The sequence below is a fragment of the Pinus tabuliformis genome, chromosome 3_2, assembly GCF_031772625.1.
Source record: "Pinus tabuliformis cultivar Carrire ecotype Pingquan chromosome 3_2, CPIR1, whole genome shotgun sequence".
Lineage (NCBI taxonomy): Eukaryota > Viridiplantae > Streptophyta > Pinopsida > Pinales > Pinaceae > Pinus > Pinus tabuliformis.
This window is the reverse complement of record NC_142302.1, coordinates 203,828,696-203,972,874: the sequence shown is the minus strand read 5'-3', so window position 1 is coordinate 203,972,874 and position 144,179 is coordinate 203,828,696.

The following is a 144,179-nucleotide window of genomic DNA, read 5'->3' as shown; positions in this document are numbered from 1 at the left end:
TGATACCAATTGTTGGAAATAATACTGAGAGGGGGGTGAATTAGTATTAGCAAGTCAAACAATTTTTCATTTCCATAATCATATTCATATACGCTACTTCAGTTAATGGAACTCGCGTGTATACACAACTGTGTTTAAGGCAACTAGCGTATATCCTGCAAACTTATGATTCAGTTAATTCATCATATGTTGATCTTTAATCAGTGCATCAGAACCACATAAACAGTAACCAGGTGTAGTAAAAACAGAACAGACAATCACACACATGAACACAATATATAAGGTGGAAACCCAATGTGGGTGAAAACCACCTACTGCAATCATCTCTATCTTCTTTTAATAATAAGAAACTTCTTTTTACAATTTTTGTACTGGTGCAGACTTATACCAATACACAGGCTTCTACTTGCAGAAGGCTACAACCTTCTCTCATTCTCCAGCTTCTTCTGGAAGGGAGCTACTACCCCCTAGCTCTTGTACTAGCTGATATGTTTACTAGTACATAGGTGCTGGCCTACAGAAGGCTACAACCTTCTCTTTTCTTCCAGGGACCACGTTTCATAAATTTTTAGACTGGATCCATCAATAACATCATTCAATCATCAAATATATCTGCATCAACCAATCTCCTTTGCACCAATCACAACTGAATCAATCAATCACTTTAACAACCCTTCAATCTGATCTTTCAGAATGTTGTAACTAGAATATAGTAACCAGAACCCAAGCCAGAACCCAGAACACTGCAACAACAAACAAAAGTAGCTAAAACATATTTTATAAGGTATACGATACTTCCATGTGTCGACCCTGCATGCATATGCTCTTTTCTCAAGGCGAACCGACGTACATATCTGCAAATCAAATTTAAAATGTATACGCTATTTTGATATGCAGAACAAGCATGTGTACACACCTTTTCTAAAGTGAACTTGCATATAGATCTATAAATAATGATTTAAACATTACAACAATTCCAGACTTCAGTTATACCCAGATCATCATATTTACAGAATACAACATGCGCTAGTTATTCAAATAAATGATCAAACCACATAAGGATACTTCACTTCAAGCCTTAAGATCTTGACCCATCATTAGATCTTATCCTTCATCAAGTGTTAAGGTTCATCCTTGGTTCAGATCCAGTTACGCACCATAACCCAATAACCTGTACACTAGGTCTTGCTCTTCATCAGATATTCAATACTTGAGTACATTGGCCTAATGATCTTCTCCTCCTTTTATAGTCTTAGGCCTTACTCAATACCATGGACCAAAACCACTTAGAACCAATACCTTGGACCAAATACTTAGGGTCAATACCTCGGACCATATACCATGGATCAAAATACCATGGACCAAAATACCTTGGACCAAAACTTAGCTTTCCAAGATATATCCGCCTTTCATTCTGTGAAAGTGCATGTGTACGTATTCATGACTTGTATACAGTGAACTCGTGTGTATACGTGGCTTGGCCAATGGTGAACCTGCGTATAACTTTCTTTCTACATTTTGTGAAGTCTGATCTGAACTCTGTGCTGTTAACCTGCTGAACTGTGATCTGTCATCTGAGTGAGTTGCCATCAAGGATGACACATGTGTCATAATTCCAACACTTACACCCTTGTATGTTAGGTTACATCATGAATATTTTGATTACATGCATCTGTCTTTTAAGTTGATTACAAGAGCTAATCGATTATGTTTGACTACATGTGGTTATGCGTATTTGTAGTTGGTTAGGCATTGCTTATGCATATTGTCAGTTGCATGTAGCAATGTGTACAATGGGGTAATGGTTGTTTTCATGCATGAGTTCATAGGATGCATCATTTATATGGCCTTGTATTGATGATTAGATTCTAGTTAGAGTGATGTTTATGTGCTGATCCATTTATTTGTGCATGTCTATATGTTGTTATGATTATGTTATAGATGTATCATGCTGATTTGGTGATCTTGCAGACAAGGTATCCTCCCCAACCTATACTAAGGTACATCAATTTATTGTGATTTGGTTTATCTGACATATTATGCCTTGCAGGAAGAAAGAGATCAAATGGCTAGCAAGGTGGTAGACTACGTAGAATCGCCCTATGCATCAGATGAGCAATGTGGTGTGGGGCATACTTCTGATTTGGCCATTACACTAAGAAGCGTGAAGGAAGAGATAAGGAGTTGTAAGGTAGATAATGATTGGATCATACAAGCATAAGAGAAGCAAGCGAAGGTTAATGTTATACTTCTTCAGAGTTTGTCGGACTTGCAGCGACAAGGGCCTCTTCGGATCATCCATGCACATGAGGATGGAACTATTGGAGCATATGGAAGTAGATCTCCTGGTAGACATAAGTCGGATGGATCCAACATAGTGAGAGATGGCATGTTGTTGGACACTCCAGAAAGGAGGGGCGATGAGTACAAGTATTATTCTAGTTCTGGTTCTAATAGACATCACGATCACCGTCGCTATCATCCTTATAGGAGGAATGATAAGGGGTACTTGTCGGATGAATTCAAGAAAGCAAAACCACCTAGTTTTGATGGAGATGTGAAGAAGCTGAAAGATGCAGAGGCTTGGATACTTGGTAAGAACAAATTCTTTGAGTTGCATGAGTACACAAATAACATGAAGGCCTGGATATATATCTTTAGCTTGAAAGGTAAAGCATACATATGGTGGGAATATGTTAAGTGGGTTAGAGACATCAAGACATATGACTTGAGTTAGCGAGAATTCAAGAGGCTTTTCAGAAAGAAGTACTTATCAGAAAGGGACTATGACAGAACGACTAAAGAATTCTATGAGTTAAAGCTGGGGTCAATGATAGACGAAGAGTATACGACCAAGTTTCTTGAGTTATTGAAGTATGTACCATATCGTATTGATGAGAAGGCTAAAGTTCAAATATTTTTCAGTATTTTTCCATTAGAATTTAGAGATCGGATTGAATATGATGAGCCTTAGTCACTTGAGGAAGTTATTTGGAAACTGAAGCATTTCTATGAGCAATCAAAGAGTAAGAATGAATCTTAGCATGGATGGAAAGGAAAAGAAAAGTTAGAGGTAAATTATAGCCTAAGAGGACAAGGCCTCAACATGCATATGGGAAATAAAATGTGGCACCACAAAAGAGATTTAATGTAGCTAGATAGGGACATTGGCCACAACAACAAAAACATCATAGAGGTGAGGGCACTGGTTGGTTAGAGTGTTGGACATGTGGTGAGAAGCACCTTAGGAGAGATTGCCAGCAACATGAGGGTGGAAGGCCTAATATATACAGTGCATAGGAGGTGCAGATGGTTGGGGATGTTGGTTAGAGTATTCCACGTATCTATGCATAAGTGGACAACGAGAAAGCAAAACACCAGGCATCTATCATTGAGATGGATGGTAAGATTTTTGATCAAGTTATTTATATTTTTATTTACCTTGGATCTAATTATAGCTATGTCAGTCCTAACTTGGTGGATAAGTGTGGAATGAATAAGGAGTTGCATGCAGAGTCTTGGTTAGTGCAGTTGGCTCTAGGTACGAAGAAACAAGTTCATCATTAGGTATGAGCTTGAGCATTTGATTTGAATGATATGCCTACAATAGCACATTTGAATGTATTACCATCGGGTTCATATAGTATGTTATTGGGCATGGATTGGTTGTATATACATAGAACCAAGGTTGACTTCTATGACAAAGCTATTGAATGTGTTGTCGACAATGAAGAACCAAGGGTCTTACAGGGTAAGAAGAAAGCAACATCAGTTAGGATGGTGATAACTATGCAAGAAAAGCGTAGCCACAGGAAAGGGTGCAAGATATTTGTGATGCACATTTCTAGTGATAAGGGTAAGGAGGCTGAGGATGTAGATGTGTTGAACAGGTACCCAGTGTTGCAGCAGTTTTGGGATGTATTCCCTGAGGACATTACAGAGTTGCCACCTCACATAGAGGTAGAATTTTTGATTGAGTTAGTGCCATGGGTAGCTCTAGCATCGAAATCACCTTACAGGATGAGCACACTTGAGTTGGTTGAGTTAAAATTACAGCTATGTTGGTCAAGGTATACATTAGGCCAAGTGTATAACCTTGGCACGCACCGATCTTGTTTGTGAGGAAGAAAGATGATAGCCTCAGAATATGCATTGATTATAGGAAACTAATCAAAGTGACTATAAAAAATAGGTACCCTTTATCAAGGATTGATGACTTGTTCGATCAGCTGAAGGGAGTAGCAGTGTTCTCAAAGATTGATATGAGATCCATATACCGTCAGGTACGCATCGAAGAGGAGGAGATTTAAAAGATTGTGTCCAAGACTAGGTATGGGCATTATGAGTTTGTTGTGGTTCTATTTGGCTTAACTAATGCTCCAACTCCATTCATGTGTTTGATCAAGAGTGGGTTGCATCCATATTTGGATAAGTTTGTTATTGTGTTCATTGATGATATACTGGTATATTCTAAAAATGAGGAAGAGCATGTCGAGCACTTAGCAACAGTATTGAGGTTGTTGAGAGGCCATCAGTTGTATGCTAAGTTCAACAAATGTTGCTTCTTTCAGACTGAGGTACACTACTTGGGACATGTTTCCTCGAAGAAGGGCATTGCAGTATATCCAGAGAAGATAAGGACCATCATGGAGTTGGTAACTCTTAAGAGTGTGGATGAGGTGAGATTTTTCATGGGTTTCGCAGGATATTATAGGAGGTTCATCAAGAACTTCTCACAGATTGCTTATCCCATTACCCATTGCATAGGAAAGGTGAGACGTTTGAATGGACTGAAGAGTGTGAGGTTAGATTTGAGTAGCTAAAGCAGTTGCTGACACATGCACTAGTGCTACAGATTGTAGATCCAGACAAAGAGTTCATAGTATGTATAGATGCTTGCAAGAGAGGACTTGGTGGAGTCCTTATGCAAGATGGATAGGTGGTATGTTATGAGTCCTGGAAACCAAACGAGCACGAGAAGAACTACCTAACACATGATCTTGAGCTAGCTGTTATCACTCAAATTTTCCTTGAACTTGTTGGGAAGAGGAAAGGGGTCCGAGGTAACCACAAACCAACTTTTAGGTACATAATATAGCCAATCTGTACCCAGAGAGGGCTCTCTCTTTAAGTTTTAGCTTAGTTTTGAAAGATATTAGGCTAGTTATGAAAGTTTAGGGGTTTTGATTGTGTTTAGTGGTGGAATTCAATAGTAGGGGGGTAGGACTGAGTAGTTTAGGCCATTGGTCTAATGGAGTCAAAGAAAATGGCTTAACTGGATTTGGTTTCTTAACAAGGGATGGTTTCACAGGGCAAGATAGTAAAACAGGGAATAAATAAAGACTTAAAAAGATGGAATGGACATCAAAGGGGATGAAGGGCAATTAAGAATCCTTCATCATATTTGAAAGGGGGAACTTGAATGATTATCAATAAAGAGCAATTAAGAATTCTTTATTAAATAATCAAAGTGAAAAAACTAGGAAACAAGAGCAATTAATAATTCACTGTTTATGTTAGTTTAGAGGAAAACATTAAGAACAAAAACGATTGAAAACAGATTGCACTCAAGCATTTTCTGAATTATTCTTTTTCATTTATCGTTCAGATATGAAACACATTTGATATAATAAACAAGAAAACTTTAAAACATGAGATAATAGAAGACTTATTGATCCGGTGTTTGACTCAAGAATCCTGTGAAAAGTCCTTTGCATCAATTCTTCATCCAGCTAGCCATACAAAATTTTGTCCAACAACACTTTATTCCAAAATAATCAGTATTACAGCAATGTCTAAGAATCCACCCTCAATACTCCAATTGAGGGAGTATTTATAAAAAATATTTACAAAAAATATCTCATAACAAAGTGAGATATATTCTAGGATGACTATGAATAAGTTACAAGGAAAATAGAGACAGATGGCCTCGTAGATAGATGAAAAGGCAAAATGATGTTGTGCTGTTCCTATTCTTGTGAGTGTGCTAGAGGCAGGCCCTATGATTTGGCTTGCTACTGTCTTCTTGGTAATTCTGTGTTGGTTGCCCTATTTTCACTGATACGTTTTACCTGCTTTGATACTCTTCGACCTGTTTGATCTTTGCCTATCCTCTTTACTATTACTTACTGTAGTAAATAATCAAAATTTACCCAAGGATAATTTACAAAATTTCTAACATTTCTTCCCACCATTGTGTTTCTAGTATTCTGGTCCTTTGAAGCTTTCTAAGGGTTTCATCAGTTTCAGTGTACCTGAAAAAGGTAGGCTGAATTGGAAACAAGTGCTTTATCTCATGCTCGACATAGAATAAGTTCTCTAGACTGTCATAGAGAACTTTTCCTGTAGGCAATGATTTTGATGCTGATGCACTTGTTGATGGACCTGCCTGGTTGCTTGCATATTGATTCAATTTCTCCACATAGTCTATATGCCTCATTAGTTTAACATTAATAACTAAAGGACTAGGAAACCCTTTACTCTGCAAAATATCAAATCTCTTCATGAAAGCATTAATTTCTTCATGCATGTCATGACACCTTATTTCTAAATTTTGCATAAGAGTCCTTTTAGTAAAAACCCTTTTGACTTCTAGACTTGTTCCTGTTCTATCTTGAATGCCCATTTCTTCAAGCTGGTACTTATTTTTGGTATTCAAAAACCGTATGAGTCTGGTGGCTTCCTCAGGCATATTTCCTAACTCTGCCCTTGCCTTTTGAACCTCTTCTTGAGCTATCTTTACTAAATCAATTTGCTCAAAAATTATTTGGATTGATGGCCAAACATCATTTATTGACTGAGTGATGTTGGCCCAAAGAATTTTCCTAATTTCTGTCAAAGGTTTCTCAAATGTGAGATCCTTTTCTAATGATTTCACTTTGTTTTCTAACCCTTTAATCTCTCTTGTCTTTTCTGAAACATTTATCTTTGAGAGATCATACCTTCGTTCTAAGTTGGCATACTATTCTTGTACCCTTTTTAGCTATGAAACTTTCTGTTTCATGTCCTTCATTGATTTTATTAGTTCCTCTGTGCTCAAATTGGTAGTACTATCCTGTGCTGTTCCTGCTGTTCCTGTTGTTGTTGTACCTATGACCACCTCTGCTGTGGCTGCTGGAATGTTTGGTGCCAGAGCTATTCCAAGGGTTGAAGGGACTGCAGTTGAGACTACTGGTATCACATTGGGAGGCTGAGAGGTCGACTCTCCCTGCTTGTCCTTCAATGCTTTTTCTAGTTCTTTCTCAGTCTCATTCAATCGTTCATTAAGTTTTAAGAGCAAATCCATCAGCTCTTCTTCAGATTTTTTCTTTATGATCTCAGCAATCTGTGGATGCCTTGAAGGAGGCAGCTTTAGCTACTTCCTTAAGGCAACAATATCTTCATCTTTCTTTTTGATTAAGGCTTCTGTAGCCTTTACATCTTTTGGATCATGACCCAATCTAATAATTATTTCTTTTAAAGAATTTATTCTATTATCTTTGGTCGGGGAGGAAGCTTTCTCCAAATGTAGTTGGGCAGTTGTGTTATCCAAAGAATTTTCCAGCCTTTGGGCCATCATAGCCTTACTAGTCAATGTGGAATAAATCATTTCTCCAATTTGTTTGTGCAATTCAATTTGATCCAAAGGATGAATATCCTTTGCCATGACTTCAAAATTGGTTCTAAGGTAGTCTGCTGCTAATTGAGGCTGTTGCACTTTAGGCTTGAAATAACTCATTATCATTTTACCTTCTTTGATGTCATAGGCTGACATCAATCTGTTTTGATTTGTGGGAGCCATTTTCAAATATTGATTGTAGACCTGAAGCCTTAATGGATCATTTCTGGCTTTTATTTCTATAAATGTATTTTTAATATCTGAAGTGTCCTTTCCTGGTGGTCTGAAAGATGATACCTCTGTACTTTGTTGTCTCTCTAGCTCCTTTCTATGTGAGCTAGTAGATGTCCCACCTACTGGGAAAGTTTGTTGTCTATCTACTCATTCTCTCCTCTGACTATCAGTAGTCTCTTCAACAAATTCTTCTTCTGAAAGGGGATTTAGCCTTTGCCTTTTGGTACTAGGCTGTCCTGAAGGTCCACTGGCAGGGGTAGTTGTTTCCCTGTCTCTCTTTTTATTTCTTTCCTCATTTAGAGGAGTTTGCAAGATTGGAGGTTCTCCCATATTGCCCTGAGTGGGAGGAGTGTGCATTTGGGCCTGCTCCTTGGAAGTTTTAGGCTGCTTAGACATTGTAGATTGCTCTGTGGCTTGAATGCTGGTTTCTAGTTCCTTGCCTTTGGATGTTCCTGTGGCTGGTGTGCTGGTTTCCTGTGAATGTTGCTGAGAGGTTCCAGCTGTAGAGGGACCAATCCTTGACCTTTGTACCTGCCCAAAAGAATCCAGGTCAAGTGTTTTCTCAAGATCTCTCATAACATTTTCAATATTGACCTGTTCACTATCATTTTCTACTAGGGTCCCTTCCCTCCATTCATCCATATTTGCAAATTGTTCAATCTCTGGAATCCTATGGTGAATGTATGGTGACAATCTGTTCTTCATTCTTCTATCACAAATAAAGCTGTTAGGGTCATATGGTATCCATCCAAAACTCTTTTGTAACTTAAGATGATCTTCTAAAATTATTTTTGCTTCTCTCCATGCCTCCCTAGTGTTACAGACAAAAGGGCCTAACTGATTCTTGATTCTAAGCTGAGCTTTCTTCTTGGCATTATAAAAATGGACCAGGTCTGAATTTATCATTTGCCTGAAATATTCCAATGCAAAGAGCCTCATTGGAACATACTTTGGTAGCTTAAAAGGGCAGAGCTCACACCCATATATCCTGATTTCTGTATGGTTCTTGTATAGGTACCAATCACCTATTCTGTACTGCTTGGAGAGCTGAAGGATCTTCTTCATATCACCACTGATCCTAGGAGGGGAAACTCCTGTCAATAAGGTGGTTTCTGGATGAAAAAATTGATCAATGAACTCATTGTATGAGTAAGGGGACTCTAAGGATGCATAGAAAATGGGACTCCAAAAGATGACAAGCCTTGGATTTCCTTTGGTATCAAGTTTCATGATAGGGAAATGGAAGTAAACTGACTGATAATACAACATAAGATGATATATGAAAGTGGTGTATTTGAAAACTCCTTCATTGTCCAGTCTTAAGAACTGGTCATGAATCTTATTAGCAATATAGGAGGCATAATCATACTTAACAGCAGGGGGCTGTCCAAGAGTAAAAATTGACAACAACACTAGGGTTATCTCATCAACAAACTCACTAGTGTTGAATCCCATAATTAAAGATATCATATCAATTATGAGTTGTCCCATATCTGTGAAGAAAGTTTGCATGTAAGGAGGTGGGCCATCAGGCTGATGCTTTGGTGACATGAAAGTCTGACAGATGCGTTTCAGTTCTGACTGAGACAATTGAGTGGATTTCTCAAGTAAATATCCCATGGAAATGGGAGTGAGAGCTTGACTGGAGTGGAATTGCAACATTTTGTTGATGGATTGAGTAGTTATTGGAAAGAGGACTGTTTGGCTTGGAGACATAACTGCTCTGCGGTTAGGGTCATAATTGGCCTGGCATTGGTGAATTATATCAGGGAAGACATTGATTAAGGGGAGAAAATACATGGGAAGGTTAGATTCCCACAGTCCTAGGATGTCAGAGTCATTCAAATAGTTATCTCTACTTTGGCAAAAGACTTTAAGGTGGTTTTTATCAATGGATAAGTCTTTTATCTGAAAGTCTTTATCCGCAAGAGGCAGATAGTCTAAATCTTTATGAGGAGCATTCATGGGTGCAACAGTCAAAGCCACAGGGGTTTCCATTTCTGGTTCTTGTGGATTCAGAAAGGAATTTGGGTTTTTGGTGAAAAATGGGCAAATTAACAGGTCTGGGAACTTATATGGTGAAACAAAGACTGAATTTGCAATGAATTTTGGCCTTTTATGTGGAATTGTAGTGTAAAACGTGAACTTGCAGGGTTTCGGTGGAAATTGGATAAATACCTGTGTTCGGGGAGTGAACAATGGAAAAAAAGGTACAGGCAGTAGCTAACAGGTTCTGGACTGCGTTGGCTGCAAGTTTCTTAGCAAAGTGGTGGTTGGAAATCTTGAACAATTGACCTCGACGTTCTTTGCATGGGAGCACAGGTTTGCAATATAAAACAATGAAAATGACGTTCATTTGTTTTATTAACAAAGTCAAGGTTGGAGGGGTTTTTTTGGTTTTCGAGCGGATGACGTGCGCGAGGAATGAAATGATGTTTTTTCGTATATGGAACAACGTTAAGCGGTTTCGTATCACATCGCTTTTGGGGACGGGTGGTATTTAGCCGGGAGCCTGCGATTCCACAATTTGTTTGACGCGTGGTGGAGGCACTATGCAGAAACTGCTTGGTGATCGCGCGTTAACGCGCGGTCACCAAGGATTGCATGTTAACGCATGGTCACCAAGGGTCGCGTGATATTGTTAATAATCGTCGGATGTGGAGAGTGTGATCGGATGACTGACGGGAGGCGCGATGCGGCGAGGTTTAACAGCGGCGGGCCCAACACAATTAAGAATTAATTAATCGTATCGGGGTTGTTGTGAATGGACGGGGAGGTTATTAATTAACTGTGAGGGTTAATTAATCCCTTTTCATGCAGTGGGAGGATTAGGCTATTAACTAGTTACGGGTTAACTAGTTAATCCTGGTTAACATGTGTTTATGATTATAATTAACCAAAGGGGCGGGATATATAGACTTTTGGGGATTTTTAATATATTTAAATAATACGGGAAAAGGGTGAATATGTACGGGATTTATATAATATAAGTTAGAAATTAATATGAAAAATGTAATGAAAAAGCGCTAAGTAAAAACATTAGAATTGTGCATTTAACTTAGGCTTAAATGGAAAAAGGGGTTTTTATGTGACATTGTGTATTTTTCCTAAGTAAAATAGGATTTTACTTAGGAAAAGACTTATGAATGTGAATGAATGATTTATGGATGGTTTTAAGTACTTAGGCTTTTAAATTATTGGGCCGAGGGTCCGGTCCCTCCAAAAGTCAAAGAAATGCTCTGAGCCCCTCTAATTTTAGCAAATGCCTTAGTACTTAGGGGGAAATTAGTGAATAATTAGGAAAAATGAGAAGGGGAGTTAATTAGTTGACCTTGCCTTGCTTGAAATGCTTCCAGTGTAATGTATGCCTTGCACTTGTGATGAAAGTAAAAATTAACACATTTAGAGTCATTATCCATCACATGTAATTCTACAACATCATCTACCTACCCTACCTACTTTAACCTAACATTTTTTCTTCTTTATTTGGGTGCACTTAAACTGGTAAACACTTATTAGACTTTCTTTTCTTTTACATGTAGATATCTATCTAAGTCTAGCCTCATTACATCCAAGGGCTCAGATTAAACTGCTGAGCTCCTTTTATTCACTCTACCTATCTACTTATCTGCCAAGTTTAAACAGTTTGGTCAGATTTTATTCTCTATCTCTAAAACATAAAATTCAAATATGAACTGGCCAAGCTTAAGTTGTTTGACTGTTCATCAATTGTAGCATAAGTTACCAAGCTGCACACAATTGTTTATTACATAAGAGTAAAAAGTAGTGGCATTTAGACTTGCACACTTTCCTTGGTCTTTCTTTTTGTTGGGGTTCATTTTCTTTGATTTTTTGACCATCTTTTATTCTTTTCACCCTTTGATTTTTCTTTTAGGGTATATCTTCTTTACATTTTTTAATTTTTTTTTATTTTTTGGAAAATATGGAAAACCTTTGCAACAATTAAAGGTATGAACATATTACATAGCTCATCAAGTCAATCATGATATATGACACCTACTAGTATACGGGCATAACACTAGCAACAATTATACATGCACTGAAGATGTGGAGGCACTATCTTCTTGGTAGGCGGTTTGTGCTTATGAGTGGTCACATTGGGTTGAGGTGTTTTTTTTGACTAGCCGAATCTGAATGCCAGGCAGGCTAGATGGTTGGCCACCATCAACGAGTTTGACTTCAAGATCAGGTACATAAAGGGTAAGGAGAATAACGTAGTAGATGCTCTCAGCAGACGGGTACAGGTACATCACTTGGCAGCTATGACCTCCTATGGGATGGACATACAAGATAGGAGCTTGCAGGCAGGAAAACATGATGTCAGGTATATGGAGATCGTGCACAGGTTGCAGCAGGGTGATAGTACAGGTACAAGCACATGTAATGGTATAGGTATAGGTGGAAGTACATGTACAGGTAAATTTGGCAGTATAGGTATAGGTATACGTGCATAGGGCATGGACTATTGTCTTACACAGAGAGATTGGTCAAGTTCTGAGATAGGATATATGTATTGGATAAGAGTGAACCCAAGAAGGTGATGTTTAGGGAATTTCATGCGAAACCTTATTCGGGTCACCCAGGTTATCAGAAGACACTCACAGTGGCGAAGAGAAATTATTATTGGTTGAATTTGAAGAGGGATGTAGCAGAGTTTGTGGTTAGATGTTTCCACTGTCAACAAGTGAAATCATAGTGAAAACATCCAGGTGGACTGCTACAGTCGATCGCTATTTTCGAGTTGAAATGGGAAGTGATTTACATGGATTTCATCACAGGTTTCCCAAAGACAGTGAAGCAACATGATTCCATCATGGTCATTGTGGACAGGTTAACAAAGATTTCACACTTTGTTCTGGTGAAGTCTGCATTCTCAACTAGTGATGTGGCATAGGTATTCATCCTAGACATGGTTAGACTACATAGTTTCCCAAAGAATATTGTGTCAGATAGGGACACAAAGTTCACTTATAAGTTTTGGGAGGAGTTATTTGTGGGTTTGGGAATCGAGTTGGCTTTTAGTGCAACTTATCATTCGTAGACAGAGAGGGTCAAAAGGATATTGTAGGGCATGGCGAGGATGTATGTGATGAATCACCAAAGGAAGTGGGAAGAGTATCCCCCTTTGGTCGAGTTTGCATACAACAATGGTTATCGGGAGTTATTGAGGAGTCCTTTTGAGGCATTATATGGGTAGAGTTGTAGCACTCCCATTAGTTGGAGTGATATGGTTAGCAGGGTATTGATTGGACCTGATATGTTGGCAGACATGGAACAAGAGATGTTGGTGATAAAGAAGAATCTCAAGGCAGCATAGGATAGGCATAATATTTATGCAGACAAGAACATGTTGTTCAAGGAGTTCCAGGTTGGGGAACAAGTGTACTTGCACATCAAATGGAAGAAGAGATCCTTGTGGATTGGCTCATGTGCCAAGTTGGAACCATGGTTTTGTGGACCCTTCAGTATTGTTGATAGAATTGGGATAGTAGCCTATCGACTTGCACTTCCTTCAACAATGAAATTCCATGATGTTTTCCATGTCTCATTTCTTAAGAAGTATGTTAAAAATGTTGATGATGTGATTGACTGGTTTGTATTGCAAGTGGAACCAGATGGAAAATTCTAGTCGGAGCCTCAGTGTATATTGCATAAAAAGGTGCTCATGCTCCGGAACCGAGCAATCGAGCAATTGAGCAAGTTAAAGTGCAATGGAAGCACTTTGGGCTCGATTAAGCTACATGGGAGATGGTGGACCAGATGTAGGCCATGTATCCTTCCTTGTTTTCTGGTTGAGGCAAAGTAGCTTTGATGTGGTGGTTTGGTGATTTATTATGGTGGTTTGGTGATTGATTATGGTGGTTTAGTATTTTCCTATGATGGCTTGGTATATGATTTATGGTGGTTTATTATTTTCTTATGATGGCTTGGTATATGCTTTATGGTGGTTTAGTATTTGCTTATGATGGCTTGGTATATGCTTCATGGTGGTTTAGTATTTTCTTATGTTGGTTTAGTATATGATTTATTGTGATTGATATATGCTATATGATGTTTTGATAGATGCCTAGATATGGTGTTAGTATATGTTTGATATATGTTTTGATATATGACTTGGCATATGTTTTGGTATATATAGTTTTGATGATGTTGCTATATGTACACCTGTGTATGGATGTAAATACCGCAACGAGCTATGTTATAAAGATCCACTATGCGATATGGGTGTCATGTTATTACAGTTATGTTATTATACTATCATGTGGTTATCTTATCATGATGTTATGATGTCATGTGGATTGGAACTCAGTAGGATGATCATTGTAAATACTGTAATGAGTTGTATTATAAAGCTCCACTATGTGGTATGTTGTCAGGTTGTCATGATGTTCTTCTCTTGAGCAAATCCTTCATTGTAAATACTGCATCAAGTTGTGTTATAAAGCTCCATAATCAGTGTGTCTTCTTTCAGCAGGTTGCTAAGGTATATGTGTGATTGAGCACCTAGGACAATGTCCCCCAAGGGGGAGGGTTCTGTAACAGCCCTGGTGAAAATTCCATGTAATAAAAGTTAAAAAAAACAATAACCACAGATGAATGGGACACTTATTCCAAATTGAATATTGGGAAAGACATCCTAAGGGGTGTTCATTTGGTTGTTTGTGGCTAAGGAAATTGGCAAAGGTAATGGCTAGGACTTTGGAAAGGAAAAATGGAATTTTTGGCACATTTATTTATGAAAATAATGGAAATTAGGAGAAAAAGGAGGTGAAAGGTCACAGGTTTCATGTGAGGAGGAAAATGAAGGAAAATAATGGAAAATGATGAAAATAGAGGCCTCATTCATAAAAAGGTTTCTAAGGATCAGTGGGTAACCTTTTTTCAGTTTAAATTTAGAGCTCTCTCATTATTCTCTCTCTCCCTCTCATACTCTTTGACACAGAGTTTTCTTGGAGCACTTTGGCATTGGAGAAAGAAAGGAAAAGAAGGCAAGAGGAAGCAAAGATAAAACAGGGAAAGACATGATCAAGCAACTACAACATGTTTCATTGCAGGTATCAACTTGCATGTGTATTTTCCTTGCTAGATTTGGCATGCATGTGTTTCTTTTCTACCATGGCATGGGTTTTTCCAGGTGTGACAGTATTTTCAGCCTAGCCTTTCCATTTCCTGATAGATTTGATGAGATGGGTTCTCTTATGCAGTTTATGTGGGATGGATGGATTGGATTCAAAGCTGAGTGGGGTGGATCTCCGAGTTGAAAAACACAAGATGGTAGTGGTCCCTGAGACGAACTGAGGATGCACGAAGCCATTGGCATAGTAACCCCTGAACCAGACTATGGGTTGTGATAAAGCCAGATTGTGTGCCTCAGTGGGCCTAAGAGTCCTTGCTGGTGAATGGCGGGATATACAGTAACGCCAAGAGGTGGATTTTCTATCCGTTGGGCCTAGTGATTCGGGGATGGAATGCATAGTAAAGCCTAGAGAGTATGTCTCGGTGTAGGGCCTAGTGATCCATGGATCAGACTCCGGATGCATGGTAGAGCCTGAGAGACTAGGAGGCACTCAAATTCCTCATGGTGTAGGCAGAGAACTCTGGTGGCATCCAAATTGATTGGTGTTTTTGATGTGTTCTATGAGTCCCACATTCATGCTTGGAATATGGCACGGGGGTGATTGGTTGAAGAGAGACTTGGCTCAACCAATCTATGGTTGGGTGGAACATGGTAGTCCCATCTCCGATCGGTTCATTGCATTGATTAATGAGAAATTCATTCCATTGATTTTCATGTGTAAATATACTGGTGTATATATGGATTTTGATGGTTGATATGTTTATTGTAATTATGTTCTTATTATGCTGGTTATATGTTCATTTTATGGCAGCAGTTATGTTTGGCTCTCAACATGTTTTTACTTGTATTTGAATGGATATTGTATCTATGACCTAATAAGTGATAAGGCAACAAATGACATGAGGAAAGAATGGTTCATGGTGATTATTAGATAAGTAAGAGATCCATACACTTAACTCTGTTATTTACACTTGTAGGTTACATGTCGATGATATATTTGATGAAATTCCTGTCATGGCTAGTAGGGGTTTAGTTAAGGCCTTGATCAACTATTTACTTTTGCAGCATTGTTTCCCTGTACTTTACATAATTCTAAGCTTTCATTCCACTCTAGGCAGTGGTCTGGGCTCTGGGCCTAAAAAAGTGGTTCAAATCCCAAAGTTGTTGGCACAGAACGGGAAAGTTTGGACCACAATGGCTAGCAGAGAGGCCTACAAGAGCAAATTCAGGTCTCTAGTCGCTCCCTTGCTCATAGCATGAGAGTGAATGAGCCTTAAATTGTCCAAAACAATAGTGGGATTCGGGGAAGGTTGTGTGAGTGGCTGACTTATCTCCTAAGGGTTCTATTGAGCATGTTGGATGATTACGTGTGATGTTTTGTCGATTCCACTTCCTTAAGGTCACTTAGGAGGTCGAATATAATCATAGTAGCTTCTCGTCTCATGTTTACCCCTGTTGGCATGGTCACGTGGGTGGATGTGGGAGGAGGGCGTTACAAGTTTCTTATAAAATCTATCTTATCTATGGAAAAATTATCACCCCATAAACACTTATGGGATAAGGCCATTCTGTAATTTCTTTTAGCTTATTTGGATCCATCTTCAAATCATCTCTAGATATTAAAAAACCTAGGTACACAAGCTCTTCATTCTTGAACGAGCACATTTTCATATTTACCATCGACTTCTCTTGTTGAAACTTATTCAAGGCATACTTCAAATGCCTTAAATTCTCCTCTTTAGACCAACTGTACACCAAGATATTATCTAGATACACAATAAAAAAACCTCCCTAGAAATTCTCTTTAAACCTCATTCATTAGTATCATAAAAGTATTAGGTGCATTAGACAGACCAAATGGCATAACCATACACTCATATAGTTCCTCATTAGTTTTAAAAGTTGTCTTCTACTCGTCTCCTTCTAGGATTTTTATTTGATGGTATCCACTTTTCATATCTATCTTGGATAAATATCGAGCACCACTTACAAAACCTAACAAATCATCTATTTGAGGTAAAGGAAACATGTGCTTGATTGTGATCTTATTAATGCTCTAGAGTTTGTGAAAATTTTCCATTCCCCATCCTTCTTTGGATTCAACACTCTATAGATTGCACATGGGCTCAAGTTCTTTGTGATCAACCCTTTATTCAAAAGATCTTCAACTTGATTCATGATTTCTTTATTCTCTTGTGGAATCATTCTATAGGAAACTTTGTTTGGCATATTTTCTCTAGGAATTAGGTCAATATGGTGAGTTATACTTCTCATAGGTGGAAACTCATTAGGAATTTAATCAACTATGATATCATTGTACTCATTCAATAGTTCTCGAATCTCTATTGGAAAATATGAAACAATATTTTTTGTAAGAATTACCTTAGGTTTTCAAATTACAACAAAACTCACCTCATCTTCTTCCATTTTTTGCATAAACTCCTTTCTAGTCATAAATAATTCTTTTGAACTATCATCCTTTGTTTTTGTTTCTTCCCGTAGTGGCACAAGTGTATGTTTCATACCAACTTTTTCGAACTTGTAAATATTCTTTCTTCCATGATGCATGGAATTCCTATCAATTGCCATGGTCTTCTGAGCAGAATGTGGCACACAATAATAGGCATGTCATCACATATCAGTTTATCCTTATAGATACCAACCTATAACTCGACTTCATATTGTTCATTCACTAACAATTGATGGCCTTTCTGTAGCCAAGATACCTTATATTCCAACTAGGTATTTGATCTTCTTCAATTCCAATTTATCTACTCCCTTTATAGATACTAAATTATCTATGCTTCTACTATCAATGACTACCTTCCAACACTTACCTTTTACCTTGTAGAAAGTTCTAAACAAAGCATTACTTTGTGTTGGTTCATTGACCTCCTTTAATTATTTAAGCAACACCTTCTTCAACAATAATGACTCTCTTGTTTTAGGCAAATTTTCAACTGTTGGGGCATTTGCTTGACCTTATTTTGCTTGAGAAACATAATAAATTTTATAGATTGAATCTTTGTTTTACATACATTCAAATGATTTATGACCTGATTTTCCACATTTATAACACGGAAGCCTCTCTACCTCTTCCTCTAGAAGAAGGTCTTCTTCCTCTAGAGTCACCTTCTGAGTTTCCCTATTGACTTGAGCTACCAAATCCACCCTTTTGTGTTGTGAATTGAATTCTATCACATGTTTGTTGTCCTCTCCCTCTAGCAACATTCCCTCCTTTGCTACTTTGTTTCCTCATCAATTTATATTCTTTCTTCAAGGAAAATCGATAAACCTCATCAAATTCTTAGGGGATAACATGCTCATTTCATCCTAAATTTCCAACGTAAGTACATTCACATACCTTGATGTCATCTCTACAGTCTCTTCCACATACCCTACTCTCATAATCTTGTAGAATTCCTCTATGTATTCTTTAACTACCATTAGTCTTTGTTTAAGATTTTTGATTTGTCTATACAATGAAATTTTGATAATATTTAGGGAAAAACTTACCTCTTAGCTTAGCCACCATTCTATCCTAGCGATTTATCTTATGTTTTCCTTATCTCTTCCTTCCAACCAGCACACCGTCCCACCATAAAGCAACTTATCCCTTCAATCTGGTAAAGACAAATTTTAGCTTTTTCTCATCCTTTATCTCTTTATACTTGAATAATTTTTCCATTTCATTAATATAATCATTGAGATCCTAAAAATTCATACTACTCTGGTAGGTAGTTACCTCTAACTTTGGCCTTGTATTGGCTCCAAGCACTGATATTAACATCATAATCTTTGTAATTTCCTCAGTAGCTTCCCCCTCTTCTTATGGAGATTCCTCCTTTGATTTGATGACATCTCCAACATCAGGATTCCTATGTATATCAGTTTCAATTAAATCTAATGGCTTGTAGTGTTTTTATTTCCTCCTCTAATGTTGCATTCATTGTTTCTATTCCTCTCTAACCCCCTCAACCTCCTTTATTGGGTTTATATGCCATGAATTAACACAAATCATAACGTATATATTTAAATACATAATGTTAATTTACTTTGATACCACTTTGGTGCATTCTTACCTTTTTGACTTCAAACGCACTACAAAAACAATGCTTCCTTCATTCAACCATGTGAGAGAATACTCATTTCGTTGCCTTCTAGTCATTGTTGATTTTCTTTTGTCCAGAGCTCATGACTTTTAATTTGAATGGTTGACCATGTATAAAATACTCCAATGATCAATGTCATTTATTTGCCTCTATCAAATGATCAGATTTGAATCTGGAAACACTATAGTCTCCTCGTGAAACTTCCCAACATATCCACTCTTTATAACTGTGATCACTCTTTATAATGTTTTCTAAAATAAAAGTTAATATTCATTCACAAACAATATAATAAATAAAGTTAACATCAAAATTATATATATATGATTTAAAAAAAATGTGTGATATCAAAATAAGCATAAAAGATAAAAAATTGTTTTACTTGTAAATACAAATTATTTAATTAGTATCTAATTTAATTTCTTTTAAATTTTAAGTTTAGATTTTGTGAATTATTATTATTATTATTATCAAAATTAGATTATGCCACAAAGCTTAATCTAAATATAACTACTGAAATAAAATTACATTAAATATTAAAGGTTAAAATAAATTGTGAAAGTCAAAGTATCTCAAAAATATCTAAACATAACTAACTAATAAATAGAGAGACTAAATATAATCCAAATATAATAAAAAAAAGGTAAACATTGTATGACCAAAATGTAATTAATGGGAAAAAAAATCAGTCAAATAAAATTTTTCAATAATAGTCAATATTTATATGGATTAGTCAACGAGGGTTGATGAGAATTTTTGGACATCTCTAATGATTCATTGTGCATGCATGTTGTGGTCATGAAGATTGTACAACTAAAACAATCATGAGTCATACAAAATGTGAATAAAAGGAAAGCGACAGTAAAAATAGATTTAGAACATGTATTTATACATAAACTGCCAAGATGAAACAAATAAGCCCAGTTGAAAATGAAAAATGTGAAGAACACGCTTGGTTTTGAGGTCAAAACACCTAGGAAATCATTAAATATTTGTAAGATTTAATGATTTGAGGTCAAAACACCTAGGAAAGTGTTACACAACATTTTTCAACTGTCCCTGTACTCCCCGTTGCTTGATCCTAGAGGACCTATACAGTGAACCCTACATGCTTACCTCTCATGAAGAAACTCCCATTGTGTCCCTCTTCATGAGTAGATTAATTCCCTTTTGCACCATTTCCCCTGAAACTTCTATTTTGCCCAGTTTACAAGACATGCGCTAATCACCTTTGTCTCCCCTGCACCAATGTGCAGAGATTAGCACTGTCACTAGCGCCGACCGACGCGACTGAGCTGTGTTCCAGTCACACCAGTCTTGTTATGGATTTTTTTTTAAATTAAGAGCTGAAGCTTCCAGCTCTAGAAGCTTCGTAACGGAAGTCTGGTAAATGGTTTGGTCGGATGGGATCGAGGAGTCAGTTTGGGCTTCTTTCCCCTATAATGATGGAACTACCTTAAGAGATAAGACCTTCTCCCATGAGAAGAGGATCCATCTCCCATCCATTCATCCTATATAAACCTCCCTTCTTCCCAAGCACAAGCTAGTGTTAGAGTTTTACTGAGTGTTAATGTTGGTGTGCTACTGCTATTTTGGTTTGGAGTAAACAACAAGTTATTCTAAGTTGTAGCTATCTAATTGTGTGAGGGAGAAGTGTGATTTGGTTTGGAGTGAAGCCTAAAGGGGAGAGCCTTAAAACTATTGTTGATTGAGGCCATCATGGAATGCTAGCAGAAGTGTGTGGGAACCTGGTCTTGTTAGAGGAGAACCGTAACGTCAAGACAATGGTTGCAATCTCTCTTTGATATTAATATATGAAAATATCGATTGATTTCCTACATGTTTTTTCATCTTACATACTCATGGCTTAATGTTTGTTGACTTGTTAAGTAGGTTGAATTACAATTTGTCTATTATCACGGTTGTTGTTTGTTGTTGTTTACTTGTTTCAAGTGCTTGAAGAAGGAAGCGAGAGATAGCTGGAGCAAGCAAGCAAGGACATCATCAAATGGGATAAGCGTACTAAGAGGTAGGCCCTCTTAATTGGTTCTAACCTAAGGAAATCTTCCATAGAATGTATCTGTTGTGGCTAGACCCATTATCGGGCTAGAGGAGTTTGTTTGTGTCCGCACTTATAATTTTACTTCACCACAAATTGGTGACTCCTTGATCCTGGAGGACCTATACAGTGAACCCTACATGATTACATCTCATGAAGAAACTCCCATTGTTTCCCTCTTCATGAGCAGATCAATTCCCTTTTGCACCATTTCCCCTAAAACTTCTGTTTTGCCTAGTTTACAAGACCGGCACTAATAACCTTTGTCTCCTCCGTGTCGATGTGCAGAGATTAACACTATCCCTAGCACTGACCGGAGTGACTGAGCTATGTTCTAGTTGCTATGGTCCTATTATGGAAAGTTTTTAAAATTAAGAGCCGAAGCTTCCAACTCTAGAAGCTTCGTAACAGAAGTGTGGTAAATTGTTTGGCTGGATGGGGTTGAGGACGTCAGTTTGGGCTCCTTTCCCCTATAATGATGGAACTACCTCAAGAGATAAGACCTCCTCCCATGAGAAGAGGATCCATCTCCCATCCATTCATCATATATAAACCTCCCTTCTTCCCAAGCACAAGCTAGTGTTAGAGTTTTTCTGAGTGTTAATGTTGGTGTGCTAGTGCTATTTTGGTTTGGAGTAAACAACAAGCTATTCTAAGTTGTAGCTATCTAGTTGTGTGAGGGATAAGTAAGATTTGGTTTAGAGTGAAGCCTAAAGGGGAGAGCCTTAAAACTATTAGTGCATTTAGGATATATATTAGTGAAAGTTTTCATTCTTTGATTGTTGCATTGATTGTGTGCTCTCTATCCCTCAATTTCTGTTAACTTTCATCGAAGACAAAGATCTCTTTTATCATATAATTTCATATAGGAGTTTTTTCATATGACAGCGGTAGGGCCTTGTAATTGAAACCTAATTCAAGATCAACTGTTAAAATTTATTGAATTAACCTAAGGTAGCATTGAAACTTAACGCTCACATTTAGTGGTCTAGGCTAGAGATGTGTTCTGGTGTCTTTAAACCTAGTAGTTGTCGTTTGCTTCGGCATTAGAAAACACTAGTACGGACTTGTGCTCCCCGTACCATCATGTATCTAAAGGGAGACCCCACTAGGTCTACAATCCTTTATCCGTAGGAAGATGAGTCTTCTGCCTTGTAAATGTGATACACCAAACACAACATTCGGGGAGATCGCCTGCCCGTACTTCTCGGTTCACCGGGAGGTATTCTGCAGTTCACAGTTACCTGGTAATCCTTTTGCCTAGAATACTTTGTGTAGTAATTTTTCATCTTTACTGACTCTTTAAATTGAAAATACATCAAGCACTTGTCCTTTTGAGCTCGTTAATTTTGAAAGCGACTAGAGTTACCTTTCGTCCTTTTCTTGACTCTTAAAATATGAAAAGGCAAAGTTTTGTTTCAATGTCTTAAAATTAACTACCCACAAAATATTCCTGGTTAAAGTTATCTTCCTTAGTGATTCTTTAGGGTCGATTCCAATGGCAACATTTCTGGAGTCTGCCAGTCAAGGATTCCCCTTGGATGGGAATCCTGGTCCTTTTCCCTCTTTTGGAAACTTTGGTGCTTCTTATATGGCGATGTTGTCCCTTCCTAGGTTAACCATTGGTTTACTTATCTGGTTGTTTTCAACCTCAGTGGCCTTGAGCATCCCGACTCCTGTCCAAACGTCTCCTTCATTTGAATCGCGTCATGATGATTCTAAGGTTGACCTCTCACCTTCTCCTCTGTTTCTTCATCTTCCCCTTCTACTTCGCCTAGTGAAAGTGTGAAATCTAGTAACCAGGAGGCTAAGAAGAAGACGAAGAAGAAGAAGACAGATAAGCAAGAGGCCAACCATTCGACTGTTACTCCAAATGTAGCTCCTATAGATAAACCTTCTGATCCTTCGTAGAAGGTAAAATTCCCTTGCAGGTTGTGTAAGGGTGACCATCTCCTTCAAGACTGTCCTGGTATTCCCAAAGTCTTAGAGGTGTGGTCTCAAGACCTAAATGGACCATCCCCATTGACCTCTGGAGATCATGTCAATGCTACACCTTCAACTAATGATGGTAAGAAGAAGGGAAATATTAGATTCCCTTGTAGGTTATGTGAAGGAGAGCATATTCTTTGCCTTTGTCCTCTTATGGATAAAGCTTCCAAAGTTTTGGAAAACCTTGCAACTCCTCAACCCCAACTTCCTGTTGGTTATCAGAGACTTTCTTCTAACTCTCTCTCGGTTGGTAACGAGATTGACCTGGATTCATCTCTTTCCCATCTTTCTCTTCCTGAGCGAGACTCTTTCGTATCTATTCCCGACCAACCATTGGTCAAAAAGAGTGTTGACTTGGTTCCACCACCAGTTGCTCACTCTGTTCCGAAAGAGAGTAGTGATCATACTGCCCATGTTCTTCTCGTTTCCTAAGATTGTCATGAATCGAAGAGTGACCCTCCCATCCTGGTTATTTAGGAGAGTCCTTCTCCTATTCTTGTACAACATGGGGGAAATCATATGACACCCCCACCAAGTAGTTCTGTTGTTTCTTTCGATTGGAGTCACTTGACTGCTTTCCGCCTCCCATCTTATGTGCCTTTTCAAATCATAGTACAAGCCTATAATATGGTAGTACATGGCACTATATTAGATGAAGGTGCATCTGTTAGCATCATGTCTTCTACTACTTGGCAAGCTTGGGCTCCCCACAGCTTGTGCCTGTCACTCAGAATTTGTTGGCTTTCAACGGAGGAACCATTCAACCCTTATGGATCCTTTCGAAGTTGCCCATTACTTTGGGAGGAAAGACCATCTATATATATGTGATGGTAGTCCAAGGACCCTTAGATTTAAATATTTTCCTTGGACGTGACTATGTTTATGTCATGGGAGCTCTTGTGTCTTCACTTTTCCGTGTGGTTTGTTTTCGCCACGAAGGGAGAATTGTGAATATTGATCAATTGTCGTTCATTGGTCACCAGGCGCCTCCTTTGCAACCATCGCCCCCTATCGACTCTTGTTTTCAAGCAGTACCTTCCTCGCCATAGGTCAATTATGTGGCTACCCATTCCGTCTCAGCATCTACTGATGATCACACAGATGGTATAATACATTATGTACTAGGGGCATTGGCACCCGATCTGTCTATGGTACCAAATGACAAGTATTCGTCCCAGAGCGTGGTTCTTCCATCTAGTGAAGACCTCTTGGGAGCCATGTTCTCGTATGGTTCATGAAAAAATGTATGAGGATAGTTCTTGGTCTTGTGTCAACCTCGTTAAAAAATGAAACAAAGGGTGTGAGCATAGTTCCTTGTCTCATGTCAAGCTCGTTAAAAAATGAAACAGATGCCGTGAGGATAGTTCTTTTACTGTGTCAACCTCATTAAAAAATGAAACAAATGTCCAAGGATAGTTCTTTTACTGTGTCAACCTCGTTAAAAAATGAAATAGATGTCTGAGGATAGTTCTTTTGCTATGTCAACCTCATTAAAAAATGAAACACCTCCCATTTCTAAATCAAGTCTTTGATTAAGATCTCGTAAAATCCCAGTCGAGTCTTTCCTAGATCTCGAAAGTGAACCTTCATTCCATCCACCTCGTTGAATGAAATGAAGCTTGGGGGGCATGTATCTCGATTTGAGTCATTATGCTGGGGGCATGCAAGCTTATATCAAGCATATTTTTTGGTTTCAAGCTTGTGTAAACATGAAACCGAATTCAAGCAGAGTTCCCCATGGTTCAAGCTTGTGTAAAAATGAACCCATGCCCAATTTACATCTCGTGATTGTTATTTTTATCAACTAATTTCTACTAGATGAGCCTTCATTGTTTCATTCCATCACCACCATATCTTTGGCCAATCATATGCTTTCACTTGGTTGTTTTTCCTTTCCTGAGGGACTGCAACGATGAGTGGTTTTATTAACAACCTCTTGACTATTGCATGTTTTGAGTAGTTCCACCATTGCCAGAACCAGTTGCTACCCTTTATACCACTCGTTCCTCCAAGATGAGTCACCTTTAAGCTCTTTTCTGACTCGTAAAAAATAAAAGATCGCTGAGTATTTTTCCCTTTTGACTCGTAAAAGAGAATAAAATGGGGGATCCGCTTTCAAGCTCTTTTTCGACCCTTTAAAAGCGAAAATATAGCCAAGCCCTTGTCGTTTAGAACTCATTAATGGATGCGAAACATTGTGTGCCCAGTATAATTTTACCCCTTTTTCAGGTTGGGAGGCACTATTTACGAAAAAGGTACTCCTTGACTGAAATGGTCAAGCGTTTCTCTCAAGTATTGTTTTCTACCTTTTCGGGCTCGAGAGACACAAATGTACGAAAAGGGACCATGTGGATTTTTTCTTTTCCGTGTCTTTTTCAAACTCTCTAAACATGAAAAAGATATCGAGTTACACCTTTATCGGATTCGTTAAAATATTAAATGACATTGGATTCGTTACTATGATGAACATGAGCTTATCATTCCTAGGGATCGTTAAACTTACTACGTCAGATTCGTCTGAAGGATGAACTTACAGTGCAAGCATATGCTATCCCCTTCAAGCTTGTGATTAAAAATAATTAGGGTACCTACCAGAAATGGTGGGGAAAAATTTGGAAATCTAATTAGTTTTGTTGGCAGCTCACTCTTGAACATGACACTTTCGACTTTGTGTTGGGTTGGGGTATCCTCCTTTGTATCATTGACCTTCCTGGGTTGGGCTGTTCATTTTTGCCTTCCATTTGATCTCTGCCACATCATCATGACCACCAATCCTATGGATCCAAAAGCTGCCAAACTTCCAGTCGTGTTGCTGATATGTTCAAGAGTTGTCCTTCTACAGTTACACTTGCCTTTAATTCTTTGTATCATCCAAAATCATTTTGCATCCTTTTGTCTCATGTCGATGATGTGGGAAACATTATGGTTCTCCTTCGTTACAGTTGTTTCCCATCAACTTCAGCTCATTATCCGGGAAGTTGACCGAGAGACTCCTTTCCAGTACCTTAGAGCTTGCATGCCCTAATGGCAAGTTCTTCGCACTCAACGACGAGTTCACATCATTGGTTTTCGATCGAGTAATTTCAGGGGTGTTCGACTTCAGTTCCTCTATTCACATTCTGTGGATTGTGCTGATAGTACCTTGAGGACCATTGCCATTATTGGTGGTTTCTCTCGTGCTTATTAACAATTTACATCATTGACTAGTAATCAAGCAACTTTCTAGCATGTTCGACATCAACACATCTATTCGCATGTTAGAATTTGTACTTTGATTGGGTCGTGTTGGAGAATAAGACCCTGGGCTCAGATCATAAAAGTCCAGGTTGTGAAGTGATGTGACATGGTTATGTTAATATACATGTATCTTTCAGATGGATGGCTGCGACCATCCCATGAGTTATCATATGTGATCCTTCTCATTATTGGATGGCTGTGACCATACCTTGGTTTCATTATGATCCTCTTTTACGGATGGTTGTGCCCATACCTGGATCCAATTACATGATCATTCTATGGATGGTTGCATCCATGCCACGATTCATGTATCATTTGGTAGAGTTCTCAGTTATGTATATGTATCTGTACTTTCTTGCAGGTTTTCCGACTATAGACTATGGTTCCTTGCACTGATTCATAAAGCATTTCATCCCTCACTCTAGTTCGACCTTCACGCTTTAGGGGGCATCTGTTACACAAAATTTTATCACTATCCCTGTACTCCCCGTTCCTTGATCCTGGAGGACCTATATAGTGACCCCTACATGCTTACCTCTCATGAAGAAACTCCCATTGTGTCCCTCTTCATGAGTAGATCAATTCCCTTTTGCACCATTTCCCCTGAAACTTTAGTTTTGCCCAGTTTACAAGACCGATGCTAATGACCTTTTTCTCCCTCGCGCTGATGTGTAGAGATTAGCACTGTCCATAGCGTTGACTGGAGTGACTGAGATTTGTTCCAGTTGCGCTGGTCCTGTTATGGAAAGTTTTTTAAATGAAGAGCTGAAGCTTCCAGCTCTAGAAGCTCCGTAACCAAAGTCTGGTAAATGGTTTGGCTGGATGGGGTCGAGGATGTCAGTTTCGGCTCCTTTCCCCTATAATGATGGAACTACCTCAAGAGATAAGAACTTCTTCCATGAGAAGAGAATCCATCTCCCATCCATTCATCCTATATAAACCTCCCTTCTTCCCGAGCACAAGCTAGTGTTAGAGTTTTGCTGAGTGTTAAAGTTGGTGTGCTAGTGCTATTTTGGTTTGGAGTAAATATCAAGCTATTATAAGTTGTAGCTATCTAGTTGTGTGAGGGAGAAGTGTGATTTGGTTTGGAGTGAATCCTAAAGGGGAGAGCCTTAAAAATATTGTTGATTGAGGCCATCATGGAATGCTAGAAGAAGTGTGTTGGAACTTGGTCTTGTCAAAGGAGAACCACAACGTCAAGACAATGGTTGTAATCTCTCTTTGATATTAATATATGCAACTATCGATTGATTTCCTACATGTTTTTTCATCTTACATATTCATGGCTTAATGTTTCTTGACATGTTAAGTAGGTTGAATTACAATTTGTCTATTATCATGGTTGTTGTTTACTTGTTTCAGGTGCTTGAAGAAGGAAGAAAGAGATAGTTGGAGCAAGCAAGTAAGGACATCATCAAACGGTATAAACGTACTAAGAGGTAGCCCCTCTTAATTGGTTCTAACCTAAGGAAATCTTCCATAGAATGTATATTTTGTGGTAAGACCCATTATCGGGCTAGAAGAATTTGTTTGTGTCCGACTTATAATTTTACTTCACCACAGAAAGCTAGTAATGGTTGTGCCCACTATTGGTTTGAGAACTGACTTATGACAGTTTTTCCCACTTGAAGGAAAAAAAACCTCAAAGAAAAATCATTAAATCTTTCTCTCACAAAAATACTCCATTTTACTTATGTCCAACGATGACCCATATTGTCTAAGATGTTAAAGACTACACTCGTCTAAGATGTAAAAAACCCTTGCTATTTAAGATGGTACAAAGATAACAATAAACAAATTGCATCAAATTTATTAATATTGTAGATTTAGAAAACATGTAAAGTAAAAGTTAATAAGATAACTAATAATAATTCAAAAAAATTGAGTAATAAAAATTCAAAACTAGAATTCAAAATAAAAAATTATATATTTTATTTTAAAAATAAGTTTCAGGTGATCTACACATACTAGGAAATTTATGCCTCAATCTTTAGACGGATCCATGTAAACATTGAAAATATAAAAGCATCCTCATTTCTTAAAAGGAAACACCTTAATGAGAGGGTTGAAAGAATTGTTGTTGAAACCATGAGGAAGAGAAAAGGCATGTTGTTTACTAGTTTCTGACTTGAGAACGTTTTGTTGGTCATGAATGAGATAATAATACTAATTTCTAGAGAAATCATGCAGAACAATGAGGCTTTCATGCCAAACAAGAAATTCAATGACCTGAAATTAAGGTGTCATGTGCATTCCCTATGTCGTTTTCCACGCTCCCAACATAGAATCCGACCAACGAACATCAAATTCTAACCCCATTGCATGAAGTATGAAAAAATTAAGCTGGATGTAAATTATTATGTTTATTAATTTATGTTTATTAATAAATTACTGCTCAAAAAAATTTAAGCAAGTACTTGCATAAAAACTAGATAAGAACAAGATGTAAATAAATATACATTTTAGGAGTTACCACCCATCATTATTTATGTATTTTTCAACACTTTAATAAGTAGGAGGAAAACTGTAAATGTACATATTTATTAGTGACCTTTCTTCCTACTGTCTACGTAAATCCTCTACGCAGACAGAGACGATCCCTCTAGCCCAATGAGTGGGACTAGAAACCTACGTGACAATCTAGAAGACACTTTCCTAAATTACAATCAAAATGAGAGAATAGGAAGGAGGCCTACCTCGATCTGATGCTATAACACACTTCTTTGTTGAAGATCTCAATTGCTCGCTCCTCAAGCTCAGCTCTACTACTCATAGCGTTTGATTACTTGCACAAGAGATTAAAGACACAACAAAGCATACATGTGAAACAAGCATAATCGAAAGTAATCCACTTAACATATCAAGGAGCATTAAGATAAATGATGCATTAACACATACATTTATGGAAAGTGAACTAGTAGTTGTATATATTAATGAAATAAAGGAGGAAGCATACAACCAAGTGTTATATGGAATTTGTATCTATGGATAAACACATTTTCCCTAAGTGGGTAGCTACACTTAGAAAAACAGAAAGAAAGTAGTTTAACCTTTTCCTATAGTAGATATATGCGATGAAGGAACTTCATTGTAGTCTTTCACTTCCTTGACCTCCTTTGAATTGCTCCTATCATTCCCACTTGAACTAAATCCGCTCAATTGGTACCAGTGTCAACAGAAATAAAAATGACAACGATCAAAGCATACATGATCTATCTACTATAAACCAATGGAATCGAAAACATTGAAACACATAATCATCATATACATGAACAAGAATATGAGAAAAGGAATAAACAACTTTATTAATGTAGAAGGAAGAGTTTCACCCAATGCAGTTCGATCCCGTGTCACTCATCCAGCTTTAGTCCAACCCTCGTCACACCAAAAGCACACCAACCTAGCAGCATAACATTACTTGACATGAACTAAAATCTCAAACCAACAATATTTCTCTACAATCTTCAAATTCTAGTCTCCTGATCACTATTATGAGTGCTCAATTTATAGGGAAATAGAGGTGGTTATGTCATAAATTGGGTATTGAATGGCCTTCCAAAATTGGAGTTAGTTTCCATGGAACAAGGGATGAGAGGATAAGAGGTTAATTGATCCATAGCCTATCCAAATTCGAGCTCATAGGATGAGATAAGAGATGGGATCCTTCTAGAATGATCTCGAATCAAGGAATATTCCCAGAACCCTATGCAAATTTCACTCATTCTTGCCCAACACAGGTGTAAGTTGGCCTAAGTGCACTGAAGTGAAGGCATGCATGGGCCTACCTGCTATGCAACATAGTTACCCCTGACCAAGGCTGCGCTGGTGTCCCAAGGAGGCATTTCAACAAGGTTTCAAGCTAGGAAACTTTCATGGATGGAAGCATTCAATGTGATGACTTGTCTAGGGCATGTAACAACTGAATTAGGGTTTAATGAGGCCTAATTGTAGTGATCTGGATGTCAGGAGTGATGTGCCCAAATAGACCTGTAACACCAAGCCTTGATGTCAATAAGCTCTCCTTGAGTGAATTTCCAAGACCAAGTTCAAGCTCTCCAAGAACTCCTTCTCCAAGTCAAATGAGTAGCATGTAAGCACTATCTCAGCATAAGGGTGGAAATAATCAGAGACCAACCATTTGGGAATGGAGGGGGATGAATTTATTGGTAGGGAGAGGAAGTTAGGATCTCACCAAAGATAGGGGAAGGCCCTCATCCCAAGGAGTAATCTCATAAGGATAATATCAAAGGGAAATATTGGGAGAATTCGACCACATCCACAACGAACAACCTCCAAATCATCATTTTGGAAGCCTCTAGATCACGAAGCTTCTTGTCCTCTTTGGGAAAAATTTCCTTTTAGGGATCAACACAAGTATCCAAGTAAAAAGCGTACTGGCAGGGCGAGGCTAGTATAATGCAACCTACCATCAATACTAGTTTCCAGTGTCACAGTCGTGTTGGTCCTGAAATTAGGGTTTTAGAGCTTACTTCTTCAGGGAAGGCTCAAGGCATATTTTCATTAAGTCTTTAGGGAGGATTTGGACTGCATATCGGGATGGGTACACTACATAATTGCCAATTTTCAGGCACTCCGGGCTATGACACAGGGAAGTGCAGGAGGTGTGATAGAATATTGTGTAACACTCCCATATCACACAAACATACATATATATAAACAACATCTCTATTACTACAACACATAGAAAAACCACGACCTCCACGAACTCATATAACCTATAGGGAATGAATCAACACAATCTTCAAAGACATACACAATCCACAAATACATAACACACAAAAGAACATTGACCAACATTGTTCGATTTGCAAAATAACATATCAATGCAAATAACATCCAACGAATTAAATAAAAAATTTACGTCTTTGTATCCTCATTGAATAGTAAAAGTTCCATGTTCTTAGGCCCACCCATCAAACCTTTAGCGACATAGTTGGGGTTGGCTCTCTCCTCCCCCCACTATTCCTCCCCATCCGTCCCAAAATCCGACCTTCGGTGACATAGTCAGGGTTAGGTCTCTCCTCCCCCAACTATTCCTCCCTGCTCATCCTGATCTCCGACCTTCATCGACATAGTCGGGGTCAAATCTATCCTCCTCATGCTACTCCTCCCAACCCATCCGAACCTACGACCTCCGACCTCAACTTCCTATCCTAACTTCACAACCACTCCATTTCTAGAAAACCACTGGGTTTTCCATCTAAGCAACTAGCCATGCATCACCATGCGTACCATTCTTTTCTGATCAACGACCACCCTCACCCGTCACACCAACCAACTAGCATTCACCACACGTACCATCCTTTTATGACCATCAACCACTCTCATTCATTACACTAACCAACCACCATTCGCCAAATGTACCATCCTTTTTTGACTGATGACCACCCTCGGCCATCACACCAATTGACCAACGTCCACCACGTGTAGGGTTCACCTCTCTGGGGAGCCTTAACTTGACCCACTATATTCTATAAAGCTACACCACTACTCTCTCAGCTGCATCCAACCGTGCTTTTGTCTTCACCATGAATAGAGAAAGGGATCCCTTCCCACCCATGTTGAATGCATCAAATGAAACCCTTCATGCTCACCATAGAAACAGGTCTCATATCTACATCGATCATGCTTAGCTACTTTCCTCGACCAAGGATTTGCATAAGAGGTTCCACAGACCCCCACATCCACACCCATGCTTCCTCCAAAAAACTTTCATTATTTGAGACTTTCTCCAGTGCTACCCCTCCTAAGATTCGACCCTACATTCGTCAACATATTCCATCCCCTCCTGCTTTTCTCCAAACTAGAGGAGGAATTCCATGCATGGCAGCTCCAATGCTCTAGTCTTGATCCTTTCTCATGAGATTGGATTTGACTTATGAAGGTGTTACAATTATTCTCACACACGTCGTTTACGCGGGAACCCTTCTGCGGCATGAAAGAAACTCCATGCTGTTGTGCATAGGCTTCCTCTCCCCAATCCCCAAGGCAAGATGCTAGTAGAAGATACCCATCCTACTGAAAATAGAAGGCTGGCAAAGCCTTCCTTCAAGCGCTTTGAGGCACCATCATAGCTAGAAGAAAAAATAACTTCATCGGCACATGTACCATCCCCTCTCTACCTACACAGTGCTCAGAAGCAGAGACATAAAGAGCTGACAATAATAGCCAAACCCCTCCTATTAGGGTCCTATAATAATAGGATCCATAATTTTGAACTGTCTATGGTTAGTCTTGTAATATTTTACATACTTTTGCTTTCTGCAAAATGTTTTCCATATTAAAAATTAAAAAATGTAAAGAGGGTATGTCATAAAATAAATATCAAAGGACAAAAAGAATAAGAAAAGATAAAAAAAGTAAAAAAGATATGCTCCCCAAACAAAAACAGATCATGAAAGTGTGCAAGTCTAAGTGCCATTGCTTTTTACTTTATTGTACAAAATAATGGTTGTGTGCAGCTTGTCGTAAATGCCACAACCCATGATAGTCAAACTGTTTAATCTTGACTACTTCATGCTTTAAATTTCATGTTTATAGATAGAGAATAAAGATCTAGCCAAACTGTTTAATCTTGGCAGATCAATAGTTAGGTAGAGAAATAAAATGTGCTCATAAGCTTAATCTGAGCCATTGGAAGATATAAGGTTAGAATTAGATAGTTTACTTTTCAAAAGAAAAAGGAAAGAAAGGGTATGCTAGCTTAAATGCACCCAATAAAGTGAAGAAAAAATGTTAGGGTAAGTAGAAGAAAGGTTGCAAAAGTACAAAGTTGATTGAAGCAAAAGCACATTTATTATGCTTAATCCTATGTTTCAGTGTGCAGGAGCAGTTATGAAAGTGAAAGGATGTTCACAAGTTTATTTGGCTAACTTCTCCTCATTTCATTTCAACCCCCACTACATACTTACTAATTTCCCCATTATCCCATCATTTCTTAAGAAAATACCCTTTTCCCTTCATTTTGGCCCTTACCCCTTAGTTTCACACATTTCCCTAGCAATTTACCCTCCAAACTCATTCCCTTACCCAAACACCCCTTTTCCCTAGTGTGAAACCCATTCCCCATTGAAATTTTTTCCCCCCTTATTAATTTCCCTATTTCACACAAAAAACCCATAAAACCCCCTTATCCTAAGTTTAAATCCCCCCCTCCCCGCATTACGTTATTAACTCTGCCATTCGTATATTTCCCGACAAAACCCCAAAAACCCTTTTAAACCATAAAACCCCATATTTCCTAAGTTTTGTCTCCCTCCCGCTTTATTTAAATTAACTGCGCAAATTCACATTTTCCCAATACAAAAACCTTTTAACCCACCCCCTTGGTGTGGTTAAATAAACCCCGCCGCAGTTAACCCTGGTCCCACTCCATAAACCCGTGAATTATACTTTTAACCTGCACCAATTATTCATTAAATAATTATAAACAGCTAATCTCCCCTCCTTTGCCCTCAATGCAACTTCATCGCGCGATAGCCGTTAGATCTTTCACCCCCAGATTTGACGGCGCACATCCATATCGCACGCTCTCGACGTCTGACCTTTACCATCCCAAGAGCACGCAAGATTCATGGTTTTGCTTGGGACCCTTTTGGATACGTGGTAACACCAGGTGAACCCGCCTTCTCTCATGAAAATACTGCCCGATGGCCAAAAGCAGTGCGATGAGCCTTAATACTGCCTACCCGCTAAAGCCGAAACCATCACTATTCATATTATGAAATTCCGCGCCAATTCTAGCCATTACTCGTTAAAACGCTAAAGACGCTCATTTTCGCTCTTTTCAATTGTTTTTCACTAAAAAGTTGCCTTAGCCATTTATGCCACCCTGAGCCTTTGCAACTGAATTTCACCATGGATTACCTCTCAAACACCTTCGGACTCCATCCACAGTTATTCCCCATTCAAATACAGCCTTTGGTCACCTCCTCTTAGGCCTGGATTTTATCAACAAATTGTTGTATTTTGCAGGTGATTAGTAGAACAGGAACTTGGATAAACAATTTTTATACTATTCCCAAGCCCGTTTACTCCAAGATTTGCAAGGAAAATGCATTCAAAAGCATTTAACCAGAAGAAAAAAGACAATTATCATAAAGCAGGAAGGAAAACATTTACACAGTAAATGTTAAAACAAAGATTAAATCATTTTCACTAGCACAACAAAAGACTCTTACAAACCACTCTCCAAGCAACATTATGTATTCTACATAGTAAAAACCATTTTTAGTAAAAACACAGAAGCATGAAAGAGTGAGTAAAATTTACAGTGAAAGGTAAAACTAAAAGCAAGTGACAAAGCATTCATGGTAAATAAAATACAGTTGAAAGACAAACAGAGGAGGCAGATGAAAGTGCATCAGATGAAAGGTCATAAGTGAATATGACATCTAGTGTGAAGACCAAACAACCAAGCAACTTAAAGGGCAAAAGGTCAAAGACCAAAATCTAGCAGAACCTAAATAACAGGGACAACAAACAATAGTTCAATAACTGTCTCTATCTTCTTGCATGAAAATATTTCCTTTTCCTAGATTAGTTCTCAATGCAGTTTGAGATATTTTGTAAAGTTCTTTTGTATAAATACTTCACAATTCGAAGTATTCAGTGTGGATTACTATACATTTGTAGAGTTATTTTGATCTTAAACCTAAGGGTGACTGTACCAATTTCCAAGTCAACAGACCGGAGCAAGTAACAAAAAGATTGCACCAGAGGATTCATGAGATGAGCTATTGCAGTGAAGTATCTTCTTTGTCTGATTTTGTTACCTTCTTTTGTGTTTCATAAACTTAATTGTTTTCTAAATTTGAATGAATTAATTGGAAATTTAACTCAGAATTTGTTTAAGTACACTCTGTTTTGCACAGTTAGTCATTTATATGTTTTCCTCTGATACCCGGATTTGATAGCCCTTAATTGTTCTCCCCTCCTGGTTGACCTCTTTCACTTCTCTTCATGATTCTACCTAGGGAACCCTAAATTTCTCCTTGGATATGATTGGAAACCGTTTCACCTTCAAGCCTTTGAGATCTATAGTAACTCTTCTATCTTGCCCTCTAGACATTGTTTTTAGGACTTAATCCAGTCTTGTTTGTTTGACATTTGACTCCATAGCCCAATGGTAAAAGCAAACCTCTGTTCATCTAAGTGATCCCACCACCCAAATCCAAATCAAAACCCAAGCACAATCATACCTAGCCTAAAATTAATTAACTAAAACAAAGTTAAATCACAAAGAGAGAGCCCTCTCTGAGATTAGGAAGGCTAGGTCTTGATCTCCAAAAGTGGTTTGTGGTTACCTCTATCATTTCTTTTTCTGACAACTTTGAAGAAATCTTGGAGTGATAACATCATTGATGACCATACTGGGGACTTCGATCCTCAGTCTAATGAAACTTTAAGGAAAACTTAAATTTCATCTTGAGCCCCTTAAGGTCATTTTTATAAGTTATTCTCAAAACATTCATAAAAAAACAATTAAAAAGTTAGAATTTTGTCTCCCAAGAAGACTCACTATACCAGGGCAAACCCAGATCCAAACCCTACTACTATAGTTGATGACCCAGATAGAATTTTAAGAAAATAAAAAAAGGTAGAAACTCAGGCAAGTAGTAGCCAGTTAGTCAAAGAAAACTCACTCCCTAAGGAGTTGTCAACTTTAGAGGAAATTCCATTTGATTTTTCATTTGACCTCTCATTGTTTAGAACTAAATCTGAGAATGCAATCCATGAAAAAGTTTTAGACCCTGAGTTTATTCAACTCATTGAATAAAAAAGGGTGATTATACATCCAGATTTAGATAAATTTGTCTTGGTGACTTTTGACAAGTTAGAAGCTTTTACCTCCACTTTGATAATCCATATAGATGATGCTTACCTTCAACAATCTGTTGAACTAGCTACCCTTACTGCTGTTGTGTCTGAAATTTCTGCACAATATTCAATCACTGTAAATACACCTTCATTTACCACCACCTCACTAATAGTAACCACCACGACCCATTCCCCTAAACTAGTTTTTCATCAACCATCCTCACCATCATCTAGTTCATCTCCATATAGTTCAAGCCCTTCCTCAACTACAAGCACTTTACCCCCTAGTCAAGCCAGAATCCAAGCCATGGCAGACCGATATGCACCTCTGGTTTTACCTGCGCAACTCCATGCCATGCCGCAATATTATCAACGAAAAATATTTTTATTTGATGCTACTGGTCAGTACACTGCCCAACAACATGTGAACAAAATGACTAGCTATTTTGAATTGCATGAGGTAGATGAATCAGATGTCCAAATGAGGTTGTTTTCCCAAACATTAATTGGGGATGTTAAGAAATGGTTCAAGGCTTTACCTGCTGCCCATATTGCAAACTTAGTTGCTTTTCATAGATTATTCCTTGATAGATGGGAGAGAAAGAAAAACCCCCTGCAAATGCTTTCTGAATATGATAACATTAGAAGAGCTCCTAATGAGTCAGTTCAGGATTATTGTATTAGGTTCAATAACATCTACAATGCTATCCCTGTTAATCTTAAGCCTCCACCTAACCTAACATTAATCAAATTCCCGAATGGTTTTGACACTTACATGTCATACCAGTTAAGGGAAAGAAACCCTCAAACATTGGAACAAATGCAAAGCAATGCTGTTAGTGTAGAGGCCAACCTATTAGCCAAGAAAGCCAGAATGAGAAATGAAAAGAGAGTAGTAATTAAAGATGAAACTTCCACTTCTGATGGAAAAATAGTTAATTTAGCCAAAATTGTAGAAAGAATAATGGATAGATTAGAAAACATGGAAATAAAAAATCAATGGGATAATCAACAACCACCCCCAATAAGAAACCCCAAATTTAGGAAGAATCCTAATGCTGGAAAGAATGCTATACCAGATCAGCAGATTAGGCCTCCCTTCCAGGAGAACTATGTTGAGGGTTCACAGAGCCATGAAGAAGAGGATGACACCTAGATAAACTTGTTAGGAATAAACAATGAAGATATTGTTTTTCTTACTCAAGAAGAACAAGAGTTGTACATGCTACAACAATTGCAATTAGAATCTGGTGAGTCGTTTGACTTTAAACAGGGTTATGAGTCAGCTATATATGAGGTTCACAAACAATATAGCTTAAGAAGTAAAAAGAACAATGAAACTCCCACAAAAAGATCAATCTAGACCCAAAATAAAAAGATAATAGAATCTCCGGTCACTAAAATTTTACAAATCCTCCCTAGGGGAACACCAGAGACTTCTACCCCAAAAATTGTAGATATAACCTCCACTAAAACTCAAACTAAAACAATCACTCAAAACATTTGAAACAAGAGAAATCCAAGTAAAACAACTGAAACATAGACTGAATTGCCGAGTACTGAGAAACAAGATAAAAACACAAACTGCATTTGTTAAGGAAGATATCATCCAAACAAACAAAGCTCAGCTCCCTTTCAACATCAAAACTGAAATAGCAAAATTAAAGATATCATTTCCTTTGACCGAACTAGTAAAGAATGAATCCTATAGATCACAGATAACTGAAACTTTAAATATAGGAGAGGGAGAAGACGCTGTCAACTTGAATGATGATCAACCTAAATTATTGTTTGTCCCTGAGGCCAATGGTATTCATCAGCAAGGGGGAGTCCCTCCTTTCTACATTAGCCTGAACATTCATGACAAAATATTACATAATGCTATGTTAGACTTAGGGGCATCCCATAACTTGATGCCAAAAGCAATCATGGAGAGACTGAACTTAGACATTACCAAACCATATAAGGACTTTTTTTCCTTTGACTCTAGCCAAGTTAAATGCCTTGGTTTGATCAAGGATTTATGTGTAACTCTAGTCCAATGCCCAACAAAGAGTATTCTGATGGACATAGTAGTTGCAGACATCCCACCCAAATATGGAATGCTGCTATCTCGCTCATGGGGAGAAAAATTGCAAGGATCCTTGCAGTTAGATATGTCTTATGCCACCATATCTATTTTTTGCCAACAAAGGGAACTATATAGAGAGACTTTGATGAAATACATGGTGAGTAGTGCAGAAAAACCACAAAACTTTCCTAAATACTCCATGCATTTTGATATGGACTCTTTCATCTTGTACAATTCAGACCATGACAATAATCAAATCACAACTAAAGAACTGAAATACAAAACAACTGACAATGAGAACATTTTTCATGAGTCCCTATGGCATCTAGATTTTGATGGATTTGTGAATAGATTAGGGGCTGGTGCAGGAGTGTGGATCCACAATATGGAGAATAATAATTCTGAGGGACATGCATTCAAATTAAACTTCAAGTGTACAAACAACATGGCAGAGTATGAAGCTATGATCTTAGGATTACAAATTGTTAGAAAACTTGGAGCCAAGAGAGTTTCCATACTTGGAGACTCAGAATTGATTGTTAGACAAGTTAATGGTGAATACTCTGTAAACAATCCTAGACTTAGTCAATATAGGGAGACTATCCTAGATTTGATTAAAGACCTCCTGGAAACAAACTTTGCTGCCATTCCTAGAAAACAAAATATGCAGGCCCATAGTCTTGCCACTTTTGCTACTACCTGCAAATTGCCCTTCCAACCCAACCATCAGTAGACTGTAGAAGTGAGACACAAGCTTGTCATACCAGAAAATTTGAAGTATTGGTAGATTTTCTCCCAGGATTCTCAGATTTATGACTTCATGAATGTTGAAGGTGAGTTTCAGAATTGTAAAATAGATACAGACTGTACAATAGACAATGACATAGATAGTGGGTAAACCCACTAATTTCACTAGATTAGAAGTAGTAACTTAGAAAATGTAGAAATAGAGGAAATAATGAATGATGATCCTGAAATTCTTAATCTTAAAAATAAATTTTTGCCTAAGGGATTAGTCCCCTTAAAAGATTTGTTTGACTCAAACAATGTAGCTAGAAAACCAAAAATGGAACCTTTGAGAGTAGATATCGAAGAATGTAACATAGGAACTGAAGAAAAACCAAAACTCATTAAAATATCAAAAAAATTACCTCCAGAGGAAAAGGTAAAATACATAAATCTGTTTAAAGAGTACTAAGATGTTTTTGCCTGGAGTTATGAAGACTTGAAGTCTTATGACAGCAGCATAATTCAACACAAAATACCTCTCAAAGAGGATCATAAGCCTTCTAAACAGAAACTTAGGAGAATTAACCTAGTTCTTATGCCATCTATTGAGAAAGAAGTTAAAATAATGTATGATGCCCAAATCATAACCCCCATTAGACATTCAGATTGGATTTCAAACTTAGTCACTACTAGGAAAAAGACTGGAGAAATCAAACTTTGTGTTGATTTCAGAAATTTAAACAAGGTCTCTTTAAAAGACAACTATCCTCTACAAAAAATGGACCATATCCTTCATACGGTAGTAGGTTCATCTAGAATCTCCTTACTTGATGGATTTTCTAGATATAACCAGATCTTAGTTCAACCAGAGGACCAAGCCAAAACTGCATTTACTACTCCTTGGGGTACCTTCATGTATTTGAAGATGCCTTTTGGATTAATGAACGCAGGAGCAAAATTTCAAAGAGCTATGGATATAGATTTTGCCAAGGAGATCCATGATTTCTTATTGGTATACCAAGATGACATTACAATCTTTTCTAAATCTGATAATGAACACCTAGATCACCTGAGAAGAATTTTCACTAAATGTAGGAAATTTGGGATTTCTTTAAATTCCAAAAAGACACTCTTTGATCTAGAAGAGGGAAAGCTGTTGGGACATATAATATATAAATATGGAATTAGAATAGATCCTGCTAGAATAGAGGCCATTTTGACCATCACCCATCCTAGAAACATCAGAGAATTGCAGTCATTTTTAGGAAGAGCACCTCCACCACATCCAACAGGTTTTACAAACACTGTGACAACATAAGCTGTGTGCCAATTTGGATAAATGCACTTTTGGCATGACCTAGGTTCAATATCTAGGATACATTATTGACGAATGGGGGGCGCATGTGGATCCAGCCAAGATCCAACTCATTTGGGATTGGCCAGAACCAACCACTCTGACAGAGCTCCACAACTTTATGGGTCTTTCCAATTTCTACTGCAAGTTCCTATTGGAGTTCTCTCATATTACTTGGCCCTTGAGTCAAGTCACAAAGGGAGGAGTGAAAGAAAAATTCTTTTGGTCTGAATCTCAACATAAGGAATTCACAAAGTTGAAACATAACCTCTTCTTTGCACCAGTGCTCACATTACCAGACTTGCAACAACCATTTGAGATCGAGATTGATGCCTCTGACTATGCTATTGGGGCAGTGCTTACTCAATAGGGGCATCCAGCGGCATATCATAGTGAGACACTTTCAAACATAGTCTGAAAGTATCCCACTTATGAAAAAGAAATGTATTCCATTGTGCATGCCTTTTGGCAATGGAAGCATTACATTTTGGGGAAGGAAACAGTCATTCACACAGACTACTGATCCCTGCAGTTCATACAGATGCAAGGGAATCTTCTGAATGATCTCCATCAGAAGTGGTCCACATACTTGCAATAATTCCATTTTAATATCAAGTACAAGAAGGGAAACACTAATAATGTTGCAAACTACCTCAACCAACTACCGATCATGGCGTTAATCACCGTGGTCAACTCTTGTGGGCACGAGACTTCTGATTTGCCACTTCTCTACAAAATCGACCCAGAATTCAGCCAAACATACTAGACACTCTTAGAGGGTCAACAAGTTCTATATTTTCACCTCTAGGATGCCTTGTTATGCCACCTGGGACACCTTTGTGTTCCTTCAAGCGAGCATGCCAAGATGATTTGGGAAGCGCACTGTAGCTGGGCCGTTGGGCATTTTAGGTTTGAGAAAATGGTGGAAGTACTACAGTAGTATTTATATTGGCTGAATCTTTGACAGGATGTTGGGAAGTACATCAGATCCTGCACTGCCTGCACCATTTCCAAATTGACCATCAAGAAGCAAGGCCTTTATACTCCGCTTCGTACCCCTACATGACCTTGGGAATCCATCTCCATGGATTACATGTCGGGCCTTCCTTCTATTAAGCATGGAAATGAATGTGTTTCTGTGGTCGTCAATAGATTATGGAAGATGGCCATTATGGCAGCCTGCAAGAAGAATATCACAACAGAAGCCACTACTAAACTATTCTTTGAACAAGTGTGGGTACACTTTGGGATCCCACAGTCTATCATCTCATATCGGGACAACAGGTTCCTCAACACATTTTGTTCAAGTCTCTGGTCGATGTTGGACACCAAGATCACTAAGTCCACAACTTTCCATCCCCAAACTGATGGCCAAACATAGGTCATCAATAGGATGATTGTACACATTCTGCGCATGTACAACTCAAAAAATCCACGCGCATGGGATGAGAGCCTCCCATATGTCCAACACAACTATAACTGGACTCTTCACAACTCAACTGGCTACAACCCTTTTTAGGTGGGCTTGGGATTCCAACCACTACGTCCCATTGACGTGGCCATATCATTTGTAGCTACTCAGGTAGATTCAACTCATGTCCAGTCCGAAGCCAGTAAGGAAAACAACTTCATTGAGCACATCCAACACATTCAATAGTAGGTCCATGACATACTAAAGAAATCAAATGCCAAGTACAAGCAACGATATGATCAACATCGGGTGCCACACAAGTTTTAGGTGGGAAATAAAGTCTGGTTGCATTTCTAGAAGGAATGCCTTACCAGATCCTATCGGAAACTCAGACCACTCTGATATGGTACTTACACCATTACCAAGGCTATGGGAGATAATACATTTGAGCTCAACATTCCCCCATTCCTTGGCCTGCACCCAATATTCAATGTGGACCACCTTTGACAATACTTCCCACCACTGTTGGACACATCAGACATTGCAGAATAAATCACACCTACAGAGTTAAATCCAGACTGCATGGAACAAGCCACAATTGATCGAATCATGGACAAACATATAAAGAAAACCTGACAGCAAAGGATCCAACTATATCGAGTTGCCAAAGCAAGCCAACTACTTCACCAGGGCAAGTGGCTCACCAGGGACCAAGTTCACTAGAAGTTTCCTAATCTCATGGAGGAATTCAACACAATGGGGACCATCGCTTCCTAAGGGGGGATGAGTGATCCAGGTGGATATTGGTGGCCACCCTCCTATTCCACTTGGACATGCACCATTGTTTCTTTCACTTTTTCAATTTCCTTATTTGTAGCACAATTTAGTATTTTTGGTAGTTTTTTCGAGTCCTGAACTTTCAGAGCCATTTTGAAGCCCTAAACGACGTTTTTTGGGAAAATTGGGGCCAACATGGGAGTTACAATAAAAGTTTTAGTCCTCGGATATATATTTCTAACAAAGTATTGTGCACGTCAAACAAAGATCGTATGCCAAAGTTACAACCCCAGGAAGTTGATGTACCAATTTACCCAAACGGGGCCCATAGTTTGGTGCTTCATCTCCTAGGGTTAGGTTTTTGGATGTTTAGGATTTTCCATTGTTTCTAAATATTAAATAGGCCTTCGAGCCTCACTGTAACACAGTTCATAGGCATGTAGCCACCACATATCTTCTTAAAGATAAGCTACCATCGCCCAAGCTAGTCTTATTTCCATTCTATTTGTAAGCATATTTCAGTATTTGAGATTAATGAAATGAAGTGTTATTTCTTCTGAATCTCTGTATTTATGGTTATATCTATAATTGGTTGTGTTCCTGTTTAAATTTGAATCAACATTGAATTTTGTACCCAAAATCCAGAAAAGGAAAAACCAACCGATAGATTTGTCCTTTGTCGTTAAGGTAAGATCCAACAAAGTAGGTATCTTACATACAAGATGGAAAAGAAATAAATCCAAATTATCTGTCGATACATCCATTGCAAGAAGCAAGAAAAATCGGGTTTTCCAGCAAAAGATTCCATTCTTTACAAACCAGCCGAAATTTTATGAGCACCGATAGAGGAAGCCAACGAAATACAAACACAAGAATATGAAATGAAAAAAACTCCCAAATACTTGGATCCATCGGAAAATCAACAACTTTCTTGAAACCAAACCAAACATTGCATGTCACATTACTAAGGATAAAATTATATAAAAAAAATCATCCTATCAAACATGCAAATAATCAGATTTAAAATGTTATAAAACATCATTTGCAAATATTTCAAAACAATTTAAAAAATGACTAACATTGTTGAAAAACCAAATCTTTTCTCTTTTTAAAACATCATTTCAACCAACAATCCTTTGAAAACAACATAAACAAGAAAACAAATAAAAAATACAAAATGATTTTTCCATAATGCCCAAAACACTGGACATTGGGGTTGGGCTCCCCTCCAACTCACTTCTATGCAAGACCATTCCAACCTCCCATTTCCTGACTATCATGAGGTCCTCCACCATTCCAACCATGTATGCTGAGCTCTACTTCCCAACCAACTAAATTTTATGATAAACCATCCTGACCTCCATCCACCCGATTGTCTCCAGGTCCCATCGAGAGTAGAAAAATGTTTTACTTTTCTTAAAATCAATTTAATTTTAATTTTAAAACATTTTTTCAAATAACTGTTCTTCATAAATAACATTTTCATAAAAAAAACATTTTGTAAATAACATTTCTACCCAATGCTGAAAACACAAGAACACTGAAAATGGTGCATGCTAGAGCCAATCTCGCCACCAACTAAGTTCTACACTTAACCATCCCGGCCTTCATCCACTTGACAATATCCACGTTTGGCCACCAATAGAAAGATGTTTTAACCAATTTTCGTGCCACCAATCACTTTCTTTTCTTTCCAGGTATTTAAATGTTCAAAATTTTATGTTAAACATGCAAAAAAATATATATCCTTCCGGAAACATTTCTAAAAACAAAAAAAATCTAAATTCAACCACATTTATATAAAAAACATTTATTCTCTAATTTAAAAACCACCAATTCACCATAGCACCTTCTACGACTTTGTACAACTCCTCTACATTTCCATCCCACTTTCCGACTATTGCACTCGGTCCATCTTCGACTACATTTCAAAATTCCCGCGTGATTGTCTCCACATTCAGCCACCAATAGAAAAACATTTTAACCGGTTTTTGTGCCACCATTCACCTTCTCTTCTTTACAAGTATTAAAACGTTCAAACTTTCACGTTAAGCATGCAAAAAAATATATATCCTTCCTAAAACATTTCTAAAAACAAAAAAAATTAAACCCAAGAAATTTATATAAAAACATTTACTTTTTTATTTAAAAACCATGAATACAATGTAACACCTTCTATGTCAAGGTTGGGCTGACAATTTTATCCAACTCCTTTGCATTTCCATCCCACCTTCCGACTTCCATACTCATTCCAGGTCCCACAACATTTCAAACTCCCCGACCTACGTCTACCTGACTGTCTCCATGTCCGGTCACCAATAGAAAAATGTTTTTACTAGTTTCCATGCCACCATTCACCTTCTCTTCTCTTCAGCTATTAAAACATGTAAACTTTCACGTTAAACATACAAAAAAATATACAGCCTTCATGAAACATTTCTAAAAACAAAAAAACAAATGAAAACACATCCATTTAAAAACATTTATTTTTCAATTTAAAAACGACCAATACACTACAACACCTTCAACATTGGGGTTGGTCTCACAAATTTATCCAACTCCTCTACATTTCCATCACGCCTTTCGACTACCGTACTCAACCCAACTCTAACTAAATTTCAAATATTATTTCTCTACATTTATATAAAAACATTTATTTTCTTATTTAAAAATCAACAATACACCACTACACCTTCTACTTTAGGTTTAGGTTGATAAATTTATCCAACTCCTCTATATTTCCATCCCGCCTTCCGACTACCGCACTCAGTCCAGCTCTGACTGAGTTTCAAACTTTTTGACCTCTAACCTCTGTCCACCTGACTATCTCAACATATTCCTGCCAATAGAAAAATGTTTTTACCGATTTCCATGCCACCAATCCCCTTCTCTTCTCTTCAACGATTAAAACGTTCACACTTTCATGTTAAACATGCAAATGAAATATATCCTTCAAAATTTTTTTCTAAAACCAAAAAAATGAAAGGCAATAACATTCATTTAAAAACATTTATTTTTTAATTTAAAACTGACCAATACACCACAACAACTTCAATGTCGGGGTCAGGTTCATGGATTTATCCAAATCCTATACATTTCCGTCCTGCCTTCTACCTACCACACTCACCCAACTCCGACTATGTTTCAAATATTCTTTCCCTTTTCACACAACATTAAATATCAAACAAAGCCAAATCTTCTAAACAAGACATAACAAATTCTACTATCTAAAAAAAAAACAATGTAATCTCTTTGTACCTATTAGATGATGCCAATTTTCAATTAGAAGACTCCTTGAAAATTCCACAAGCTCACCCATGCCTTTCTTACATCCATTGACTGCAAGAAAAACACTCGAGTCATTTCCAATACAATTCACACCTATACCAATTTCGACACCGCTTTTACACTATTAATATAATGAGTTGAGATAACCATAAATTAAAATATCTTTTTTTTAAACCAAAACCTTAGCTTGAACCCAATCATGAAACCACACACCTCTTCCGACATTTGCAAGAATTCCCCTCCTATTTCCATGCATGTACATTGTCCTTCCACTTCAATTAGAAATCCAATCAATTGCAGCCGAAGAATATTATTCCAGTCCAGCAATACACAAGAAAATCACACCTAAGCAACAACATATACCGTTCTTCTCTTCCATCTTTAAAATGCATATATTATCTTCCATGTTGAAGAGTTCCATTTTGTAACATGCGGTTGCCTCTTGAGCCACCATCATCGATCCACTACCACCATGGTTGAAGTCCATCGATCCAAATTATTTTTTATTTATTTTTCAATGGCGAGGATTCACTGTTGCCGATTTCCTCTTGACATGCCATCATCACTACCACGTCCGCCCTTCACTCTCAAACAATCGTTCAATCCATTTCTAGCACATCTTGACACCTCTTCGACTTCCATCTCATTCCAGTCATCCATCGAGCTCTTATACGAAGAATATTTTGCCAATAATTGATCTTGGCCATTGAAAAATGATAAAAAATAATTTTCATCGCGCATTGAAATATATATACCTATCGATGAAATATGATTTTATCATGACAAAGTGTATATTGGGAAAACTTATACTTATGAAAATTACCAATACAAGGTGAATAGTGAAGGTATCCATATCTTTCTCATAATAGATGCATGTATTATATATACATGCAATGTAATAGACATACAAAAATAACACCAAATCATAGCATACACATGAAAATAGACCCATTTTAAACCTGAATCGAACAAGCGTGACAAAATCTATCTAGTTATACATCCACTATGAGAGATAATAAAATTGTTGACTAGCCTCAAGTCCCCAACATGTCTACAACAACGTGAACAAACCATAATTAAAAAAAATGCTTAAGATAATACAAAATTAATGGAAGAAGTGTGTATAAACATACCTGAATCCAACAAGAATGATGAAATATGACTGCGAGATATAGGAATGGTGAGTGGCGTCAAGTTTGTAATTTAGTCATGTGATTAATTGCAACCCATATATTATTTTATTTATTTAACATATAGGCAAAAATGACCAGAATTACAAAACTGATTGAGATGAACTAAAAGAAAGAAGTTATCGCAAAGAAATATTAGAGGAACTGTTACACAATATTTTGTCACACCTCCTGCACTTCCCTATGTCATACCTCAGAGTGCCCAAAACTTGGCAATTATGTAGTGTACCCATTTTGATATGTAGTCCAGGTCCTCCCTAAAGACTTAATGAAAATATGCCTTGAGCCTTCCCTAAAGAAGTAAGCTCTAAAACCCTAATTTCACGACCAACGCGACTGTGACACTGGAAACTAGTGCTAATGGCAGGTTGCACTATACTAGCCTGCTGCTGCCAGCATGCTTTTTACTTGGATACTCGTGTTGATCCCTAGAAGGCAAGTTTTCCCAAAGAGGACAAGAAGCTTCATGATCTAGAGGCTTCCATAATGACAAGCTGGAGGTTGTTCATTGTGGATGTGGTCAAATTCTACCAATATTTCGCTTTGATCTTATCACTTTGGGCTTCCTCTTTGAGATGAGGACCTTCCCCTATCTTTGGTGAGATCCTAACTCCCTCTCCCTACCTATAAATTCATCCCCCTCCATTCCAAAATGGTTGGTCTTTGATTATTTGTACCCTTATGCTAAGACAGTGCCTACATGCTACTCATTTGGCTTGGAGAAGGACTACTTGGAGAGCTTGACCTTGGACTTGGACATTCACTCAAGGAGAGATTATTGACATCAAGGCTTGGTTATATGCTTCCTCCTTTATTTCATTAATATATACAACTGCTGGTTCACTTTCCATAAATATTTGTGTTAATGCATCATTTATCTTAATGCTCCTTGATCTGTTAAGTGGATTACTTTTGATTATGCTTGTTGCACTTGTATGCTTTGTTGTGTCTTTGATCTCTTGTGTAGGTATTCAAACGTTGTGAGAAATAGAGCTAATTCTGAGGAGCGAGAGATTGAGATCTTCAACAAAGAAGTGTGTTATAACATCATAGCAAGGTAGGCCTCCTTCCTCTTCTCTCATTTCGATTGTAATTTAGGAAAGTGTCTTGTAGATTGTCATATACGTTTCTAGTCCCACTCATTGGGCTAGAGGGATCATCACTGTTTGCATAGAGGATTTACCTAGACAATAAATTGGCGACTCCACTAGGGAAGCTATAATCTTTCCATCCATTCCTTTGATCAGATTCTATGATGAGTTTGACCAACTGTCGATTTATTGTCTTGTGTGCATCACTCTAGATCTATATAGTCATTGCTTTTTGCTTGAGAGCACTGAGCCTGCTCTGATCTTGAAGAATTTTTATTTTTTCCTTATTTTTCTCACCCAATGTGTTTTCTTCTCTAACATAAGCGTTGAAAGCAATGATTTTCAAATTATAGTCGTGTTTCTTTGCCTTTCATCGCCCTTGTACCTTTAACATGCACGTTGATCCCAAAGGATAGAAGAAAATTAGGGTTTCTTCTTGTTTTCAATGGTTTTCAACCTTTGTGAGTGGTTTTCTAGTGTAACTACAATGTGTTTGTCTTGATTTTTATGTGATTTCAATTGTCTCTTGGCTTTGTTGATGTGTTTTTGGAGCTTGATTACCTTCTAGAGTTTCTAGGTTTAGGTCACCCTTCACTCATTGCTTGGCTTGTCTCTGTGAGATTGATTGCTTCCATTTAGGAGTATTGCTGCAGTCAGGGCACCATTTTCAAGTTGCTTTCGATTCATGTTTGAGGTTATTTTCATTAGTGTTGAATCATTTTGGTACCTTGAAAATTGCTTCTACTCCATTGTCAAACTTAGATTACAATTGATTGCTTTGGTAGAGCTGAAAGTGAATTCTTGTTTTGATTTCATTGTTTCAAAAAGAAAAGTTAAAGGACTTCTTCGTTTAAGTATTTTTGAAATGATTTGCATTCTAAAACAAAAGTGAATGAAATTTTCATTTTAGTTGTTTTAGATTGCATTTTTCCCTTTGCTAATTGGACTAGTTTGCATTTTTGAATCAAAGTGAAAGGAAAAGAACAAAAAATAGTGCATCTTAGTGAAAGAAAAGTGATTTTTTGTTTCTAATAGGATTGCATTTTAGCATTGCATTTGTTAGTGAAAGTGAAAGAGTATATTTCATTTTTACATTTTGTGTTGGAAAGTTAAAGAGTTACGTTTTGATACATTTTTATTGATTGATGCATTTTCTTGGTTGTCTCTCTTCCCTCTTAATATAGCCTTCATTGAATGAAAATATTTTATTTTTATCATTTATTTGCATTATAGGAATTCAGGTGACATCATTGAGCCATAAAACTGAAACCTAATTCAAGAAAAACTTAAAATTTACCTCAATCAACCTAAGGAGAATTTGTAACCTAACGAAAATATCTAGAGGTCTAGGCTAGAGACGTATTCTATCATATTTAAACATAGCAGCTGTCGTTAACTAATTGCATTGTATCCCAGGGGTGAAATCCCATCCTAGTACGGAAGTATATCGAAGGTCCTCCACTACTTTTGGGTATATAGGATGCACTTCTGTATGGCAAGTATGTAGGGATGCTCTCATCGAACGATTATGCATTAGACAACACTAACACAGACTTGTCCTCCCCATACTGTTGAGTATATATTGGGAGACCCCACTAGGTTTCTATCCTTTAGCCACAAGTAACTGAGTCAGCCACCTTGTAAATGTGATACACCAAACACAACATTCAGGGAGATCGGTTGTCGTACATTAAGTCCTTGGTTTCGGCTAAGGTGTATATAATGGTTCACGGATACTTGGTAAACCCTCTTGCCTAACATTACCCATTTTGATTTATTTGTTGTTCGTATCATAAAAATTAACTTCCAACGATAACATGTCGAACCCATGTAGTTGCTTCTTGGCCTCACATTGAGTAATTCCTTGTAAATTTTAATTTTAACTAGCCCTCAACTAATCATCTCTTCTCCTTATGCTCTTGAGCGAAAATCATTGTGGTTGAACCATTGTGTTCACCTCATAGTTCCCCTTGATCATCTAATACTAAAGGGTCTTCACAAGGAGCTCATCCTGAACTTTCGCAGCCACTTGAAGCTCAAGGATTTGAACTTGGAATTGTCCCAAGTATCCAACCCCTTGCTTCTCATCCTCCACCTCGAGACTCATCGTCATCTCAGGAGCCTAATCCAGAAACCCTTGAGAGTCCACAAAGGTTTGTTTTATACCCTCTTAATCTATTATTTGATCCATTTGTGATATCTCCTCAACATCCTTATAGTCCGTACAATCAACCTGGTGTTCCTTCTGAGTTATCTCCTCATCCATCTTGGATTTCTCTTCACCATCTGTTTCCACCTATGACTTCAGAAGGTGAGATACCAACCTCTCCTCGAGGTCCTCTGGAAGTCTCTATTACTCACACTCCTAATGTTGATAATGAATCTAAATATGAATTTCCTATAGAAGGCTTTCCTTATGTAGGAAGATTTCCATCTCAACTGCCTCTTGAAAACGGTGGGCCTATGCTTCCACATGGTTGTACAACTTTGGCTCAACTAGTTTCAGGAACTCCCAGTGCTTCTTCAGTATACCAAAATCTAATTTTGTCATTGAATGTTATGCATACTTTTGGTTCATTTATTCCTAACATGACCTCTTAGATCCCTCTCTAAACTGTCGTTACTTTAGTTCCGATTCAACTGATGATTCCGTCACAACCGTTACCTTCATTTCAACCTTCCATTCCAATGCAACCGACAACTTTAGTTTATATGTCTGTAAGTTCCTCGATTCCCCCATAATTTGGGCAAAACGTGCCACCACCTCATTCCCAGCATGGGGGGGAAATCCAAATATTCGTCTTGTTTAAGGTCAAACCCATGTGAGTGGATCACAACCTCACATGGTTGGAGTGAGACAAACTGTTAATGGTATTCCTAATCCCGCTGATTCATCGAGGGAAGGTAATATCTAGTATCAATAGTCTTATATGGCCCAGATACCTCTCCAACAATCTTATGTTCCATATGGTTCACAAGCACTGCAAAATCCACCTTATATTCTACAAGCAGGTCCTCATGTGCAACCTGGTCAAAATCCTATTCCCGGTGCACATGGTCAAATCCCAATTGGAACTTACCAGTACCAACAGGGAATTCCTTAAGGAACTGTTCAACAAACTTTAATGCAACAAGGGAAACCTTTATAGCAACAAGGGAAACCTTTGCAACAATACGGGCAACCTTTGCAGCAGTTTCAACAACCTTTGCAACAACAAACGTAGTTTGTCCAACAACCCAACCAACCCTTGTATCCGCAAGGTAAACCATTGCAACAGAAAGGTTAGCCCTTGTAGCAGCAAGATCAACCTTTACATCAACAAGGTCAAACCATGTAGACAGAAGGCCAACCCCTGCAGCAGCAGGGGCAATAGCTTTATTAACAGCGTTAGCAGTTGCAACAATCTTACAATCCATATGTCGCGCACAATGTTTATCCACCTTATCATTATCAATGGCATATGGTAGGTCAATATCAACCCTACCCTGGGTAGAATCCACCTTATGGTCAAGGTATTCCATAGTGGGGGGAAAATCAAGACCCTTGTGGTCAAAATCCTCCATTTTGGGGGCAAAATCCTTACCAACAAGGTTGGACAAGGTTGGAACCTGCAAACTGGGCCTTACCAAAGGCCTTATATGCCTTTTAATCCACGATTTCCATTTTAACGACATTGGAACTATCTGATGTCTTGAGGCCTACTAATGATATGATACTTCATTCACCTTACTAGCCTCCAGTTCCCACTAAAATTCTGAGTGATTTCTCCAAATTCAAAGGAAAAGCTAAAGAGGACCCTCAGGCCCATGTGATGACATATCACTTATGGTGTTCTTCCAATTCCCACGTTGATTATTTTGTTCGTCTCCGCCTCTTTCAGCAAACCTTGACAGGTGCTGGCGTAAAGTGGTACATCGAGTTTCCTCGAGGTACCTATGCAGACTTCAACTCTTTGGCCATGGCCTTCCTCACCCACTTCCAACTACCAATTTGTTATGAAACTGGTACCCACTTTCTCACATCTCTGAAATAGGATACCGCGACCCATATCTCTAATCACATCCATGAATGGAGACATCGACGTCGCCTCATCAAATTTGAAATCCCTGATGAGTTGCTAACCGAATGGTTCACCAAGTCATCTGTAAACAAAATCGCTGCAGATATAGCAATGGGAGTTTGTGTTACCGAGGATAAAGCTATTGCCCATGCCCAATATTTGGATTTGGTTTATTCCCAATATAACACACTGTATGAAATTTTGCCTAATGATCCAAGGCCGTCTTCAGATACAGCATCTTTGAAGTCTCCAGATGTGCCGCCTATTGATGGTATCATTGGATCAGTATGCCAAAGTCCACTAAAGCTTCTTCGAAGAAAAAATATAGTTTGAATATTGGTTTTAATACTCTGAAAACCCAATCGAATCCTGGAAAAACCTCCCAGGTCAATGCCATCCAGTCTACCGCGGTAGAAAAATCCTTGAAAGGTAAGAAAAAGGGTAAAGGTCAAGAAAAATCTGATACTCCGAAATAGGATTCTCCTAAGCCATCTGTTGATGATGCCTCCCAACGAAAGCCGAAATATCCCTGCCTCATTTGTGAGGAATATCATTACACCAAGAATTGTCCCTGACATTCAGAAGTTAGTCATCTATTGAAAGGGACCCTGGATGTACTAAAAGAGCCATTTCCATATCAATAGAATCAGTTGGTATACCAACCATAATCCTCTGCCTCATTTGGTTCTTAGGTTTACATGATGATGGGTTCACTTCCTATCTCTTTTTCCACCTGATCAAAAGATTATCAAACTCCTCAAAAGTAGACAGTGGAAAAGGAAGCCACTGATACACCTTCTACTTCTGCTCCACCCGGTTCTGGTACTCTCCATATCGAGAGACCTAATAATGAATCTATCATTCAACTACCTCCCAAAGGTGTGCTTCGTAATTCATTCTATAATCCGAACGCTAGAGCTGCTCAACATTACGATATTGTCAAAGATTTAGCTCAATCGCCTTCGTTGATCTCTACTTTGGAATTTCTCCAAACTTGTCCAACGCAACGTAAATCATTATTTTCTGCTATAGGAGTCATCGATCCTGTTGATTCAAAATTGATCACTTTCAGTCTAGAAAACCATATTCCTCATCTTCCTCATCAAAAATTGCATTTTTGATTCAATTTATTATAAAAGGAAAGACGATTCATCAAAATGTCATCGATGATGGTGCTTCCACATGCATCATGTATATTTCATGTTGCAAAGCCATCGACTCTCCACCTCTCAAGAAATCCCCGAACACCTTAGAAACCTTTGATGGCAGAGGATCATGTCCTTATGGTTTTATCACAAGTTTTCCCATCACCTTGGAGAGGAAGACTGTCGAGTTAGAAGTAGAAGTTGTAGATGCAAATATGAATTACAAACTTCTACTTGGGTGTAGTTGGAACCATGCCATGTTTTTTGTGGTTCCCTCTTGTTTCTGGGTGCTCTGTTTTCCTCATGAAGGAAAACTTGTCACCATTGATCAATTGTCCATTTTACCTTCCGATGCTTCAAATGGAAATGTCCCATTTGTGGGAAATATTGATATTCCATATGAGAGTGTGGGGGTAGGTCTTTTCAAAGATTCTGATTTAATGGGAACTTTTTCTCTCCCACCTCCTCATGTCGCCTCAATCAACATGATCTCTATCTCCAATGATCTGTGGATCATCCCTAATCTATATTAGGTTAATTATTTTGGTGATTCTATGCTACTAAGTCCTTTCGAACAAGACTATCAAGAATTTTTCTTGGCTTTAGTGTCCGCTTTAGAAAGTCATACCATTCTCAGTATGCACCTAGATATGTATTCATAATCTCCTTGGCTTGGTTCTTGGGATTCTCTAGATCCCTTGAACGAGATATTCCCCACCGACGAGAGTATTTTTGAGGTTATGTCTCTTGAAGAAACTCCTTGGAATGATGCCCATCATCATTCCTCGTTTCTTCCAAGTCTTAGCGAGATTCCTTCGTGTCTTGAAGCCTTTGTTTCTCATAACCCGACACATCCACTTCAAACACCTATTTTGATGCATGGAGTTTTGTTTGAAGGTAATTTGGGAAATATTACTACAAGTATGCCTATTGACATTTCCATTAAACCTGGAATTGTCGAAAAAATTCACATTGGAGTTTCCTGTTCCCTTGATAAGATTAGGGTTTACACTTACCTTTTTAAATAATTTCGTGATGTCTTCACTTGGTCGTATGAGAAAATGCTTGTTATTGATCCAGCTATTATGGTGCATGAAATACCCATGTATCCTAATGCAAAGCTTGTTCGCCAACGGATCCGTATCGTGCATCCTAGAAAGGTCATTGCTAATAAGGGAGAAGTTGAAAAACTTCTAATAGCTGGTTTTATTTATCCTATCCCATCGACAGATTGGGTCTCTAATATCATACATGTTACTAAAAAGCAGGGAACAATATGAGTTTGTGTTGATTACCATGACATCAATCACACATGCCCTATAGACAATTATCCTATTCCCTTTATTGATCAAATAATTGATGAGTGCGTTGGGAGTGAGATCTTTTCTTTTATGGATGGTTTTTTTGGTTATAACCATATTAACATACTACCCGCTGATCAACACAAGATTGCTTTCATCTGTCGATGGGGGACTGTTATAGACATTTTTGTGCCTTACAGCATGAAGCATGAAATGTCAATAATCTAAGGGATCCAAAGTCCCTAAACATGTTGTTCCTACCCCTAGAGGAACAAGGTCAGCAAACCACAGCATTGAAAATCAGTTCTCCACCTGAAAACACTCAAAAATAAGCTAATTCTGGATCATGTCAGCTGCTCCACTGAGCATCTGCGCTGAATGTCAACTGCTCCACTCTGTACCTGCACTGAATGTCAAATCTAATGAAGGCTACCTGCGCTGGGCGAGATTGGCCAAGTGGCACAGTCATTCTGCAAGGTGGCAAATGCCCAGGAAGCTTCCAAAATGACACTTGGATCAAGGAATTCGCCTTGTGATGAGTAAGAGGATCTAGATCTCCAAGTGGAAGCAAGAAACTCCAAGTGGACTCAAGAACTGAAGTATAACTGAAGTGGGAGAGGACACTAGTCAGCTTCATGCCAAACTCAAGATGACTCATCCTTTCTCCAAATCTCCTATATATAGAGCTCTCTCATGAGGTCTAGGGAGGCTGGAATCTTGTGAATGTAAGGAAGTGCTGTTGGTTTGTGTATAGAACTATTGGGTGATTTGCTTGAAGGAGGTGAAGAGTGTTGGCATTATGTTTTCTGGTATGACTGTATGTTACAGATGTTGTACTTGATGGCAACTCCAGTGGTAAGGCTCTCAGTTTGTTGAAAATTAAGAAGGACGCAGGCAATCGGTTCAGAAAGTGCGTCCCCGCAGGTATACCATACAGAACCCGCGTCCAGGGACGCCGGCCAGCCGTTCAGGGGGTGCGTCCACTCAATGCACACATTTCAAGGCAGAGAAAAGCACGTGGGGGTTTCTTGTGTGGTATCTAGCCGACGGTTTTGTGTTTCTATGGTGTCGGCTCGTGGTATTGTTCCATGTTTTGGGGAGGAGCTTGCCTATATAAAGCAAAGGAGTTCATTTGGATTGAGCAATTGTCTTGGGTTGAATATCTTATTTGGTGAGATCTAGTTCAGATCTAAGAGGGCGAATCTTCTAATGGACTGTGATCTCTATGGCGCATGATCAGATCTGGTAGATCTGACTGTTTGGGTTTGTTCTGAAGTCTTCATATCTTTTATATCTGAAGGGTCGCAGGTTCAGTGAAGGACAAGTGCGCCGGGACGCAGGTACTGTAAAGGGCAAGTGCGCCGAGACGCAGTACAGTAGAGAGAGACCTGCGTGGGGACGCAGGGAGATCAAGGTTCAGGTGCGTCTCTGAAGCAGAAGGACGCGGCGCGATAGTGTTTTCAGGTGCGTCTCTGTAGCGAAAGACGCGGCGCGATAGTATCCTTGGGTGCGTCCTTGAAGTAACAGAACGCAGAGCAGACAAAGGAACAGTGCGTGGGCACGCAGCGAAGCAGAAGGACATCTGCGTGTGGACGCAGAGTAACAGAAGGTCAACAGCGTCTGATCGCAGGCCACAGAAAGGAAAACTGCGTCTCTGTTTTAAAATGTTCTGTTGATTGAATTTCTCTGTTGATAAGGTGTTCTGGGTTAGTTCTGTTATTGCTGATCTGATATCTGTAGTGGTCTATATCTGTTATGTACTTGTTGATCATCTGATGCTTTATGAAAAGCAGTAGGGGGTTGTAGCTCCCTTCCAGGAGTAGACTGGAAAACGAGAAAGAGAGAGAGTTGTAGCTCTCCGCAGGTTGCAGCCTGCGTACTGGTAAAGGACTGCACCAGTACAAAATCATTGTAAAAGAAGTTTCTAATTTGAAAGAAGATAGAGACATATTACAGCAGGTGGTTTTCACCCACATTGGGTTTCCACCTTACATCTTGTGTTCTTTGGTGTGACTATCTGATTTTTCATGCTCATTATTTTATGGTACTGATATGCAAAAATAATTCAAAGATCAAATAAGGAAGATTTATTAAATTGCTTGATAATACTGATTCACCCCCCCTCTCAGTATTATTTCCAACAATTGGTATCAGAGCAGGTCCTTCAGAGAAGCTTGATCGCTTGAAGGTAGATCGTTCATCATGAGCAACTACGAGAAAGAAGCATCAATCAGGCAACCTATTTTTGATGGGACAAATTTCAATTATTGGAAGGTAAGAGTTACTGCATATCTTCAATCTCTTGGTACAGAAGTTTGGAACATTGTAGAAACAGGCTATGCTTTTCCTTCAGCTACTCCTACAGATCCAGCTGAGAAAAAGCAGTATGAAACAAATGCAAAAGCAGTCAGTACTCTATTAGGAAGTATATCCCAAACAGAATTCATGAAGGTCATGCACTTCAAATCAACAAAAGAGATATGGGACAAAATGATCACTAGCTATGAAGGAGATGAACAGGTAAAACAAGCTAAACTTCAAACTCTCAGGATTCAATATGAGACTCTCAAGATGTATAATGATGAAAGTGTGGCTAATTATTTTCTTCAGGTAGATGAGATTGTTAATTGTATGAAAAATTTGGGTGAAGAAATAAAAGAGACTATAGTAGTTCAAAAGATTCTAAGATCATTATCCCCCAAGTTTGAATCTAAAGTATCTGCAATAGAAGAAAAGGAAAATCTCCGTGTTCTCACTATGTCTCAGCTACATGGAATTCTAACTGCTTATGAAATGAGAAAGGGAGGTCCATCAGACAGAAGGGAAGCTGCTTTTAAGGCATCAGGCAAAGAAGATTACTATGAAGCAAGCCATGTTCCAGAAGAAGAGGAAGAAGAATCAAATTTTGTCAGAAATCTTCAAAGGGGTTCTGGAAGGTTCAGAGGTAAGCTACCTTTCAAATGCTTTGCTTGTGGAAGTGTAGGTCATTATGCTGCAAAATGTCCTTATAAGGATAAAGGAAAAGAACCTGCTAAATGGAACAAGAAACAAAGTGCAAATAAGAAAAGCTACTACACCCATGAAGATAGTGATGGCTTATCAAACAGTGATGAAGATGAACAAGGTAATAAATATAAGCTGTTAATGGCATTTGAAGATGATGATTATAAGGATGCTGTAGATGTGGATAATCTCTATGATGAAATTACTAGACTCAAGAGATGCATAGAAGAAAAGAATGTGATCATTGATACTTTGCAATTTCAAATTGATGAAAAGGAAAAACATCTTGAAAAACTAGAAGGTGAAATTGTTGGTCTCAGAAAAGAAATTGAGAAAACAAAAGCTATTAATCTCAAGTTTGTCAAAGGATCTGAAACTTTGGATGAGATTATCAATGTGCAGCGGTCTCCTCTAAACAAGACAGGTTTGGGCTATAATGGAGAAACCTCTCAAGCATCCACCTCAAAAAGTTATCTTGATGCAGCAAGAAGAAATGAGCAGAAGAACCATGAAGATAATCAGGTAAAGCAGGGACGAATTACAAACGGAAACTATCAGGGACAATCCATCTTAAGGGTGAACAAAAGCTACAACCAGCCACAGGTAAAATCTTCTCAGTTTGGTTCAAGAATAAATGAAAATAGAAATTACAATCAGTTGGCTGGTAGATTCAATAACCGCAGAAGCTTCTTCAATGGACAATGCTTTTCTTGCCATAACTTTGGTCACAAAGCAGCTCAATGTGTTGCATATAAAACAATCATGACTAGGGAAGCACAAAAACAAAGAAGTATGACAGGGATTACAAAAAGGACCTATAACAACTTTTCGGTTCTTGAAAATGAAGTTGAATGTTCTATTTGCAATAATTTTGGTCATGAAGACTTTGAATGCAGGAGCAGGTTTCAGGAGAAAAAGGAACAAGACACAAGCACCAAAACATGGAGAATAAAGGAACCTCAAACAGAAAGATGTGGGATAGCATTTTATGCAGAAGGACAGGAAAATCTATGGTACATTGACAGTGGATGTTTGAAACATATGACAGGTGATAAAGAAAAACTTGAATCTTATTCTACTTTAGAAAAGGGAAAGAAAGTTTCTTTTGGAAATGATACTCCTGCAACTATAAAAGGAAAAGGTATTGCTCCTTTGAAAGAAAAGGTCAAGGTTGGAAATGTTTTGTATGTTGATGGATTGAAGCATAATCTACTAAGTGTCAGCCAGATGTGTGATCAAAAAACCGAGGTTATTTTCAGATCGAATGGATGTCTTGTTCGTGATCTTGATACAGGTAAAACAATACTCAAAGGCAAAAGAACTCCAAATAATCTGTACATATTTGAAGAAGGACAACAACAATGCTATCTTAGCAAGGATGAAGAGCACTGGTTATGGCATCGAAGGTTGGGACATCTAAGCTTCTCACAAATAAGGAAAGCATGCAAATATCAGGTAGTTCGCGATCTTCCAGATATCAAAATTCCTGACAACACCATATGCAGATCATGTCAGTTTGGAAAACAAACCAGGACTAACTTTCCAGAGAAAGAGGGATCAGCTAGCATGCCTCTTGAGCTAGTACATACAGATACATGTGGCCCATTCAGGAAAAGAACACCTAGAGGAGAGGAATACTTGATATTATTTATTGACGATTTCTCCAGGTTTGCCTGGTTAGGACTTATGAAGCACAAAGATGAAGCATTCGAAAAATTCAAGACCTTCAAAGCCTTGGTTGAAAATGAATCAGGTCACAAAATTAAGTGCCTCAGATCCGACAGAGGTGGGGAATTTACTTCAAATGAATTTTTCGATTTCTGTGATGAACATGGGATAATGAGAGAATTCTCTACAGCTAGAACTCCTCAGCAAAATGGAGTTGTTGAAAGAATGAACAGAACAATCCAACAAATGGCTCGTGCTATGCTTGATGAATCAGGAACTCTCGCAACTTTCTGGGGTGAAGCTGCACATGCTGCGGTTATTATTCTCAACAAGACAAATGTCCGGGTGAACAGCACTCAAACTCCTCATGAGCTCTGGAGTGGTAAAACTCCTTCGGTAAAGCACTTCAAAATCTTTGGGAGCAAATGCTATATCAAGAATACTGATGAGCAGCTTGGCAAACTTGAACCTAGAGCAGATGAAGGCATTCTTCTTGGCTATTCTCCACATAGCAAAGCATACAAATGCTACAATAAAAGACTTGGCAGAATTGTTGACAACATTGATGTAGTGGTTGATGAGAAGGGATATATTCCTAGGCAAGTACATCATGAAGATATAGAAGAAGATGAAGGCTACCCTCAAAGACAGAATAATGAAGAAGAAGAACCCCAAGGAGAACCTCAAGAAGAACCAGAGGAGCAGACAAGAATAGAAGAGAAAACTCCATCCAGATATGTTCAGAAGAATCATCCAGAATCTCAGATTGTGGGACAGAAAGAAGCAGGTGTACAAACAAGAAGAACTGTTGCAGAAGCCTCAAGCTATTTGGCATTACTCTCCTCTACTGAACCACAAAATGTGAAAGAAGCATGCAAAGATGAATGTTGGGTGAAAGCAATGGATGAAGAACTTGAGCAAATCGAAAAGAACAACACTTGGGAGCTGGTTCCTAGACCAAAGGATAAGAATGTTATCGGAACAAAATGGGTCTTCAAAAATAAATTGAATGAAAATGGAGAAGTAATTAGAAACAAAGCCAGACTTGTTTGTAAAGGGTATGCGCAGCAAGAAGGAATAGACTTTGAAGAAACTTTTGCTCCTGTTGCAAGACTTGAGGCCATCCGGATGTTCCTTGCTCTCTCAAGTTTTCAAAACTTCAAAGTATTTCAAATGGACGTGAAATCAGCCTTTCTGAATGGAGACTTGGAAGAAGAAGTGTACATTGAACAGCCAGATGGGTTCATTCTTGGAAATGATCCAAATCTTGTATGCCGATTAAAAAAGGCTCTCTATGGTCTCAAACAAGCTCCAAGGGCTTGGTACTACCGGTTGGACAAATATCTTCATCAACAAGGTTTCTCAAAAGGTTCAGCAGATAGCAATCTGTATATAAAAGTTGAAAATGACAAATTGCTAATACTTGTTGTGTATGTAGATGACATTATTTTTGGCAGCAATGAAGAAGCTATGAGTCAAAGCTTTGCCTCGGTCATGCAAAAAGAATTTGAAATGTCCTTGCTAGGAGAACTGACATATTTCCTTGGTTTGCAAATCCAACAAAAGGAAGGAGGAATCTTTTTATCTCAAACCAAGTATCTCAAGCAGATTTTGAAGAAATATGGCATGGAAGATGCAAAACCTGTATGTACACCCATGGTCACAGGATGTAGTCTCAGTGCAAATGATGAATCTGCAGCAGTACATCAACCAACCTACAGATCTATGATTGGAAGTTTACTATATTTGACAGGTACCCGACCGGACATCATGCATGCAGTTGGAATAGTTGGAAGATTTCAGGCAAATCCGAAGGAGACTCATCTTCAGGCAGTAAAGAGAATTTTCAAATATCTTCAAGGGACTCAAAATTATGGCTTATGGTATCCTAGAGATACAGATCTTACTCTTCATGCTTATACAGATGCAGATTGGGCCGGAAGCGTGGATGACAGGAAAAGCACAAGTGGTGGTGCGTTCTTTATGGGTTCCAGATTGGTATCTTGGTTCAGCAAGAAACAGAGTTCGATTGCCTTGTCTACAGCTGAAGCGGAATATGTTGCTGCTGCACCTTGTTGCACTCAACTCCTTTGGATGATGCAGACTTTGCAGGATTTTCAAATCACTTGTACACCACCTATCCCCATCTTATGTGATAACACAAGTGCAATCAGCATCTCAAAGAATCCGGTTATGCATTCAAAAACCAAGCACATACCAATCAAGTATCATTTTCTTCGGGAACAAGTGCTTGAACAGAAAGTCAAGTTGGAGTATGTTCCTTCCAAGGAACAAGTTGCTGATATTCTTACCAAACCATTGCCTAGGGACACGTTTGAATACCTCAGGCAAAAGCTGGGGGTTGTTGATGCATCATCTTGTTGAACCTCTTCTTATTGGTGGTACAGGCTCACGGGGAGCACATAATGCATTGTTGGCATTATGGAGAAGGAGATCTTGGAAACAGCTGCAATATGTCTCTATCTCTTTCATGGTGGTGCGTTGCTGCAGATCTGGTTCATATTCAGGGGGAGCATGAGCTTAGGGGGAGCATACCCTTTGCCCTTGATGTCAAAGGGGGAGAATGAAGCTGAAGTTTGTGAGGTTGCCATCAAGTCCAAAGGGGGAGATTGTTGGCATTATGTTTTCTGGTATGACTGTATGTTACAGATGTTGTACTTGATGGCAACTCCAGTGGTAAGGCTCTCAGTTTGTTGAAAATTAAGAAGGACGCAGGCAATCGGTTCAGAAAGTGCGTCCCCGCAGGTATACCATACAGAACCCGCGTCCAGGGACGCCGGCCAGCCGTTCAGGGGGTGCGTCCACTCAATGCACACATTTCAAGGCAGAGAAAAGCACGTGGGGGTTTCTTGTGTGGTATCTAGCCGACGGTTTTGTGTTTCTATGGTGTCGGCTCGTGGTATTGTTCCATGTTTTGGGGAGGAGCTTGCCTATATAAAGCAAAGGAGTTCATTTGGATTGAGCAATTGTCTTGGGTTGAATATCTTATTTGGTGAGATCTAGTTCAGATCTAAGAGGGCGAATCTTCTAATGGACTGTGATCTCTATGGCGCATGATCAGATCTGGTAGATCTGACTGTTTGGGTTTGTTCTGAAGCCTTCATATCTTTTATATCTGAAGGGTCGCAGGTTCAGTGAAGGAAAAGTGCGCCGGGACGCAGGTACTGTAAAGGGCAAGTGCGCCGAGACGCAGTACAGTAGAGAGAGACCTGCGTGGGGACGCAGGGAGATCAAGGTTCAGGTGCATCTCTGAAGCAGAAGGACGCGGCGCGATAGTGTTTTCAGGTGCGTCTCTGTAGCGAAAGACGCGGCGCGATAGTATCCTTGGGTGCGTCCCTGAAGCAACAGAACGCAGAGCAGACAAAGGAACAGTGCGTGGGCACGCAGCGAAGCAGAAGGACATCTGCGTGTGGACGCAGAGTAACAGAAGGTCAACAGCGTCTGATCGCAGGCCACAGAAAGGAAAACTGCGTCTCTGTTTTAAAATGTTCTGTTGATTGAATTTCTCTGTTGATAAGGTGTTCTGGGTTAGTTCTGTTATTGCTGATCTGATATCTGTAGTGGTCTATATCTGTTATGTACTTGTTGATCATCTGATGCTTTATGAAAAGCAGTAGGGGGTTGTAGCTCCCTTCCAGGAGTAGACTGGAAAACGAGAAAGAGAGAGAGTTGTAGCTCTCCGCAGGTTGCAGCCTGCGTACTGGTAAAGGACTGCACCAGTACAAAATCATTGTAAAAGAAGTTTCTAATTTGAAAGAAGATAGAGACATATTGCAGCAGGTGGTTTTCACCCACATTGGGTTTCCACCTTACATCTTGTGTTCTTTGGTGTGACTATCTGATTTTTCATGCTCATTATTTTATGGTACTGATATGCAAAAATAATTCAAAGATCAAATAAGGAAGATTTATTAAATTGCTTGATAATACTGATTCACCCCCCCTCTCAGTATTATTTCCAACAAAGAGGAGATTTCTTTCTACTGGGAGGTGTTGCTGGATTGGGCCTATTATGGTTGTAACACTCTTAGAACTTTACTTCTTCCATTAATAAAGTATTTGAGGTTCTTCTATATGCATGTGTCTCTGTGGCGTATTGATGCTTGTATATTTGATTTATTCTAATCCTTGAATCAATTATGGATGTATGCTGCTTGTAGTTTCCTTTTCTTGTGCTTTTGCAGGATCTTTGTGTAGCTGGGCCAGTGAAAGAGAAAGGAGCTGGGAGCAAGCAGCAAGGAGAGAAGATTGGATCAAACATTAGCGGAAGACAATGGTTAGTGGATCTCTTTCTCCCCTCTCTTACATCTCATAAAGAAGTAATCTTGAATAGCTTTGCATTCGGTTGTTGCTGAGGTACTATCACCCTTAGAGTGGGATAGGGTCATTCCGTATTGGATACTTTTCCCAACAACAAATTGGCGACTCCGCTGGGGATCGTATCTTGTTGGTTGTTTGTGTTTTTGCTATTCATTTCATAAACAAAGGGAGTACCGAATCGAACTGCATTTGGATCTTTCAAATGCAAAGTAGAGGGCAGCTACTCTAGCTCAGTTTCTGGGCAAGTTTATGATTTGAAGAGCTGATCCACAAGGACTCTAATAAGCTCTTAGTGATAGATTTTCATCCTCCTTGTCATCCCTTAGTGTGTCCTTGACTGATAGCTTCTGATTTGGCCAAAAACTGTGAATTTTTTAGCAATCTGTGACCCGGAAACCAAGAGAAACGAAAGTTTCTTTCTTCAGTGCAGCTGCTGTGAAGGCTGTCTGCATTTCAGCGCAGTTACCGAAGGGGCTACCTGCGCTGAAGGTCAAACAGACAGTGTCCCACCTGCGCTGGACCAGTCTTGCCTTGTGCTACTGGGGTTTCCTGCTGTTTCTTGCCCTATTTTCACTCTTGTTTTTGCTGCCTGTTACCAGTCAATGTGCCTATCTGAAACCAAATTTCCTTGTCACTATTCCGCCTCGGTTGTATAAAGAAACAGTGTTTGTTCTTTGTGTATTTCTTGTATCATTTACAGTTTCCCATAACAAAAGTGAACTAGTCTTGCTGTGACCTCTTAGATCTAGACCTGTGATAAAGTGTCGTTTTGATCTTAAGAGTTAGTTTGTTTGCTGTTCATAGCTGATTGAGCTTTTGCTTTCGTCGTATGGTTTGAATTTATATATTTCTAGTGTCGAAACAAGTAAATCTTAAGGTGTCTTTTGATTTTGGACAAGCTTGTTTGCTTTCACTTGAAATTGAATTCAAAGTTATACAACAGCTTTCTTTTTGTGTCGCACAAACATTAAGAAAGGGAAAAGAAATACTTGCATTGTGCATGTGCATTATGACAGCTTGCATGTTGATTTAGGAAAAATGCATTAGTGTGTGCTCTATGATCTGTGTGAAAAGACGTTATCTTTCTTTTCCCTCAGTAGTTAAGATTTTCAAAGTTGAAAGATTGAAAAGCTTGCTTATCATCTTAGACTGCATTTAGGAGTGTTATCATACATCTCGTGGTGATCCATAAAGGCAAACTGCTAAACAAGATCAACCTTAAAATAAATTGAATTTACATAACAACGCATTGAAACATAACGCAAACACATAGAGGTCTAAGCTAGAGACGTGTTCCGGCGTCGTTAAACGTGATATCTTAGCGTTGAGTGGTTGGGTGATTCCTCCACGGTGAAGCGATAAGTATCAATACGGACTTGTGCTCCCACGTACCGTCGCGTATATATTGGGAGACCCCTATAGGAATAAAGCCTTTATCCATAGGAAACCGTGTCGGCCGCCCTACTGATCGCAATGCAGTGAACACAGCATTCACGAAGATCGACCACTCGTACCGTAAAACGTATTCTGTGGTTTTGCGAAAAGTTTGGCACACCCTCTGCCTAGAACTCCAGAGCAGTTTCTTTTGGCCTTTTTCAAACTCTATAACTGAAAAAGTCCATCCGAGCATTTTTCACTTCGGGCTCGTTAAAACATCGAAGGAGACTAGAGTCATCTTTAGCTTTTTCTCGACTCTTAAAAAGTGAAAAAGCAAGTTGTGTCTAAGCGTCGTTATAAAATTTATTTTAAACGGAACATAATCACCTCCCATTCCCGCGTTGATCTTAGGTTGAGAACATGGAATGCCCCAACCAAGGAATTCCACATGATGGAAATCCTAGTCCATTCTCCTCTTGGGGAGAAGTTGGTGCGCCCCACATGGCCACATTGTCGCTTCCAGGACTGACAATTGGCCTGCCTATTTGGCTATTCTCAACTAATGTAGTTCAGAACACCATGGTTCCTGAACAGTCGAGTCAACAGTTAGATGAGTCTAGAGCTGCCCACCAGCCTTCGACTTCCTATAACTCTTCCTCTAATCCTTCATCTTCGCAAGGTAGAGCCGGCAAAAGCCAAGCTCCCATGGAGAAGAAGGAGAAGAAGAAGAAGGAGAAGAAGGAGAAGAAGAAGAAGGAGCCTAAGGCGACTGGGGGCAAGCAAAAGACATCTAACAAAAATCCACACACAACACAGACCGGGCCTAAATCGCCATGTGTCATATGTAGAGGAGACCACTTCCATAGAGATTGTCCCTGTATTCCCCGGATACTAAGGGACTGGTCACCTCGTTTGCACAATTCGGGAGCATCAACCTCTGATAGCCATGTTGAATGCTTACCGTCAACCAGCGAAAGTGAAGGTTCAAGACAAAGAGGGGGAACAAGATCCCCCTGCAGACTGTGTGAAGGCGATCACACCATCCGCCGTTGTCCCTTCTTAGACGAAGCGAAGAGAGTTTTGGAAGATCGCCCGGTTTCACCGGTAAGACTTCCTCCTGGATACAAAAAACTCGTGCCAAGTCCTTCGTTGGTTGAAAATACAGCTGGCCCGCTCAAGTGGTCAGCTGAAGAGTCAGTCTTTGAAAATGAACCTACTGAATCCAGACCAGACGAAAGTCTAAAGGTCGATACGGCAGTTGACCCGGTTCTTCCTTCAGAGGTTTCATCCTCAAATGACACCGTCACTGAAGATTCATCTTCAAATGACACCCTCACTGAAGAGAATAAGGATGACACCATCCAGATTCTTTTCATCAACACCGACTCTGATGAGCATCAGGGCAATGCGCCCATTCCTTTATCGCAGGAAGGAACATCGTCAGGGTCATATCCGGCCGTGTATTCGGTCCCACCACCAAGCAACCTGGTTGTGTCCTTTGATTGGAACCAACTAGGCAGACCCCGGTTACCAGCCAGTATACCATTCAGAATCATAGTCCAAATTTATAAAATGGTAATGGCTGGAACTATCATTGATGAAGGGGCATCTGTGAGTATCCTTTCCTCTATTGCTTGGAAAGCACTGGGTTCCCCGGAGCTTTTGCCTGAGATAAGAAATCTCTCGGGTTTTGATAAAGGAACCAGTCGACCATTAGGGATCCTCCCCAATGTGCCAGTTACATTGAAAGGGAAGACCGTTCAAATGAACGTGATGGTCGTTCAAGGACCCTTGGATTATAACCTACTCCTTGGACGAGACTATATATATTGCATGGGAGCTATAGTCTCCTCACTCTTTAGAGTAATGTGTTTTCCACACGAAGGAAGAATGGTCAAGCTCGTAGACCAACTTTCATTTCCGGGATCACGCATCGCAAATAGTCAAATACCAACCCTCAATGGTCTATTCACTCAAGAAATGTCTCCACCCCCAGTCCTCCTTCCCGATGAGTGCGAGTGATTCGGAAAGATGGGACTGGAACCCAGGGGGCATGCATCCTGGTCTGCTTTGGGCAGAGGAAACCTTGGGTATAAGGTAGAATTTCCGCGAAAGAATATGACTAGTCCGTACCCCGTCCGTGGATGGAAGAGGGGTTGTTCTAGAACAGGATTCTTTTGATAAGGTTACTTGTTTGACAAAGAGTCATTCACCCTTGTCTATTTCGGTAGAAATTGCCGAAGAAAGAGATTGATTTGCGGCAGCAAATAGAACCATCTTTGGGTAACCAGAAAGAGGCAAGCCTCACCCTTTAAAACAAATGTTTTATCGGATAAGTAGGGGCAGCCTTGAAATTGTACTTTATACCTGGGGGCATGCAAACCTTTTGGAGTGCAAGCTAGGGGCGGTTATTTATCTATTTTTGGGATTAGCCGTTTCCGAACTTGCATAAAGAAAGGATGAGAGGGAGCATAGCTTATGTGAGGTGCAAGCTCTATAAAAATTGGAATCTTGCAGGAGACATTCTTATCTTATGACTGGTATATCGAGCAGTTTTACCGCAGAATTTATGCTCGTTAAAAAATAGAAAAGCGAGATCCGAGCAGTTTTAGCACATAGTTCATGCTCGTTAAAAAATAAACATAAGATCGAGCAGTTTTACCGTGGAATTTATGCTCGTTAAAAAATAGAAAAGCGTGAGCAAGAGTTTCCCCCAGAGTTTAAGCTCATTAAAAAATGAACCTATTCCGGTAAATAACCATTGTGATCGTAAATTTATTAGCCATAAAAAGCCTTGGTCGTGTTTGCACTTGCCACCTCCATTCCATTTGGCCGATCGTTCACCCCCATATGATTGTTTACCCATTTTGAGGAACAGCTGCGAAGAGTGATTTCACCTAGCCATCCTTGTGACACTGCCATGATTGGAAAATTCCAACCTGTACCTGGAATCTGCTGCTATCCCTGTTTATCACTCGTTCCTCAAAAGACGAGTCTTCTTTGAGCTCTTTTCATCTGACTCGTAAAATATGAAAAGTTTGCTGAGTTTTGGCCTTCCAGCTCGTTAAAATGACCGGAAGAGCTATCCCTCCTCTAGATTTTAATCTTTTTGGACCTGAGGGATTATTACACAAAAAGGTCGAGCGCTTGTTTTATTCGGCTCGTTAAAGTAATCGAAAACTCATCCCTTCTGTATTGTTTTATACTTTTTCGGACTTAAGGGATTAGATGACGAAAAAGGAATTTTGGAGTTAACTTTCTGTACCTTTTCAGACTCTCTAAAAATGAAAAGGACCGAGTTTTCCTTGTCGTTAGACTCGTTAAAATGATTAAATAGCGACAAACTTGTCTTTAGACGAGAACGAGTTTCCCTATCGCTAGGCTCGTTAAAACATAGCGATGGGCTTGCCCGAAGGGCAGGTTATAGAACAAGCATATGTTATCCTCCTCAAGCTTGACAAAAATAAAGAGGTACTGGTCAGAAATGACTGGGGAAAAATTGGGAGAACCTCAAAGCTTTAATGGTAGCAAGTCGCTCTTGAACATGACACTTTGTCCTCCGTATCACATCGGGTTGGGTTGTTTCATTCACCGGTCTCATCACCATGGTCCTCGCCAAACCATCCACATTTGGGGTAATGCTACCGATCCATCACATCAGTGTCGTTATATGTTCAAGAGATGTTGTTCAGAAAGAGTCAATCGTGTCCCATCCACTGCCATACATTATCCTTCATCCACCCATGATCGCCACCCTGAATCATATTTCACAGATTGTTTTCACCTCCACTAAAATCATTAGCTCCGTTCCGTGTCACTGATGTGGGATTCATTAAGGCCCTCCTTTGACAGATCGCTTCTTGTCGACTTCAGCTCATTATCCAAGAAGTTGATCTAGGAACACCCCCCTCAGTACTTTGAAGCTTGCATGCCTCAATGGCAAGTTTCTCACTTCCGGCGACAGGTATACATCAATGACCTTCGACCAGAAGATTTTGCGTGGTGTTCGACGCCAAGTCCTTTATTCACACCACGTGAATTGTACTGCAGTACCTTGAGGATCATTGTCATTATTGGTGATTCCTCTCGCGCTTGTTAACGGTTTACATTATTGACCGGTAATCAAGCGATGTCTTTCCATGTTCGACTTCAGCGCAATTCTCACATGGATCGACTTGTACTTAGAGTGAAGATCGAACGAGTTTGAAGACCTCGGATCTAGTTTCATCCATCTGGGCTGCGATATATATTCAAGATATAAAGACATTTGATATGTACATCATTGCAGCAGATGATCATCCTACTCAAAGGATGATAATTTCAGCAGAGAATTATCAGTCTACCATCAGACGATCGTCTGTTCTATGTACCAAAATGAATTTATAAAGTTGAGCATGGGAATGCCCGCCTCAGCTAGATCATGAAAGCAGAATGAAAAATAATGTATTGTATTGTATTTTTACAGGGCACCTCTCAGCGATTGAATGAACTTCGGATCCTCCTGATAAAGCATTTCACCCGATAAACGACCTCATACTTTAGGGGGCAACTGTTATAGACATTTTTGTGCCTTACAGCATGAAGCATGAAATGTCAATAATCTAAGGGATCCAAAGTCCCTAAACATGTTGTTCCTACCCCTAGAGGAACAAGGTCAGCAAACCACAGCACTGAAAATCAGTTCTCCACCTGAAAACACTCAAAAACAAGCTAATTCTGGATCATGTCAGCTGCTCCACTGAGCATCTGTGCTGAATGTCAACTGCTCCACTCTATACCTACGCTGAATGTCAAATCTAATGAAGGCTACCTGCGCTGGGCGAGATTGGCCAAGTGGCACAGTCATTCTGCAAGGTGTCAAATGCCCAGGAAGCTTCCAAAATGACACTTGGATCAAGGAATTCGGCTTGTGATGAGTAAGAGGATCTAGATCTCCAAGTGGAAGCAAGAAACTCCAAGTGGACTCAAGAACTGAAGTATAACTGAAGTGGGAGAGGACACTAGTCAGCTTCATGCCAAACTCAAGCTGACTCATCCTTTCTCCAAATCTCCTATATATAGAGCTCTCTCATGAGGTCTAGGGAGGCTGGAATCTTATGAATGTAAGGAAGTGCTGTTGGTTTGTGTATAGAACTATTGGGTGATTTTCTTGAAGGAGGTGAAGAGGAGATTTCTTTCTGCTGGGAGGTGTTGCTGGATTGGGCCTATTATGGTTGTAACACTCTCAGAACTTTACTTCTTCCATTAATAAAGTATTTGAGGTTCTTCTATATGCATGTGTCTCTGTGGCGTATTGATGCTTGTATATTTGATTTATTCTAATCCTTGAATCAATTATGGATGTATGCTGCTTGTAGTTTCCTTTTCTTGTGCTTTTGCAGGATCTTTGTGTAGCTGGGCCAGTGAAAGAGCAAGGAGCTAGGAGCAAGCAGCAAGGAGAGAAGATTGGATCAAACATTAGCGGAAGACAACGGTTAGTGGATCTCTTTCTCCCCTCTCTTACATCTCATAAAGAAGTAATCTTGAATAGCTTTGCATTCGGTTGTTGCTGAGGTACTATCACCCTTAGAGTGGGATAGGGTCATTCCGTATTGGATACTTTTCCCAACAACAGGGACTCTTGCTTATAAGAAGCTCCCTTTTGGTCTAAAAAATGTTAGTGCTACCTTCCAGAGAGCAATTCCATATGCCTTTAATGATATTAAACACATTGTTCAACCTTATCTAGATGACTTACCAACTCATTCTGCTAAGCATTGTGAACATCTAGACCACCTTTGAGCAATTTTTCTATGTTTTCAACACTGTAATATCCGTCTCAATCCACATAAATGTGTCTTCTATGTAGAATCTGGTATGTTCTTGGGTTTTGTTGTGTCCCAAGAAGTCATCCAAATAGATCCTCTTAAAGTCGAGGCTATTGTAAATTTACCCCCTCCTTCGTCACTACACCAATTGTAGAGTTTGCAAGGAAAGGCTAATTTTCTTTGTCGCTTTTTCCCTAATTACGCTGAGCTTGCCAAGGGTTTTACTCTCTTGCTTAAGAAGGGGATCCCATTTATCTCGGATGAAATTTCCCAAAAATATTTCTATTCTCTAAAGCAAACACTCATCAATGCTCCTTTATTGCATCCCCATGACTACCATTGTGATTATTTCCTATACTTGGTCGCGGTTGATAGTACCATTGCTATGGTTCTGGTCCAGGACAATAATGATGGAAATGAACATGTGGTTTATTATTTGAGTCAAAATATTATTGACACAAAAACTCGATATGCTCATGTCAAGAAACTTGCCTTGGAAGCAGTCCATGTTGTTCAATGATTTCACCATCATATTCTTCTGTGGAAGACCATAGTGATTTCTAACTGTAACTCCATGAATTATATTTTGAGTCATCAGTTGCTTGGGGTAAAATACTCTAAATGTATTGTAATCCTACAAGAGTTTGATTTGGAGTTCACTGCCACTAATCAAAGAAGTCACTCATTTTTTCAGAATTGATCTGTGCCCTTCTTTCTGCCAACAATTCCACTGATTTTACTAAGTAGATTTTTGGTGAAACTTTATTTCTCATTAGCACTCTCGACTCGTGGTATAGAGATATCATTTTTTTATCTTTAGACCCAAAATTTCTGACTGAGTTGTCTCGATCCAACCGACGCTGCACCTGGCATCAGTGTTAACCTTATCGGATTATTGGTGATATGTTATACAGAGTCAGTGTTGATTATGTTCTTTGCAGATGTCTAACACTTGAAGAGGATGAACGAGTATTGAATGATTGCCACTCTGGGGCATGTGGTGTTCACATGTCAGGCTATGCCACTGCTCAGAAGATCATTCATGCTCATTATTTCTGGCCTTCTATATTCAAAGATTGTATTCCGGCAGTTCAAAAGTTCCATGAATGTCATATTTATAACCACAAACAGCGCGCCCTACCATCACCCTTATACCCAGCTGTTACCATTGTCCTATTCACTAAATGGGGAATAGATTTCATTACATGTAACCCTCACTCGACTGAGGGGCATGGCTATGTCTTCATCATTGTCGACTATTTTACTAAATGGCCCGAGGCGATGCCCACATATAATGCTGATAGTATCACTACTGCTCAGTTCCTCTTTAACCATGTCATAGCCCGTTTTGGCATCCCTCGAGCCATTTTCACTGATCACAGATCACAATTTCGTCAATACATGATGGTAGAGATTACTGCTCAATTGGTCCTTCACCATGATAGCTCAACTCCTTATTACCCACAAGCCAATGGCCAAGTTGAAGTGATTAATAAAGTATTAATTACTATGCTTCAAAGTACTATTGGGAAGCATAAAAATGATTGGAATCTCATGCTATTCTCAGCTCTTTGGGCTTACCGAACCTCGGCTAAGACAACCACTAGTTTCACTCCATTCCAGTTGGTATATGGTCTAGAGGTGACACTCCCGATCGAGTGTGAAATTCCTTCATTAAATATATCTATCGAGCTACTCCCCTATACCTCACCTGAAGAGGAATGGTTACTTTATCTCGAGAGGCTTGATGAGACCTGTCGTATTGTTGTTAATGTGATCGAAGCATAGAAAAAGGAGTTAAAGCTCATTTTGATCAAATTGTTTCTCCACGAGTTTTCAATGGCAGTGACTTGGTCTTGCTATATGACCAAGACAACGGTAAGTCGGGCGCTAGGAATTTTGAACCTATGTGGCATGGGCCATACATTGTTAAACGTGTCTTGCAAAAAGGTGCCTATGAGCTAGTTGACTATGAAGGTAATGCGTTATCACAGCCCCACAATGAGCTTCATCTGAAAATATATTATGCATGAGTTCCATGTAATTACTTCTGTACATTAGTGTGTGAATTCATTGGTGTGCATCTTTTATTTTTTGGTGTGATTGTTTGTTTTGCAGGCATGTTTCCTTTGCTTACCTTGTGTTTCATTTGGTTCGTAGATGTCTTCAAACCAATATGTTGGTTTTGCTGATGGTGCTTGTTGTAGCACACATAACTTATCCTCCACAGCTTGGGCACTCTTCGCCCCTGATGGCAAGTTGATCGATTTACAAGGTATTTTCTTGGGACAAACAACTAATAATATTGCCGAGTACAGTGCAGTTATTGAACTGTTATCAGAAGCAATTGCTCTCGGAATTAGAAATTTATTTTTTTAAGTTAGATTCATAACTCGTTGTGTTACAATTGAATAGTCATTACTTAGTAAGAAATCCACAAATTTTTTGTATGTATCTATGTGCTCGATTACTGGAATTTTTTTTTTGATTATATCACATATCAACACATTATACGAAATTTGAATACATTAACAGGTGCATTAGCAAATTATGTTCTAGATAGACATTTGTGTAACTTATAAAACCAATCACATCATCATGATACATGAACACATAGTAGAAGATAGAAACATGCATATATGTGTGTGTGTGTGTGTGTGTGTGTGTGTGTGTGTGTATGTGTGTGTGTGTGTGTGTATATATGTGTGTGTGTGTGTGTGTGTATATATATATATATATCACGTCTATCAAAGGTTTTTCACCAAAATCTCAAAAAAAAAAAGTGTTATGGGACAGATGGCCTTCAAAGCCTACAATAGTGTAGTAAAACATGACTACAAAAAGGCTATTCGCCCACATGATGATCGCGATAGCATGAGATCGCTATGATCACTCAACCTAACAGCCGACACAGTCTCGTAGACACTCCTATTATATGCCTCTAGTATCGCAGTGGCACATCATCTATAGTCACATATTTTGGAATCCCTCGGGTAATCACTTCTAGATTGCATTCCATTTATACCATAGGATCTGCTCCTTCATCGTATGGAGCATCTTCTATTTGACGTGCTATTTGCCGCGCTATTGGGGACATTCCAGGAGGCCTTTCCGGTCCTACATTTGCAAAGTTATCACAATTAAACTCTCAGATACACTTTAAACAAAAAAATCATAAAACTTGAAAAATTCCAAAAAACAAGTTTTACCTACATCGGTCCACTGTTCACCTGGTGGTAGAGGTAGATATGGATCTCCTCTAAAGTTCATGCCTGCATAGTCATAGTCATCCACAACGATCAGTTTTTGGTGCATCCAACCAAAGAATGGCAGAGGGAAATGCATCTGATGGCCTCCTCTCGCTCGAGGCATGATCTCACTCCATCTGAGCAACCTCGAATCTTGTGGAGTTGGATCCTCCACCTCTACCCACTGGTATCAAAATAGGGGCACACGCTCCAAAAAGAAAGTGACCAAAATTGATCCAAAGCCAAACTGCTGCAATTTTCCCAACTTGCCTTTGGTCAGTTGTCTCTTCATGTTGACTAGTAGTCCCTCGCACTAGTGAACACTATTGGAGCAAGGCAATCCACTATGTACTGGAATTGTTATTTCGAGATCTCATGCAAAGCCTATGCCCCAGCTATATGGGCCATGGTGTGTATAATTATCCTCAAGGGAAGATTGTTGATGGTTGCTATCTCCACCTTCTCACTCACAGTTTTTTATACACCCAGGCAATGCCTTCTTATCAAGGTGCTGGTGCTCTCACCTCCAGCACGAGCTCCAAAGAGTTGGACTCTTTCCCCTCTTCTGGACAATCTAGTAATGAATTAGATATCAACTACTTCCAGCTCTAGTTCTTGGTCTCCAATGATGAAGATCTATCGATAAACATCCCATAGACTGATAAGATAATGTAACAACTCATTTTGAGCTCTGAGTCCCGTGGTTCAAAAGAATTTCAATAGCCTCCAGTCCCTTAAAGCATTGACACATTCAACACTTTGGGAAGCTTGGTGATCTTCTGCCTCATGGTCCCTTTCCTTCCATTCGATGAGCATGTTGTCGAAATCTCTTGCAAACAACCCACATACAATGATTAGATGCCTTTCCACGAATCTTAATCATCAAAAAACCGATCAAGAGAGAGGATTTCTCTTTTGATTTTCTGCTCTGCGTCTAGCGTGACTGTATTAATTGTTTTTGTGATAGCAGCGTGAGATCCTTTTGGGCTCAGGGGAGATCAACACGGATCTAATGAGCAGACTTACGTTGGTCGCCCTCGATTTTAAAAATTGAAATCATCCCCTCAACCAGATAAAAATCCTATGAAATGTCATGGAATTAGAATGAAAAACAAGAGAAAAGGAAGAGCTCTTACCCGTAGCTTACGGTTTATGAAATGGTGCACTGGATATCCCACACTTCTTGCTTGAAGAATAAAGGAAAATAGGGTAAAATGCATTTTCCAATTTACTCCAAGTGAAATGGTAAAAATGATTCTACTTTTGGTCTATTTATAAGTTTTTAAACACATTTTTTGCCAATATTTTATTATTTTTCTCGATATCAGTGACGTGTGTAACAGCCTCGAAATAAAAACATGTAATTTATTAGATTAATAATGTGATTCATAATCAACACGCACTTTATCAACTAATTAACATCAAATTTCCAAAATATGAGTAGAGACACTTACTTGTGGCGATGATGTTTCTCACTTGTGATTTCGGGTTGAACGCTAGTTGAATTCTGCTAACTGCAACAAAGTTTTAGGGATGACTCTCCACCCAACCGTAGGCTCAATTGCACAAAATCTTGCTACAACTGGCCACCCTCGAGCCCTCAATCAACGTACTTGGTGAGCTCCAGTATTGTAGCAATAATGCTACAACTCCTGGGGCTTCCTGTCTCTTAATTTTATCAACCCGGTAGTTCGTACAAACTTGGAAGCGACGGTGCTGTATGCACAAGTACTAGCTCTTGTCGCAGCTGTCACTTGGTCAGCTGGCACAAGTCCGCTAGGGCTCAAGCCAACTTCTATAGGCTCACAGAAGAAGCTTTATCAATGATGGACGAAAGCTAGCTCAAAGAAGACTAATCTACTTGGCAAAAATGAACTGAAAGCAAATCAAAACATGGAAACCCTAGGAAACCCTAATTTAACTAGTCTAACCTCTATGATGCAAAGAATGTGAAGGAAACTTCTACCAATGGTGCCATTACCTATAATAAGTGAAAATGCATGAATCTAATCTACTTGCATCTTAAAAGACATGTTTTTGTATTTTTTCTTTAAGTGGATGGAGTGATTGTGATTTTGTGCTTATTAGGGTTTGGTTGTGCAGATGTGATGCGGAAGGAAGGAAAGCTTGGGAAAGGTTGGGGAGGCTAGGAGAGGTCCCCAAAGATCCCTAGCATCAGTCCACAGAGTTTCCTCACGTTCAGAGGCTCAGCAACCGAGTGAGTGGCCTCCTACAGGATGTCTGCAGGGGATTCTACAGGAACCGCAGGGGTTTCTACAGGAAGTCTACAAATTGCTACAGGATGACCTACCGTGGGTGTTTGAAGTGATGGAATGGTAGGGGGAGATGTGCAAGGTAGGAATAAAGCTGGTGATGGCTCAGGAGTGGAGAAGTAGGATGGAGAACGAGTGTAAGAAATGGGTTGATGGATGGAAGGTTATAACAACGAAATGTCTAAAGAATGAAGTTACGTGAGGAGTGGAGGAGTTTGGGAGATAACAGAGCGGAGCAGAGGTCGAGGATGTGGTTGTATGCGTGATAAAGACGAAGAAGGAGGTAATAGAATGATGAAAAGCAGTGTAAATGAAACAAATGGCTTATGACTGTCACCAAGATGAAAATTCGTTAACCTAAGCTACCTGAACTCAATGAACAACAAGATAAAGTGTGTAGAGGAATGTGCATGAAGCGGTGATGAAGGTGTATGGTGCAAGAGTGAAGTGCATGGAAAGATCTATCATAAACGAGACTATGTTGCAGCATGTATAAAGTGAAGAACTGCGTATTTTTGTGGCTGGTATAGGCTGCACTCCAATCTCCAAACAGAGATGGCAGTGGAGACTTCCTCAACCTTTTTTGCTGGAGCTCCAAGAGATTATATCTATCCTCCTATCAAACTTAAGCAACTGAAAGCAAATCACCATAAACTAGTCCTATCTATGCTCATGAAAACGACTAAATTACCAAACTGTGAATTCGAATTGCATGTGAAAATAAACAAACTCAAAGTGCTGGAACGAAATGCAAACACATTACAACACTGAGGAGACCTATTTCTCTCAGGTTGGGCCCTAACCTGAGAGCTATAGCTCCTTGAGAAAACTCAGAACTAGATCAAAATCTGCCTTCTTTATTCATAATCTGATGTCATGCCAAACTTGGCTTACAAAAAGAACTACACCGAGTTGTGCTAAAAAATTACAATAGTAATGCGAAAGTTTCAACAACCTATCAAAGGCTACGGCCTCCATACTTATGCAAAAACGATCATACAACAGGTGTCCTTGATTTTAGGAGCTCGGCTGTCCAACTGAAGTTTAAACTGCTGATCCTGTAGGACAGTCATAATTGCTGTTCCTGTAGAACAGTTATAACTGCTGTTCCTGTAGAACAACTGGCTGCTTCTAAGCTCGGTGGGGAGATGGATTGGAGCTTGGAGCTATGGTGGGAATCATGAGGAGGGTCCCAAGACTGTGGACATCCTCTCCTAAAAACCAGCAGTGCCACCTCATTGTCTCCTTGTCTCCTTTTCACGTGTTCTTTTCTCCCTTTTAATGCAAAAACATGAAATCATAATGCATTAGTCACGTAGATAAAATGTCTACCCTTCTTCCTACAAACAACACGAATAAACTAAGAAATGCATGCATAAGCAGTAAAAAGTGAATGGTTTGAGCAAAGTAAGTAGGCCAAATGAGCCCAAATTATACCAAAAATTGGGGCTCATCATCACCCCCCAGCTAAACTATTTGCTCATCCTTGAGCAACTTAGTCCAAGTCCTCATCTTTCATTGCTTTCACTGCTTCTCTTGCATCCCAAGGCTCTGTGGTAGGGTCCTCTCTGTAGATGTGAAACCCTGCTTTTCTGTTTACCTCTTCCCATTGTTGACTGTCATCTTCCTTTGTACTTCCTTCAGTCAATCCTAGCAATAGTGGTGGGCTGAGTTTAAGGCCAATCCGGCTGGCCTGGAGGCTTTGCATGGACTTCTTGTAAAGGTCAACCCTTGCCAAAGCTTCTCTCATCCGGATGGGGGTATGGTACTCTCGGATTTTCAAGCTGTGGGCCATGGTATTCCATCTGCGTGCACAAGCCTGGGCAACACTTTCTCCCAACAACCTTTCCATGTCTTCAAAGTGAGCTATGGCCTGGGCTTGTTGGTCCATAAACCTCAAGGAAGCTGTGGGATCCGTAGCCAACTGTTGGTGGGTTGAGATGAGTGCCACCGGGTCCTCTAGTTCCGGCCTAATGAACAGTGGTACGATCACTTCTCGGTTCATCACCGATTTTGCTTCAGCTGCTCTTTGATCTTCATGGTTTAACCATGAGGCGATGGCCATCAATTGCATATCACCCAAGGCAATGTTGGGATCCCACGAGACTTCATTAGGCAAAGCCAAGTTGTGGAGGTAAAACTCTGCCAATTTGGCTTTGTCTTCTGCCGAACTAGTAGTGCATAATTCAGAAAATTGTTGTGGGTTTTCGATGTGTGCAATACCTCTTTGGGCCAAGGTGTTTATTTGGAACTGAAGCCATTGATCTTTTAAAAACAATCCATAGGATTTTGCAGGCGTTCTGCACTGAATTGCTTCCATGGCCCAACTGGCCATGCAGGCCAATTGTGCTTCCTTTTGTTGCAGCTGTTCCTTTAAGGCTTGCACTTCAATTCTTGTCTGCTGTTCTGCCTCCTGTAGAAGTGTCATTGGCTCTTCAAGACTGGTGGTCAGCTCCTTTTTGCCTTCTTGTTCATTTGTGATGTCCTTGGAGGCTGTTCCTGCCCCTGCCTTTAGTTCTTGTAGCTGCAACCGCAACTTCTGATTTTCTTCCTGTAGAAGTGCCTGCTGGCAACTAGCCACATGTTTAGCCATGGTGAATTCACTCCTGACCTCCCTGAGTTGATCCTGTAGAGGGCCTATGTCTGCCACACCCTTTGATTTGGCGATCTGCATCCATGTGTGGGAACAGACTCTTTCTTTCTCTAGTTCAAAAAATAGAGGCACGGTGAATTTCTGCGGTATGATTTTGCCCGCCTCTAAAAAGGTGTAGTATGAATTCAGATTGGGCGAAGGGCTAGGTTCTGGTATGTGTTCTCTTGCTATCTCTTTAGGCAGTTCTGCCTCACCCTCCCTTGGTGATGAGGGTCCTTCTCCTTCCCTCTTTTCTATTTCCTGTAGCCGGGCCAGAGTATCCTGTAGAACGTTTTCTGCTTCCTGTAGCTGAGTTTTTTCTAACTTTTCCTGCCATGTATTTTTCTTTGGACTCCCCTTCTCGTAGGTGACTGTGACCTTGGAGGGTGAATTTTCTTTGGGAGAAGTAGGTGTATCTTCGATGACGATCGGGCTGCTGGATTGGGCCTGTGGCTTGCCCGTCTTTATCCTAACACTTCTCCGAGCCTTAAAGTACAGAGGAGTCTCCCTCTTCCTCTTGTCTTTTGGCTTAGGTGGCGTATTGAGGCCAGCTAATACAGCTGCTGCCTCTCGTGCCAGAATATCCACCTTCTTTTCTTTGGTTTTTACCTTTTTGGGGCTTCCTGTAGAAGCCTGTTTCTGCAATTTCGGGCTTCCTGTAGAAGCCTTTTCCTTCAGCACTTTTGGGCTTCCTGTAGAAGACCCTTTCTTGACCGGTTTTGGGCTCCCTGTAGGAGCCTTTTCCTTTAGCAGCTTTGGGCTTCCTGTAGGAGCCTTTTCTTGAGTCTTTGGGCTTCCTGTAGAAGCCTGTGTCTTTGTTTCCGGACTTCCTGTAGAAGTCTGTTCCTTAGTGATTTTCGGGCTTCCTGTAGAAGCCTGCTTCTGTTTTCCTGTAGGTACAGGTGTCTCCGTCTTTGCTTGCTTACCTGCCTGAATTCTGCTTTTTGCTTTGGTTGCAGGTGCTGTTGAGGTACTTGGGCTGACGTGGACTACCTCAGCTTTGTCCATTCTGCCTTTCATCCTCTTTTCCCTTGCTGACAGGATAGGTGTGCCACCCTTTTCTTTGTCCTTCTTTTCCTCAGCCACTGCTTCCTTGTCTTCACTGCTGGAGGAGCCACTATCTTCGACTAGCATTTTTATGTCCCCATCTCGTGTTAGATTCCTAAATGACTCCCAGGAGAGGGGGACTTTATATGAGTGCAGTGCATCCTCCACAAGCAATTTGATCAGCCCATGGTGTGCCACCTGATCTGGGATGCCATCTTTCAGCTTTGTAGCACACTCCATTAAGGATTGCAACAGGAAATAAGGAATGCTTAATTTCTTTTCTACAGGAAGCTCACTCCGGTGCCTCAATTCGGTAAGCAACCGGAAATGATACCCGTAGACGATGCTATAGCGGCCCTCATAGGTTATATATTTCATTATCTGGAGGCTGACTTCGTTCCAAGGTGGTAACAAACTGGTCCTTCGTACTCCATTCTTATCCTCCGAGAATTCTTCCTCAGGTGGAAAGAATTCTTTCTTTGCTTGCTGGCTCTGCTTTCGTTCTTCCTTGTCCCACGGCAAACCCATAGGGAGTTCTGTAATCCGACTGATGTACTGTGGGGTAATCTTGAGGCTTAGGCCCCTGAAGGTTACTGTAGCTAGTGTCTTAGATTTCGGCCTTAAAGCCTGCAGAAATTCTTCAGCTACTTCATCATCGTAACCCTGCAACTTATCACAAAAAGACATCCATTGAACCCTTGTGAATAGTTCTACCACCTCCTGGTTTTCTCTTAATTTGGTGGAATCTATGGGTTCCTGCCTGATAAACCCACCCGGCATGATGAACACGGGGGTTTTGACTAAAGGTGACAAATGCAAAGGAGATTCGGTCTATTTTAGGCAGAGCATGCATACAATTCACAAAACACAGTCTAATTATACTGCTATCCTGTAGAAGCGACAGTATAGGCACAGCAATCCGATATTTTTATGACCAGACTGTGAATAATGATCTTGCCACCTTTGAAAGCCAATTGCGGAAGGAGTTTCAGGGTTACCTTTTTTTCTGCCACCTTTTCTTACGTGAGGAATTCACCTTCCTGTAGAACTGCGTTCCTGTAGAGACTGCTTCCTGTAGGACTGCGTTCCTGTAGGAGCAGTGTGAAAACTTCGGGGAGGACTGTAGTTGGCCAGCGGTCGAGATGTGCTTCACCGGCGTTCTGGTAGCCGAAAGCTCGGCGTATCAACGTGCAGAAGAAATCAGAAGAGCCACTCGAGTTTTGAAGTGGAGGTTGATGAATACATGCGCATAATCTAGCCGATTAGATTTTGAATCGGCGCAGCTCGTGGCGCGGGGGGTGAGCTGTCCCCGCCGGACCGTTGGGCGACGTCACCCATCATTCGCCTGCATATTCACTCGCTGCCGCATTCATTCCCACAGATCTGCCGCCGCCCTTTTCGGTTAAACTCGTTTCTCGGTTGACGGGACTATCCTCACGTGTGTGCTGCGTATTTTCTTTGTCGTGGCTGCCACCCAAGCATCCGACTATACCATAACTAGCCGACGTGGCCAGTCAACTGGCCATACGGCCGCTCAACCATTCATTTCTATGCCATGCAAAAAAAATCAAAGTAATACTCATGCGATTTGGTGGAAGGAAGGGTTGAGACACTTACTTGCGCGCGGCTGCACATGATTTTTCGGTTTTTGGACGACGGGGAGCGGATCTACCTGCTGCATGCAGCTTACTAGTCCCGGAGGCTCATGGTTACAGGATGCTGGCGATGGAGTGGATGCTCTGGTTGCCTGCGCCCGTGTGTTGCTTGCAGAGGGCGGTGCTGTGAATGGTATCCACTCATGCAGGTTTGATTGTTACAGGATTCCCGTGGGGTGCCTTGTAACAGTCTCGCCTCCTTGGGTGCATGCTGCACGACGATGGATAGAATCTTCTGATCACGCTCCCGGAGCTTCTGATGCTCGACATGGATGTGGTATGAGCTCTCGGTGCTTTGTTTTTCTTTGGCAAAAGGCTTTACCACGAGAACTCATTGATCTGGTTTGCTGGTGCAGGGATCTTGGTTGCATGGCGACGAGGATGGTGGAGCAAGGTAACAGCAATGTTCAGGGGTGCCAACAGTGGCATGCATGCATCCAACCCATTCCTTAGCCGCTAGATCTCCATTTGAAACAAATTTTTGGCCGTCCCAAACTTCTACAGGAAGTTTCCTGTAGAACACAGAGCTTCCAGTAGAAATTTTGCACTTTCCTGTAGAAAATCCGCGTCTTCCTGTAGAAAGACTGCATTTCCCTGTAGAAAAACTGCATCTTCCTGTAGAAGATTCAAACCATGATAAAATTGCACATACCTTGAAAAAAAACATTGGGATTCTTGGAGGAGGTGCTGGAGAGGTCCCTTGATAGCATGATGAGGGCCCTTGGCTTGGATTGGAGAGGCTTCTTCTCCTCCATAGAACATCTACAACCTGCATGCAATTTTCATATTGTGCTTATTATTATTTTTTTTTTTTCTCTTTTTTTTTTCGGAAAGATAACAGGGGCGCCCCAAAGAGGTTTTCACCCTTGCTACCTGCCCTGAGCGCCTCAGAGAGGTTTTCACTCAGGGATCTTTTTCAAACTTTCCTTTTTTTTCTTTGAAAGACAATAGGGGCGCCTCAATGAGGTTTTCACCCCTACCACCTGCCTTGGGCGCCTCAGAGAGGTTTTCACCCAAGGATCTTTATTATTTTCCCTTTTTTTTGTTTTGTTTTTGTTTTTTGTTTTTTTTTTTAGATCTTTCAGGGTATGCCCAAAGTAGAGGCAGAACCCTTCTCTATGACCAATACAGATTTCTCCATAGTTCTGATAAACTCTTGTCTTGAGAGAGGTCTCCTGTAGATCTTCAATCGATGCCCATTGGCAAGCATGAGAATGGCTTCCTCATCAATGGTTCGAATGAGGACAGATCCATTGTCATGGCATTTCTCCACTGTATATGGTCCTAGCCATCTGGTTCTCAACTTCCCCTTGAAATCTTTGTATCTGGAATCATACAACAAAGCCCAATCTCCCGGCTGAAATTGCTTGTCATGGAGATGTTGGTCATGCCACACCTTCCTCTGAAGTTGAACCACTTCTGAGTGAAGGAGGGCCTGCATTCGGTGCTCATCCAGGCCATTCAGCTGCAACAGCCTCTCTTGTTGTGCATGGCTGAGGTCTAGGTCCAGCTGAGCTGCCATCCTCAAGGTGTTGTATTCAAACTCAATGGACAACAAAGTTTTCTTCCCATAGACCAACTCATATGGTGTGAAACCGGTGGTGGTCTTCCAAGTGGTGTTGTAGGCCCATGTGGCTTCTACCAGGCGATCTGCCCAGTCCTTTCTGCTGCTGCTCACCACTTTAGTCAAGATCCCTTCTAATGCTCTATTGGTGACTTCCACCTGCCCATTTTCTTGAGGGTGATAAGGGGTGGAAGTCCTGTGCTTGATCTTGTGATGAGCTAGGAGATCTTCAACCAGGTTGGAGGTGAACTGGCTCCCTTGATCGGTGACCAGCTCTCTTGGATAACCAAACTTATAGAAGATGTTCTCTCTTAGGAACTCGGCCACCTTCTCTTCTGTTGCTGCTTTGATTTCTTTGGTCTCTGCCCACTTTGTCAAATAATCAGTACACACAATGATGTAAGTCCTTTGCCTCGAAGAGGGGTTGATTGGGCCCACAAAGTCCATGCCCCACTTCTCAAATGGCTCAAGAGTCACTTGAGGTTGGAGAGGCATCTCATCCCTTTGGGTCGGTTTCCCCATTCTTTGGCATTGGTCACACTGACTGACATATCTTCTGACATCTTGATGAAGTGTGGGCCAATAGTAGCCTGCCTGCAGGATCTTGAAGGCAGTTCTCTTTGCTGCAAAATGCCCTCCACAAGGCCCATCATGACAAGTGAGGAGGATATCAAAGACTTCCTCCTCCCTTACACAATGCCTTAAGATCTGATCGGGGCCAAGCTTGAACAGGTTGCCCCCGATCCAAGTAAATGAGGCACTTTTTCTGATGATTCTGCTCTTCTCTTTTGAAGATAGGTGTGGAGGGAACTGTGCTGAAACAAGATAGTTTGCTATATCAACAAACCATGGAGAGAGTACTGAGATAGAAAACAGATGCTCATCAGGCATCTGGTCATCCACCGTCCCATCTTCATCTGCAGACAAATCCAATCTAGACAAAAAATCAGCAACAACATTTTCTCTACCTGGTTTATCAACAATGGTTAAATCAAACTGCTGCAATAAAAGTAACCATCTAATGATACGAGCATTCACATCTGGTTTATTCATTAAATATCTAATTGCAGCATGGTCAGTATGTACAAATGTTTGATATCCAGTGATATAATGACGGAACTTGTTTAGGGCATGGACCACAGCCAAGAATTCCTTCTCGGTTACAGTGTAATTCAGCTCAGCTTTGGACAAGTTTTTGCTAACAAAGTAAATGGCATATGGAATTTTCTGCTCAACTTGTCCTAAAGCTGCACCTATGGCTTTGTTCGAGGCATCAGTGTGGATGTGGAAAGGTAGGGCCCAGTTTGGACCTCTCAGGATTGGGGCTGACACCAACTTGTCCTTCAACTCATTTAAAGCCCTCTGACAATCGTCAGTCCATTTAAACTCCACATCTTTTGCCAACAAACCAAACAATGGCGAGGCTAGCTTGCTGAAATCTTTAATGAATCTCCGGTAGTATCCTGCTAATCCTAAGAAACTCCGGACATCCCTTACCTTTTGAGGATGTGGAACCCTCTTGATGAGAGCAATTTTGTTAGGATCCACCTGCAATCCTTGGGAAGAAATGGTATGGCCTAGCATGGTCCCCTCAGTCATTAGGAATTCACATTTTTCAGGACTAAGGGATAAGTTCATCTCGGTGCATTTGGTTAGGACTTTCCCCAGGTTGGACAATGCTTCCTGGAAGTTGGCCCCATAAGGAGTAAAGTCATCCATGTATATTTCCACTACATCATGGACCAGCTCCGAGAAGATGCTCAAGACAGCTCTCTGAAAGGTAGCAGGAGCATTGCATAGCCCAAAGGGAAGGACTCGATAGGCAAAGGTACCCCAAGGACAAGTGAAGGTGGTCTTATCTTGGTCTTCCGGGCTGATTTGGATTTGATTGTACCCGCTAAACCCATCCAGGAAAGAGAAGAACTTCTTTCCTGCCAGTCCATCCAACACTTGATCTATGAAAGGTAGAGGGAAATGGTCTTTCTTGGTAGCTTTGTTCAGCTCACGGTAATCCACACAGATTCTCCACTTCCCATTCTTCTTGGGAACCAACACTAGAGGGGACACCCATTCACTATCTGAGATGGGGTAGATGAATCCGGCATCCAACAGTTTTTGCAATTCTTCCTTGACAATGTCCTTAAGGGCAGGATTCATTCTCCTCTGCGGTTGCCTAACCGGTTTACAGTCCTCTTTGATATATATGTGATGAGTACAGACCGAAGGATGGACTCCTTTCATCTCCTTATAGCTCCAAGCAAAAGCATCTAGGTGGCTGGCCAACAGGCTACACAGCTCCTTTTCCTGAGAAGGAGATAGGGAGGAGCTGATTTTCAATGCTTTCTCAGGGCCGAACTCCACATTCTTAACTCTGGGAGTGACAGGGTTGGTTGTACAAAGATCCACTAAGGTGCTAGCTTGGGCATCCTCCACCAATTTTTCTAAGGGTAGTGCACTGGAAGGTGGATTCTGGATCAAGTTCTCGATCAAGTCATCCTCGGTTGGGGGGTTTCTTCTAGTGGTATCTAGGGTACACAGAGGTGCTGAATACACCTCGTCTTCTTCTCCTTCCTCCAACCAGAGTGGTAAGTCATGCTCTAAAGAGGGTTGGGCAGGAGGGTATAGGACTAGTTGCTTGGACATGGGACCATTTTTGATGGTCATGTTTCCTACCTGACAACTTATGTAAGCATCTGCAGTAGCTAACCAAGGCCTTCCCAAAATGAGAGGATATCCAGTAAGCTTTGCCTTTGGTTGCAGAACCAGGAAGTCTGCAGGGTACTCCCAAGAGTCAATGGAGACCAAGACATCCTCCACAATCCCTTCGGGAGTCACGGTGGAGCGATCTGCTAGTTGCAGTACTGTCGAGGTCTTCCTCAAGGAACCTTGAAGATTGAGTTTGAGCATGGTGTCCCTGGTCATCACATTAATGGCAACCCCCAGATCAATCAAGGTGTGAGGTATGATGGTGCCATTGATGTGAACATCTACTATAGGACTTCCAGGATCTAGGTACTTTGGGCAGATGACTTGTCCTAGCATAAGGTCAGACAGTTGTCCTATGACATTGATAGTTGAAGCATCTTTCTTCCGTCTGCCTGGGTGTTTGAAACACTTCTCCTTAACCAGCTTGTTATATATTGGCACATCCTTGATGGCTTGGAGAAGTGGGATTTTTACACACAACTGCTTGAGCTCACCCAAAAGCTCATCTTCTTCTGGGTTAGGTTGTGTGGTGGCTGTTAGTCTCTCAGGAAAGGGTGGAATAGCCTTTGGTTCACTTTCCTGTTTATCTTCCTCATCCTCTGGGGGAGGAGGTTGGCGATCTGGTAGAGTCTTTCCAGATCGAAGGTTGATCTCCTGGATCTCCACAGCATAGGTAGGGCATGAGGTTTCCCAAGTGTATACCTGCTGGGCCTGTCTATTGTTGGGGTTCAGGTTCGGTTGAGCAGGCATTTGAGGTTGCCTTGGAGGAGCAGGAGGTAATGGTTGAGGTTGCACTGGTGGTGGAGGCAAAATGGCAGGAGGAGTGTTGTATTGGGGCATCCACCCCGACTGAGGTGCATTCCATTGAGGCTGTGGCTGGGTATGTGAGTGATATGGATGAGAAGTAGGTTGAGTGGGGTACTGAGGTGGATAAGACCATGGAGGAGGCATGGACCATGAAGGATGAGCAGGGGGACCCCAGGAAGGCATAGGAGTTGACTGGTTGGGGTTGTAATAAGCTTGAGATGCCCCTTGCATCCCCTGCTGATAAGGTCTAGATCCTTGTGGCCTCCTTTGGTTGAGGTAATAGAGAGGCTCTGTGGGAGATTCGGTCCCTTGGTACATGGCTTTAAACCCTGGTAAGGTTGGACACTGATTTGTGGGATGGTCCTCCTCACAAACGAAACACACTTCAACCGAATGCAATGGACATTCGTTCTTAGGGTGCCTCCTTGTGCACCTAGGATAGAAGACAGCCAAGGCTCTCTCAGCCTCTTCTTTCTTTTGCTGAATCCTGAATGTATCAAGCTGCATGGCAATGGTTTGTCTCACCTCACTCTTAAGATCTTCTAATTGGTTTGCAAGCTCATGTTTGGAGAAAGGGACACTAGTTGAGAGGTGGTTTCCTCTACCTCGTTTCCGAGCTGCCCTGGAGTGGTTTCTAAATACAGTCTTGATGTCCTCATAAGGCAGTTGGTAAATGTCCCCCCCAGCTAACATGTGAAGGGTATCTAAGAGGTCTTCAGGGACTCCTCGGAGTAGGACCAACTTGAGGGATTCAGGGTCAAGTGTGCACCTGGCCCGCTTATAGCTTAGTTGGAACCTCTCCACATAATCCTCTAAGGACTCATCATTTCCCATAGACATCCGAAAGATTTCCCCCTTTGTTTCCTTGGACCTACAGTAATCCCGGTACTTGGTGTTGAAAGCTTGCTGCATTTGAGCCCAAGTGGTGATACTATTCCCAGGTAAGCCCATGAACCAGCGTAGTGCTGCATCCTTAAGGGTGGAAGGAAAAAGTTTCAACTTTTGCTCATCTTCAGTATAATCATAGGTTCTAAAAAGGATAGCAAACTCAAACAGGAAGGTATCTGGATCTTCAGTGGTCAACCCATGGAAGTGAGGTAAGGCGGAGGGGCTAATGTTTTTCATTTTCATCTCTCCATTGGTCTCTCGGATGGGGAAGGCACCTTCTATTCTCTCATCTTCTCTTCTATTGTAAGCCATAGCTTCAGATGGATTGGTCTCTAACTCTTCTTCTACTATAGGGTCTTTGGATATCTCAGGTTGTTCACCTATAGGTTCCTCTGGGTCACTGTCACCAAAGAAGAGAGAAGGGTGACTCAGTGATGTGGTGGGGGTGTTTGGTAGGAATTTGCCTGATCTATCTCGGTTCCTACGAGGCATGAAATGGAAAAGACTTTCTTTTTATTTTTTCTTGCTTTTGCTTTGCTTTTCTTTTGGTACCTGCAAAACTGAGACAGATTGATCTACAACTATCTATGAAAGATGCAAAATTAACTGAAAGCAGGAAAGGACTAATCTACTTTGCTCAAATGAAATTGCAGGAAGGAAATGCTAGTCTACGCTTGCAGAAAGGAAATGCTAATCTATGAAAGCAGGAAATTTTATGCTACTTTTGCAGAATGGAAATGAAGTAAACTACTTAGCAGAAGGTAAGAGCAAGAAAGTAGAAGAAAAGCAACAATTACTAATACTCTGACGCTTCCCCGGCAACGGCGCCAAAAAGATGGTGAGCTCCAGTATTGTAGCAATAATGCTACAACTCCTGGGGCTTCCTGTCTCTTAATTTTATCAACCCGGTAGTTCGTACAAACTTGGAAGCGACGGTGCTGTATGCACAAGTACTAGCTCTTGTCGCAGCTGTCACTTGGTCAGCTGGCACAAGTCCGCTAGGGCTCAAGCCAACTTCTATAGGCTCACAGAAGAAGCTTTATCAATGATGGACGAAAGCTAGCTCAAAGAAGACTAATCTACTTGGCAAAAATGAACTGAAAGCAAATCAAAACATGGAAACCCTAGGAAACCCTAATTTAACTAGTCTAACCTCTATGATGCAAAGAATGTGAAGGAAACTTCTACCAATGGTGCCATTACCTCTAATAAGTGAAAATGCATGAATCTAATCTACTTGCATCTTAAAAGACATGTTTTTGTATTTTTTCTTTAAGTGGATGGAGTGATTGTGATTTTGTGCTTATTAGGGTTTGGTTGTGCAGATGTGATGTGGAAGGAAGGAAAGCTTGGGAAAGGTTGGGGAGGCTAGGAGAGGTCCCCAGAGATCCCTAGCATCAGTCCACAGAGGTTCCTCATGTTCAGAGGCTCAGCAACCGAGTGAGTGGCCTCCTACAGGATGTCTGCAGGGGATTCTACAGGAACCGCAGGGGTTTCTACAGGAAGTCTACAAATTGCTACAGGATGACCTACCGTGGGTGTTTGAAGTGATGGAATGGTAGGGGGAGATGTGCAAGGTAGGAATAAAGCTGGTGATGGCTCAGGAGTGGAGAAGTAGGATGGAGAACGAGTGTAAGAAATGGGTTGATGGATGGAAGGTTATAACAACGAAATGTCTAAAGAATGAAGTTATGTGAGGAGTGGAGGAGTTTGGGAGATAACAGAGCAGAGCAGAGGTCGAGGATGTGGTTGTATGTGTGATCAAGATGAAGAAGGAGGTAATAGAATGATGAAAAGCAGTGTAAATGAAACAAATGGCTTATGACTGTCACCAAGATGAAAATTCATTAACCTAAGCTACCTGAACTCAATGAACAACAAGATAAAGCGTGTAGAGGAATGTGCATGAAGCGGTGATGAAGGTGTATGGTGCAAGAGTGAAGTGCATGGAAAGATCTATCATAAACGAGACTATGTTGCAGCATGTATAAAGTGAAGAACTGCGTATTTTTGTGGCTAGTATAGGTTGCACTCCAATCTCCAAACAGAGATGGCAGTGGAGACTTCCTCAACCTTTTTTGCTGGAGCTCCAAGAGATTATATCTATCCTCCTATCAAACTTAAGCAACTGAAAGCAAATCACCATAAACTAGTCCTATCTATGCTCATGAAAATGACTAAATTACCAAACTGTGAATTCGAATTGCATGTGAAAATAAACAAACTCAAAGTGCTGGAACGAAATGCAAACACATTACAACACTGAGGAGACCTATTTCTCTCAGGTTGGGCCCTAACCTGAGAGCTATAGCTCCTTGAGAAAACTTAGAACTAGATCAAAATCTGCCTTCTTTATTCATAATCTGATGTCATGCCAAACTTGGCTTACAAAAAGAACTACACCGAGTTGTGCTAAAAAATTACAATAGTAATGCGAAAGTTTCAACAACCTTTTAAAGGCTACGGCCTCCATACTTATGCAAAAACGATCATCCAACAGGTTTCCTTGATTTTAGGAGCTCGGCTGTCCAACTGAAGTTTAAACTGCTGATCCTGTAGGACAGTCATAATTGCTGTTCCTGTAGAACAGTTATAACTGCTGTTCCTGTAGAACAGCTCGCTGCTTCTAAGCTCGGTGGGGAGATGGATTGGAGCTCGGAGCTATGGTGGGAATCACGAGGAGGGTCCCAAGACTGTGGACATCCTCTCCTAAAAACCAGCAGTGCCACCTCATTGTCTCCTTGTCTCCTTTTCACATGTTCTTTTCTCCCTTTTAATGCAAAAACCTGAAATCATAATGCATTAGTCACGTAGATAAAATGTCTACCCTTCTTCCTACAACCAACACGAATAAACTAAGAAATGCATGCATAAGCAGTAAAAAGTGAATGGTTTGAGCAAAGCAAGTAGGCCAAATGAGCCCAAATTATACCAAAAATTGGGGCTCATCATCACCCCCCAGCTAAACTATTTGCTCATCCTTGAGCAACTTAGTCCAAGTCCTCATCTTTCATTGCTTTCACTGCTTCTCTTGCATCCCAAGGCTCTGTGGTAGGGTCCTCTCTGTAGATGTTAAACCCTGCTTTTCTGTTTACCTCTTCCCATTGTTGACTGTCATCTTCCTTTGTACTTCCTTCAGTCAATCCTAGCAATAGTGGTGGGCTGAGTTTAAGGCCAATCCAGCTGGCCTGGAGGCTTTGCATGGACTTCTTGTAAAGGTCAACCCTTGCCAAATCTTCTCTCATCCGGATGGGGGTATGGTACTCTCGGATTTTCAAGCTGTGGGCCATGGTATTCCATCTGCGTGCACAAGCCTGGGCAGCACTTTCTCCCAACAACCTTTCCATGTCTTCAAAGTGAGCTATGGCCTGGGCTTGTTGGTCCATAAACCTCAAGGAAGCTGTGGGATCCGTAGCCAACTGTTGGTGGGTTGAGATGAGTGCCACCGGGTCCTCTAGTTCCGGCCTAATGAATAGTGGTACGATCACTTCTCGGTTCATGACCGATTTTGCTTCAGCTGCTCTTTGATCTTCATGGTTTAACCATGAGGCGATGGCCATCAATTGCATATCACCCAAGGCAATGTTGGGATCCCACGAGACTTCATTAGGCAAAGCCAAGTTGTGGAGGTAAAACTCTGCCAATTTGGCTTTGTCTTCTGCCGAACTAGTAGTGCATAATTCAGAAAATTGTTGTGGGTTTTCGATGTGTGCAATACCTCTTTGGGCCAAGGTGTTTATTTGGAACTGAAGCCATTGATCTTTTAAAAACAATCCATAGGATTTTGCGGGCGTTCTGCACTGAATTGCTTCCATGGCCCAACTGGCCATGCAGGCCAATTGTGCTTCCTTTTGTTGCAGCTGTTCCTTTAAGGCTTGCACTTCAATTCTTGTCTGCTGTTCTGCCTCCTATAGAAGTGTCATTGGCTCTTCAAGACTGGTGGTCAGCTCCTTTTTGCCTTCTTGTTCATTTGTGATGTCCTTGGAGGATGTTCCTGCCCCTGCCTTTAGTTCTTGTAGCTGCAACCGTAACTTCCGGTTTTCTTCTTGTAGAAGTGCCTGCTGGCAACTAGCCACATGTTTAGCCATGGTGAATTCACTCCTGACCTCCCTGAGTTGATCCTGTAGAGGGCCTATGTCTGCCACACCCTTTGATTTGGCGATCTGCATCCATGTGTGGGAACGGACTCTTTCTTTCTCTAGTTCAAAAAATAGAGGCACGGTGAATTTCTGCGGTATGATTTTGCCCGCCTCTAAAAAGGTGTAATATGAATTCAGATTGGGTGAAGGGCTAGGTTCTGGTATGTGTTCTCTTGCTATCTCTTTAGGCAGTTCTGCCTCACCCTCCCTTGGTGATGAGGGTCCTTCTCCTTCCCTCTTTTCTGTTTCCTGTAGCCGGGCCAGAGTATCCTGTAGAACGTTTTCTGCTTCCTGTAGCTGAGTTTTTTCTAACTTTTCCTGCCATGTATTTTTCTTTGGACTCCCCTTCTCGTAGGTGACTGTGACCTTGGAGGGTGAATTTTCTTTGGGAGAAGTAGGTGTATCTTCGATGACGATCGGGCTGCTGGATTGGGCCTGTGGCTTGCCCGTCTTTATCCTAACACTTCTCCGAGCCTTAAAGTACAGAGGAGTCTCCCTCTTCCTCTTGTCTTTTGGCTTAGGTGGCGTATTGAGGCCAGCTAATACAGCTGCTGCCTCCCGTGCCAGAATATCCACCTTCTTTTCTTTGGTTTTTACCTTTTTGGGGCTTCCTGTAGAAGCCTGTTTCTGCAATTTCGGGCTTCCTGTAGAAGCCTTTTCCTTCAGCACTTTTGGGCTTCCTGTAGAAGACCCTTTCTTGACCGGTTTTGGGCTCCCTGTAGGAGCCTTTTCCTTTAGCAGCTTTGGGCTTCTTGTAGGAGCATTTTCTTGAGTCTTTGGGCTTCCTGTAGAAGCCTGTGTCTTTGTTTCCGGACTTCCTGTAGAAGTCTGTTCCTTAGTGATTTTTGGGCTTCCTGTAGAAGCCTGCTTCTGTTTTCCTGTAGGTACAGGTGTCTCCGTCTTTGCTTGCTTACCTGCCTGAATTCTGCTTTTTGCTTTGGTTGCAGGTGCTGTTGAGGTACTTGGGCTGACGTGGACTACCTCAGCTTTTTCCATTCTGCCTTTCATCCTCTTTTCCCTTGCTGACAGGATAGGTGTGCCACCCTTTTCTTTGTCCTTCTTTTCCTCAGCCACTACTTCCTTGTCTTCACTGCTAGAGGAGCCACTATCTTCGACTAGAATTTTTATGTCCCCATCTCGTGTTAGATTCCTAAATGACTCCCAGGAGAGGGGGACTTTATATGAGTGCAGTGCATCCTCCACAAGCAATTTGATCAGCCCATGGTGTGCTACCTGATCTGGGATGCCATCTTTCAGCTTTGTAGCACACTCCATTAAGGATTGCAACAGGAAATAAGGAATGCTTAATTTCTTTTCTACAGGAAGCTCACTCCGGTGCCTCAATTCGGTAAGCAATCGGAAATGATACCCGTAGACGATGCTATAGCGGCCCTCACAGGTTATATATTTCATTATCTGGAGGCTGACTTCGTTCCAAGGTGGTAACAAACTGGTCCTTCGTACTCCATTCTTATCCTCCGAGAATTCTTCCTCAGGTGGAAAGAATTCTTTCTTTGCTTGCTGGCTCTGCTTTCGTTCTTCCTTGTCCCACGGCAAACCCATAGGGAGTTCTGTAATCCGACTGATGTACTGTGGGGTAATCTTGAGGCTTAGGCCCCTGAAGGTTACTGTAGCTAGTGTCTTAGATTTCGGCCTTAAAGCCTGCAGAAATTCTTCAGCTACTTCATCATCGTAACCCTGCAACTTATCACAAAAAGACATCCATTGAACCCTTGTGAATAGTTCTACCACCTCCTGGTTTTCTCTTAATTTGGTGGAATCTGTGGGTTCCCACCTGATAAACCCACCCGGCATGATGAACACGGGGGTTTTGACTAAAGGTGACAAATGCAAAGGAGATTCGGTCTATTTTAGGCAGAGCATGCATACAATTCACAAAACACAGTCTAATTATACTGCTATCCTGTAGAAGCGACAGTATAGGCACAGCAATCCGATATTTTTATGACCAGACTGTGAATAATGATCTTGCCACCTTTGAAAGCCAATTGCGGAAGGAGTTTCAGGGTTACCTTTTTTTCTGCCACCTTTTCTTACGTGAGGAATTCACCTTCCTGTAGAACTGCGTTCCTGTAGAGACTGCTTCCTGTAGGATTGCGTTCCTGTAGGAGCAGTGTGCAAACTTCGGGGAGGACTGTAGTTGGCCAGCGGTCGAGATGTGCTTCACCGGCGTTCTGGTAGCCGAAAGCTCGGCGTATCAACGTGCAGAAGAAATCAGAAGAGCCACTCGAGTTTTGAAGTGGAGGTTGATGAATACATGCGCATAATCTAGCCGAATAGATTTTGAATCGGCGCAGCTCGTGGCGCGGGGGGTGAGCTGTCCCCGCCGGACCGTTGGGCAACGTCACCCATCATTCGCCTGCATATTCACTCGCTTTTGCATTCATTCCCACAGATCTGCCGCCGCCCTTTTCGGTTAAACTCGTTTCTCGGTTGACGGGACTATCCTCGCGTGCGTGCTGCGTATTTTCTTTGTCGTGGCTGCCACCCAAGCATCCGACTATACCATAACTAGCCGACGTGGCCAGTCAACTGGCCATACGGCCGCTCAACCATTCATTTCTACGCCATGCAAAAACATCAAAGTAATACTCATGCGATTTGGTGGAAGGAAGGGTTGAGACACTTACCTGCGCGCGACTGCACATGATTTTTTGGTTTTTGGACGATGGGGAGCGGATCTACCTGCTGCATGCAGCTTACCAGTCCCGGAGGCTCATGGTTACAGGATGCTGGCGATGGAGTGGATGCTCTGGTTGCCTGCGCCCGTGTGTTGCTTGCAGAGGGCGGTGCTGTGAATGGTATCCACTCATGCAGGTTTGACTGTTACAGGATTCCCGCGGGGTGCCTTGTAACAGTCTCGCCTCCTTGGGTGCATGCTGCACGACGATGGATAGAATCTTCTGATCACGCTCCCGGAGCTTCTGATGCTTGACATGGATGTGGTATGAGCTCTCAGTGCTTGTTTTTCTTTGACAAAAGGCTTTACCATGAGAAATCATTGATCTGGTTTGCTGGTGCAGGGATCTTGGTTGCATGGCGACGAGGATGGTGGAGCAAGGTAACAGCAATGTTCAGGGGTGCCAACAGTGGCATGCATGCATCCAACCCATTCCTTAGCCGCTAGATCTCCGTTTGAAACAAATTTTTGGCCGTCCCAAACTTCTACAGGAAGTTTCCTGTAGAACACAGAGTTTCCTGTAGAAATTTTGCACTTTCCTGTAGAAAATCCGCGTCTTCCTGTAGAAAGACTGCATTTCCCTGTAGAAAAACTGCATCTTCCTGTAGAAGATTCAAACCATGATAAAATTGCACATACCTTGAAAAAAAACATTGGGATTCTTAGAGGAGGTGCTGGTGAGGTCCCTTGATAGCATGATGAGGGCCCTTGGCTCGGATTGGAGAGGCTTCTTCTCCTCCATAGAACATCTACAACCTGCATGCAATTTTCATATTGTGCTTATTATTTTTTCTTTTTTCTTTCTCTTTTTTTTTCGGAAAGATAACAGGGGCGCCCCAAAGAGGTTTTCACCCTTGCTACCTGCCCTGAGCGCCTCAGAGAGGTTTTCACTCAGGGATCTTTTTCAAACTTTCCTTTTTTTTCTTTGAAAGACAATAGGGGCGCCTCAATGAGGTTTTCACCCTTACCGCCTGCCTTGGGCGCCTCAGAGAGGTTTTCACCCAAGGATCTTTATTATTTATTTATTTTTTTTGTTTTGTTTTGGTTTTTTTTTTTTTTTTTTTTTTAGATCTTTCAGGGTATGCCCAAAGTAGAGGCAGAACCCTTCTCTATGACCAATACAAATTTCTCCATAGTTCTGATAAACTCTTGTCTTGAGAGAGGTCTCCGGTAGATCTTCAATCGATGCCCATTGACAAGCATGAGAATGGCTTCCTCATCAATGGTTCGAATGAGGACAGATCCATTGTCATGGAATTTCTCCACTGTATATGGTCCTAGCCATCTGGTTCTCAACTTCCCCTTGAAATCTTTGTATCTGGAACCATACAACAAAGCCCAATCTCCCTGCTGAAATTGCTTATCATGGAGATGTTGGTCATGCCACACCTTCCTCTGAAGTTGAACCACTTCTGAGTGAAGGAGGGCCTGCATTTGGTGCTCATCCAGGCCATTCAGCTGCAGCAACCTCTCTTGTTGTGCATGGCTGAGGTCTAGGTCCAGCTGAGCTGCCATCCTCAAGGTGTTGTATTCAAACTCAATGGACAGCAAAGCTTTCTTCCCATAGACCAGCTCATATGGTGTGAAACCGGTGGTGGTCTTCCAAGTGGTGTTGTAGGCCCATGTGGCTTCTACCAGGCGATCTGCCCAGTCCTTTCTGCTGCTGCTCACCACTTTAGTCAAGATCCCTTCTAATGCTCTATTGGTGACTTCCACCTGCCCATTTGCTTGAGGGTGATAAGGGGTGGAAGTCTTGTGCTTGATCTTCTGATGAGCTAGGAGATCTTCAACCAGGTTGGAGGTGAACTGGCTCCCTTGATCGGTGACCAGCTCTCTTGGATAGCCAAACTTATAGAAGATGTTCTCTCTTAGGAACTCGGCCACCTTCTCTTCTGTTGCTGCTTTGATTTCTTTGGTCTCTGCCCACTTTGTCAAATAATCAGTACACACAATGATGTAAGTCCTTTGCCTCGAAGAGGGGTTGATTGGGCCCACAAAGTCCATGCCCCACTTCTCAAATGGCTCAAGAGTCACTTGAGGTTGGAGAGGCATCTCATCCCTTTGGGTCGGTTTCCCCATTCTTTGGCATTGGTCACACTGACTGACATATCTTCTGACATCTTGATGAAGTGTGGGCCAATAGTAGCCTGCCTGCAGGATCTTGAAGGCAGTTCTCTTTGCTGCAAAATGCCCTCCACAAGGCCCATCATGACAAGTGAGGAGGATATCAAAGACTTCCTCCTCCCTTACACAACGCCTTAAGATCTGATCGGGGCCAAGCTTGAACAGGTTGCCCCCGATCCAAGTAAATGAGGCACTTTTTCTGATGATTCTGCTCTTCTCTTTTGAAGATAGGTGTGGAGGGAACTGTGCTGAAACAAGATAGTTTGCTATATCAGCAAACCATGGAGAGAGTACTGAGATAGCAAACAAATGCTCATCAGGCATCTGGTCATCCACCGTCCCATCTTCATCTACAGACAAATCCAATCTAGACAAAAAATCAGCAACAACATTTTCTCTACCTGGTTTATCAACAATGGTTAAATCAAACTGCTGCAATAAAAGTAACCATCTAATGATACGAGCCTTCACATCTGGTTTATTCATTAAATATCTAATTGCAGCATGGTCAGTATGTACAAATGTTTGATATCCAGTGACATAATGACGGAACTTGTTTAGTGCATGGACCACAGCTAAGAATTCCTTCTCGGTTACAGTGTAATTCAGCTTAGCTTTGGACAAGTTTTTGCTAACAAAGTAAATGGCATATGGAAGTTTCTGCTCAACTTGTCCTAAAGCTGCACCTATGGCTTTGTTCGAGGCATCAGTGTGGATGTGGAAAGGTAGGGCCCAGTTTGGACCTCTCAGGATTGGGGCTGACACCAACTTGTCCTTCAACTCATTTAAAGCCCTCTGACAATCGTCAGTCCATTTAAACTCCACATCTTTTGCCAACAAACCAAACAATGGCGAGGCTAGCTTGCTGAAATCTTTAATGAATCTCCGGTAGTATCCTGCTAATCCTAAGAAACTCCGGACATCCCTTACCTTTTGAGGAGGTGGAACCCTCTTGATGAGAGCAATTTTGTTAGGATCCACCTGCAATCCTTGGGAAGAAATGGTATGGCCTAGCACGGTCCCCTCAGTCATTAGGAATTCACATTTTTCAGGACTAAGGGATAAGTTCATCTCGGTGCATTTGGTTAGGACTTTCCCCAGGTTGGACAATGCTTCCTGGAAGTTGGCCCCATAAGGAGTAAAGTCATCCATGTATATTTCCACTACATCATGGACCAGCTCCGAGAAGATGCTCAAGACAGCTCTCTGAAAGGTAGCAGGAGCATTGCATAGCCCAAAGGGAAGGACTCGATAGGAAAAGGTACCCCAAGGACAAGTGAAGGTGGTCTTATCTTGGTCTTCCGGGCTAATTTGGATTTGATTGTACCCGCTAAACCCATCCAGGAAAGAGAAGAACTTCTTTCCTGCCAGTCCATCCAACACTTGATCTATGAAAGGTAGAGGGAAATGGTCTTTCTTGGTAGCTTTGTTCAGCTCACGGTAATCCACACAGATTCTCCACTTCCCATTCTTCTTGGGAACCAACACTAGAGGGGACACCCATTCACTATCTGAGATGGGGTAGATGAATCCGGCATCCAACAGTTTTTGCAATTCTTCCTTGACAATGTCCTTAAGGGCAGGATTCATTCTCCTCTGCGGTTGCCTAACTGGTTTACAGTCCTCTTTGATATATATGTGATGAGTACAGACCGAAGGATGGAATCCTTTCATCTCCTTATAGCTCCAAGCAAAAGCATCTAGGTGGCTGGCCAACAGGCTACACAGCTCCTTTTCCTGAGAAGGAGATAGGGAGGAGCTGATTTTCAATGCTTTCTCAGGGCCGAACTCCACATTCTTAACTCTGGGAGTGACAGGGTTGGTTGTACAAAGATCCACTAAGGTGCTAGCTTGGGCATCCTCCACCAATTTTTCTAAGGGTAGTGCACTGGAAGGTGGATTCTGGATCAAGTTCTCGATCAAGTCATCCTCGGTTGGGGGGTTTCTTCTAGTGGTATCTAGGGTACACAGAGGTGCTGAATACACCTCGTCTTCTTCTCCTTCCTCCAACCAGAGTGGTAAGTCATGCTCTAAAGAGGGTTGGGCAGGAGGGTATAGGACTAGTTGCTTGGACATGGGACCATTTTTGATGGTCATGTTTCCTGCCCGACAACTTATGTAAGCATCTGCAGTAGCTAACCAAGGCCTTCCCAAAATGAGAGGATATCCAGTAAGCTTTGCCTTTGGTTGCAGAACCAGGAAGTCTGCAGGGTACTCCCAAGAGTCAATGGAGACCAAGACATCCTCCACAATCCCTTCGGGAGTCACGGTGGAGCGATCTGCTAGTTGCAGTACTGTCAAGGTCTTCCTCAAGGAACCTTGAAGATTGAGTTTGAGCATGGTGTCCCTGGTCATCACATTAATGGCAGCCCCCAGATCAATCAAGGTGTGAGGTATGATGGTGCCATTGATGTGAACATCTACTACAGGACTTCCAGGATCTAGGTACTTTGGGCAGATGACTTGTCCTAGCATAAGGTCAGACAGTTGTCCTATGACATTGATAGTTGAAGCATCTTTCTTCCGTCCTCCTGGGTGTTTGAAACACTTCTCCTTAACCAGCTTGTTATATATTGGCACATCCTTGATGGCTTGGAGAAGTGGGATTTTTACACACAACTGCTTGAGCTCACCCAAAAGCTCATCTTCTTCTGGGTTAGGTTGTGTGGTGGCTGTTAGTCTCTCAGGAAAGGGTGGAATAGCCTTTGGTTCACTTTCCTGTTTATCTTCCTCATCCTCTGGGGGAGGAGGTTGGCGATCTGGTAGAGTCTTTCCAGATCGAAGGTTGATCTCCTGGATCTCCACAGCATAGGTAGGGCATGAGGTTTCCCCAGTGTATACCTGCTGGGCCTGTCTATTGTTGGGGTTCGGGTTCGGTTGAGCAGGCATTTGAGGTTGCCTTGGAGGAGCAGGAGGTAATGGTTGAGGTTGCACTGGTGGTGGAGGCAAAATGGCAGGAGGAGTGTTGTATTGGGGCCTCCACCCCGACTGAGGTGCATTCCATTGAGGCTGTGGCTAGGTATGTGAGTGATATGGATGAGAAGTAGGTTGAGTGGGGTACTGAGGTGGATAAGACCATGGAGGAGGCATGGACCATGAAGGATGAGCAGGGGGACCCCAGGAAGGCATAGGAGTTGACTGGTTGGGGTTGTAATAAGCTTGAGATGCCCCTTGCATCCCCTGCTGATAAGGTCTAGATCCTTGTGGCCTCCTTTGGTTGAGGTAATAGAGAGGCTCTGTGGGAGCTTCGGTCCCTTGGTACATGGCTTTAAACCCTGGTAAGGTTGGACACTGATTTGTGGGATGGTCCTCCTCACAAATGAAACACACTTCAACCGAATGCGATGGACATTCGTTCTTAGGGTGCCTCCTTGTGCACCTAGGACAGAAGACAGCCAAGGCTCTCTCAGCCTCTTCTTTCTTTTGCTGAATCCTGAATGTATCAAGCTGCATGGCAATGGTTTGTCTCACCTCACTCTTAAGATCTTCTAATTGGTTTGCAAGCTCATGTTTGGAGAAAGGGACACTAGTTGAGAGGTGGTTTCCTCTACCTCGTTTCCGAGCTGCCCTGGAGTGGTTTCTAAATACAGTCTTGATGTCCTCATAAGGCAGTTGGTAAATGTCCCCCCCAGCTAACATGTGAAGGGTATCTAAGAGGTCTTCAGGGACTCCTCGGAGTAGGACCAACTTGAGGGATTCAGGGTCAAGTGTGCACCTGGCCCGCTTATAGCTTAGTTGGAACCTCTCCTCATAATCCTCTAAGGACTCATCATTTCCCATAGACATCCGAAAGATTTCCCCCTTTGTTTCCTTGGACCTACAGTAATCCCAGTACTTGGTGTTGAAAGCTTGCTGCATTTGAGCCCAAGTGGTGATACTATTCCCAGGTAAGCCCATGAACCAGCGTAGTGCTGCATCCTTAAGGGTGGAAGGGAAAAGTTTCAACTTTTGCTCATCTTCAGTATAATCATAGGTTCTACAAAGGACAACAAACTCAAATAGGAAGGTATCTGGATCTTCAGTGGTCAACCCATGGAAGTGAGGTAAGGCGGAGGGGCTAATGTTTTTCATTTTCATCTCTCCATTGGTCTCTCGGATGGGGAAGGCACCTTCTATTCTCTCATCTTCTCTTCTATTGTCAGCCATAGCTTCAGATGGATTGGTCTCTAACTCTTCTTCTACTATAGGGTCTTTGGATATCTCAGGTTGTTCACCTATAGGTTCCTCTGGGTCACTGTCACCAAAGAAGAGAGAAGGGTGACTCAGTGATGTGGTGGGGGTGTTTGGTAGGAATTTGCCTGATCTATCTCGGTTCCTACAAGGCATGAAATGGAAAAGACTTTCTTTTTCTTTTTGCTTGCTTTTGCTTTTCTTTTCTTTTGGTACCTGCAAAACTGAGACAGATTGATCTACAACTATCTATGAAAGATGCAAAATTAACTGAAAGCAGGAAAGGACTAATCTACTTTGCTCAAATGAAATTGCAGGAAGGAAATGCTAGTCTACGCTTGCAGAAAGGAAATGCTAATCTATGAAAGCAGGAAATGCTAATCTATGAAAGCAGGAAATGCTAATCTATGAAAGCAGGAAATGCTATGCTACTTTTGCAGAATGGAAATGAAGTAAACTACTTAGCAGAAGGTAAGAGTAAGAAAGTAGAAGAAAAGCAACAATTACTAATACTCTGACGCTTCCCCGGAAACGACGCCAAAAAGATGGTGAGCTCCAGTATTGTAGCAATAATGCTACAACTCCTGGGGCTTCCTGTCTCTTAATTTTATCAACCCGGTAGTTCGTACAAACTTGGAAGCGACGGTGCTTTATGCACAAGTACTAGCTCTTGTCGCAGCTGTCACTTGGTCAGCTGGCACAAGTCCGCTAGGGCTCAAGCCAACTTCTATAGGCTCACAGAAGAAGCTTTATCAATGATGGACGAAAGCTATCTCAAAGAAGACTAATCTACTTGGCAAAAATGAACTGAAAGCAAATCAAAACATGGAAACCCTAGGAAACCCTAATTTAACTAGTCTAACCTCTATGATGCAAAGAATGTGAAGGAAACTTCTACCAATGGTGCCATTACCTCTAATAAGTGAAAATGCATGAATCTAATCTACTTGCATCTTAAAAGACATGTTTTTGTATTTTTTCTTTAAGTGGATGGAGTGATTGTGATTTTGTGCTTATTAGGGTTTGGTTGTGCAGATGTGATGCGGAAGGAAGGAAAGCTTGGGAAAGGTTGGGGAGGCTAGGAGAGGTCCCCAGAGATCCCTAGCATCAGTCCACAGAGGTTCCTCACGTTCAGAGGCTCAGCAACCGAGTGAGTGGCCTCCTACAGGATGTCTGCAGGGGATTCTACAGGAACCGCAGGGGTTTCTACAGGAAGTCTACAAATTGCTACAGGATGACCTACCGTGGGTGTTTGAAGTGATGGAATGGTAGGGGGAGATGTGCAAGGTAGGAATAAAGCTGGTGATGGCTCAGGAGTGGAGAAGTAGGATGGAGAACGAGTGTAAGAAATGGGTTGATGGATGGAAGGTTATAACAACGAAATGTCTAAAGAATGAAGTTACGTGAGGAGTGGAGGAGTTTGGGAGATAACAGAGCGGAGAAGAGGTCGAGGATGTGGTTGTATGCGTGATCAAGACGAAGAAGGAGGTAATAGAATGATGAAAAGCAGTGTAAATGAAACAAATGGCTTATGACTGTCACCAAGATGAAAATTCATTAACCTAAGCTACCTGAACTCAATGAACAGCAAGATAAAGCGTGTAGAGGAATGTGCATGAAGCAGTGATGAAGGTGTATGGTGCAAGAGTGAAGTGCATGGAAAGATCTATCATAAACGAGACTATGTTGCAGCATGTATAAAGTGAAGAACTGCGTATTTTTGTGGCTGGTATAGGCTGCACTCCAATCTCCAAACATAGATGGCAGTGGAGACTTCCTCAACCTTTTTTGCTGGAGCTCCAAGAGATTATATCTATCCTCCTATCAAACTTAAGCAACTGAAAGCAAATCACCATAAACTAGTCCTATCTATGCTCATGAAAACGACTAAATTACCAAACTGTGAATTCGAATTGCATGTGAAAATAAACAAACTCAAAGTGCTGGAACGAAATGCAAACACATTACAACACGGAGACCTATTGCTCTCAGGTTGGGCCCTAAACTGAGAGCTATAGCTCCTTGAGAAAACTCAGAACTAGATCAAAATCTGCCTTCTTTATTCATAATCTGATGTCATGCCAAACTTGGCTTACAAAAAGAACTACACCGAGCTGTGCTAAAAAATTACAATAGTAATGCGAAAGTTTCAACAACCTATCAAAGGCTATGGCCTCCATACTTATGCAAAAACGATCATCCAACAGGTGTCCTTGATTTTAGGAGCTCGGCTGTCCAACTGAAGTTTAAACTGCTGATCCTGTAGGACAGTCATAATTGCTGTTCCTGTAGAACAGTTATAACTGCTGTTCCTGTAGAACAGCTAGTTGCTTTTAAGCTCGGTGGGAAGATGGATTGGAGCTCGGAGCTATGGTGGGAATCACGAGGAGGGTCCCAAGACTGTGGACATCCTCTCCTAAAAACCAGCAGTGCCACCTCATTGTCTCCTTGTCTCCTTTTCACGTGTTCTTTTCTCCCTTTTAATGCAAAAACCTGAAATCATAATGCATTAGTCACGTAGATAAAATGTCTACCCTTCTTCCTACAAACAACACGAATAAACTAAGAAATGCATGCATAAGCAGTAAAAAGTGAATGGTTTGAGCAAAGCAAGTAGGCCAAATGAGCCCAAATTATACCAAAAATTGGGGCTCATCAGTACTACTGCCAGGGATCCTTTGTCTCACAACACTATTCTCCCAAGAGAATGGATGATGGAATCATGGAATGATGGAATGCTTCTCATCTTCCTCACCATCTATTAAATAGAGCAAACCTTGGAAGGAGAGCCACATGCACATACTCCATGTGTCAACATGCAACTTTATTGCTTTCTTGTTTTATTCTTTTGTTTTTACTTTTTGATAGCTTTACTGATTTTTACTACTTTCTTGTTTTATTTCTATTTCTATTTATTTAGAGCTTTAGTATTTTTATTTATTATTTATTATTTATTTACTATTACTATTTTTTATTTATTGTTTATTATTTATTTTCTTGTATTTTAATATTATACTATATTATATTATTTATTATTTATTATTTATTATTAAGGGACATTACATACTCCCCCACTTTAAGAAACTTCGTCCTGAAGTTAAGTTGAATTATTTAACATTATATTTTGTTATTTATTACTTTATGTTGCCGACACCCTCTGCTGAACTAGTATAACCAGTAGGCATCAAAAGTTTTAGAACACTTGGGAAATCCCAAGGAATCTCTGTCCTTTTTCCCACTTTCGGAAGTAAGCATAAGCCTCCCCGGTCTGTATCCTAGTCCAAGGTTGGCCCCAAGGCTCGCGCCTGACTCAGACCTCATTTGCCCCAAGGCAAGCATCCGGTACGGTACTTAATGACTCCGGGCATCTCACAAGGTTGGCCCACTCCCTCCACAACTCACTAAGACGCACAACCCCAGGCATCGAAGTCCTTACACCCCCACCAGACTTCGGCATCCTAATCCAATAATAGGCACCTAGCCTAGAACATCAGGCACTTGGCCTCCTCAAGATGGTCCCATAGCCCTTCAAGAGCTATCCATCAAGAGCTACACAAGACAAAAGAACCACTGGCATATGTAGTGTTGATTGAGTTTGTCCCCAGCCCATATGGTGTTCCTTATTCTCCCTCGTGCATATGGGCTCGCACAAGATCATCAAATAAATCGGCCCTCTCGGCCCATTTGTGGAGTCCTGTCAATCATCACACCTCAACATGCAACCAATGCATTAGCTATACCAACATAGTATCATAGAAAATAATCCACATGCCAAGTCTTGTATGTCATTCATCATTGTTAATCGCAACATTATGAATAATAATGAACTGCATGCTCATGCATGTCATAAATTTGTATGCAACTATCACATGCTTCACCTCATGAAATACCATCATAAGTTATAACATCAACATATTTGCATCAAAGACATATCATGAATTCACATAATAAATGAACCACATGTCAATAAACCTCATATTATAGCATCATAATTCGTATACCACGTTATGCATATCATATCCATCATGAGAATACAACATTATTATAACAAAATAAATAAATAAGAATCATCATTATCTTGATACCATCATATCATGAAAGTTAAACATTGTTAACACTTCAAAAATTCTTTGTGATACACTTCAATTTGTTTCTATAATTATTTAATTTGCTTTGCCACCAAGAAAATGAAATACTCCTCTTTTATTTTTAGTATGCATTCAGCTTCACGACATAACTATATATTTTGGTATATATGCAAGTAGGATGCTTTTAAACTTTAAAACACGTGAACATGCAATGACTCTTTCTTGCTAGTATGTTAAACTACCTTAGAGTGGTTATGCAAATGAACTTGCTAACTATAATTCTATCCAAAAACCACCTTAATAGATATTTGATTACTAATGTCATTTATCCTAACAATTAATACATGTTACATTATCATATTCACCATTGCAATTTAAAATCTTAAATAAACACCCACCACCAAAACGGGTATTTTCCACTATAAAAATAGATTTACATTATAATTTAATGTATCGAATGCAAGTGAGAGTCTTTTCAAAATATTGAATTTAATTTACTTATTTCTATTAATATATTCATAATTTTCCAAAGTACGTCACAATCTTATTATAATATAGACTATGCATCATATCCAAAGAAAAGAAAAAATGTCTTCATCATTATTTATATAACAATAACTAATCTTACCATACTATCATATAATACATTTTATTATTATTAATTAATCGCTTTTATCCTTACATAAAAAGAAGATAATTAAAGAAATCAAAATTCCTCAGTACAAATTACTAAACCTTATCCACTTTAATCAATTATTCTTTCAAATTAAATATTCTAAATTTAATACAAACATAAGGTATTTCCATTAAATAACAAAAGTAAATAAACATGTATTACATAACCATGTCTCTTAAGACATAACATATCATGTTGGAATTTAGTGAATCTAAACTTCAAAAAGTCAAACCACATCCAAACTATTCTTTTCTTTCTTGCAAGACTTATGCAATCATTAAGAAACTAGACTAAAGGGAGGCTTGGATTCGACATGTTCATCAGCTCTCATTAAAACATCTTGATCAACTATTTTTTAAATTGGAAAATCTCATCTATATATAAGTTGGAAGTCACATATAATTAGATAAAGTACTTAATGCGTGAGATTAGAACGTGTGGTTGTTAACCACAAGGTCGGAGGTTCAAGCCCTCTTTCTAGAATCAATGTTATCTTTACAAAATAAACAATAAACACCATGGAGCAGCCAAATTACCTTCCATCCTTTCTATTAAATACCATATTCTTATCATATTATTCTCAGTTAATAAACAAACCAATAATTAAATTACTACATGATACTTATTATTTACCATATCCCAAAAATTCCCCATATATATATATATATATATATATTTTTTTTTTAAATTTATTACATTTATAAGATATAATATAAAATACATATATAAATATATATTTTTATTTATATATAAATCTATCTTCAAAATTTGAAGAAATGTTATAATTTTTTTTTTTTTTACAAAATTTATTGGACATAATTTTTAACTCCATATAATTTACAAATCTACAATTTTCATTTACATTAATATTGGGAGTTCTAAAATACAATCAAAATCAATAAAACAATCACTTTAAAATATAAAGTTTTAATACTATGTACGCATATTCGATGCGCATTAGTTTGACTCTCCTACGTGAGTCGTACAGAAGAATAATTGTGAGGTCCCTTGTTTTGAGCGATTGAGCACCTTGGGTTTTGTCTAGTATTATTAGTTAAAAAGATTCAAGATCCAACCGTCTGCTTATAATTCTTCTTACTCGCATGTAATTGTCAGATGTGGTGCTTTTCTATGATATGCAATGCAATGAAAGAAGACATGATTCTTTTGGCAGTGAAAGGCGACAAACCCTATTGGATGAGACGTCTCTCAGTGTTATTGAAACAACCTGTATTGAGGCCGAGACAGTGACCTCCTTATCCATATTTTAATCACTGATCCTCCAGGGATGGAGAGTAATTAATTAATGGCATAAAGAGAAAGAAATGTTAGGTATATTCTTGGCCGCCATGAAAAAGCAAAAATATTTCATCGTGAGAACATAAGATTTTACAGATTGACTACTATATCGAGTTTCATCATCTCACATATTCGAAAGGGTTGAGACATATCAAAACTATTTTTGCCTTAGAGTAGGTGACGTAGCAGAAATTTTGGTAACGTGACGCAGAAGAAATTCCGCTTTTGAGTTGGTAAAGTGACGCAACAAAAGAGGGCCACGCACATAAATATTCTTAGCGTGCTTGGGAAGAAATATATATATATATAATATTTTATTTATTTATTTATTTAAATCATTTAAATTGAAGTTTTCTGTATTAAAATGTATATAGGTCTTTAGAGTTAATTTAGGCTCTGATACCATATGTAACAGCTTCGAAAGAAAAACATGTAATTTATTAGATTAATCATGCCATTTATAATCAACACGCAATTTATCAACTAATTAATATCAAATTTCCAAAATATGAGTAGAGACACTTACGTGTGGCGATGATGTTTCTTACTTGTGATTTCGGGTTGAACGCTAGTTGAATTCTGCTAACTGCAACAAAGTTTTGGGGACGACTCTCCACCCAACCATAGGCTCAATTGCACAAAATCTTGCTACCACTGGCCACCCCTGAGCCCTCAATCAACGTACTACTGCCAGAGATCCTTTGTCTCACAACACCATTCTCCCAAGAGAATGGATGATGGAATGACGGAATGCCTCTCATCTTCCTCACCATCTATTAAATAGAGCAAACCTTGGAAGGGGAACCACATGCACACATTCCATGTGTTAACATGCAACTTTATTGCTTTCTTGTTTTATTATTTTGTTTTTACTTTTTGATAGCTTTACTGATTTTTACTGCTTTCTTGTTTTATTTCTATTTATATTTATTTAGAGCTTTAGTATTGTTATTTATTATTTTATTATTATTTATTTACTATAACTATTTTTTATTTATTGTTTATTGTTTATTTTATTGTATTTTAATGTTATATTTTATTATTTATTATTTTATTATTATTATTATTATTTATTATTAATGGACATTACAACGTGTGGTTGTTTTTGTGCAGTTACAGGGTATTTTTGGTGGTTACAGTGATCATTTTTAACCGATTCGACAATTTTTTCTTTCATCCCTTTTTCGGACTTGTTAAAAATAAATGAAAAAGGAACCCCCTTGGAGTTATCTTTATAAATCTCTTTTCTGACTCTCGAAATATGAAAAGATTACCGAGTACTTGTCTTTTTGAACTCGTTAAATTAAATGAATTGACATCATCTTAGTATATGTTTACCCCTTTTTCGAGCTGAGATTGACTATTTACAAAAAATGTACACCTTGGTCGACATGGTCAAGAGGTTCTCTTGAATATTGTTTTCTACCTGTTCGAGTTCGACAGAAAAATTACAAAAAAGCACATGATGGAGTTTTCTTTTTCGTCCCTTTTTCAAACTCTCTAAATATGAAAAAGACATCGAGTTATTGTTCTGTCGAACTCATAAAAATTAAATGGCGAAAGAATTTTCACGATGATGAGATCGAGTTTCTCCCTCCTAGGGCTCGCAAAACTTGCTAGGATGGATTCATTCGAAGAATGAACTTATATGACAAGCATATGATATCCCCTTCAAGCTTGTGATAAAAAATAATTGGGGTACTCGCTAGAAATAACGGGGAAAAATGAAAGTGAAACATCTCTTGTATAGGCAGCATGTCACTCTTGAACATGACACTCATCTATTTCTCATGTCAGGTTTGGTATATCCTCGCCCAGTTACTTATCTTTATGGGTTTCAGTGATGCATTTTGCCTCGCATCTAACTATTCCATTTCATCATCATGACCTTTAGTCCTATGTTGAGTCAAATGTTGCCACACCCTGGATTCGTGTCGCCGATGTTCAAGAGAAGTCCTATCTATAGTTTACTACCTATACATTATTTGAGCTTTTGTTACAGTCTTGGATCATACTCATTTATTCCACTTTATTCCTTGTTTCGTTTCGATGATGAGGGAATCATCATGGCCCTCCTTCGATGGGTCACTTCCTGTCGACTTCAGCTCATTATCTAGGAAGACGACTTAGAGACCCCCTTTTAGTACCTTAGAGCTTGAATGCCTTAATGGCAAGTTCTTCACATCCGACGATAGGTTTTCATCATTGGCCTTCGATTAGATGAATCCATGAGTGTCTGACTTCAGCTTCATTTTCACATTCACGATTGTATTGTTGTACCTTGAGAGCCATTGTCATAATTGGTGGTTTCTCTCATGCCTGTTAACATTCCACATCATTGGTCAGTAATTAGGTGGTTTTGTTGCATGTTCAACTTCGACACATTCATTCTCATGTTAGAATTCGTACTTTGATCGGGTTGGGATGAAGTGCAAGACCCTGATTTTTGTCTGTTATAACTTAGGCTACAAGGAGTTATGTATTGTTCATGATTGTACACATGTTTCTTCTATATGGATGGCTGCGATCATACCACGAGAATTTATATTTATGATGATGATGATCCTTCTATATTAGATGGTTGTGTCCATACCTTGGATCTTAAATTTCCAAATGATCCTTTTTATTTGGGATGGTTGCGCCCATGCGTGGATCTTTTCACATAGACCTTTCTATCTAGATGGCTGTGTCCATACTGTGGATTCATGTTTTGATATCAAATATGTATATGTATATGCATCCTTGATTTGCAAGTCTCCTGATAGTGTTTGTTCTCGTCCTTGCAAAAGATCGTAAAACATCTCAACCATCACTCCATATTCTTCCTTCATGCTTTAGGGGGCATCTGTTACATAGTATTCTGTCACACCTCCTACAATTCCCTGTGTCATACCCTGGAGTGCACGAAACTTGGAAATTATGCAGTGTAATCATCCTGATATGTAGTCTAGATCCTCCTTGAAGACTTAATGAAATTATGCCTTGAGCCTTCCCTAAAGAAGTAAGCTCTAAAACCCTAATTTTAGGACCAACATGACTGACACTGGCAACTAGTGCTGATGGCAAGTTGCACTATACTAGCCTCGTGCTACCAATGCACTTTTTACTTGGATACTTGCGTTGATCCCTAAAAGGAAAGTTTTCCCAAAGAGGACAAAAAGCTTCATGATCTAGAGGCTTCCAGAATGACGAGATGGAGGTTGTTCATTGTGGATGTGGTTGAATTATCCAAATATTTCCCTTTGATCTTATCCCTATGAGCTTCCTCCTTGAGATGAGGACCTTCCCCTATCTTTGGTGAGATCCTAACTCCCTCTCCCTACCTATAAATTCATTCCCCTCCATTCCAAAATGGTTGGTCTTTGATCATTTTCACCCTTATGCTGAGATAGTGCCTACATGCTACTCATTTGGCTTACATAAGGAGTGCTTGGAGAGCTTGAGCTTAGACTTGGACATTCACTCAAGGAGATATTATTGACATCAAGGCTTGGTTGTATGCTTCCTCCTTTATTTCATTACTATGTACAACTGTTGGTTCACTTTCCATAAATGTTTGTGTTAATGCATCATTTATCTTAATTCTCCTTGATCTGTTAAGTGGATTACTTTCGATTATGCTTGTTGCACTTGTATGCTTTTTTGTGTCTTTGATCTCGTGTGTAGGTATTCAAATGTTGTGAGAAGTAGAGCTATGCCTGAGGAGCGAGCGATTGAGATCTTCAACAAAGAATTGCGTTATAGCATCCGAGTGAGTGTGGTGAAGTAAAATTATAAGTGTGGACACGAACAAATTCCTCTAGCCCGATAGTGGGTCTAGCCACAACAGATACATTCTATGGAAGATTTCCTTAGGTTAGAATCAATCAAGAGGGCCTACCTCTTGGTCCCTTATCCTGCTTGATGAAGTCCTCGCTTGTTCGCTTCAGCAATCTCTCGCTTCCTTCTTCAAGCTCCTTAAACAAGTAAACAACAACAACACACAAACATAATAATAGACAAATTGCAATTCAACCTACTTAACGAGTCAAGAAGCATTAAGGCATGAATATGTAATATTACAAAACATGTAGGAAATCAATTGATAATTGCATATATTAATATCAAAGAGAGATTACAACCATTCATCTTGATGTTGCAGTCTTCCTCTGACAAGACCGGATTCCCACACACTTCTGCTAGCACTCTATGATGGCTTCAAACAACAATAGATTAAAGGATCTTCCCTTTAGGCTTCACTCCAAAACCAAACACACTTCTCCCTCACACAACTAGATATCTACAACTAGTAATAGCTTGCTTGTCTAATCCAAAATCGTATACTCACAATTAGCCAAAACTCTAACTGTAACTATTTTGTGCTTGGGATGAAGGGAGGTTTATATAGGAAATATGGATGGGAGATGGATCCTCTTCTCATGGGAGAAGGACTTATCCCTTGAGGTAGTTCCATCATTGGAAAGGAGCCCAAACTGTCATCCTCGACCCCATCCGGCTAAACCATTTACCAGACTTTAGTTACGAAGCTTCTAGAGATGGAAGCTTTGGCTCTAATTTAAAAATTTTTCCATAACAAGACCGACACGACTGGAACATATCTTAGTCGCACCGGTCAGTGCGGGGAATAGTACTAATATTTGCACATCGGTGTGTGGGAGACAAAGGCCATTAGCACCAGTCTTGTAAATTGGGAAAAACAAAAGTTTCAGGGGAAATGGTGCAAAAGGGAAATGATCTGCTCATGGAGAGGGACATAATGGGAATTTCTCGATGAAGGCAAAGCATGCGGGGTTCACTGTAGAGGTCCTCAAGGATCAAGGAACAGGGAGTATAGGGACAATGACAAAATGTTGTGTAACAGATGACCCCTAAAGTGTGAAGGCCGAGCTGGAGTGAGGGATGAAATGCTTTATAAATCAGTGCATGGAACCAGTCTGCCATTGGAAAACCTGCAAACTAGTACAAATACATATACATAAACTGAGATCTCTGTCAAATGATACATGAATCATGGCATGGATGCATCCATCCAGAGAATGATAATGTAAATGGATCTAGGTATGGGTGCAACCATCCGTCAAAGAGGATCATAATGAAACCAAGGTATGGTCGCAGCCATCCAATAATGAGAAGGATCACATATGATAACTCATGGTCTGCTCGCAGCCAACCATCTGAAAGAGACATGCATATCATCATAAACATGTCACACCACTTCACAACGTGGACTTGTGTGATCTGAGTCCAGGGTTTTGCGCTCCAACATGACCTAATCAAAGTACAGATCCTAGCATGCGAATAGATGTGTTGATGTCGAACATGCTAGAAAGTCGCTTGATTACAAGTCAATGATGTAAACTGTTAACAAGCGTGAGAGAAACCACCAATAATGACAATGGTCCTCGAGGTACTATTAACACAATTCACAGAATGGTAATACAGGAACTGAAGTTGAACACCCGTGAAGTCACTCGATCGAAAGCCAATGATGTGAACTTGTTGTCGAGTGCGAAGAACTTGCCATTAGGGCATGCAAGCTGTAAGGTACTGGAAGGGAGTCTCTCGATCAACGTCCCAGATAATGAGTTGAAGTTGAAGGAAAGTGGCCATGTTGAAGGAGGGCCATAATGAATCCCACATCATCGACACGAGACGAGAGGATGAAAAATAATTTTGGATGATACAGAGAATCAGAGGTAAGTGTAACTGCAGAAGGACAACTCTTGAACATATTAGCGACATAACTAGAAGTTTGGCAGCTTTTGGATCCATGGGATCAGTGGTCATGATGACGTGGTAGAGATCAAATGGAAGGCAAAAATGAATGGCCCAAACCCAGGAAGGTCAATGATGTAAAGGAGGATGTCCCAACCCGACATGAAGCAAAGAGGGTCATGTTCAAGAGTGAGCTTCCGACACGACTGATAGATTTCCCCCACCATTTCTGGCGAGTACCCCAATTATTTTTTAATCGTAAGCTTGAATGGGATAACATATGCTTGCACTATAAGTTCATCCTTCGGATGAATATGACCTAGTAAGTTTAACGAGAACTAGGAAGGAGAAGCTCATGTTCGTCATGGTGATGAATCCGATGTCGTTTAATAGTTTAACAAGTCCGACAAAGGTGTAACTCAGTATCTTTTTCATGTTTAGAGAGTTTGAAAAAGACATGTAAAAGAAAACTCCACATGGTCCCTTTTCATACATTTGTGTCTCTCAAGCTCGAAAAGGTAGAAAACAATACTTGAGAGAATCGCTTGACCATTTCAGTCAAGGAGTACCTTTTTTGTAAACAGTGCATCCCAGCTCGAAAAAGGGGTAAACTTATACTGGGCGCATGAAGTTTTGCATCCATTAACAAGTTCGAAACGACAAGGGCTCGACCATCTTTTCGCTTTTAAAGGGTTGGAAAAGAGCTGAAAGCAGACCCCCATTTTTATTCTCTTTAACGAGTCAAAAAGGGAAAAAATACTCGGTAATCTTTTCATATGAGTTAAACGAGTCGAGAAAAGAGCTGAAATGCGACTCATTGTCATCGTCAAACATCCATCACCTGCTGCTGCACAAGTAAGGCAAAGCGTATTATTGAGTCCTTGAGGTAAAATAGGTCAAAAATATTTACAAAACCTGATATTTTCATGAAAAAAATGAATAAAAAGGGGAAAAGTAAATACAATTTTACCATTTACCATTTTAACTTTGTAGTGAAGACTTTTTACCCACTTTTTCCTTAATTGTTTTGGAGCAGATTGTGGGAGATCCAGGAAGTCAACCAACGATCTATCAGTTCTAGGTAATAGCCGAAGCCCTGAGCTCCATTTTCATGTCATTCATTTATGTTTTTAGCTATTTTTTTGGATTTTTAGGGAGGTTTTTGAGAATTTTTTTGGCCCTCGGTCGGTGAGATTTACGGGCACGGGATTGCGCCAGTCGAGGGTGATTTGCATAACTGTCTGTGCCGATTGATGCAACTATTTTTAAAATAGGCACACCGACGCCGTGGATAGGGAAAAACCATTCTTTCTCAAAAACTGACCGTTAAAACTTGAATTTTATGTTCCAAAATTAATAATTGACTCAAATTAATGGCTTTTGTAGGAGAGAAAATGCCGAAAATGGTGGATTGGAAGGAAAGAGAACACAAAGATGTTGACACCCATGCATTGAATGATCCAAATTGCCTGGAGGCTTTGAGGGCTTGTGGGATCCTCAATTTTTTCCTTACACCAGGGATGCGGGCCCAACCCAAGTTGCTTCGATACTTCATAAGCATTTCAGACATTAATCATGAGATTTTTGTCATTGGGGACCAGGAGCTAGAGTTGACAACTTTAGATATCAACTTCATCACTGGACTGTCTCGCAGAGGTGAGCTAGTGAACTTGTATGGGTCATGTCTGGTCGGGGCAAGCATATCTTCCTTGTTTGTCGATCACTACCCTGAGGCCCTGAAATCCAAGAGCAGGAAGATAGAGATTTCCAGTGTGCGGGATTTGACACTAAGGGTGCTTCTGTTGACTATCAACAAAGTGGTAAGGTCCCAGGCGGAACATGAGACTAACAAGTTGAAGTTCCTTTACGCTATTGACTGCACAACTCCTACGATCTTCAACTGGGCAGAGGCCATGAAGATGAACATCAAGCACCAGTTGTCGAAGGCCAAGGTGGGGAATTTGGAGCAATTTGGCTTCGGATCAGTACTTGTGACCTTTTTCCTGGAACAAGTGCCACTGTTACAGTATCAGTTGACTGAGGTTGATCCTCCTATGCCACGCGATCCACGGATGGCCCGCTGGAGACGTTTGATGCCCAGGATCACTAGCGGTCAGCATATGTCATACTGACTGACATTCTTCTCATGGCTACAATGATAGAAGATCGTCATGGAGGACTGGCCGTACAACGGCAGTGATTTCCGTGGAGATCCAGATATGCCCTTACCAGATGGAGAGGAATTCGATGACAAAGGTAAAAATCAAATTTTTGATTTTGATATTTTTTAATTGTTTTTGGTATATGCATGCTTATAACATTTCTCTTGTTTATGCAGATGTTGGACCAGAGTGGCCAGTCGGATGTCCCTGATAGCCAGGCGCACCCCTCTCCTTATTGATGTTGTTGCCCCTTATCAGGAAGGGAGCAATAATGAGGAGGAGATTGCGAGGAACCTCTAGGGGTTGAATCATGGTATCCCGGAGTTTGCTCAGATAGGAGACATGCCCCGACGGTACCATGACCACCATGCTGAGTAGTTCCTAGGTCCAACACCTACATATTTTTTGAGGCCTGCGTGCCACAGATGTACGAGGCCTGCGAGCCGCTGATGTTATTAAAGACACACATATTATTTTTTGGGGTTCTGATGTATCAAACATTCTTACACACACACACACACACACACACACACACACACATATATATTTTGTATTTTCCTGTCTATTATGGTACAAATTGTTTGTCTTATCTTTTATATGATTTGTAAATGTCTATCCAACACGTAATTAGCTAATGCATCTGTCAATGTATTCATATGTCTAGGAGTATGATGATATGTGATATAATCAAAATGTCTTTCCAATAGATACATTCATAATATTTGAGGGTTCCTGATGGAATATTTCCCGTTGAGTTGAAGGATGACAAGCTGTGAATCTAGGTTGACAACCAATTCCATGATGCCCAGGGCGATGACTTCTGCCAACAGTTCGATGACCGCACTGTATTCAACAATGTTGTTGGTTGTATTACCCAGTCAGATACCTTGAAGGTCAATCAAATCACCGTTAGGGTCATAGATAGCCCATGCCGTGGATGATAGGTTCCAGGTACTACGGAAAGCACCATCGGTGAAACCAACGTGAGGAGTTCCAAACATCTACAAAGCAAGAAAATCATAGTAAACAAGAAAGCTGTTTGAAGACCATCACACAAAACCACGCTGTACAAAAATGAATCACACACTAATGTACATAAGTATCCATGCAAGATGACCTAAGCATAGTACTTTTTGAGGTAAATCCCATTTTGAGGCTTATCGAGAGGATTTCCTTCATAATCAATAAGCTCATAGGCTCCTTTCTATAAAACACGTTTTAAAATATAGGGCCCATGCCACATAGGTTCGAACTTGCCTTCTTCCAGCTTATTGTTAGCATGGTTGTATAGTAGGACCAAATCACCCTCATAGAAAGCATGAGGGGAGACCAACTGATCGAAATGGGATTTGACCTGTTTCTTTTGTACTTCAATGACCAAGGCAGTGAGAAAACGAGTCTCGTCTAGTCGTTTTAAATATAAGAGGTGTTCAACAACTAACTTGAGTGAAGGAATCTCGCATTCGATCGAAAATGTTGCTTCCAGACCATAGACCAGCTGGAAAGGTGTGAAAGTAGTGGCGTCTTTGGTTGAAGTTCGGTAGGTCCACAGAGCTGAAAAAAGCATGATATGGAAATTTGACTTGTGCATCCCAATAGTACGCTTAAGCATGGTGACCAAAACCTAATTCACCGCTTCAACTTGGTCGTTGGCCTGAGGTAATATGGGTTTGAGCCATCGTGGTGCAAACCCAATGCAGATGTTAGTTCTGCCATCATGTAATCTCTGAAATGGGAGCCATGGTCTGTGACAATGGCTTAGGGTATGCTGAACCTGGAAATAACATGGTTAAAAAGAAATTGAGCCGTCGTCTTACCATCTACAGAATATGTACGCATCGCTTCAGCCCATTTGGTGAAATAATCCGCAGCAACGATAATATAGCCATGCCCCCCGGCTGAACGAGGGTTACATGTCATATAATCGATGCCCCATTTGGCAAAGGGACCAACGATAATGATGGGGTGTAGGTGAGCGGGTGGAGCGTGCATCTTGCGTTGGTAAATTTGGCATTCATGACACTTGCAGACGGTAAGAATGCAGTCTTTGAAGATAGACGACCAAAAATAACCAGTACAAAGGATTTTCTAAGTTGTAGTGTAACTAGACATATGACCACCACATGCCCCATAGTGGCAATCATTGAGAGCTCTTTTACTTGAAGAACGAAATTAACACCAACACGGTATAAAGTATCACCAATAATACGATAGGGTTGGGAATGATGTCGAATCCTTTGACAATCATCCTTGGTCAATGCAGACCAAAACGTGGAGGTTTGGAGATACACAATGATATCACCGTACCATGGATCAAGGGTGCTAATCAGGAAAGGGGTCTCATCTAGAAGCTGTTCATCTGCACCAACAGGGAGAGCTTTGGAGGGAAGGGAACAAATCAATTCAGCCAAAACAAGTGACTTCTTAGATTTGGCGGTAGTGAAGACCAAATGGAATTGTTGCAGGATAACAATCCATTTAGAATACTTGCCCCCCAGCAACTGACGAGTTAGGATATATTAGTCATAGGGTTGCATTCAGAAATCACTGTAGTTGTACATAAAAGGATATAGTACCGAAAGTGTTGAACAGCCTGAATGGCAGCCAAAGCCAACTTCTTGACATGTGCATAACGCATTTCAATGTCGAGGAGATTTTGACTAAGGTATTAGATCACATGTTTGATGCCTTCGACATTTTCTTGGTCCAACACCATAGCAATGGTGCTAGGGGCCGCGACCAGGTAAAGGAAGTAATCTCGATAATAGTCTGGTCGATGCAATACAGGAGCATTTATGAGGATGGCCTTAAGATCATCAAAATATTTTTGGGCCACCTCGTCCCACGCAAAGGGCGTTCCTTGTTTGAGCAACCGGGTAAATCCTGTGGCTAGCCCGACATAGTTGGGTATAAAACGATGGAGAAAGTTGGCCTTTCCTTGCAGGCTTTGGAGTTGGTGCAGTGAAGATGGAGGGGGTAAATTTACAATGTCCTCGACTTTTAGTGGATCCAGTGGAATACCGTCCTTGGAAATGATGAAGTCAAGGAGTCGTCCTGATTCAATGCAAAAAACACATTTGTGTGGATTCAACCGAATGTTATAGTGTCTGCAGCATAGAAAAATCTATCGAAGATGGTTTGGGTGATCTTGGTGCTTACGAGAATGGGCAGGAAGGTCATCTAGGTAAGGTTGGACATTGTTGTGAATATCATGAAACACATAGGAAATTGCTCGTTGAAACGTGGCTCCAACATTTTTGAGGCCGAAAGGGAGCTTCTTGTACATGAAGGTACCACATGGGTAGATAAAGGCTATATTTTCTTGCTCGGCCGGTGTGATATTAATCAGGTTATAGCCAGAAAAACTGTCCATAAAGGAAAAGATCTTGCTCCCGACACATTCATTAATGATTTGATCAATGAAGGGAGTAGGATAGTTGTCTTTAGGACAGGCATGATTAAGATCTCGATAATCCATGCAAACATGGATCGTGCCTTGTTTTTTAGTCATCGGGACAATATTGGACACCTAGTATATAAGGGGGATGGGATAAATGAACCCAACTTTGAGAAGCTTTTTGACTTCACCCTTGATAGCAGCGACCTTCCTAGGGTGCACCGGGTGAAGACGTTGGCGAACAAGCTTCGCATGCGGATACGTTGGTATTTCATGCACCATAATGCTAGGATCGATGCCAAACATTTCTTCGTAAGACCATGCAAACACATCATGAAATTCCTGAAATAAACAAGTATATGTCTTGATGTCATCTGGAGAACAAGATACCCCAATATGAACGTGTTCAACGACACCAAGTTTGATGGAAATGTCAATCGGAATCGTGTGGGTAATATTACATAGATTTCCTTTCAACCATACTTCATGATTAACGATCAGTGGCGGAAATGGAGAAGAGGACTCTTTGAAAGTGGTAGACATAATTGCCGGGTGAGGCAGGAACAAGGAGTAATGATGAGTATTGATCCATGGCGGTTCCTTGAGAGACATGTTTTCCATGATACCTTCATCAGCGAGGAAGGTCTCGGCTAAGGGATCGAATGATTCCAAAGTGCCAAGCCAGGGGGATTGAGAGTACATATCGAGAGATATCTTCTTCATATGAGAATTAGAGGATGCAGAGTTCGAAGCTGAAACAATTTCCATGTAATTGACTTCGATGAGACTAAGCGGCATAACCTCACCCTAAGTATCAACAAGATCTGGTGCAGGTATGACCTAGGGATCAAATTTGACTGATACCATGTTGAAAGAGGCAATATGAGGAGGTGGGAGTGGAAAAATTCACATTAAGGCAAAATATTTGAAGAGACCTGCCCCCACACTCTCATAGGGAGCACCAGAGTGCTTGACGTATGGAACATTGCCATCCAAGGAGGAAGAAGCAACAAAAGACAGTTGATCGATGGTGACAATTTTCCCTTGACAGGGAAAACGGATCACGTGAAACAAAGAGGAAGCCACGGCATGCATGGCATGAGTCCAACTTTGGCCGAGTAAAAGATTATAATTGAGATTGGCGTCAACAATCTCTACTTCGGCTTGCACTGTCTTGCCTTCCAGGGTGATGGCAAGGTTAGTTAAGACACCGAAGGGTCATGAATCATGCCCATCAAAAACTTCCAAAGTGTTCGGAGACTAGTTCAGTGCAGGGGAACCAATAGCCTTCCAACATGTAGTTGACATGATACAAGTGGAAGCACCCTCATCAATGATAGTGCGGTGGATGGTCTTCTCATTAATGATTACCTGAATAAGGAAGGAAATATGATGAGGGAGCCATGGAATATGGTTCTCCATATTAAAACATATCAAATTAGAATTGGTGGGATCGATGCCCTCGATACCTGACAACAAATATTTTCGCTGCGATGGGAAGCTTTGGAGTACCTTGAGAGTCGACATGGCTGACGACACTTGAGCCAAATCCTCAACAATATTGTAGTGCTGAGCAGCTCAGGCATTGGGATTATACAAGGATTTCGTAGCACACCTCGAGAGGGTGGTTGTGTAGCAGAATCAGGGTTAGGGCACTTGATTTGCAGAGGGCTAGAACTCGGGGTAGAAGAAGAAGGCACAACTTCTTTTTCTTTCCTTACCGGAGCTGGAGTTTGATAATATTTCGACTGGGTGGCCACATTAATGGGCATGCTCATCATGAACACTTGAGATCCAAAGGAAGCAGATTGGGGTTGGTCTACCATTTGGGTTTGCTGAGACAGAAATGGCTCTTTAAGGACAACAGGGGTCCCTTTGAGCAGGCGATTAATTTCAAATCGTCAAGGACAATCCTTAGTGTAGTGATCCTGCTCACAAATGAGGCAGGGATAATTAGGTTTCTGTCGTGAAGATTTGCCAGCAGTCGATTTGGGAGGACCTTGTTTTAGGGCATTGGCTTTAGCTTTGCCTTTGCCTTTCATTTTTCCTTTCGAGGATTTTTTCGCTGTAGTAGACTAGACAACGTGGACCTCTGAGGTTTTACCAGGGCCTAATGGATTTTAAGATGAGCTATTAGGAGCAACATTCAACACCGACTTCTGTTTGGAAGAAGTTTTGGTAGGGGCCTGTGATACTGAACCAATAACTCCATCAACGGGAGGAACTGCTGGTGAATTTGATGCTGCGGGATCGAATGATGGCCGCAGAGCATTGGGTAACAACTCATATAAGGTGCTAGACTGAGAGTAGACTAGATCCTAGTGCTGGGAACGAGCAATGGCTTGCTCTCCAGTGACGCATCCACCCATAGCTATATCGCGAGCAATTGGGGTTACAAATGATTTTGTAAACCATTCAGTGAGCAACTGATAATCTATCTCGAATTTGATCAGGCGACATCTACGTCTCCATTCATGGATATGATTAGAGATGTGCATCGCAGTGTCTTGCTTAAGCGATGTGAGCAAATACGTGCCAGTTTCATAACAAACCGGCAGCTGAAAATGCGTGAGCAAAGCCATGGCTAACGCATTGAAGTCATGAAAAGTACTTCGAGGTAGCTCAATGTACCATTTCGTTGTAGCACCCAGGAGGGTTCCTTGGAAAAGACGAAGATGAATGGAATCGTCCACGTACGAGTTCGACGAGCACCAGAGGTGATATGTCATCACATGGGCCTAAGGATATTCTTTAGCTTTTCCATCAAACTTTGGAAATCACTTGGTATCATGGACGACACCAGAGGGCAGTACGACAAATGAAGGATCGCATCATTCATAAGGCCTGACACATCTTGCAACACAAGTGTAGCCAAGAAAGGTAATTAAGTGTTAAAAGGCATGGGAGGTCAATAAGCGGGCCCATAGGGAGGAGCCCATCCTTACTGGTAAGGATTTTGGCCCCACAGTGGGGGATTCTGGCCATATGGAATCTGAGGCTGCCCCCATTGCAGATTACCTTGACCATAGGGAGGATTTTGACCTTGAATACCTTGAAACTGCCTGGGCACAGGTTGTTGATAGGCAATGTATGGGTTGAAAGGCTGTTGAGCCTCTTGACCTTGGGCATAAGGTTGATACACTTGTTGCCCTTGGACGTAGGGGTTTTGTACCTGGTGCACTTGGCTGACATGATTATGACCCTGTTGACCTAGGACAAGAGGATTCTGGGCTTGCTACTACAGGACTTGACCTTGACCCTGCCCCTGCAAGGGTTGACCCTGTTGCTATGTATAAAATGGTTGCTGCTGCCTTGGTTGGTTTTGCTGTTGCAAGGGTTGACATTGAGGTTGCAAAATTTGTCCCTGGGTTTGCAAAGGTTGTCCCTACAAGGGTATGGGTTGAGAAGTATGCAGAGCATATTGCATCTGTTGCTGCGTGACCTACTACAACTGTTGTAAGTATTGACCTTGCAGTTGTTGCAGGTGACCTTGCTGCGGGATAATCTGCCCTTGCTGTTGCATGGAAAACCCTTGCTGCAACAAAGGTTTCCCTTGCGGTAACAAAGGCTGCTTTGGTTGTTGTAAAGGCTGTCCTTGCTGCTACAAGGGTACTTGAATAGTGCCTAGGAAATTAGTGAACTGAATCTGGTCGTAGCCAGGCTGGATGTACTGCCCAGATTGGAGGGTGTAAGATTGATTAACTAATCCTTAAGAACCATATGGAACATAAGGATTTTGATATTGGACCTAAGCCCCATAGGGTTGCTAATACTGAACATTGCTCGATCCAGATAGACCAATGGTATTCTGAACCTGTTCGTACTGGACATTGCTTGATCCAGTAGGGTCAGTAGGGTTATAAATAATACCAAAAGAGGGCTCGTTTATACCAAGCATGTGAGCTTGTGAGCCACTCACATTATTGGAAACTGACACCATAGAGACATTCAGGTTCTTCCCCCCAGGCAGTGGCACAATCTGGCCATTAAGAAATGGGATAGAAGAAATGACAGAGACGATCTTTGAAATTGTCGGTTGTGACTGACGCGTAACTGGGATCAATGATACAAGAGTATTCAGAACGGTGGGTTGCACCGAACTGAAGTAACAACTATTTGGTAAGTCATGTTTGTGACGAACGAACCTAACGTAGGCCTGATGCCTGACGCCCAAACAGGATTATGGTAGACTGATGAGGCACTAGGTGTGCCTGAAACTAAGTGCCCTAAAGACACATAGCCAGGTAGAAAACTAGTGGGAATACCTTCCAAATAAGGGAAACCCTCGGGAGGGAACTGCAATTGCAATTCTTCTCCCTCAATAGTGTGTGGAGTAGAAAATTCAGACTCATTCGGAGAAGTGACTGGAGCATCACCTTCAGGTTCTATGTTTGAAAACAAATGAAGATGAATGGTCGAATATGTACTAGGGGATAGTTCCGAAGGAACACCTGGATGGTCGTATGGACTGTAAGGATGCTGCAGTGATATCTCAACAACGTCAAATAAAGGGTTTGGAGGATAGATAACTAGTCCAAGTTGACTGTCAGTGGTCAAAAAGTTCTCTGGAGTTCGAATGGGATTGTCCGGAGATTACGGGCCAAGATTAGCAGATGACCCTGAATTGAAAGTAAGCGAAGGACGAGATGACAATGATTGAACACTCAAACCAATTGTGAGTTCAACATTTTGGTCCTCAAGTGACTCTAATAACTCAGGAAATGGCTCCTCAGGCAATCTTTCAAACGGAGGAGAGGAAGAGGAATAGGGTGAACCAAATGGTTCAACCACGATGACCTTGTCTTAGTCGACAAAACAAATAACTTCAAGGCTTTAAAATGTCCTATTAAGGGAACTCACGATTTGGTAAAAAAAGATGAATAGGATTTTTTGGATCATGGGAAATCAATTATTAAGACGCATAAAACACTGATGTTCTTTCATTTTTTAAGGGTCGAGAAAGAAACAAAGATGACTCTATCACTTTCGATTGGAAACGAGCTCAAAAGGACAAGTGCTTGAATGATCTTTTAAATTTAATGAGTCAAAAAGATCAAAGGACTACTCTAGATGATCTAGGTAAACATGATTACCAGGCAACCGTGAACTACAGAATACCTCATGGCAAACCAAGAAGTACAAGCAGGCAATTTCCTCAAGTGCTGTGTTCGGTGTATCATGTTTGCAAGGCAGCCGACTCAGCGTCCTAAGGATAAAAGGATTGCAGCCTAGTGGGGTCTCCCGTTATATAATCAACGGTACGGGGAGCACAAATCCATACTAGCACTGTATAATGCTGAAGCTAATGACAACTGCTAGGTTTAAAGACACTAGAACACGTCTCTAGCCTAGACCTTCTAGATATGATTGTTAATGTTAAATGCACCCTAGGTTAATTGAATTCATTTTAGAGTTGATCTTGAGTTAAGTTTCAATTTTCAGGTCTTAGTGATGTACTCGAAAAATCTAAAATGCAACTAAATGGGACAAAACCCTTTCAATTCGATGAAATGCCTACACTAGAGAGGGTAGAGACTACTAAATCAAATGCAAACAATCAAGCAACTGAAAACGAAATGATCTTTCACTACTTCACTTTTCAAAAAATAAAATAATGAAAAATGCATTCCAATTCCTAATTTCCTGACAAGCACTTATCCAAAAGTCCTTTCAAAAATGAAAAAATTCCTCTTCCTTTTTCAAATGCTGATGCAATTCTAGTCTTTAAAAGATGAAAATTATTGTAACATAATAGTGCAACAAGCTAGAATTTCATACTTTCTCACGAAACAACGAAACAAACTTTTCGCATACAATCTTTCAATGAAAAAGTTTTCGAGACAATGAGCTCTTCAAGCAGATGAAAATATGAAAAGAGAAGTTCATTCAGATCAATGAAACACTGAATTTACCAAACACAAGGCCAACAATGTAATCTATGCCGGAAAGAGACGTTCAAGCTAGTAAATGAAACTTTTTCAAACATGTGCAAAAAGGGGCCAAAATCACAAAAGGACCAAAAAGAAAATGCAAGGAGTAAACACACCTACAATCGGACTTAATGAGTCCACAAGCTGCTGAATGGATGACTAACTAGATGCCCTAGTGTCGCTGGCCACTCAATGACTCAATCAATCAAATAGAAAGATGACAAGCCAACAAGCAAGCAAAACCAATACGAAAAGTAGCTTTCTAATCAGGGAGAAAACAGTAAAAAAAGCCCATGGGGTCAAAAATACAAGAGCAAAACACAATGGCCAAGATTGGGGTCAAGCCCTAATCTTCACTTATAGGCATTGGTGCAACTACCTAACCGACAACAAGTGCCAGAGGCTGGCCGATGCGACTGTTCCTTAGCAATTTTTGCGCTGGTCGGCATGACTGTTAGTGGATTAAACACACTGGCTGAGGTAACTAAGGAAAAATAAAAAAAATTCAAAATAGGGACCAGATCTACTACTATGAATTTTAGAATTAGACCAGTAAGTAGGAGAAAAGAAATAGAACCAAAGGGAAAACGTGAAACTAGAAAAGTTCTCACGAAATCATGAAATCCAAAAAAAACAAAAGATGGTTCCCCAGCGGAGTCACCAATTTGTGGTGAAGTAAAATTATAAGTGCGGACACGAACGAATTCCTCTAGCCCGATAATGGGTCTAGCCACAATAGATACATTCTATGGAAGATTTCCTTAGGTTAGAATCAATCAAGAGGGCCTACCTCTTGGTTGCTTATCCTGCTTGATGATGTCCTCGCTTGCTCGCTCCAACAATCTCTCACTTCCTTCTTCAAGCTCCTGAAACAAGTAAACAACAACAACACACAAACATAATAATAGACAAATTGCAATTCAACCTACTTAATGAGTCAAGAAGCATTAAGGCATGAATATGTAATATTACAAAACATGTAGGAAATCAATCGATAGTTGCATATATTAATATCAAAGAGAGATTATAACCATTCGTCTTAACATTGTAGTCTTCCTCTGACAAGACCGGGTTCCCACACACTTCTGCTAGCACTCCATGATGGCTTCAAACAACAATAGTTTAAAGGCTCTTCCCTTTAGGCTTCACTCCAAAATCAAACACACTTCTCCCTCACACAACTAGATGGATAAAACTAGTAATAGCTTGCTTGTCTAATCCAAAATAGTATACTCACACTCAACCAAAAATCTAATTGTAACTAGTTTGTGCTTGGGATGAAGGGAGGTTTATATAGGAAATATGGATGGGAGATGGGTCCTCTTCTCATGGGAGAAGGACTTATCCCTTCAAGTAGTTCTATCATTATAGGGTAAAGGAGCCCAAACTGCCATCCTCGACCCCATATGGCCAAACCATTTACCAAACTTCCATTACAAAGCTTCTAGAGTTGGAAGCTTCATCTCTAATTTAGAAAAATTTCCATAATAGGACCGATGTGACTGGAACATAGCTCAGTTGCAATGGTCAGCATGGGGGAATAGTACTAATTGATGAGCCCCGAATTGGGTAACTTATTGGGCTCATTTTGCCTAATTATCCTTGTTCAATCCTCCATTTTTCATATATTATGCATGTTTTTCTAGTATGTTTATGTTATTTGAACGAATAAGGGTGGTCACTCTACCAAGGAGGCTAATACGTGGTCATTTCAGGTTTTTTGGACAAATTTTGGAGCAAAACCAAGCAATTATCGCCCGGGTGATAGCCAAACTTGAGGTGAGGATTCGTAGGGAGGTTGTCTGTGGCATTAAATGGCCCTTCCTCGAAATCTCCACCCTCAACTCTGAGCTCAACATGCCACCAAAACGAGTTCTAAAGGCAGCTAAGCAGCTTTGGGAAGAGTGATTTTTTTCTAGCTGTTGGAACAACCGAGTCCCTTGAATCTAGGAGGGCTGCTAGCCCCCTCGTATTGTATAAATAGGAAGGCCTCAACCTTCGTAATTTACTTTTGGAACTGTTGGTATTTTCACTATAGTGCTGTCCTTTTTCAGCTCGCTTTTCTTAGCTACTGCTGTACAACTTTCTTGTGATGATTATTTTTGAGTAATGAGAAGCAGCTTTACTTGGAATCAGATCTGAGTTCTTTATAGGACCCTGCAGCTCTTGGGGTTGGGCCCAACCCGAGTGCTAAGGCCTCCTTTATGTATTGTTATTTGTTCTTTATGTATTTGCAAAATCATTTCTGTTAAGTAGATTAAATCTTGCTGATTAACTAGGTCACTGTTAATGGTTAGAAAGACTTTTGATGCTCATATTTAGTTGATAGGTTGTTAACAGGGAAAAGCTTCAAAAAAGGGCCTTCAAACATATCTGATTTCCCCTCTCCCTCAGTGGGATCAGGAGCTGGGATCAGGGTGACCTTGCTGCCCACAAAAACACTGATTTTGCTTTGCCATGCAATCACTAGTGTTTGATTTTCATTTGTAGAATTTGGTTACAAGTTCAGAATTTTTCTTGCTTAGTTGCATGAGTTAGTATACATGGTTTCATTGCAGTTCAAACTTCTGTTCATTCTCTTTACTGACAGCTAGATCAGATTAGGTCAACGTGACTAGGTCTTTGATTTTACAAGTCTTCATTGGTTCAGTTGGAAAAATGACTTGCAGAGCACCTATACCACTTCTCTACCTGCCCATACTCCATAAAACCCATCTGCTCCATCCCTCAGCTCAGCTTCTAGCCTTACATTTTCCATTTGCTCACATAACCCTAGTTTTTGTGCATCATTGCTTCAGTCCTCCTTGAACAAATCTAGCCATCTACATCTATCCTCAACTCCATCCACCAAGTCTTGGACCACCTCCAGCCCTTATCCTACCTCCATACCCACTCCTTCATCTTTCTTCATCCATCCATCCTCCAAAATCCCATTTCTGAACATCCTGTAGAAAAGTTACAGACATCCTGTAGAACCCCTGCAGACTTCCTGTAGAAGCTAACGAATGAGGTTTCTTGATAGCCAAACTCTATGAAACTCTCTGGAAGGGTGTTAGGGACCCCTTAGGCCCTCTCTGAACCTTCCTGACCTCATCCAAGCATCTCCTCTCACCAATCCACCTCCGCACAGTCAAACCAGTCAAATCGCATGCATGATAATTCTGGCAACTTATTCAAAAATACAAAAAGTTTTTTTTTTTTTTTTTTTTTTTTTTTTTTTTTTTCAGATGTTACTGAAGAAGTAGCTTAGATACATGTATTTACCTTCCTAGAAGTCAATGGCATTTATTTAGTAGCTTGCATCCTCTTTCTTGCATCGGTAGGGATAACTGGTAAAATTGGGGTTTGCTAGGGTTTACGTTTCCTTTCAGCTTTCCAGTTTCTTTCTGCAAGTAGATCAACCTTCTTTAAGTTAGCTTTCATCTATCAGTTAAAAAGCTTCTTCTCAGAGCTCATAGAAGTTGTCTTAAGATCCTAGCGGACTTGTGCCAGTTGACCAAGTGACAGCTGCGGCAAGAGCTAGTACTTGTGCATACAGGACCGTCGCTTCCAAGTTTGTTACGAACTACCAGGTTGATAAAAGTAAAGAAGGGAGTCCCAGGAGTTGCAGCATTATTGCTGCAATACTGGAGCTCACCACTCTTTTTGGCGCCGTTTCCGGGGAAGCGTCAGAGTATTTGTGATTGCTGCTTTTCTTCTATTTTCCTACTCTAACCTTCTGCTAAGTAGTTTATTTCAGTTCCATTCTGCAATTTCATTTCTGCAAAAGTAAATTAGACATTTCCTGCTTTCATAGATTAGCCTTTCAATTCCGCAATTTCAATTCTGCAAGCGTAGTCTAGCATTTCATTCTCGCAATTTGATTTCAGCAAAATAGATTAGTCCTTTCCTTCTTTCATTTCAGTTCCGTATTTTCATTTCTGCAAGATAGATTTTAGTTAGTTGCAATTCCATCTGTTTCAGTTTTGCAGGTACAAGCAGAGAAAAAAACAAAAACAACCAAAAATCCTTTCATGCCTCGTAGGAACAGAGATAATATCGGAAAATTCCTACCCAACACCCCCACCACTTCACTAAGTCACCCTTCTCTCTTCTTTGGTGGCAGTGATCCAGAAGAACCTATAGGTGAACCTCCTAAGATATACGAAGATCCTATAACAGAAGAAGAGCAAGAAAACATTCCTTTTGAGACCATGGCTGACAACAGAAATGGTAGAGATGATGACGAGAGAATAGAAGGTACCTTCCCCATCTGAGAGACCAACGGGGACATGAAAATGAAGAACATAAGTCCCTCAGCCTTACCTCATTTCCATAGATTGATTATTGAAGACCCTGATACCTTCCTGTTTGAGTTTGTTGTCCTTTGTCGAACTTATGACTATACAGAAGATGAGCAAAAGTTGAAACTCTTTCCCTCTACCCTCAAGGATGCAGCATTATGCTGGTTCATGGGGTTACCTGGAAACAATATCACTACTTGGGCTCAGATGTAGCAAGCCTTTAACAACAAATACCGGGATTACTGTAGGTCAAAGAAAACCAAGGGAGAAATCTTTCAGATGACCATGGGAAATGATGAGTCTTTAGAAGACTACGAGGAAAGGTTCCAACTTAGCTATAAACGGGCCAGGTGCACACTTGACCCTGAATCTCTAAAGTTGGTTCTGCTCTGAGGAGTCCCTGAAGACCTTCTAGATACCCTTCACATGCTAGGTGGAGGAGACATTTACCAATTGCCTTATGAGGACATAAAGACTGTGTTTAGAAACCACTCTAGGGCAGCCCAGAAAAGAGGTAGGGGGAATCCACTTTCAGCTAGTACTACCTTCTCCAAGCATGAGTTTGCTAATCAGATGGAAGACCTCAAAAGTGAGATGAGACAGACCATTGCCATGCAACTTGATGCTTTCCGAATCCAACAAAAGAAAGAGGAAGCTGAGAGGGCTTTGGCCATTTTTTGTCCTAGATGTATGAGGAAGCACCCTAAGAACGAGTGTCCATTGCACTCAGTAGAGGTATGTTTCGTTTGTGAGGAGAACCACCCCACAAACCAATGCCCAACCTTACTCGGATTCAAAGCCATGTACCAAGGGACTGAGGCACCCACTGAACCTCTCTACTTCCTCAACCAAAGGAGGCCGCATGGACCCAGACCTTACCAACAGCGGATGCAAGGGACATCCCAAGCTTATTATAGCCCCAACCAATCTGCTCACATGCCTTCTTGGGGCCCCCCTTCTCATCCTTCCTGGTTTGCACCTCCTCCGTGGTCTTATCCACCTCAATACCATACTCAACCCACTGCTCATTCATTTCACTCACATGTCCAGTCACAGCCTCAGTGGAATGCACCTCAACCGGGGTGGAGGCCCTAATACAACTCTCCTCCCACCATTCTGCCTCCACCACTGGCTCAACCACAACCATTACCTCCTGCTCCTCCAAGACAACCCCAGATTCCTGCTCAACCGAACCCGAACCCCAACAACTGATAGGCCCAACAGGTATACACTGGGTAGACGACATGTCCTACCTATGCTGTGGAGATCCAGGAGATCAACCTGCGATCCGGGAAGACCCTTCTAGATCGCCAACCTCCTCCCCCAGAGGATGAGGAAGAGAAACAGGAAAGTGAACCCAAAGCCATTCCACCCTTTCCTAAGCGACTAACAGTAACCACGCAACAAAACCCAGAGGAGACTGAACTTCTGGGATAACTGAAACAGTTGTGTGTGAAAATACCACTTCTCCAAGCCATCAAAGATGTAGCGATATACAAAAAATTGATTAAGGAGAAGTGTTTCAGGCACCGAGGCAGGCGAAAGAGAGATGCCTCGACTATCAATGTCATCGGACAACTGTCTGATCTAATGTTGGGGCAAGTAATCTGTCCAAAGTATTTGGACCCTGGGAGTCCTGTAGTTGATGTCCACATCAATGGCACCATAATTCCCCATACCTTGATTGATCTAGGGGCTGCCATTAATGTGATGACCAGGGACACCATGCTTAAACTCAACCTTCAGAATTCCTTAAGGAAGACCTCGACAGTCTTGCAGTTGGCAGATCGCTCCACTGTGACTCCCGAAGGGATTGTGGAAGATGTCTTGGTCTCTGTTGACTCTTGGGAGTACCCTACGGACTTCTTGGTCCTTCAGCCAAAGGAAAAGCTCACTGGATACCCCCTCATTTTGGGAAGGCCTTGGTTAGCCACTGCGGATGCTTACATCAGTTGCCGAGCTAGAAGCATGACCATCAAGAATGGGCCTATGTCCAAGCAGCTAGTCCTATATCCTCCTGCCCAACCTCTGCTAGAACATGACTTACCACTCTGGTTGGAAGAAGGAGATGAGGATGAGGTCTACTCTGCACCATTGTGCACAGTAGAAACCACTAGGGGAGGTCCTGAAACCGAGGATGATTTGATTGAGACTTTGATTCAAAATCCACCTCTCAGTGCACTGTCCTTAGAGGAATTGGTGGAAGATACCCAAGCCAGCACCTTAGTGGACCTCTGTGTGACTGATCCAACCTCTCCCAGAGTGAAGAATGTGGAGTTTGGTCCCGAAAGAACTTTAAAGATCAACTCCTCCCTATCTCCTTCCCAGGAGAAGGAGCTATGTAGCTTACTGAACAATCATTTAGATGCTTTCACTTGGAGCTATAGGGAGATGAAAGGAGTCCATCCTTCGGTCTGTACCCATCACATCTACATTAAATAAGATTGTAAACCAATTAGGCAGCCTCAGAGGAGAATGAATCCAGCCCTTAAAGACATTGTCAAAGAAGAATTGCAAAAATTATTGGATGCAGGATTCATCTACCCTATCTCCGATAGTGAGTGGGTCTCGCCTCTAGTGCTTGTGCCAAAAAAGAACGGGAAGTGGAGAATCTATGTAGATTACTGAGAACTTAACAAAGCCACCAAGAAAGACCATTTCCCTTTGCCTTTCATAGATCAGGTGTTGGATGGACTGGCAGGGAAGAAGTTCTTCTCTTTCCTAGATGGGTTCAGTGGGTATAACCAGATCCAAATCAGCCCGGAAGACCAAGATAAAACCACCTTCACCTGTCCTTGGGGTACCTTTGCCTACCGAGTCCTTCCCTTTGGGCTATGCAACACTCCTTCCACTTTCCAGAGAGCAGTATTGAGCATCTTTTCTGAGTTGGTCCATGATTGGGTAGAAATCTATTTGGATGACTTTACCCCTTATGGGTCCAACTTCCAAGAAGCATTGACTAATCTGGGAAAAGTTCTAACCAAGTGCATTGAGATGAACCTATCCCTCAGTCCCGAAAAATGTGAATTCCTGATGATTGAAGGGACAGTGCTAGGTCATACCATTTCTCGGCAAGGATTACAGGTGGACCCTAATAAGATTGTTATCATCCAAAAGGTCCCACCTCCTAAAAAGGTAAGAGATGTTCGGAGTTTCCTAGGCTTAGTAGGATATTATCGAAGATTCATTAAAGACTTCAGTAAGCTAGCCTCACCGTTGTTTGGCCTCTTAGGGAAAGATGTTGAGTTTAAATGGACTGACAACTGTCAAGGGCACTGGATGAGTTGAAAGATAAGCTGGTGTTCACCCCAATCTTGAGAGGTACAAACTGGGCCCTAGCTTTCCACATACACACTGATGCCTCGAACAAAGCCATAGGGGCAGCCTTAGGACAAGTTGAGGAGAAACTCCCATATGCCATATACTTCGTCGGTAAAAACCTGTCCAAGGCAGAAGTGAACTATACTGTAACCAAGAAAGAGTTCTTGGCTGTAGTCCATTCCCTAAACAAGTTCAGACACTACATCACTGGTTATCAAACATTTGTACACACTGATCATGCTGCGATTAGATATTTAATGAATAAGCCTGATGTCAATGCTCGTATCATTAGATGGTTACTTTTGTTGTAGCAATTTGATTTGACGATTGTTGACAAGCCAGGTAAGGAAAATGTTGTTGCTGACTTCTTGTCTAGATTGGACTTGCCTGCAGGTGAAGAAGGAACAGTGGATGACCAGATGCCAGATGAACATCTGTTTGCTATCTCAGTACTCTCTCCATGGTTTGTTGATATAGCAAATTACTTGGTCTCAGCACAGTTCCCTCCGCATCTATCCTCAAAGGAGAAGAGCAGAATTGTAAGGAAGAGTGCCCCATTCACTTGGATCGGGGGCAACCTGTTTAAACTTGGCCCAGATCAGATCTTGAGACGTTGTGTTAGGGAGGAGGAAGTCTTTGACATCCTCCTAACCTGTCATGACAGACCTTGTGGAGGCCACTTTGCAACAAAAAGGAATGCCTTCAAAATTTTACAGGCAAGCTACTATTGGCCTACTCTTCATCAAGATGTCAGAAGATACATCAGCTAGTGTGACCGATGTCAGAGGATGGGGAAACCGACTCCAAGGGATGAAATGCCTCTCCAACCTCAAGTGACCTTCGAGCCATTTGAGAAGTGGGGCATGGATTTTGTGGGTCCTATCAACCCTACTTCAAAGCAACGGTCTTACATCATTGTGTGCACCGACTATCTGACCAAGTGGGCAGAAACGAAGGCAATCAAAGCAGCAACAGAAGAAAAGGTGGCTGAGTTTCTGAGGGAAAATATCTTCTACAAGTATGGCTACCCAAGAGAGTTAGTCACAGATCAAGGAAGCCAGTTCACCTCCAACCTGATTGAAGATTTGCTTGCTCATCACAAGATCAAGCACAAGACTTCCACCCCCTATCATCCTCAAGCAAATGGGCAGGTAGAAGTCACTAATAGAGCATTGGAAGGGATTTTGACTAAGGTTGTGAGTAGCAGCAGAAAGGATTGGGCAGATCGCCTGGTTGAGGCCACCTGGGCTACAACACCACTTGGAAGACTACAACCGATTTCACACCTTATGAGCTGGTCTACGGAAAGAAAGCTTTGCTGTCCATAGAGTTCGAGTACAATACATTGAGGGTGGCAGCTCAGCTGGACCTAGATCTCAGCCATGCTCAACGTGAAAGATTATTGCAGTTGAATGGATTAGATGAAAAAAGAATGCAGGCCCTCCTCCACTCAGAAGTAGTTCAACTCCAGAGGAAGATATGGCATGACCGGCACCTTAATGAAAAACAATTCCAGCTGGGAGATTGGGCGCTACTGTATGACTCAAGATACAAGGAATTCAAAGGAAAGCTGAGGACAAGATGGTTAGGACCATATACAGTGGAGAAATGCAATGACAATGGTTCAGTCCTTATCAGGATCATTGATGAAGAAGCCATCCCCATGCTTGTCAATGGGCATCGATTGAAAATATACAAGAAACCCCTTTCAAGGTAGGAGTTCATTGAAACTGTGGAAAAATCAGTGCTGGTAGTAGAGCAGGGTTCTGCCTCTATTCCGGCCAAACCTTGATCATCTAAAAAAAAAAAAAAAAAGGGAATATAAAGACCCCTGTGTGAAAACCTCGCTGAGGCGCCCAAGGCAAACAGTGAGGGTGAAAACCTCATGGAGGCACCCCAGCTGTCTCTAAGAAAATAAAGAAATGGAATAAAAAAGATCCTTGGGTGAAAACCTCTCTGAGGCGCCCAGGGTAGATAGTGGGGGTGAGAACCTCATGGAGGCACCCCTGCTGTCTCTCAAAAAGAAAAAGAAAAAAGAAAGAAAAAAGAAAAAAGAAAGAAAAAAGAAAGAAAAAAGAAAGAAAAAAGAAAAAGAAACAGGTCTAATCTCTAGAATTATTGCAGGTTGTAGGGAATACAGTGCAGATGAAGAAGGTCGCACAAAACGAGGACAGGGGTCCGTACCAAGCTACCATACATCCTCACAGACACCCCCTCCATGGCCACTCACTTTTTCCAGGATTTGAACACATTCGGGTCGAGATTCAACCTCCTACAGGAAGTTCTGAGCTTTCTACAGGAAGTTTTGGGGCTTTCTACAGGAAGTTTCGCATTTCTACAGGAAACATCCTGTAGAGCCTTCGGGCAGGCCAAAGTCAATTCTGGAAAGGGATTTAAAGCTTGAAGTCTGTTGATGAGACCTGCAGCCACTCCTCTCTTCCATCCATCACCGTTTCATCTCTTTCCACTGCCATTACAACAATCTGGTCCTGTATTCCTGCACAGTCATGCAAAGAGACCTGTTTTCTTCAGATTGCAATTTTTTTCAAGGGACAAATCAAGTACATGAAGGCTCGCACACTCTACCTATTAAAGCTTCATCAGGACCCTTCAATCGTGAATACAACCCTGCTCATTTCAGCATGCATCCCAGGAGGAGAAACAACTACAGGATGTCCTACAGGAATCCTGTAGCAGCTGATCTGCCTGGAGTACACACTATGGAGTCAATAGCAGTTGAAATCAATGCAGGAGGCATGTAACCAGCTCCGCTTGAACGTGAACACCTCCTCGACAGCTGAGAAAAGACAGAGCCGTGCATGCAACGTTCACCACCAGAGGATCGGGTCCCGAAGCCTTGCATGCAGCATCAGCCAATGAACGAAGGAATTCCAGCGCCTGTGCACGAAGCAGCAGTGAGCAAGGCCATCGTTCCACGTCCAGAAACCTGCAGAGCACGTCTACAGCCACACAGGTAAGTGTCTAACCTTATTTCATCAAATTGCATAGACTATACTATGAAAACTGCATGTCTGTGAATGGTGCGGATTGAACGAATTCGGTGGCCAGTCAACTGGCCACCCACAGTCAGTCGAATGGCCTCGTGGGATCCAAACGAGCTCGGTTACGCTCGAATCCACCAAAGGGATGTGGAGCCGACACGTGGGAAGTGTCCAGTCGAGGAAAATCGGTGGATTTGCAGTGAAATCGGCGGATGGGCAGTGATGACGGCGGGTAATGGCAGAGATAGAAAATGGCGGTCAGAGACACGCCGGAGAATGATGGCCATGACGTTGGCTAACGGATCGGCCTAGACACCTCACCCTCACGCCATGAATTGCGCCGTAATTCAAAATCCTTCGTCCAGAGCACTCACATTAACCACTGTCATTTACTCTTGCAACCGGTTTTCAGCAACGTACGCGTCCTCCTCCTCTGCAGTTCGTTAGCCCGAGCTTCTCAACCCGTTTCGAACTCCTGCCGTGTCCCAGGCTTGCTCATAAGCGCCGTGACGTCCTCTAGAAGCCGGCAAAGCTCTCTACAGGAAGGAGCTTTATAGGAAGCACAACATAGCCTCCCGGAGCAGAGAAACCCAGATCTTCTGCGTCGGAATTGGAGTCTCGAAGAGAGGTAGGCTCGAAAAATGCCATACCCATGCATGATATTTCGAAAGGTGGTAAATTAAACTATTTGGAATAGAAGAATTAAAACAAGTCTGCCTGTGGGTCAAGAATGGTGGTTTGCCTGTAAACAAATTCCTCCTCCACGGTTCTTGTTAACAAATTCCTCCTGTAGAAACGATAAACCACTGTAAGGGCTGATCTGTGCATAAAAAAATGTGACTTGTATGTGATTCGTGTGAAAATTAAGCTCTGCACTCTGTCTGTGAGAGCCTAATTTCCTTTTGACAGTCGAGTTTTGGGCAGCAGCAGCATTATAACCACGGAATTGGTGAAAAGGGAGATACAAACATCTGAGAAACCCTGTCCTGAGAATCAAAGGAGGAAACCATACACAAAATTCCCCTTCTGATCAGAACACAAGGGTAAACAGAGCATTTTCACCATGCTAGGAGGGTTTATCAGAAAAGAACCCTTGGATTCTAGGAAATTGCGAGAAAACCCCGAGGTGGTAGACCTATTTACCCATGCCAATTGGATGACCTTCTGTGATAGAATTCAAGGTCATGATGATGAGGTAATAGAAGAGTTCTTAATGTCTCTGTAGCCCAAATCCAAGATACTGGCCACTGTAAATTTTAGAGGATTGACCTTAAAACTCACCCCACAACTCATTAGTCGAGTCACTGATTTGCCATTGGGGATACCCTGGAGTAAAGAGGAGAGGGCATTGGGCCAAAAAGCCAAAAAGGCATTCTTCCTACCAGAAGAACAGTTTTCAGAGGATAAAAATGGGGTCCGGAGAGCCAGCCTACATCCATTTTGGAGCGAGGTCAGCCTTCAGATCATGAAATACATTACCTGTGAGGGGCGGTTCAGTATTGTATATGGTTATCACTTCCGGTTGCTCACTGAACTCAGGCATAAGATGGATTTACCCACAGAACAAAAGTTAAGCATCCCATATTTCCTCCTACAATCATTGATGGAGTGTGGCACAAAAATGAAGGAAGGGACACCGGACCAGATGGCTCATCATGGGCTTATCAAGCTTCTAGTAGAAGATGCCCTCCATACCTATACTGTCCCTCTATCCTGGGAGATTTTCCGCAATATGTCCAAGAATGATGATATCCGGATTCTGGCCGAGGAACTCACTTCATCCAGCAGTGAGGAAAGGGAGCACATTGGGGCAGAAGAGAAAGCCAAGGGTAAGGAACCCCAGGACAGACCACCACAGAAAAAGCAAAAAGAGAAACAAGAGAAGGGCCAAGCTGCTGAGCCCAAAACTGTAGGTGGAATAAAGGCACAAACGCCAAGGGAGAAACGGTTGCAAATCAGGGCAGAAAGGACTGAAAAAGTCCAAGCAAGTGAGGGCACATCCAAGGAAACCACAACAAAATTGAAGGAGAAGGCACCCCCAGCCAAGCAGGCCAAAACAACAAAAACCATTTCTACAGGAAGCCCGAAAACTGTTTCTACAGGAAGATAGAAAACGGTCAGCACAGGACTTTCTACAGGAAGTCTGAAGACAGAGCAACAGAGGGAAAAATCATCGGAAATTTTAGCTAGGGAGGCAGCAGCTGTGCTGGCCACCCTAAGCACATCTCCCAAGCAGAAGGGAAAGCGAAAGAGGGAGCCTCCCCTGTATTTTAAGGCAAGAAGGAGTGTGAGGATTAAGACTGGCAGACCCCAGCCACTGTCAAAAGAACCAATCACAATTGTAGACACCCCTACCACACAAAAGGAGAGGTCCCCCTCCAAGGCATCCATCACTTATGAACGGGGAAGCCCGAAGACATCCACCTGGAAAGAGAGAATGAAGATGTTGGACACAAAGGCCTCTCTACAGGATGCTGAGACTATTCTATAGGAAACACTCGCTAGGCTGAAGGAGACCGAAGCAATGGAAGGTGAGGCAGCTAAATCAACACAGGAGGAAGAAAAGGTGGAGAACATTGTGGAACCTAGCCCCCAGCCCAGCTTGGGCTCCTACTATAACTTCTTAGAGGCTGCAAAGATCATTCCTCAAAAATTCACAGTGCCACTTTTCCTTGCACTAGAAGAAGAAAGAGTGAGGACCCACACTTGGATGAAAATCGCTAAGTCCAAGGGTGTGGTGGATATAGGTCCTCTGGAGGAACAACTCAAAGAGGCAAGGATGTAATTGGCTATGGTACGACATGTGGAGAGCAGCTAGCGGGTCAAGCTACAGGAAGAAAATGAGCCGCTTAGACAGCAACTACAATTACAAGGACAGAGGAAGGAAGACATGCCTCATATCTTGGGAGAAAAACAACAACAGGAGGAGCCCACAACAGCCAAAGATACCCCTGATGAACAGAAGAGAAAGGAAGGGATGCAAACTGAAATTGAGACACTGAATCAACAACTACAGGAAAAAGAATTGGAGACAGAGTCTCTGAAATAGCAGGTACAAGAAAAGGAGGCCCAACTGGCCTGCATGGTCAGTTGGGCAATGGAAGCTCTACAATGTAGGTAGCCTGCCAAATCCTATGCCATATACCTCAAGGATCAGTGGTTACAGTTTTAGATCAATACCTTGGCCCAAAGGGGCATCACCCCATTCAAAAATTATCATCAGTTTGCAGCTCTATGTGGCAGTAGTTCATCTGAGGATAGGGCCAAATTATCAGAGTTCTACTTGCACAACTTTTCCCTTCTAAACATGAACGCATGGGATCCCAACACGGTGATAGGAGATGTCCTTATGGCCATCTTGGATGAGCCATGAGGAGAAGAGAGCAGCAAAGGTCTGCAATATCATAGGCAGAGAGCTCAGTGAGCCACTCATGATCGGAGCAGAGTCGGATGACCCCTCAGCAGTGATAAGCACCCACCAGCACTTGGCCAACAGTCCTCAGGATCTACCGGAATACATTGAGCAACAGGCTCAAGCCATTGCCCACTTTGAGGACATGGAGAGACTGTTGGGAGAAAACTGCATGCATGCCTGCACAAGGCGGTGGAACACACTGCCTCACAGCCTGAAGATAAAAGAATACCACTCTCCCACCAGGATGAGGGAAGCCTTGGCAAGGGTACCTCTCTACAAACAGTTGATGCAGAATTTGCAGGCCAATTGGATTGGCCTGAAATTCAATCCTCCTTTACTTTTGGGATTGCTAGAAGGAGTGAAGGAAGAGGAGGAAGGTAGACAATGGGAGGAAGTGGAAAGGAAGGCAGGATTCCACGACTGGGAAGAGGATATCACAGTAGAGGCCTGGGACGTGAGGGAGGCGATCAAAGCCATAAAGGATGATGAGCTGGACTAGTTGCTTAGAGGATGAGCAACCCATTTAGCAGGGGGGTGATGATGAGCCCCGAATTGGGTAACTTATTGGGCTCATTTTGCCTAATTGTCCTTGTTCAATCCTCCATTTTTCATAGATTATGCATGTTTTTCTAGTATGTTTATGTTATTTGAATGAATAAGGGTGGTCACTCTACCAAGGAGGCTAATACGTGGTCATTTCAGGTTTTTTGGACAAATTTTGGAGCAAAACCAAGCAATTATGGCCCAGGTGACAGCCAAGCTTGAGGTGAGGATTCGTAGGGAGGTTGTCTGTGGCATTAAATGGCCCTTCCTCGAAATCTCCACCCTCAACTCCGAGCTCAACAGGCCACCAAAACGAGTTCTAAAGGCAGCCAAGCAGCTTTGGGAAGAGTGATTGTTTACTAGCAGTTGGAACAACCGAGTCCCTTGAATCTAGGAGGGCTGCTAGCCCCCTCGTATTGTATAAATAGGAAGGCCTCAGCCTTCGTAGTTTACTTTTGGAACTGTTGGTATTTGCACTATAGTGTTGTCCTTTTTCAGCTCGTTTTTCTTAGCTACTGCTGTACAACTTTCTTGTGATGATTATTTTTGAGTAATGAGAAGCAGCTTTACTTGGCATCAGATCTGAGTTCTTTATAGGAGCTTGCAGCTCTTGGGGTTGGGCCCAACCCGAGTGCTAAGGCCTCCTTTATGTATTGTTATTTGTTCTTTATGTATTTGCAAAATCATTTCTGTTAAGTAGATTAAATCTTGCTGATTAACTAGGTCACTGTTAATGGTTAGAAAGACTTTTGATGCTCAGATTTAGTTGATAGGTTGTTAACAGGGAAAAGCTTCAAAAAAGGGCCATCAAACATCTCTGATTTCACCTCTCCCTCAGTGGGATCAGGAGCTGGGATCAGGGTGACCTTGCTGCCCACAAAAACACTGATTTTGCTTTGCCATGCAATCACTAGTGTTTGATTTTCATTTGTAGAAGTTGGTTACAAGTTCAGACTTTTTCTTGCTTAGTTGCATGAGTTAGTATACATGGTTTCATTGCAGTTCAAACTTCTGTTCATTCTCTTTACTGACAGCTAGATCAGATTAGGTCAACGTGACTAGGTCTTTGATTTTACAAGTCTTCGTCGGTTCAGTTGGAAAAACGACTTGCAGAGCACCTGTACCACTTCTCTACCTGCCCATACTCCATCAAACCCATCTGCTCCATCCCTCAGCTCAGCTTCTAGCCTTACGTTTTCCATTTGCTCACATAACCCTAGTTTTTGTGCATCATTGCTTCAGTCCTCCTTGAACAAATCCAGCCATCTACATCTGTCCTCAACTCCATCCACCAAGTCTTGGACCACCTCTAACCCTTATCCTACCTCCATACCCACTCCTTCATCTTTCTTCATCCATCCATCCTCCAAAATCCCATTTCTGAACATCTTGTAGAAAAGTTATAGACATCCTGTAGAACCCCTGCAGACTTCCTGTAGAAGCTCACGAATGAGGTTTCTTGATAGCCAAACTCTGTGAAACTCTCTGGAAGGGTGTTAGGGACCCCTTAGGCCCTCTCTGAACCTTCCTGACCTCATCCAAGCATTTCCTCTCACAAATCCACCTCTGCACAGTCAAAACAGTCAAATCGCATGCATGATAATTCTGGAAACTTATTCAAAAATACAAAAAGATGTTTTTTTCAGATGTTACTGTAGAAGTAGCTTAGATACATGTATTTACCTTCCTAGAAGTCAATGGCATTTCTTTCAGTAGCTTGCATCCTCTTTCTTGCATCGGTAGGGATAGCTGGTAAAATTAGGGTTTGCTAGGGTTTACGTTTCCTTTCAGCTTTCCAGTTTCTTTCTGCAAGTAGATCAACCTTCTTTAAGTTAGCTTTCATCCATCAGTTAAAAAGCTTCTTCTCAGAGCTCATAGAAGTTGGCTTAAGCTCCTAGCAGACTTGTGCCAGCTGACCAAGTGACAGCTGCGGCAAGAGCTAGTACTTGTGCATACAACACCGTCGCTTCCAAGTTTGTTACGAACTACCAGGTTGATAAAAGTAAAGAAGGGAGTCCCAGGAGTTGCACCATTATTGCTGCAATACTGGAGCTCACCACTAATCTATACACATCAGCGCGGGGGAGACAAAGGCAATTAGTGCCGGTCTTGTAAACTGGGCAAAACAGAAGTTTCAGGGGAAATGGTGCAAAAGGGAAATGATCTGCTCATGGAGAGGGACATAATGGGAGTTTCTCCATGAAGGCAAAGCATGCAGGGTTCATTGTAGAGGTCCTCCATGATGAAGGAACGGGGAGTACAGGGACTGTGACAAAATGCTGTGTAACAGCGAGGTAGGCCTCCTTCCTCTTCTATCATTTTGATTGTAATTAGGAAAGTGTCTTATAGATTGTCACGTAGGTTGCTAGTTCCATGTAGGAGGCTGATTGTAAGTATTTAAAGTTTGTTTAGTATTGAAGTTTATTTCTTTTGTAAGTTGTCTGTGCTTAAACACTTATAATTGTTAAGCATGTGGGATGAGAAAGAAGATTGACAAGTGAAATTAAAATTAAGTTTAATTTTGGTGTAGAAATATCAACTGGAGGAACAAGCAAGTGTGGTTATGAAAAGAGCTTGGTCACCTACTACACATGAGAGAGCAAATGAATATCATCGAAAATGGTATTGGTAGAACAAGGGTGCAATTAATGCACATAGAAGAGCCACATACCAGAAATGGAAAAGAACATTGATAGTTCATCAACATGATGGTGTGGGAAATGGTATCTACAGGAATATGAGTAGTATGATGGGAAGAATATTTGCTTGAAATTGTTGCTTTGCATGGATGTTGAACATGTTGATATTTGTTTGTTGAAGAAAAATTTTCTTACCATTGTATTTTTTTGCAAACATTGTGTAAGTGTTGGTGTAGGCGAAAACGATTGTTCGTCTATAGACAACAAAAGAAATGGAGTATGGGAACAGGGGCACATTCATGGAAATGAGCGTTTTGTAACATCAAGTTTAATTGGTGGTAAAAATATCGTCAGTGGTAGGGCAAGGAATTTCAGACAATCTTTTGGAAATGTGGGGTCAGGCATTCGTTCCAGAAACTATATAGTGAATACTGCGACTCCACCAGATTCTGTTCGTGTTGCGTCTCTTGGGAGAGAACAGGTTCCTGAAGGATTTTTTGATAGGATTTTTAGACATGAATGGAATATATTAGTTGTTTTATGTTTTGTATTCTTTTATTGGTTTGTACAGAATAATGTTGGAAGGAATATTGGTGGAGAGACAAAGGAAAAAGGAACATAGACTTTGTCCATTTGATGAGCTTCGTTTAAACTATCTGAGGTTTTTGCTGATAGTGGTATGGTTGCTAGGATGGTTGACAATTTTCGATAGCTAGGTGTGAATGTTGGAACAAGAATGTCTGGAAGTAAGTGTGTAGACAATGTTGTTGTTCATAGAGAAGCTATGGAGAGTCCTTCTCGTCAGACAAAATAAGCCATGCATGTTGATTTATTTGAATATGTTCTTAGAAATTGTTAGATTCATCCTTTAATCATTTTTTTTTGTTGCAGAGAAATATTGGAGTGAATAGTGCTTGAGAAGTAAATTCATAAAGAAGGAAACCTTTGTCGGCTCCTCAAGTTCAGCTTGGTCAGTGTGCTAGGAAAGAAAATGTATGTGTTTTTTTCTATAAAAGTTAGTAAGTTGTAATTTTTATATGTTTCATTTTGGCATTATGATTTTAAGTTTATGCAAGTAGAATGAACTAAACTGCAACTAAAATAGAAGACTGCATTCTCATGAATTTATGGAAAGAAATGTTTAATCAAATGCTCAAACCCAAGAGGTTGTATCAGATCATCCTCAATCTCGGTTGGTGTTTCACAAAGAGAGGGGTACTGGGCACCATGATTTTACTAGAGAGATGATTGAGGTGCATAAATAGTTTCATTGCAAGATTGATAAATTGTTTGTTGTGGAAATGTGTCGAGTCTATAATGAATCATATCTTGGTATACAGCTTGTGAGATGGTATGAAGGGACCATCTGTAAAATATTTAAGAGTGAGAGAGGTGCTCATCATTTCTCTCACTTTAATAACTTGGATCCTGGTGAGCAGCCTGAGTTCCTAGGGGTTCTGATGTAGGTTGAAGAAATGCTAATAGCGCGAGTGAATCTAATATTGCAAGCGATGCATGCATGAGGTGGTCGATATAAATATAGTGGGCATATGATTAGTTTTCCACAATACATAACTATGATTTCAAGGAATCTTCCACAACATTTGGAGCAACTCAATTTTCTGATTATAAGGAGATGTAGTGCTGAGTCCAAGTATTATGAATGTTATGTGAAAATATAACATCTGATGAATGCATTAGTATACAAAATTCATATGGATAAATATTACAAGGCTATTGAAATCGATATGGATTCTATGGTTGCTCTGCCAAAACGACTAACTGATGTGTCTAATAGGCTGTAGTATGTGGATACTAATCTGGGTGAAATAGGGAGAGTTGATGAGGACATTGAAATGTTGGAGGCTGGTGGTTTTCATTGCCATCTATCATTGTTTCTTTCTCAGATGGTTAATGAGTGTAGGAAAGTGGAATGGATAAGGAGATTCATTGAAAGTGCATATTATAGAAGCGATGACGCAGTCAAATGGCGGATATTAGTAGATCCCCTATCAATGAATATATCACTGAGGGGTTGCTAGACATGGAATTCCCAATTTTTTTTTCCACTGGTGATGTTGATTGGTTGTATCCACATATTTGCAATGTTGAAATGCACAAATATTGTTTGCATCTAGTTAGGTATTGTGATAGAAGATTTGGAAGGCATCCTCGGTTTCAATATTTCCTCTTGAATATGATTATGTGTCATCGTAGCCAGGGAATAACTTCTTTCTTCTTGAAAAATAATGTCCATGAGACTACACCTACAACTATACAAGAGTTGCATCAGTAGCTCGAGGAACTTCCTGACAATAAACTAGTAGAGAAATTAATGTGTTTTAGTTGTTGTCTTAAGGGTACAAGGGTATATTGGACAAAGTGTCATTCTAAGCTAATTGAAATGATTACAAATTGGGTTATCCAACATTGTTTTTTACTTTGAGTGAAACTGACACTAAGTGGCCTAACTTGCCTTGTCTTATGCCTTCAACGATGTGTTTTCATCTACGAAATGAACATGCGAAGAATATTGAGATTGTTATTTAGTACCCACATCTAGTTGGTATGTACGTGCACCAAATATTTAATATATTTCGTGAAGTGGTTCTTGAGAAGTATCTAGGAGCTAAAGACTTCTAGTATATGTTTGTGGTTCTTTCTTTTGACGTATTGTCTATGGGTTTGGAATGACACCTCTATTGTTTTGGTTGGTTTTTATATGTTAACTACATCTTTTTTTTTGGTGGGTATCAGTGGAAGCATAGGGGCTTGATGCACATCCATAGTTTCTGTTGACACCTAATCCTCACGATTGGGTGAATTCATGTAAATAACTAAATTAGGAATGTGAACAGTCATCAGGAGATGAACTGAACAGTCACACCCTTTTGTATATAACAATAATATACCTGATGGAATAATACGAATCAGTTTTACTGCCTATTGGAGTTACTACCTGGCCTGACATGGTATC